General features: G+C 37.9%; 1 protein-coding gene across 2 annotated transcripts; it reads left to right on the top strand.

The window, feature by feature from the left end:
• Window positions 1-59312: 59312 nt before the first annotated feature.
• On the top strand, window positions 59313-134264 carry HHIP (hedgehog interacting protein). Of its 2 annotated transcripts, XM_087737125.1 has the most exons (14): window positions 59313-60094; window positions 67131-67326; window positions 74558-74714; window positions 75494-75695; window positions 110886-111037; window positions 111488-111661; window positions 113059-113202; window positions 114108-114229; window positions 116315-116438; window positions 117126-117256; window positions 117868-117949; window positions 128504-128652; window positions 131183-131311; window positions 132188-134264. In XM_087737125.1, the coding sequence occupies exons 1-14, from the start codon at window positions 59828-59830 to the stop codon at window positions 132196-132198; spliced, it is 2040 nt and encodes a 679-aa protein (XP_087593251.1). In that variant the 5' UTR covers window positions 59313-59827; the 3' UTR covers window positions 132199-134264. The 2 variants fall into 2 exon arrangements, with proteins under 2 accessions (XP_087593251.1, XP_087593250.1); XM_087737124.1 differs by having other exon boundaries at window positions 131183-134264.
• The last annotated feature ends 9915 nt before the right edge of the window (window positions 134265-144179 follow it).

The raw sequence follows: 144179 nt of genomic DNA, 5'->3' as shown, positions 1-144179 counted from the left end.
GTAGCATGGGAGCTCTCTTTGGTTGAAACTGATGCTCATGTTTTCATTGAGAAAATGACTCAAACTGGAGTGCCTATCATGTCAGAGGCCTACTCAATAACTGGTTTGGTACGGATCGCTCTGCTGTGTTCATTCACAATACATACGGAGGGCTCCTGTTTCTGTTATGCACTATGAAAAACCTCCCAAATCTTTGAAATTATTAATAACGATGTTTTTGGATAATTTTAGTATTGGATTGCTAAACCTGTTTACCAGCAAAAGCAGTAGTAACTCCTACACCTACTAAAGATAACAATCTTTGCAACTGGTTCACAATGAAGGAAACAGAAAAAACAAAGTTGGGAAATAGTGACACAAAATGGCAACCAGTTTCCCACTGGCCTCTTAAGGGAGATCTTTATGAACTTTATTTTAGCTCTGACAGTCTTTTCTCTGATACATACTTGCTAATCTTTACTAATGTACCTCTACTAACCTCAAGAGACAGTGACTTTAAGGAATCTAGAAAGATGGCTTTTTATTACATGATTTGCAAACAAAAAACTTGAATCTCCTACTGTGGCTTATTCAGAGTTGTATTCTTTGTTGCCAGACATGTATTGGTTTCATTTGTGCCATTTACAGGAGTAAATGCAAACCTTCAAGAGTCAGGCTAGAAAAACTAAACCTTAATGATTGAGATTACAGTAGTGCTGATTTGATTTCTGTTCGTAAAGTAACCACTTCCCTGCTTAAGAAATGCTTTATAAAATGATAGCACTTATTCTTTGAGAGCCTGTTTTCTGGATATTTACAAGTAAATCCCTTAATCGGCTGATGAAGTAAATGTTCTAAAATTTGATCTTTTCAGAAACAAAATAATCCTATAGCCTGAAATCAAATAATAGGAAGAAATCCGCATTAGCTGCTCCATTTTATAAAGCTGCAATGTAAATGCAAATGTGTAGTTAAAATAATTACCTTTCAGCATCACCAACCTCCAAACTTGTCCTTGTTACAGGCTTTTATTACGTTCCTTCCCGGGGTGACCTCTGTTTTCTCTATTAACAAATGACTGCCTAGTGAAACGGCAAGGACAAATACATTTCCACCTTTCACAGCAGTTCAGGAAAAGGTAAACACCATTACACTAGCATAACAGGGCATCCAGTGCTAATTTATAAATGCGATGAGAATCTAAGACACTCACTACAAACCTCATAGTCTAGTACCAATATTTTAATAGTCAGATTTTAGGCTTTCTAAAATGTACGTGTCATCAAGGTCACAGTAAGCACACACCTGCCTCGCAGTGCTAGCATCCCAATAAATACTTTCAGAACTCTTTCTTTAAAAAAAAAATGAAGAGTTCTTCTATTCAAAGCTAGCACATATTAATAATATTGCATGAATGTAATTGCAATAGAACAGACTTTTTTCCATGCCAACTGCCAAACATTTATTAAGTCAGGTTCATACTGGCACAAAAATTACTTTAAAAAATATAAAATAAATAATATTATTTGAAAATTTTGTAACACCCCAACATTTTGGCTAGCATGCAAATACCCATAAATGAGTCAGACTTTGTTTTCCCCCTTAGGAGATATTGCTTTAACTTAATTGAAAACTGTAGCAGAAATTCCATAAGGATATGTCATTTCGCTTGATTTCAATACAAGAAAGGGATATTTTAAATTAAGGAGCTGAGTTTTCAAATCATTTAACACACAGTGTTTTTATAAAAATTGAAATTTCATAAAGGTCTTCTCACTGAGAACTCTAATTCATTGTAGGTAAGCAAAGAACCAAAAATGTGTTCTTCGTGCTTCATTTTTTCCATCAAATTTGGAACAAAGATGTTGAACTATTCAAACTTCCTCTGGTACAAATGTCCTCTTTCTTGGTCACCTCTAAATGAATCTAAAATTAAAACACTGTCAGGCAGAAACTACCACTGACAATTATTTATCTGGGCTTGGTTTGAACCATAAATCTTAAGCTAGACAGCTACCAACATAAGGTACCAATTCTCCAAAACTTCTGTTTGAATACTGTTAAAGAGAACTATGAAGAAAAAAACCCTAGGAAATTGTTTTGTGTCCAAAGTTTATGACTGAGTCTAAATGGAGTCATTAAAGGGTCTTCTTGGCCACAGTTCTATTTCTTTTAGTAGCTGTGTCAGAATTCAGGCTCATATTTACTGGCTTGAAACAACAGTTTCCATATCACTAGGCCTTATTTGTCCATAGTATCAGCTACATCCACATGGAGCAGGGCTCCATTTGAGTTTACCACCCGTGTCTAACACCTTTGTGTCTGTCTATGTCTACCATTTCCCAAAGGACTATAATGATATTAATGAAAGGGACTCTACTACATCATAATAAAGGCTCTAGTAGACCACTGGGGCCTTGCGTGAACAATACGATGGCGTACAGAAAAGATTGCCTTGTAATGAGAATTTGGGCCTCTTCATCCGAGGCCAGACTGCCATAGACAGCAACATTAGCGAGTAGCAATTTGCATCAGACCCAATATACACATCCTCCTTCCAGAAACTGTCACACATCCCTGGCTAAACAAGAGTAACTCTCACAGGCTCTTTAACTAAGTTTCTAGTTCCTACAAAGTGGCCATATGGCTTTTGGATTGGTAGAGAAGAAAATGGAAAACTGCAGTAATTGCGCACCGGGGCACTGGTGCATTCTCACAGTGTGTTTCACGTTCCCCTAGCACACTAGGCCATTTCACCAAAACTAGTACCAGTAGTAAAGATTCCTAGGGCTACCCTCATGTGGTCCAGTACCACTGGAGGCAGTGGTCTAGCTGCAGCGGAAGTGCAGTCTATGAGGCTGAATTTGTCTACATTGCCCCAGATAACTGCTACAGGTACCTAGGTAAAAAACATGTAGGCCATCATGCCCTGAAGCGTTGCTCCCTGCTAGTCTTTAGTCATTTCCTTCTCTCTCTCCCTCACTCATTCACCTCTGACATTCTCTCCTGTTCCAGCTGCCATAAGCAGTGATCTTTTTTTCCTCTAGTTTCCCCTGAAACAGACAGTTGCTTCACCAAGCTGAAGAATGCAGCTGCCTCTTGGTCATCTGGGAAGGCTTGGCTGCACCTACTATAACTTAGTAGGTGTTCATGGTAGTATAAGCAAAGACCAATTTGTTTCTTCAGAGCTGTTGATCTTGCTTAATAATTTTGGAAAATAAGGCAAGGCAGCTAACAATGCCAATTAGGTGTTGGTTATTTCCATACTGCTGCTAAGAGCAGAGTTTGGACTAGCTCCCCATCAGGGTGTACATTTCTCTCCATTTTAAAGCGAGTCAGAGTATGATCCAACATGAAAACATTGTGGACGTTTGCAGTTCAGACTAAATGACAGACGTTGTTTTCTAACGGTGATCTTCTTCCATAGTCAACACTTCTCTTCCCTCCACAGAGACTACTACAGAATGAATCATTCAGCCTCCTTATTCACAAAATTCATGTGCCTTCCACCATTTTTTTTTTTTGAATCAACTTTCAGGTTAAAACTTTCTCTTGAATACTTACTGCTTGAAAAGGCAAAAATCATATGCCACCTTACAAAAAGGCTATTGACTGCACTGCAGATAGTATAAGCTTACCTTAAAACAAGCTAATATGAGAACAGATAGCGCTCCAAAAATGGCAGTAAAGGAATCCACACAGGTTAATTTAGACATAAGTATAGCATCATATTCAAGTTTGTCAAGCATTCTATTCAGAAGAGCCATGAGAACTTTCATAGTGTAAGAAGCTGTTCTTAGCACATGATTACTATAAAATACACCATCTTTGAAAATAAAGTTTTGATTAAAATGAATGTCTTGCTGGGTCTCAAGTCAGCTAGCTGCCTGAAAAATGCTATCTTTGGGGGCTACATTAGTTGTATGGAAGCTTAGCTAAGAGACTGCAACTAATTTCTATCCTGCTTTAATAATGGTTTAACAAAAGAAGTGCTTAGTTCCCACACTGCTTCTACAGTGAATATAGTCCAAACATTTCCCTCCCTGGGCCCTGTCTTTTTTGCAAACACACAGCAGTGGCTACAAGCATAAATCAAAGTGCAAGTTCTCTTCTGAGCTTGGCTGCTCAATGTGTTTTTTCATTGCTAGACCAGCCACTTTTGTCCCTCGTCCCCTTATTTAGGGTTTCCCCTACCTACCTTGACAAGACACAAACACAGAAGTTCTTTTATACTCCCATATTAAAACAGTAGGCCTAGTTGGTCTAATGGCAGCGTGAGTTAGCAAAACCACCTTCATCTCTGGGTAGGGTCCTAAGAATACTTAGTATTCCTCAAATAATAATCTCTTTGTATTATTAGGCCAGTTTGATTGATTGCCCAGTGTTGATACTCAGTATTTTATGGTATATTGTGTGGCTTGTCACAAAATCTGTTACTTGTCAACAAGTAGGCCACCAGCAGCAGCATGCCAAATGTTGTGGAATGACAAACGTAATTACAAATGGTATTCTGAAATGCATCTCACAGTTTCGATGTGGAGCAGGATTACTAGTTCATTCAGTATTCTTAGAAAAGCCTAGCACTAGAAATGCAGGGAAGGAGTCTGGGAACATCTGAGTCCAACTCAGAATGTGAAAGGGCAGCCCATTACAGTTTATAATTCTTACAATCACACTCTAAGATAATTCAAGAATCAGCTGGCATACACGTGGTAAGGCATTTAATATCAAAGCACCGCATAGCTATCCATTAACATATGAATATGCTGAAATTCTGTGGTGGAAACAGGAGAGAGCAAGGGGAAAGGACTGAGGGTATATGAACAGTCGATAGAAAGCACACTGCTTTCAACTACTAGAAAGATGAAGCACATTGCAGAAACAAATTGTGTGGGCAGACAAAGACACGATGAAGGAGAAGGAACATCAAGAGCACAAAAGGAGGGGCAATAGGAGGTCATAAAACCAAGTGAGTCAGATGCAGAGGTTCAAGCTATTGGGGAAACCCAGAGGAGCGACTGGAATGTGCTTAATATATTCCATGTGAATATATGTCTGCCAGCTCCCTTTCACCATCCTCTGTTCCCACAACCCACCACACTTCTCCTGTGGAAGAACCTGCTTTGAAAGGCCTCAGATGGAGGACTTCCCACACACCCTATGTGGGTCTTCCCACATACCCTATGCATAACTCACTTCACATATCTAGGGCCTCTTTACGAAACTGGGATGAAGAAACAAAAATCTTTATTAAAAAAGAGGGAAAGTTGAACATATGTTTCAGTGAAGTTCACTAACTCCTGTAAACAAGTACTGTGTGTACTATTCCAAATCTATTGTCCTATGAAAACCCTTAAATTAGAAATATCTGGAATGCAACAGTAACAGGATCTGTTCCCTCTGGCCCGTATAATCCTTCCTAGCTTACACCACCCACTCAATTTAACGTTGCTCTGTCATAAAATTGGCAAAAGCATATGCAGAGGTCAAGATAATATATTGCTAGAAGATTGTTTGAATCACATTTCTTATTCAAGAGTCTCATTTCCTAACAAATATCCTAGTGATCTGTGGTTTTGACTCTTGCATGTAGTTCTATGAATACTAATAAGAAATTGTCAAGTGCACAGTGAAAACTGGGTGGGCAGTAACGAGTGATAATAGATCTAGGGGCAATCGGGACCTAGCTGGAGCACTCTCTTCATTCCTAGGTTTTCCTCATATTTGAGGTTTTAGAAGGGTAGATATTTTCAGTGTGTATATTGCTTTGGGTTGTTGGTAGGGGTCCATTAAAAAACTTCTGTTTTTTTCTGACCATCACCAACCGCTGTTGTTCTCAGTGTTCTGCTGGCTGAGAGATGTGGTCCCAAAAGGGGAAGTGCACAGTGCTGATGAGGTGGCCAGTGAGAGAGATGACGGAAGGTACTGCCAGAACAGCAGAAGCACATCATGGGGGATTGTTTCGGTTCACTAAAGATGATCAAATCCAGAACATGAATTTGATTGACTTTAGGTATCATTAACCTCTTTTTTTATTCTTTTTGAGTTGTCTCATTGAATCTAACTTATTTTTCACAATTCCTATGCAATGTCTCGGTGGCAGTCATTATTACTTCATATGGAGGAAAATAACCTGTATGTCGACATCTGCCATCCACAATGAAGAAATAAGTTGTCATGATACACCATGGCTTTTCAACTACATGACCTGGGACAGCATCGAGCCAGCATAGAATCAACACTTAAGAGGTACCTTGGTATAATTAGAGAGGAAAAGGAAGAGATCACCACGGTATTGCTTGAAAGCAAAACCAACCCATCAGTCTCTTGCTAATGGATAATTTAACTCCTGGTCTCCAGACAAATTTATGAGCCATGATTGTGGTCACTCTCATGATATTTTTTTTCCCCACACAGAAACAGTGCAGCATATAACACATTATTTCCTGTAAACAACACCTTATTGATATGTCATTTCATTTTCATTGCCCCCTCAATAACAGCTAACTTGCCTTCTTTCATAAGTGCTACTTTTGACCAGATCTCTCTTCAAAATTATGCAAACAAAATTCAGAGTTCTTGTCCAAACCAGTCATTATTGAAGATTTCTTTGAGTGCTAAAGACTGAATTCAGTGATGGCGTGAAATAACTCTCTTAGATTGCTGAAACATAGATCCGGTCATCTCCTTTTTTCCCCCAGTAGTTCAATATAGAAGTCAAGACTACAAAATATTTTCATCCAAACTTAATAAACACAATACCAATTACATATCTACACTACACTGCACTAAAGTACACGACTGGAGGAAATCAGCATGTTCCTAAGAAAAAGCAAGGAAGGCTGTAATTTGAATAGTTTTCATGTTATGTCACAGGTCTTGCATCAAAAACCTACTGGAATTAGTTGCAATGAACTGAACAAACATATAAAAAAAGGCATAGGGACTTGTCTTGCTCCTGTTTAATCATAGCCACTTTTGAAAACTGATGGGTTGCACAAACGTGACAGTAAACTGAAAATAGATTACTGAGTCAGTCATGCTCCCTGCAACATGCTGCAACTAAGGACAACAGTCTATGCAAGGACATATGCAGTCCTTTGAAGAAAGCATTCTGGCAAGCTTCCAGCCACAGCTGCCTTTCCCTCTTTGAAAATCTCACCACTGCATGGCATTTTTTTTTTGTGCTTTTTTGGCAACCCTAGACCCAGTGTGTTGTAAAACTGCTGGCATGTCACTGATTTTAAATTGTTGTGTCAGCTCTATTTTTTGCATCATAGCAAATAATCTCTCAAAATAAGCACAAATGAGATGTAAGATATGTTGTACTAGCACTCGAAGAATTATAAGCACATGGTCAATAAAAATAGAATTCCTCATATCAATATTTTTCATTGTAAAATTATTTACAATACATTGCAATTCTGCACAGAGAATAGTGAGAGACAGTGGTTCCATTTCAGTTATCTCTAAAACTGGAATATAGAGGTGAGCCATTTGTACAAGTTATACACTTTAAATAATTGTATTGAAATAGGCTGTTTCACAGTATTGCAGTACAAATATCTCAAAACCAGACTAAATCTAAATTGTCCAAATTCCAAATCTAAATACATCAGCATTACCTTAGAAGCCTGTTCGGTGAAGCAAGTAAATATAGGCTTGATTTTAGTGACATCAGTGGAGCTACTCCCATCCTTAAGTACATGCCTCATTCAATGGCCTTGGCCGGTGCTGAAGAGGGAACCTCAGGTATCTCTCCAGGAAGTATTAAAGCTACTAGTTTTAATTCTGACCTTTGATATCTTTGGTTGAAATACAACTATTTGACAGAGTCACAGGAAAGGCAGAGGCTGTATACTGCAAAGAGGAGGAGGTACTCCTCTAGGTCTTCAATCTTGTATTACTTTTCAGTGTTGAAATCCATATAGTCCAGTGCCTGATGGATGAAATACTAGAAATAAAAGTATTATGGGATTTGTAAGTCAGTCATGTATTTCCTTCCTATTGCATTCTCCTAAACATGCATCCCTGTTTTGTATTTGATTATAAATATTTCGGGTAAAGAATATATCTAGTACTTTGGAAAAAAAATTTGCATCCTACCCAAAGAAGCAGAAGTGCATGCTATAATTCTTTAAAATAATAATCTGTATTTTTTTGCTAAGTATTCATTGACACAAAATTCACAGTTCTCAGTGTGAATTTTGCTAAAGTCGGGAATTTTAAAAATAAACTGAAAAGCACTTCAAGATTTAGTTAAAAAAAAATTATTGATGAAACAGGAAAGTCTAAATCCTATAAAAACAAGTAAAACTTTTGTTAAATTCAGTAGTGGAGTGAAAATTAGATGAGCAGGCTTTACTAACGCCTTAAAAATTGATATTTTCAAGTACATTTTCCTAGAGAAACACTATAGGGTAGTGCAGCAGTCCAGGGGCTTCTGATTTCTGAGAGTATTTTTGCTTTACATCTCAATTGGCCTGGATATAGAATTGCAACAATGCTACACTGCTGCTCTGTAAATGTTTTATAATCTTTTTCACAGCATTGTTTTACAGCAACAGAATATTACCTTAGAGCTGACAATTAGTAAAGCCCATTAGAGAGTATCTTACACCATGCCTGTCGTATGCTACTGTCCTTTTTTTCCCCAAAACAATTACTTCTCCTATGCATAATGTATGTTTAAATGGGTTTTAGAGCATGACCAAGAAATTAATAAATGTGAACTCCATCTTGGCAAATTCCAGAACCAGAATCCTTCAAGTTGCTAACTGTTTCTCCTTCATGAAAGGCTAGATCCTACTCTTTTTTCAGCTCTGAGACTTGTTTGATGAAAAACAAATGGACGTTGAAATAATTCTATCTCACATGCTCCTGTTATTTGGAGAAAGTCAGCAAAGGATAAGAGGTGCTGGAACGGCAAACGTGGCCTTTATAAACAGAAACCAGTATATTACTTTCTTCTTTGAAACCCAGTGGTGTATTGCTTGCTTTTTTTCTTAAAATAAAAAGATGTATGGGCATTAGCTTGAGTGAAATCATTCCCCAGTACAAAATAAATGTGCATAATCCAGATACATGGCATAATCTACATGAGGGCTGTAGAATGGCATTCCGCTTTTCTCTTTTATACTTAAAATCAGTGGTAGAGCTACTGGTAAAGAAAAAGGTGATCACTGGATTCAGTAGCTATGATTTAAACAAGACAGTATAATTTTGTTCTGTATCTGTCTTCTGAGATGGAAAAACAGGCATGAAATGAGAAACAAACTGAAGAGTACTAGGATGACTATGTCTTCCCACAGGATGAAAAGACAGTACAAAGGCTAGAAAAGGTGCATAGCCACAGGGGCAAAGACTGCAGATCCAAGAATATGAAGATGGGAATTTGAAAAAAGAGTACCTTTATTTTCCTAAGAAAGTTTACAAAATTATTCTTTGGACAAATATTAATTCTCCAACTAAATTTGGTTGTGAAAAATTAAATTATAATTCTGGTTCAGCAAAATTGTTAACTTTGAACATGTGTGCAAGTTATTCAGCAACATTTACTAAATATGATTAGAATTAAACCTCATGCAAGTTAAGGGAGGACATTACAATTCTTGACAAAGGCTAACTGATTAAATTGGCAACATATCAATATGCAGAAATAAAACCAAAAAAACCACCACTGATTATGTCACGGATAGAAAATTTTGCCAAGCAATGACACCTTAATTAGTACCACTGTCAGCTGCAAAAGGTCATCGATTCAACTGCAATAGCAGCATTGCACAAATTATGGTTGGCAGACTGGTATCTCCTCAATCAAAATAAAACATAAAGTGATCCTTAGTGGACCAACTGCAGCTGTCCAATCATAATAAACAAAATTCCTTAGTTGATTTCTTTTTCTCGATCTATGTTTTCTTCACCTTTTCCAAAAATTAAATGGATAGAACAGAGAAGAAGGAAAAGACATTTTAGGCTGATCTGTGTATGTGTTGGATTATCTGAGATACACAGATAAATCTGGGTGTTAGCCTGAAAATTGAGCAGTGTCAATTTCAAAATAAATAACGGTATTTTCAGGATCAGATTTTTTTTTTTTTTTCATGTTCATTGCCAAAGCATTTAGAGTACCCTGTTGTACTCATAACATAACGTGGGTGGCAAAAACAGTTACCTCGACACATCTGTTGCTTCTAGAGAACCTACTGCATGTTGCTTTAGAGCACTGAATGCAAAATTAACATAATTAACCTCAATGCTGCTATATTGCAAGAAAGCACATTAAGCAAGGCACTTAAAATAATGGAATTAGTAATTAAATACTGAGTTTGAAATGTTTACAGTAATTGGCCCAAGGAAATGCTGTAGAAAGAGCAAATAAAGTGTGTGTTTTTTCCAAACCAAATCTGTTTGGGCTAAAATCTGAAGGCCTTAGTGACACAGTACCAATTTACTCCACAAGTCCCATAAATTTACCTGAAGAAAATAGAACCCAACCATGACATGTCATCAGTAGGCTGAAGTTTAAACACAGTAACAGTATCATAGTTTCTCACTAGAAGGATCATTGCATGCTGCAGTCATGAACAGATTGAAAAAGCTTTGAAGGTGGAGTACACAAGCCCACTTTGCTTCATCATGAAACAAATTACGGGTGTGCACAGTTAGTTCCTGTGTCACAGATCGATAACAGTAATTTTCAACTGATTTCATGTGACTTTCACTTCTCAAACCGCTCTATCAATTACTACATGTATTTGCCTAATTTTACTCATGGGTGATTTGTGTAAATCTAAGAAAAACACCAAGGCTATTATACAATGTGAGGTATCGGACTCAGACAGTATTTATTAAATACCACATATACATTCAGTACCAAGCGTACAATAAAATACAAAAAATCCTGCCTCTAAGGTCTCAGATTAGCAGAACACGATCTAGTCTGCTGTAATCCAGGAAGTGGTAACAATAAGCCCTTGACACCCATTAAAAATGTGTTATTACATTATGAACGGCATTCATCTCACCTAACTCTAATAACTGCATCTAGACTAAATTTACAAGCTAAACTCCATTTCTAGTGGATTCAGAGAGACAGGCACTTACACAGGATGATTTATCCTACCTCAATTTGAGATCTTAGATAAGACTATGATTAAACTTAAAACATAGGCAAAATTTTGCTTCAGTCCACACAGGCGACTCCAACTTAAACAGAATCAAATCAGTGTAATTGAGAATAGAAAGAATGCCTAGAGAATATTTGCTGGTTTTAAGAGTGTTTAAGTTATTCTGTACCTTATTTCAAGACAAAGTCTCCAGTCACAGTTTGTCATTGTGGATCCCCTTTAGAGTGATTTAATAAACTTTTATTTATTATTCACAGCTAAGAAGTAATGACTAAATTAATCTCATAGCAGATCTCCCTGTAAATCTCTTAGGCAGAGAAAAGTTTTATTGCAGATCTCAGTTTAATCCCCTGTCTCAGAAGCTACCAGGTTTTATGCTCTTTGATCTTTGCCTCAGCATCATCTTCCCGGTAGTCCTGCATCTAGCATCCTTAATGGATGAGCCTCAAGTGTTCTGAAAGTTCTTTCCTGCAGCCTCCAACACAGATCAGTAAAATTTCCCTGTGGGTAGCAACTCTCTCTTCCGCTATTCTTCAACCAAATGCTGGCAGTCAGACAAATATTCATTCCATGGTGATTCCTAGCAACCAGTTGGGCCTTTACGGAAGCTTTTGATGATAAACACCAACCACAAGTTTCACTTTCCACAACCCTATGTATAAAAATATGATTAACTTGCCACTTTACCTAATAGTTTTCTCACCTTGCTTTCTAATGTACATTCGTTCAATTGCCAGATGCTCAGGAATGTATTGGCCAAGTAGCCACACGTCAGTAACAAGGTTTGATAAAGATTAGCAAGAACTCAGAAAAGAAGTATGATATAGTGAAAAGAACCTAAAATCATGATTCAGCAGATTTACATTCTAATCCTAGCTCTACACCTGATTTGCTAGATGGCCCTTGTTTCTTGGCTCCCTCGTCCACAATTTGTCTAGAGTTTCTCTAAGTTCTGTACCATGCCTTAAACAGAGAACACTGATTTAACTGGCTTTTCAACTTTTCTACTGTTTCCAAGATTGCATCCAAAGTGGCATAGTGTAAACAGATCACAAATGGTGGTACAAGCTACAAAATGAGGCAGTAGTCACTGGAAGAGATTAGTACTGTCACAATTGATCTATTGCCCGAAAGCAAGGAAATTTTTCAAAGGGAAGCTGCTCGAGAAAGAATCATCAAGGTGAGGTAATTCCATGGGACTGATTAAGCCAGTGGAAAGAGTGCTGCGCTAAATGTATTTCTCCATATATTCATCAAATTCCACAAACACAGACTTCTCAGGGTTAGGTAATGTCTGTTTAAGCCAATGGTTCTCAGTCATTTTAGATGTGCAACATACTTCAAATAAGCTTAAAATGCTAAGGCATCATTTTCCTGATTTAATAGTCTTCCATCAGAAAGAATCTTATTTAAAAGCAAATGTCTTCTCTAATTTCCAGAAAGGCTGTAGGAAAAGCTACAAAAACACATATGAAGTAAATGGATTTATGTTTCAGTCTGATATGTCTGTTGATCTTCTTCATACAAAAGACTCTATTCATACTAGTGACTCAGGAACTTCTCCCAGAAAATGCACAGTTTCTTCTGCATGGAGATCTCCCAGAAGCTTCTGCTATTTGTTTCACAGCATTTCAATAACTTACTTTCTTGATTATATTTTTTCAATTAAAATTTATATTTACACTGAAAGTATGAAAATGAACATTTTTATCTGTTTTCAGAGACAACATTATTCATTAAATATTATTTCATTTTTTTCTCTGAAATATACTGCTGAAAAAAAGATCTAGTTAAACAAAATTTGAAGATAACTAATAATCTCTGTTGATGAAAGCGCACAAAGAAAGACAAAAAATCTTGTATTTGAGTTGCTGTTGTCCTCATGAGAGAGAAAACATAGGTGATACAATCCCTTAGGTGGTTTCAGAAAAGCTGAATCTTGGGAGGCTTTTTACAGTATTGTTTGATTCCACAATGATAAAATAAGCAATTTTCAAAACATGAGAGAAGTTTTAGGGGGAAAAAGATAAATTCCACAAATACCTCTAGATCCTGCTCCTGTAAATGTTTATAAATTCAATATATTTACATCTATAAAAATTTTCTTTATACCAACCACAATAAGTGTATTTGTGAAACAACTTCATTGGCCTGACAGAAGCTGAAGTCACAGTGGAGGTGATGCTAGATGTTTGGGAGGGAAAAACAAGATTCCATTGCACTTGAGCATGACCTAGTGGCTGGTTCATTGAGTGGCATTTATGGTAGAAACAGAAAAGACTACTTGTCTGCTCTCCAAGCGTCAGGGTAATTAATGTGCACGCAGCTGCTCATTGAGGATTGGATAAAGGGAAAACATAGTGGCCTGGAATGAGGTGTGTAGATGAAAGACCCACACTCCCACACAAATTAGCCGGTTGGGACTCATGTGCCTGGTACTTGGACCCACCAAATGCACTCATTTTTGTGACTAAACAAAACGTTCTAACAGATTTGCATGGAGGATCAAAATCTGTACACTTTCTCATTCTTTCCAAAGTATTTGGTATAAAGCCTACTTGAACTATATAAAGGCCTAATGGGCTAAAAAAATAGACTTAGTAGCACACAGTTAGTATCGCTATTAAACCAGAGGTTGATATTTTTTATATTCTGTATTTAAATTGTATATGATTCCAGTTGGACAACAAGTGAAAACTCTGCTATTAAAATAAATGGTAAAAGAGTACATAATCTATATTGTTTACATGTTCAAATCGTATCTATAGTTTCTCCAGAAAGACTGTATACTTATTCTTTAGACCTATGAAATAGTTTCCTCAAAGTTAGCCAAACTGTTATTTAACTTGAGTACCCTGGATAAACTATCTGGTATATGAAGCAACTGACATCTGTGCCTATTCAAGCTTTATTGATGCTACTTACATCATAAAAATTTAATGTGATTGCCTTCAATTTGGAAACATTAGTTCGTCTTAACCATGAAATATCCCACCCATAGTATACTCTACACATTCAAGGCAATAAAATACAAAGCTGTTTGACCTGTACCAGTCAAACCAAAATGGTAAATGGAAATATGTATTATGTTTTCATTACTAATTTTTAGCTAAATCCCTTGAAATGTAAAACAAACCCACATTACCGAAGCTGAAACAACTTTAATACTGCTGTGTCAACAGAATCTGAATGCCTGTTGATGATGACTGACAGATAAAGATAAATATTTCCAATATAAAATGTTGTAAGCCCCCCATCCTCTTTATCCATGTCCTATGATGTCAAACAGGCTTCTGTACCTCTTCGTTTTAGTGGTCAAAACACTTAGACTTCCAGTCATTAAAAAAATCACTTACACGGGCATTACATTGACCTACTTAATCGTCCTAGCTACTCCTTAACAGCCATTCAACCACAAAACATTTACCTTGCTATCCAGATCTGATCCACAATGAAGATGAAAATCTTGGCTCTGATCTACACTTTCGTTCATTCTGCTGTCTTCTCCCTTAATAAATCAAGAGGATTCAAAAAAGGAATAAATTTAATGGTTCAGTCACACTTGTCTATGTTTAAGCAAGATATAGCTTGCCCTCATGCTGACCCTTAGTTCAAAAACTCGCAAGCAAAGCGAGTAGGTATATAATTCTGCTTGTAAATCGTTAAAGCCTGGACCTATTACTTTGACTGTGAGCTCAGATTTTAGTCTCAGAATTTTCTCTCAGGCTGCCAGAAAACACTTCGTATTAAAGCAGAAAATATACAATTATAGTGATTGGTATACTCCTTTCTGAGTAAACATGTGTCACTTTAAGACGGACAGAACACATTGGGAGTGAGTAAATATATTCCAAAAACAACTAAAATAACATTGTCTTTGGTCCTGATTCCTGAATGGGACATATTGAAAAGTCTGGAAAAAAAAATCATGCACTATGTCATCTCCTGTTTAACTAATGAAAAATTATTCTTAGTTGAGATAATTCTTCATAACACCACCCTACAGAGTTCATAAGTCAAATTTATATGCAGCCTTTTTGGATGAGCAAACTGCACAAGGCTACTTACTGTACGCAGGCTGCAAATACGTCAACCAAGGGAAAGGCAAGCCTACTGCACAAAGCCACATATGAAAGAGGAGAAACCTCCACAACAGGAAGTTGTGGAGCTGCCTGTGGGGTGGAAAGCACATGGAACCAAGCTCCTTGCCACCCACACACTCAAATTCTACTGGAGCCAGGTACAATATCTTGTATGATTTCCTTCTGTGTCAGTGCTTCAGTAACTTTCCTGCACAGGCCTGCATGCATAAAGGACCTACTCTGTTAATTTGCTTAGGGGATGAAGAGAAAGTGAGGAACATTTTGTGGTAAGGAATAATGCCTTCCTTTCCCTTCCCTCCTTCCCTCCTTCCCCAACTATCATTTTGTTTTAGTTGGATTTGTTATACTGAAATGGCCAATATTCTTCTGCACAGAACATCCACAGCTATGTAATCGTCAGGAGTCTCCAGGTTTCATATGAACAGAATTGGATAGAACCAGCAAATCCATCTCAGAAAAGGAAGCCCTCGGTGCCTGTAGCGACAGACCTATACTGACATTTAGTCATTACACAGCTGTTTCTAAGAGAGAGACACCTACGCCTGTGTTACCCATATAGTCCTCTGTATTTTTGCCCAGTTCCTCCAGATCTTAATGTAGACGCTCATTTGCTCTTTGAACCCACACTTAATTCGCAGTTGGTGGCACGAATTAAAGCCCACGTTGTGCTTTTGCTTGTGCTGGACCCCCCACATCTGCAGTAAGGACAGCCTTTCAACACCTTTTTCACACTTCTTACCAGAAGACATACAAGTTCTTCTGCAGCAGAGCTAAATAACTGCAACAGAATCCTAGCGTGTCCGCACAAAACTGAAGAGTTGTGTGGACTGCACAAATAAGAAGAGCACATTAGTGCTTTTGTGCAACCGGATGAGGCCCAGCTAACTTGTTCTATAGACCCCTCACACTGATACTTGAGCAAGTGCTTAGCTAGGCAACTGTTGATGGCTTTTTGCTGTAAAAAGACAGTAGGAAAAGAAAGAGGATGGGAAGAAAGCAACCACAAATGAGCAAAGAACTCTGATTCATGAATGAGAAAACACTGATCTTGGCAGTGTTACAAAAGTAATATTTTCACTAGAATGAACTGTTCTCAAACAATTTCTCCAATATGTTAGATACAAACAAGTCCTCCTTCAGTATTAGGCATGCATGTCTTCTCTTTCCACCTCTTTTTTTTAGTTCCAAACCCAAATTTATTGTGGCCAAAAGTCCTCCAAAAAATCCCAGTCTCTGTTTGTATTTTAGCTGTGTTTCTCTCTCATGGTATACCAGAGCAGTGACGCAGTATGGGATCTCGTTCCAGAACAATATTTCTTTTTCTCTATCCTTCTCTTTTAATAGTCCCTTGCCATAGAGAAACTACTAGCATTTAGTGAGTTTCTATGCCAGTAGTACTCAGTTTTGGAAATGAATGAGATTTTCTTTGTCTCTCAATGATATTAGTAACTCAAAGAAATACTAATGCCTTGACAAACTCATAGTAACCAATAACACGTTATGGATTACTTAAACCACAAGTGAAACATAACTGCCTGTGGGAGGAAATGTGGCAATTGTTAAACAGTGGTTAGCTTCAGAAACACTTTTAAAGTTTAGACAAGAAGCAAAGTAAAGAACCAAACTTAACTGAAACTAAAAGGCGATGCAGACAGGCGAATCAAACCTGGAGCTTGGCCACAATTAGTCTCCCTGCTTTTGTAGGTACAGTTTAAGAACTGCATATGATGAACACCACCAGTTTACAGTTTTGATGAAATCAGTATCAGCTGTTATCTAACGGGATGCAATTCCAGCCATTTTCAGGGGGAAACTGAATATGGCCTTCTAATTGTAAAAGCACTGTATTAGGGGAGTACTTTCCTATTGATTCAGACGAGAAACCTGAAATTAGCACTGCTGCTCATGAGGGCAGCATGGGAGGATCTCCACTCTAAACATACATTTTGTATGTGAAAATTACGTACTATTTCTTCATCGCCCAGGGAAGACAGTGGCACCAGCAGCAAACAGCTTCCTGTTGGATATCATGAGTGCGGGTTCTGTTGACATCTTGGGGTAGGGGCAGGACTAGCGGGGAAGTGCTCTTCCTCTACTGCTTTGGCTACGTCTTCCCCACCGCGGAGGGGGGGGGAAGAAACTGAATTCAAGTTGCATTAAGGTCTAGCCCTGCAAACAGGGTTCAAATTCTTTTGTTATAAGGGAAAGCAATAGCTTTATCCTCCCTCCCCAGAGTGACAGCACTTTTAACAGTACTTACTGTTACAACAGAAAATAGGTAACTGGAAAGCTAGCAATAAACAAACTCAGTAGTTTAATTTTACGTGCTTAAAAGAGCTGAATTGATATCCCTGGCCTAGTATTGTTTTGTATTATGCCACCTTACAAATAGCTTTGTCTTAATCCTAAGATTTTTGTTAGCTGAAGCTCTAAACAAACCAATGCATTACTTATTTTTAAATAATAGCCCTGTTAGCATTTTTTTACCATGGGTAAGCTTTCTACAATGTTTACAAAAATGGGTTAAATCCTGACACTGTAAAAATTCTAAAAATCAGAATTATGACACTGAAGACTTGCACTCTTCTGAGATCACACAGAACCATCTGAACTAGTTTCCTGATTTCCAGATTTCTGAGATTCTTAGACGTTCCATAAAGCAAGAACCTTTACTCGGAATGAAACTGATAATGTCCTAAAAAGTATGACAAGAAACTGGCTATAACCCATTACATTAAACTGCCAGAGACTCTTCTCAGTGGACGTAATTCCTATTTATTACTTGAAAAAGTCAGAAACTAGAGAAAAGTCTTAAAACATCTCTTGAAAGAAGACAATATTTCTAAAAATATTTTAGTATAATATAGTGTTTTGAACTCTTGGTTTTCATTGCAACTTCAGTTCAGCTCTACCCCATCTTTCTCCGTATCAGTATAATCTTTAACATGGAAAAAACCTGGTGTGTGATGTTTTTGCAAGAAAAGGACATGTTTCAGCCATGGAAAGTTCATAGATTTAAGCCCCAATCATGTAAATGATCTGGAGCAAGAAAACCCTTACTCCAAAATACTCTGTGAAGTAACAGTGAGACTTTGTGTTTGAATGATGGTCTGTCACATCATGGATCTAAAGTAAATTTTTGAAGCTTTAAGAGATTTGAAGAGAACAGGGCACGGTTATGGAAACATATGGCTATTAGAAAATCAGATGAAAATGGGACTAATGAGCTACTACACATATACAGCTTGAGCATTTTTGTTTGTTTTTTACCTAAGTCTTTTAAATATATTTATCTGAACAGTGTCAGGAAGGAAAACCTGGCAGAGGGCAGTTTTGGTGGCAGCGACTTCAGCACTGGGAGATGAACTGAAAGGAGTAAAAGGTCAGAGAAAAAATCTGAGTGGATTAAGAATGCAAAGGAATGCACAGTATGAAAACAGGATTTTAGATAGAGATGTCTGCTTGTCTGTCAGGGAATTTACATTGTCCCTATCACTATCCCCAATGCTGGAAATCTCAGAGGTAAAATATGAAAAAGCAAATAGAGCCTGCTGTGCCTCTGAGATAATGCTACATCACCCATATAACTACCAGTTGAGATTATGAGCTCTTTACATAGACTAATGAGGAAAGGACTGAATGTTCTAATTGAAAATCATTATTGTCAGATCCATAAAGTATGGGTTCTCAGAATTTTGGCTAGAGTCTCACAAATGTTGTATAACATTGATCTACCACATATTTTGATGGCTACGTAATAGAAAAACAAATGGTAATAACTTTACATCACAGCAATTTAGCATTTGGCATTGCTGAACAATAAACATAGGATAGAAAGTATGTCGTAAGTTCAAAAAGGAGTTTTGTTGTCTAGCTTCCATAGTACATTTAAAACAGCAATCTCACTCAAAATTTCTGAAGAGTAATAGAGCTAGTATCACTATGCACAGGAAGAACATGTGAAGTGTGTGACTAAATTTAATGAAGCAGAAAAATGCACAGAAAAACCTACAGACTGAAGAAAATACCTTATTTGTCATGTAAAGCTAATTAATCACTTCCTGTCATTCACAGGCAAACGCCTCTGATATTGCAAGTCCACTCAAGCAGCATCTTGGATTAAAATTGTATCTTAATGCATGAATTTTCATGCATATTTTCCTATGCATGAAGCAAAATACACTGCACAGCACAGCACCGTGTGCCAAGTTCATATTATTATCCATAGATCAGAATGCCCAACCCTTTACCTGCATATCTTATGCAGTGTTCAGTTGGACAAAATTCATTCCTGGCATTCCTTTTCGGCAATGGGCCAGAAAGGATCCTAAGTCAAATTGTTATTTTGGATATATTTCTAGTCATGCGATGGAATAGGGACCAAGGGACACTCAGGAAATGCAATGGCTAGCTTGTACTTGCTCCTTGGAAGTTACTGAAAAATCACTAAGAGACGAAGTGGAAGCTATTTACATGAATTATTCTGATAGTGGGAGTCAAAGTCTGGCCATTCAGGAGACTAGTGGCACTCTCCAGGGACCTTCTGAAGTATACGTCCTACCAGCTTTTGAGAAATGTCTTAAAATACTGCTCGTGTACCACCAGTTCAGCAATGTTCAACTCTTTCCACCTGTAGTAACAGAAAAGACTGGAGACTGTAGCCCTAGACTATACGTACAAATGTAGGAATAAATGTTCTCATTCAGAAGTTCTTTGGAACAAAAGATACACTTTGACAAATGTAATAAAGACAGCAAAAGTATTCCAGTTTCAGTCCTTTCTCTCTCTCCATGCATCTATATCCCAGACGATTTTTTAATTACCAGCCTTTAAGGTCTGAACGTTTGTCGGCTCTCTTGCACTGAAGCTGTTCCACCTTGCATTAACATTTAAATATTTATTAAAGTGAGAAAAAATGCTTCTACAATCCTAGAGACTATGAGCAACTCAACAAGGAAACAATTCCAGTCCTACCATGCCAACCATCGTGTCAGTTCTCGGGCTCTGCAGGCAGGACAGAAAGAGCAATGCCTGTTTTACAAATCTGATGGGATGTTAGCACAAGCAATGTAGCTATTTATTTAGGACAGTCAAGACTAAGGCAATTCTAGACTTGAACAGAGCATATACTCAGAAGACTTTAGAAGGGAAAATTCAAGCGGTTATGGGCATTACACACTGTCAGCAGTAGCAAAAGCTAAGGGTTTTGCTTATAGAAACTTCACATCCAGTTAACAAAAGTGAGCTGCTAACACCATAAGAAAATAAATGCCTTACTGGGCCAGAGAACGGTCCAGCTAGCCCACTGTTCTGTTTTCAACAGTGGCAGTAGCAGATAGTATTTTGGGAGACTACTCAAGCCTGGCCCTTGTCTACAGGTACCTTTTTTTAAGGCCTTATTTTAATGACATTGTCAATATTGCATGCTGTCGCTACACGTGCTTGTTTATGAACTAAAAGAAGTTTGGAAGAAACCATACACGATTATAAAACACATATCAATTTGCAATATAAAGCAAAAGGATTTCTCCAGGTGTTTCCATTGAAACTTAGTGTGAGCAAAAATTAGCCTTCTAAATATAAAAATAAAAAATACAACCAAAGATTGATCTGATAACAAATATTTGAAAAGCAGCTATGTTAAAGCATCAGAAATAGTTTAATAAATTCTGGGTCATAAAGATATATTTAAGTTCCGAATAAATAAATTAAAACATCAATTTAGATCAGAATTTGAACACTGCTCATCAGCATTTTTATATGTTGCTTCCATTTCAGAAATGCTGCTAAAATACAATGGACTTTCAGATGCTCTCACATTGACTTAACTCATCTGTTATGGAAATCAATTGGGAATTCTTTTGAATGTCCCACTTACAAGAGAACAATTTCACCAGCCCATCCTTGTCTCCAAAAGCCAGAGTTCCAGTGCAGTAGCTTGCTGTTACGATTTAAATATTTCCATAAAACCAAATGTCAGAGGATTTTCTGACAGTAGAATATGTAGTGAAAATTGAAAACATGTTATAAACAGACTGAATTACTGTATAATTAGGATTTCCAAGAAGGCAGCTTGCAGGCTAGTCAGCATTTTAAAGATGCAGAAATAATAAATAATGGGATTGTTCATGTAATTGCTTTCTAATAAATACAAGTCTGTTAACACAGATGGAACTGACATGGATCCAGCATTTTAAGACTTTTCTAAATCAATATTTCTTAGTCTGTGACTCCATTTGCTTTATCAAAAAACAGTGGAATATGAAAATAGTCTATGAAGGTGAAGTTTTAAAATAGTATGAAATGAACAGAATACTGTGGAACTTCCTGCTACACAAGAGTAACAAGTGCAGGTGGCTAAGCATGGAGGTATAGAACATTTTTCAACTAATTCTCATTATATATTAATATAAACCACTCGCTTTTATGTTCTACCTCCATAAAATACAGGTGCACTCTTCCTGGTGTGAGCATGCAAGTCCAAACCCAGTGAGCTCCGCTGAGTCAGAAACCTGGAGCTGAAGATGTATTACACACATGGTTTAATACATAGAAACACTTCAGGCCTCCTCGCTATTTTTTGAGTTGCATTCTCCCCCTGAGAATCTTTGTCTACCTCAGTGGTGGTTTTCACTCAGCTAAACTGTAGCAGGATGGTATTTTAGGATTTGTTTGACCTGACTAATCTCACTATCTTGCTGTTGGCAATGAACCAGGATCATCCTAAAGAAGCTGGTAACAAATGGATTCATTAAATTATTTTAAGTTTTATTTCTAAGTCTGCACTTTAATAAAGTTCTAGCAGAGTTGTAGGAATGGAAAATAATGATCAAAGTTTACAAATATAAGTTGACTTCCTGTTTTAACTTGGCTAAGGAGTAGAGCCCACCCTCACAATTTTGCTTGGCTTATCTGGACAACGGCTGTCAGTCAATGCAGTGCAACTATATAGGAACTTAACTTATTGCTGATATAAACTATCAAATAATGTTTTGTCACTAGAATAAAAAGTGATATATGCAGGGTACTCCAGGGATGAACTGACTACAAATTCTAAACACTAATGTCTTCCTTGAAAATGCTCCTGTAATTTCAGTGAACATAAACCTTGGAACAATTTTTAAATCACTGTAGTACAATTCTAACTGTTTTTCCCAAGCATAAGTTTACACCTAAGAATAAATAATTACCAATTCTCATGCTCTTACACATTAAAAATGGACAAGAGTTATGGCTATTATTTCATTGCACAGAATTTTAACTGACAGGGCTGATGTTGTTTGGGTGAGTAATTTCAACATATTACTATGTGTAGCACTTTGCTTTTAAAATATGGAAAGAAATGAAAAGCATAGAAGAGCTTAATCCTGCCATTTTATTAAGGCCATGAAATATCACAAAAATTACAACTGCAAGCTGTTGCAAGAGTAGGCCATAAAATGCCTGTCATCTCACCATACTGTTTACCACACATCTCAGGAGATGCATTATACTCCCAACAACCTGTCCCTAGCAGTACAACCTCCTTATAGCACATCTTCCTCCAGAGCCATGTCTGATCAAGTGCAATTGCTATTTCTTTCTGTGAGGCGATTCGGAATTAGACAGTCCTGTACTTAAATGTGAAACCACTAGAGTAAATAGGAGCGTTTGCATCAAAAGGTTCATGTACTGAATGTATTAGTCACAGAATTCCAGGGAGTTTTATAAATCAAACTCCTAAACCGTGCCATGTATGTCTCTTAGGGACGTTGTAAAGCTGGCCACTTTTGTCTGTCTATCTGCCTCTGACAAATAAGCAGCAACTTGTCACTTCATAGGCCTAGAACCGTATCTGTTACCATTCTTCACACCCAGGACCATAACCATCTTGACCATGACTGTATCTGTTGAAGCAGCATGTTCCTATGACTACTCTTACTGTGTCTGGCACTTCAGAAGGTATTTCATCAAATGATATTTATAATGCACTTATATCAGATATGTATGTAGCAACCATATAAATACAATTAATTTTCTTTGTTTCTTCCAACTTCAGTTCTTCCTACTTCTTGAGCTACTGAATCCTTTTAATAGTTTGTATGAGCAATCATATATAGGATCTGTTTTTTACTTGGTAACCATGTGGTCGATAGATCAAAACTGTAAGCAAAACTTGCACTTTGCAAGCAAGCAAATGTGCAGGTACATATTGCTATTAAAAATAGCTTTGTGCAAAACATGACAATACATAACAAAGTACATAGCAGAAAAACACAGGGCCAGCCAGAGCTAAGAAACACTGAAAGTACTCTGAAATACCTACCTTAAGTACTTTTACATGGACCATCCATTTAAATATTTCACACATGTTTTTGAAAAGGGGTTGGTGGAGAATCAAAGGAAAATTATTCTATTAACTGCCAGATAACAGGAAAGAATGCTGTCATGAACAGTGATACACTTTTGAAAGATGAGCAAAGAAAGGAAGAAGAAACTACAGTAAGTCCACACTGCAAGCTGAAAGCAGCGTGGATGTAGCATTTTGTCTTGCTACCGAGCAACCAAGAACAAGAATTTCTGCATCTTCTGGACCTTTCTGAGGATCGGAACAAGATCAGAGCACCTGAGCTGTGTGCTCTTCCTCATTTGCATGCATTCTTTCAAGTTACCTGTTACATTACTGCTTTGGGAGTAGTAAAGAGGGAGAAAACCTTGTTTCATCTTCTTGACATGACAAAAGCCAAATGCAAAATGCATACATGATCAGTAAAAGATATTCAGATCTACCAAACTGTGCTGACACAAGGAAACAATATGTAAAGTTTCATTTTTAAAAATGCTTTCCTACTAATGTTCAATGCTTTCACAACTTGCTTCTAAATACAACAGTACATATCAGCAACAGCAAGAACCCTTTTTCTACAGTGGTCATCCATTAGGTAAACTGATCCAACAGTTGGAACAATTTATTACCAACATTGCCTTGATATTTAGTCAGAGTGATATCATACTTTTAATAACTTTTTCCTTCAGTTCCAAACTCCAATTATTCATTATAAAGGCATTCCAACAGAGATTAACATCACACTTCATATCAATTGCTAATCTAAAGACTGCCTCACAGTGATTGGCTCAGTATTTCAAAACTCTTCTTAATAGCGGATACTATACATACTGAGGTCATGATTTTTTTTTCCTACAAGATAATTATTCATAGAGTTTTCTTACAAGATAATTATTCATAGAGTACCTCCTTCACCAACACAAGGAAACAGATGAAGAGAGTTATGCATGTTGGTAAATACTAATGGATTTAGGCTTCTAATTATATTTATGTCTCTCCAGAAGTGTTCCATTATGAAAAAATGACTAAAATTTGGTGTAGCGAAGCCCTGCATCTCCTAGTACCATGTATCCTGGTTAAGACTGACAATTTTTCAGAACTATTTTTAAGTAATTTTCTGTCTCCCCAAAGAATCAATTGTCAGTGATGAATTCAATACCCAAAATTAAGTGTTTGTTTTAATGTAAAAGTTATTCCATCTCTAATTTGCATATTTTGTTATGTCTTTTTAGCTGCCAAATTTATAACAAAGTGATAAATACAGCCTCCTAAGGGATTTATTTCAATTAAGCTTGGCTTCAGGGTGGTCCTTATTTCAGTCAAAACTAGAAAATTGATGCTTGATTTCCAAAGCAAAAGCCACACCAAGCTGCACAAAAATAATTCATTCTAACATTTTCCAGAGTTTCACTGATGTGCGTTCATGGTATGTTCCACATTTTTATTAATTGTTTATGTATTTTAGTACTGCATTTCCAACAGTCTATAAAAAAATCTTTAAATATGGCTATAAGAAATAGTATAGCTGACATATCCCTTAATTTTTCTTCTAACATAAACTCTTTCAATGATACTTCTTCTAAGCTAATATGACTTTTCTTCAAAAACAAGCTATTACAGAATACTGTAAAACATTCAAACCATTAATGTAAATACAATGAGAATAAACCATCAAACCTTTTTTTCAGTCAAGTATCATCAGGAAAAGAACATGCATAAGGAATCAAACTAGAAAATTTAAAACATCAAAACACAGGAAATGTGGTTTAGTGTTTACATGCAAATGAAAATCACAAGATTTTTCCAGCTTACCTTAAAATGCAACATTATGTTTCATGAAAATGTTTTTGAGCAAATGTGATGGGTTTCAGATGAGTTGTGATGTTTCTAAACACCTTATTTACTTCGTATTTGTCACAGAGGCAGATATCAAGTTACCCTCCCCACTTCCTTCCAGTACACTATTTACAAATTTGTTGAATGCTTTCCTCTCACCAGAAAACATATCACATTTGATTGGCCTCTCCATTCAGAATTGCATTGCAAGTGTACTGATAACAGTTGAGACATACTAATATCTCTTCTTATGTCAAGTAAACATATTTAATAAACTCAGCCGTTAAATTTTCAAATGAGTCTCACTTGTCACTGGCAACCATTTGGTGCAGGAAATCCATCTTAAAGTATAAATTTTTCCTTCTTTATGAAACGGTCAAGTCACTTCTTCCCCAAAATGAAGAACACTAACTTGCCACTGGATTTCTTCCATGTTTCGATACATATAGCATGTCTTGCTTAAGTCTACCCTTCATCTACTCTGGTAGGTCTGTATATATATTTTATTTGAATGTTTGAAGTTGCATGTCTACTTGTATTTGTAGCTCAGAGGTAGTACATTCTTTTGGGCCTACTTTTCTCATGTGAATTAAAGATGCTCAGCACTTTCGGAAAACTATTCCTAGCTCCCTCATAGACAGCTCCAAAATGCTAGCAGATACGAAGAGGCTAAGACAATAGCATACAAAATTATAATTTACACAAAGAGCCATTCGTATGGCCATATATAGCTGGTTCATAGCTTTAGCAGATCACAGAAAATACTCAGCAGAGTTGCAGAAATATGTTGGAAGATATACATAGGCATATATTGTGTATGTACATACTTACTTTAGACATAAAATGTATTTGCTTTTTGGCAGTTGTGTCTCTGGCTATCAATTCATAGCTTAAAGCTATGCTTACTGGCACAATTACTGTACACCCTGGGGGAGGGGGAAAGCAATTTCAGTCTCCTGCATAACTACATCTGTACACATCTAGAGGTGACTTTCAGAAGTAACAGCGATTCCCATGTAGGTCACAGAACATAGTAAAACAAAGTGGCCATTTCTGTTCCTGTGATGACATCCCTTCATTCTTTGTGATAAAGCAATTTAATTCTATAGCTTTAATATTTTGCTTCCTTTGAACAATTGTATTGGCTTCAGTAGGAAGCTTGACAACATGACCAAAGTCAAGGTGATCAAAATCTTTCTTCTTTTTTTTTCTTAACATTTTTAGATTAAATTTGTTGAAGTTAGCACCATGTTGCATACTGGAAACACCTGGGTACAAATGCTCCTATTTGGACTAAAGACTAAAACCGCGTGAGTACAATCAGAAAATTACACTGCTGAATGCCATCCTTCACGGAAACAACTGATTTTACTTCCAACTTGCCATCCGCAGAAATACATGTTGTATTTCAAAGAAATCACGTCCTTTGTGTTTAAATGCCAGTGTTCTAGAAAGTAATGGTAAGTTTTCAGGGACAGGACTAAAATAGAATTGCAGCATTTACTGATGTCAAAGACATGGTATTATCAGTTTATGTCTCGCTACAGTTTGTAGAGCAATAAGCCCTTTTGTTTATAATGTAGCCAAATAAACATTTATCTTAATTTTTGTCAATTGAAATAGTGTCTCCAACTATCTTAAATAATTTGGCTTATCATACAATACTCTTTCTGAAAGCAAGTATTAAAGATTTTAACATCCACATTAAAATAGCCTCCTTAGTGAAATGAAAAAAACAGAAATTGTAAGTCATTTTCTGTTACTCCAATTTACTTAAAAATCATAACGTGAAGATTTAAAGATTAAAAACTCCTGGATGTTGTAATGCTATTGCTTTAGCAAGTGTCTTACTCAAAACAATCAAATCTGCCAGTCGTGAATAGAGAAACAGGCTTCAAGAAGTATTACTTTTTGACATGACTATACATCAAGCTCCTGAACACTGGACAAAAGTTGTCTCATCATCTACACCAGTAATTAGTAATTGCATGACAGTACAAACAGTAATTTCCATCCGTTCAATTTCAGCCAAAAGAAACAAGAATTACTTTTCCAGATAAAAATTAAAACAGTACCAGTGTGTCCTATGATATAAACAGAGAAGCTCCAGGTATACGCCAAAGAATGGAAGATGTTACATTCTTGCCTCAAAACTAATTCTGAACAAAATAAGCCCTTTACAGTTCTTAGTTGCCATCTCAGAGCCCAGCCTAATAGGACTGAAGGCAATTTTGCTAGTCATCAGCTTAACTGGGAGAAGTATCATGCCTAAAATATGACTTAAAATATTTTTCATGCCCTAGTTCCAAATAAACCATATGGGATGTTCAATTCTAGGATAAATACATCAAAGGCAGAAAAAAGTCCAAACATACTACAGATAACTGCAATGAAGGAGAGCAACATTCTTTCGGTACTTTCAGTGAGTGTGCCAGAAACATTGGTCAAGCACATTAGCTTTTACTCTACAAGTGCTTCTGTTCCAACATTTAACAGGGATAAGCCAGTCATGAATGGCTGTAGCGGGCTTTCTTCTGCCTTCAGCTCCTACCAGCATTGCTGCACTGTGTGTTATGAGATACTAACGGCTGGCAGAGTTACAAGGTCACCTCATCCAGCCCTTGTCCATTCAGAATTGTTTTTTCCCTTTCACTTATACTCTGTCGTGACTAGACTGAAGCAACAGGATTTCTCCTAATTCCTACGGAAATGTATTCTATAAACTCCTAGGAAGCATTTTATTTTCTCCTCGATATTTTCACCTTTCATGCATTCTGTTCTATCAGACATTGTCACATTAATTTTCTGTTCATTCTTAAGATTCTGCTCATCATTACAGCATTGTGTATTATGATTGACTTCTATGTCTAATTGCTGATTTTGCTAAAAGAGCTACATAACATTTTCTCTCAATATGTGCCCGTGTTTTAAGATAGTTACTTTGCACGACATGGAAATTCTGCTGAATTCTGCTGGTGTTAGGGAAGCAGGTAGGCACAACTCTCTATATACCTCTCTCACTGCATTTTACACGTACAGCCTAGAACAAGAGTGTTGACCTTATGAACTCTACGAAGTATCTGCCTCATCAATATCTCAGACTGCATCAAACCAGTTACAACTGCTTGTTATATAGGGGAGGTTATGGGCTGTCCTGCATCTTAGGTCACTGTGCCTAAAATACCATAACTGAAAAGCATCCTGCATTCTAATTGTAGTTAGGATTTGAGGATTCAAGATGATTTGAATCAATGGTTTGAACAGAATATTGATTTATGTACTCAGACAGCCTTTCAAGATAAGACAGTAGGGCATTTCTTCACTGTCCTGTTTTCTCCAACCACATTTTCTTTCCCACTCATCCAGTTCCAAGATGAATCACCACCGGAGTCTGATTCCCAGGATGTTTCACTAGTCAACTAGGAGAGTCATAGCCCACCACTACTTCTGAGCAGAGCCGTGGACACTCTTTCTTCTCCCTAGCCCTTCTTTACATCTGTACAATGCACAGTCTTATATACATCCTTGTCTTGCTCTGGTTTCTGCTGTTCATCCCTTGTAGTAATTGCATATGAACTGGGGGATTAGGCAGTGAGCTCTGAGAGGAAACAAGCAGATCTCTGGTGTACATGGAGCCATTCTCCTAAGAGGTTTCTTGAAATAAACTTCCTAATACACAAACTCCTAAGAACATCCTCCACAAACACCACTGATAAGATGACCAAAATGAAGGTCTGTATAGGAGTCTGTCCAATAACAATGACAGTAAACTGAGATTAGTCACTTCATAGCCAAATAAGCCACTTTGCTGATTACTCCAGGTCACACAAGTCATGTAGAAGATACAAATACTTAGGGCCAGCTGGTCCAGTTAATTACAGACTGTATGGCAATCATCAGAAAGGTCAAGGACTTCAAAAGGTGTCACAGGAACTCATGCTACTTGGCCAGGTGCCACAGGACATAGTATGCTAGAAGGGAGCAAATAGCATAGCCTGACTGGAATGAGGGAACGGCCTTTGAACCAGAAATTTGCAGCGCTGTGTAAAGCCCACCGTGATGATTAGACTCTGGAAATGGGACTCTTCATACCAGGGAATTGAAGACTGCATAAGAAAAAGATTGAGGCTGTAGATCTGAGGGCTTCCCGTGTTTTATATGCCTTCTCTCTCAGGTAACAACAGAAATATCTGCAAAGCAACATGGGTGTAGGTAGCCACATAGTTTGGCCTATTTTATGTAATCCAAAAAAATTTAAGTTAACAAATAATGAAAGCTTCCCTAGCATGACCATTGCCTCCTCCCATTCATTTCCAGGAAAGTAGGTGTTTAGCAGCTTATAGTGCAGAATAGTTCTGGTGGATGATATGTTCAGACTATGTTCAAGATAAGCCACAGAAGCTACCGCCTGGTAAAATGTGCCTAAGAAATGATACTGCTATGCGTAACACATTTTTGCTACTTGAGAGCAGATAAATAGGGTAGCAGAATAGTTGGAAGTGTCGGCTGCCTGGAGAGCACTAACAAAGATGTCAGCTATTAAAAGAACTGCCCTTGGCTCAAGCATATCTCACGGCTGGGCTGGAACCAGATTGTACACAGATCCCAGAAACTTGACAAAGGTATGGAAAATACAGGTTGGTATCCGAGACGGTAATTACATTCATACTGTATGTCCACTATCGTCTGATGAAGGCACAGCTGGGATCAATGGAGTTTTCTAATATTTATTCAGGTCCTGCTACATGTCCATACCATCCTCAAAATGTTGCCTTTCCCGAAAATTCTTGTATGGTCAGTTTTAAGTTTTCCAAATCCCCAAGGAAGTTGGATTTGTTCCTCTTATTATTTACGAGCTTTTTAAATTCTCCAAGTATCCTACAGGCCATGGATTGGTCAATGGACTGATAGGCTGTGCAGTTAAAGAAGCCAGTGGACCAAGGGCAATACTCATCAAAGACTTGGATGGAGGTGGCCAGAGGCATCACAGAACTGAGGGTGGGCCTATTCCACAACTAAGCACTGCATAGCCTCAGTCTGCTCAGTAATTCTTTTCAATTCAAGTCTCCCCCATGGGGCTGAGAAGGCTGGAGTAGGTGGCCTGCTGGTCCTCTGCCAAGCTTGTTTCCCCAGCTCCTCCAAATGTCGAGACATAACTAAGGGAAAACATACTGGCTAACTTACCAAGCCTGCTTTCCCCTACACCGTTCACCCACTGATCCTCCCTGTCCCACATCCCTAACCTCAGTTTAGTTGCTCTTGTACCCAGTCTCATAGTCAGCCTTACCACCCCACCTGTCCCCTTGCATGGTACCCCTCATGTCCCTGACAAATCTGTTGCTATTTCCCAGTCTATCCCATCTCTCCTAACACATACCTTCTGTGCCTCTGCTCAAACTGTCTGCTAACCCAAACGCCTGGATGAGCATAAGGGAATAATGGCTTTTATACTGGTGGGCAAGCCTTGTTCCCAGTTTGGGAGCCTTGGTTCTGATCTTCCTGGGTGGGCTAGTCATGACCCTGTCTTGACAAGAATTAAGGACTTTCCACATGGGTTGGGCAATATTTAGGCACGCGGCATGAGGGAAATGAATCAAAACAGGGATGGGTGGAGGACAGAAGGCTAAGTTGGCAGGAGAGAATCGTATGAATGTGAGAAAAGCAACTTAGAAGGCCAGAGAACTTTATAAATCTAATTCTGGATGGCTATCAGACTTAGATGAGTAGAGCATCCTTGGGAGGTGGGGTTAAGGAAGAGAGGAGAAAAGGCGGCAGATGACATGGACAGCAAGACTTAGCTACTGACCTTCACCTAACTAGCTAAATCAGAAACAGAAACCTAATATTAATTTCAAGAATCTTTGCCAGGAAAACAAATTACTCACCCAGCTATATTGAAAATATATAATATTATCTTTTAAAACATTTCTGTAGCCTAGTCTCTTTACTGCACTCTCCAAGGTTTCTGGAAATTTGGTGCTTAGAAGTAAGCTGCAGTTTTCCGGGATAAATAAATACCATAATCTCCCTGCATCCATGAAGATACATTCAATGTAGAAATTAACTATTTCTGATAACATTCATAGTGCATTCATCTCGGCAAGTACTTCCATTATGACCAAGGAACTAATTTTAAACTTAAGTATCAGTGAAAAGCAAAATTCAGTTTCAAATAACTATATTTAAGATCATTTCACTGGTTTACGGATATTCAGTGAAGATTTTTTTCCTTGGCAAACTTCTCACTACTATTTCTCATTTAGCCATCCAATTTGAACCATGTTAGCATCAAACAGGAATTGATCGATCTTACACTGAAAACATGATAGTTTTTCTATGGACTCTTAAGAGAACTGGATTAGGCCCACAGAGAAGAAATATTCCCTCTTCACTCCATGATACAGTTTATAAACTTCAAAACTGAATTTTCTGTTTCCTACAAGCACTTCCACTGATTATGCAGTACCCATTTACAAGTTGTTAGTTCATTTTTTATTTCTCCATCCTCTCTAGAGCATGCTGTTCATCACAATTCAGGCACAGTTTCACAACTAGTTTATTTCACAATCCATGTCCACGTTGCCACCAAAAGGGAAAGTTCTCCCTATTTCCTTAAGCCCTTGGCCCCTCCTTTGTGCCAGCACTGGATTGCTGGGATCAGATGGATTGACTCCATTCAGCTGAAAATGACCAAAATTAATTAATTAGTTTTCAGGCAGATCAGCTCTCTGATCCAACCAATTACACAGCTGCATGAATGTTGGTGCCAGCAGAAGAAAGGCATTATAACCCACTGCCTGCAGCAGAAAAGTGGTGGGACAGTAGCAGAAGAGACTTAAACTGGTTTGCACCAATTGTGAAACTGCAGCCTTAAAATCTCATGTAACTTAGCCGAACATACAGATCACCATCTTCTTCAATAAAGGGGATAAATAAAGGATAAATAAAATGGGATCGAACACTGATCCAAACAAAAGAGCGCTTTGAATACTAAATAGTCTATTAAATAGTTGCTAATGTGACAGGGTGAATCTGTACAAACGAGATACGTATGACTTTATGAAGCACTATATCACTTGTTTATTAAAATGCATACTATTCTATATTCACCTTTACTTTAGGATCTTACTGAAAAAGGGACCTTTTAGATAAATTTTTGCTCCTCAGCTATTTTTGCTGCTTCACAAACATTAACATTTATACCTTCTTATTAACTTTCCTAAGAAAAATGCCAGGATTGCCCTTTCATCACACAATGAAAATGTTAAATAAATTTTATCTTCATCTTATGTCAAGTCAGTTCCCTTAAAAATAATTGTTACAGTTACTATACACATACGAACTGTATCTTTCAAAAAAATTGGATACACATTGTTTTGATCAGTCCCATAATAATTCATATATTCATTAACAAGTTTCACCTGCCTCCTCACTGTTCATATGTTTTGCTTTATTTGTTTCCATCATTTTTAGACCCATTGAAGATCCTAACAAGTAAAAAATGGATGTTGCATATGTGAAACAAGACAGACATATCAAGTAATGTAATTGACTAGGATACATGGCAGTAATTTTCTAGAAATGTACTATTCATATCTTTTGAAACTATTTTGCTTCTAAAAGGAAAAAAAATAGGTTTGAACTCTCTTTTTATCCCTTTCATCTTAACTATGCGATGCTCAACATAAAGGATTTCCTGGGCTTCACTACTGGCTGTTGTTAATGACCCTCAGCTCAGCTCTGGACCATCAATTTTAGCCAGCCAATAATTTTAAGTCAGCACCGCAAAATGTTATTGCAGAGCTCTGTTGAAAAATCTAAGTGACTTTTCTCAAAGAATATTGAAGACCATTGTCAGTTATTATATACTACTAGGAAGAAGTTTGTCCCAAAATACTGATGCGATTAAGAAATCACTAGCTTCCTTCTCTCGAATATCATATCCCTAGCTATTCCAGCAAGAACTTTGTCTTGTTTATTCCTCCCATGGACCCTCTAGACCACACTTACCTAAAATACTTAAAATCACAAAACTACTTTACTGTAACTGACATCCTTCTACTCTCCCTAATTCCTGTGCAGACCCATAAAACTTGCACTGATATCAGAATATTGCAATCAGGAATTAAAAATAAAAGCCAAGCAAAAAAACAAACCAGAAAAGAGTCAGGTATTCTGGCTGTAGTTTTTCCATTTCACCTTAAAATGCCAGAAGTCATTTGTCACTCCTACTGAATTACCTCATATATGTTCAAAGTCCGCCAAGTCCTTTTCGCTATTATTTCCATCAACATTTTGATGTGATGACTAATCTGCTGCAGAACTACATGATGTAACACAATGGTTAAAAATAGTAAGGAATATCTTTGCTTTCTTTTATTGCCAGTCACTTCTAGAGTTCTTCATGCCCTCACATAACTTTCTGTCCTTATAAAATAAAATTTTAAGCAGCTTTATGTCCTTCAGTAACACTTATACATCAATTTGTTTGCTCACACTATATTGTATATATATGAATGCATACGTATAATTATAAACATCAAAAACTTAAAAGAATATTAAGACTACAACTTTAAGCACTGAAAAGTTAGGAAATACTGGAACTAGCATTGTTGGTGCAACCCTACTTAAAATGTTAAGAGTGACAGAGGCCTTACAAAAATTTCTGAAAAAATGAATAATTCTGCCTTTGGACAAGGATTTGCAATGTCTGCAGTAAGTAGGGCTTGGGGCCATGCATGATAAGGGCAAAACAATATATTTAATAGCTGCTCATTAAGTGCATCCTGCGTGAGGTAGGAATTCTGTGGAAAAATAGTGTAAACTCATAATTAAATGTAAACATATGAGGGACCAAGTTTACTCCATCTAAACCTCCCAGGCTTTTTGTCTTTCCTTCTCCCTATCTATTATCGCAGTTCTGTTATCCTCACTGTCCATCCCTCTCTTGCTCTTGTCCCAGTTCATTCCTTTTATTTATATATGTTTGCCTTTTTCCCCTCTACATTCCACAAAGGCAACTCCTCCTCTGTGCTTCCATGGGGGTAACAAACAGCACGTGCAAAACAGATTCCCTGATCTGTTCCAGTGACTGGACCTAGATCCAATCCCATTTAAAACTGCAGGAACATATGTATACAAACCAAGAGTTCAGTTCAAGGTTATTACATCTAAAGAAGAACATAACTGAAAACTTGATTTTGTCATAGGTTGAACTGAGCAACTTCAGTAATATGCAATACTATCAGCTTGCCTACAACAGCAGAAGTCATGACTTAGTATGTGTTTGTCTGTTCCAAGCACTGTCAAACACAATGTGTGAGGTCATGTAATTAAACATGGTGCATACATAGAAGGTCAAACTGAGCTGCACAGGTCATGCTAATATATGAAGTCCTATTATTTGATTGCTGAACTTAACACCACTGACAGTGTTCTTTTAATACACGTTGTGTGTGTATGTGCTTGTGTTTGTATGTGATTTAGTTTACAACGAAACTGAATTTGACCTATGCCCTTGATATACAGGAGGTGTGATTCTTTTCTCACACTGCTTTACACTGCAAAACTACTTTCGATTTCAGTGAAGTTATTTCTGATGCAAAATTGTTGCTTTCTTTTCATACAGATAAATACCCGCACACATACACCAGGTTTTATACATGCAGTCATGTATGTACATGTACCTGCATACTCAATCATTATAACAAAGAGAGTGTACAAAGCAATTTAAGTCTACTACATTTTGTGCATGGCCATGTTTGACTACATTTGTTCTATCGTGTTTTCTGGAAGATTTATCCTACTAAGATCGTACTCAAGCTTTCTGCCAGAAAATTTCAGTTTAGCACTAAACTGAAAGCTAAACTAAGGCAATAAACTAAACTTACCCCTTACTCCCGGAGGGGGTCCAACACAAAAAGAACATAAAAGCTGCTTGTTCAGCTGTGGCACTCCTCTTTTAAAGCTATTGTATGACTGCCTTTATTTCAGTGACACATGCTGCCTGTCAGAAGGTGATAGTCTCTGTCATATTTATTAAAAGCCATTTTGGTACTAAGCAGCCTTACGTAGCTAAGTAAAGACTGTGACATAAATCATGTATGACATTATGAGACATGAGCAATGGTTCTCAAAGTAGTTACCAACCAGTGACCCTACTGTACAATATTTTTAGCAACACAAAATAAGCAGAAAAATATTGACTTACAAGGCAGGAGCTTCAAAACTTTTGAACGTCAAAAGCCATCTTTCCCAGGAGTTGAATTTCATTTTGCCTCTCTTTGGTAACTGGAAAGTATAGAATCTTGCAAGCTAGAAGCTTTCTCCTATCTATGCCTTTTGAGGGACTCAGAAGAATTGCTTCATCTAACAGTTTCTGCATCTGATCAACTCTGTTTTTTACAGTGTTCCCAACTGCTGATCAAAACATGCAATAAATTATGCTTTGTTTTAGAAGTACTTATTTACTATACCTTTTCTGGAGGTAATCTTCTAATGCATTATTTTTTACACAGCAATAAAGTAACATTTAAGACTGGTATGGCACCGTTAATTTACATCACAGAAAAGTCTGTACAAAGACTGGAGTGCAGAGATGTCCAAGCTCACTTTAAGCCAGCTACAAGAAGCCATCCTGCTGCATGGCCATGGAAGAACATATCAGCTTATTTTATTTGGCAAACTTCCACGTGTCCCCAGGAAGATTTCTTCCAGTGGTTAAACTTTCTTATTTATACAGGTATTTGGGTACCTCTACATTGTACTGAATGTGCAGGTTACATTTACACATCTCTGGCCCTGCCTGAATTTAACAAGACTTCTTGATTTGGCAGCACTTGCCATGTTGCTGCTGCTTGGAAAGTGGATTCCTTTTTCCCTTGGAGATACCCAGTATGCAATCCTGATATCTGGATCACATACACAATTAAGGTTTATAAACATACTAAGCATTACTCTTCCCCTACTGTACCTAACACTAGTGCATTACTGGGTCATCACCATTAAAATTGGGGCAGGTTTCTCACATCTCTACCTTTGAACAGTAAAATACAAAGCCATGTCTTTTACTCTGTAGTGTACCTTTAACAGTATAATTCAGAATATTTAATGAGGCTAAATATTAAATATGACTGTGTTCATAAGAAAGCTGAACAATTGCTTTGCAAAGAAAGGAAAAGTTGGTTTTGGCTGCATAAGAAAACAGCAGGTGAAGAAGAGACCCTGTAGAAGTCCTCCTTACAATATTTACAGCAAAGGAAACTTGCAGCTCTGTGGCTTGACTGTATGAGAGAACAGAAAAACCTGATCTCTGCTTGGCTAAAGGAAGAGGATATGAAGAAAATCAAGGAGGGCCAATAGGGGTAGTGCAGAGGTTGAAGTGCAGTCCTAAAACAAGCTGTTGCAGAACTTGAAATGAATATAAACCACCAGAATCAAATGGCTGTGAGATACAGTGCTGCTTATTTCTCTCTGCAAGAAGGTAGATAGCAATGTTCGACACATATTGAAGTATAGAGATATTAGGTCTTCAAATTATGCAGAAAGGAAATAGATGTCTCTAAGGAAAAAAAAAGAGATGAAAGCTTAATGTACTGTCTGTACTACCCAACAGTTTTCATGTTAAATTCCATTTCTTATCCCTAAAGACTCCATTATTGTTAGACTAAACAGCTGCATTTCTGTAAAACAATCAGAAGCACCCTCCTATTAATAACCTGAGTATTTTGTGGGTAAGAACTTGGAATTTTAAACCTGGACAAGAAATTACTTAGAATGATTGCTGCTGACAATGGTTTTGCTTCATGCTATTTCTTGACATTGTAGCTGGGTGGTAAATAGTTCCTTTCCTGTGAAACTCTGAAATCTCAAAAATATTTCTTCCCCACATTAGAATTAACCCCAGAAGTTTCAAAGTTTTTCCACATAAAAGCAAGGAAGAGAGACTCCAGAACAGTAAAAAGGCATTATTTTAGTCAGAAAAAGGATTTGAAACTTAGCCTTCTGCAACCCAGTCACAGTACCCCCTTCATTTTTCGTATTTTTCATTCATTTTTTTCTTTCTTCTTCATTCCTAGTAAAAGTGTTCGTGAATTAGCATTTCCAGAAAAAAAAAAAAAATATTACAAATATTACTCCCTGCAACCTTCATAGAAACAAAGAGAAAAAACAGCCAAGCATTTTGCTTGCTCTTACTGCACCAAGCAAAACCAGGTATGTCAAGAAACATAATCATTTGCTTGATAAAAATAGATTTATTTTAAGCCACTTGAGAGCATTAATCTAAGTTCTAAGGTGTGAGTATAAGGATGCAAACCATTCTGTTGAATAAGATACTCAAATTAACATACTATTAACAACTATTCCAAATATTCTAGATTAAATTGGAAGTGAAGAAATCAGGCTAACATTATTAGCCAAATAATTTTCACCACTTATATGAATTTAAATTATTTAAGCCAGTTTCAACATTTGAAGAACTTTCCTACTCTCAAGGGAGATATTAAATATATACGTCAGTAATTCACAGATTGCTGCTGCTGCTAGTCATCAGAATCTGGCTTTAATTCCATCCAGTTAAAACTTCTCTTCAAATCAAGAGTGTTTAATTCACTAAAAACATCTCAAAATCAAACAGAGAATAAATAATCTTATTGATAGACAATCTAAAATGATACCTTTCCTTTAGGACCTGAGAAAGGGAGGTACCTGATTATCCAAATTATCTGGAGAGCAAACTGTGAGCTAATTTACATGGTAGTAATGAGCACATAGCTTTCAGATGACTTCCTGAACCATTTGCACACTGAGCTGACTGAACCTGGAGTCTAGAGAGCAAAGAATATGACACTATAGGGAAAAGGAAATAATCCAAGCAAAAGGAGGTAGTAATAAACATTTGGATGCAATTTACATGGGTGTGAGGAAAAAAACAGGGTTATACTGTGGCAAAGAGTTGAGTAATCTTCATTTCCCACCCTTCATCCATTTTAGGGCTACTGTAACGCTGTACTGTTCCCAGAAGAAACAGAAGATGAGGTAGTGGTCTTGCCATTTCAGCCTGTGTTAGGCAGGACGCTTGTTTGTTGTATCTTCTTGAATGACAGTTTGGTTTCGGAATGGCCGGCAGAAGATGTTAGATCATTAATTTGTCCTTTCATTCTCCCCAGGTTAGGCAGCGACTTGCTCTTCTATTCTCTCCAAAATTCTTTCGTACCATTCCTCAATAAACCTAGCTATCAAAGATAGCTTTCAGAGCAGTCGCCAACCATGGAAGGGATTAACACATCATTTAATGTAGCCATGCTACATGGCTCTCTTGAGGAAAGAGGGGCTTTATTCTCAAGATCTAATACATTCTCTGCAGATACTGAAGCTGACCACAATATGAATCGCCAAAGAGTTTTCAAGGAATGCAAAGTGGTCCCATTGCTATGTAAGAATTAATTTACAGTTGTATTTATTGAACAGCAGGGTAAGTCATTCCTTTTCGATTTCTTTCTTGAAATGAGACCAAGTGTCAGCTAGCATTTAGCGGAACTATGATACTTTTACACCAGATGGAGAGCTGGCCTGACAACCTTTATTTCACATACAGAGTCAGATACACATGTTAAAAACTCCCACTGATTTTTTTTTTTCCCCCCAGAAGAAAGTTTCTTTTCTAGAAACCCCTGTTCTACAGATGAATCTGGAACTTTCTGTAATGTTAGGCAAATAATGCTGTCTCTAGGAGTCTTCTGAACCTGTGTGTGATTACGCACTTTGATTTTATGGATTTAAGCCCACTTCTGTAAAAGCAGCAATAAAGAAACTTAATTTTACACTTCTGCTCCTGTTAAAAAATTCTTATAGCTGTTTCACTGAGAGGGTCTTCGACCTTCCTTCTTTGAAGAAAGGACTTCAGATTTGGCGAGATGCTTTTCACTTTCGCTATGCAGTCTCACCCTGTTTGGACAAGCTATAAACTTCTGACAAAAATCAGAGTTTGCACATGCTCGATGAGAGCTTGTTAGAGGGTATCAAGCAATATTCTTTATGGAGTCTGTTTTCACATTTTGTCTCCAAGAACTGAACAGAGCTTTTCCTTGCAACAGCTCCTCATGGCTGCCAGAAACAATTATGGCACTGGGCACTGGAACAGAAAAGAGGCAAACAGTCTTTCTGTGTTCTCAATGTTCCTCTTGTTATACACACAGCTCAGAGAAAGAATCACTTGGGTTGAAGACGCAGTGCTCATAAAAAAAGTAAGTGAAAAGTGGATGAGAAGACTTGACAGGAGAAAACAGACTACCAGAAAATATTGCTGGCTGTGTGAGATATGCTAGTGGATAAGAGCAGAAGGGGCAAACTGGTGGGAAACATGTGCAAAAAATTAATTAGTACTACTAAATACAACTTAGTGCTACTAAGTACAACTACTTCCCACAAGAACCTGGAATAGGACACAGTACTCAATTTTTAAGATTCCTCTGCTGTAGGTATACAGTTGGGAAAGTCATTGCTAAACTGCATGCATCTTCTCCACGCTGTGGCCAACCCACAAAAGAGATGACAGCTTATGCCTGTTGCCAAACACTTCATTTGGAGACATGCAAGAGTCTGTGCTACAGGTCTGTAAAATCTCTGTGTAATACCAATGTAGCAGTCTGTGTAACTCCACCTAATGACAATTCTGTTTTTCAGGAAGGTCTTATTTTGTTTACTGTATCCTACCTTGTAAGATAGGATGGTACATTAAAATCTGGATAAAATATGATACATGCTGCAAAGTCTTATTCAAAATTTAGAACATATCAGTATTAAGTTCACCTGTGCAATCTTTAATTGCTTCCTGCATGCATAATGATTCCATTTAATTTCTTTTACATGAATATATTCTGTCCTGGATCCCTACTTCATTCAATAGTCAGGAAGTACAGTATTTAGGGAATGATTAAGGCTTAGGCTTTGAATAAGGATGTTGTCACTAGACTTTTGCCTCACTTGCTCCAGAAGGGAGATAGTGCCCTGGAAAGACCAGGCAAAATCAAAGATTGGTCTTCTCTTCTGCATGTGAATTTAAAAGTCTGCGTTGAGCTGAACAGGAGATCCAGAGAGAAGGATCAGCACTATAGCCCTTCAGGGATCAGACTGTGTCAAGAGAAAGGTGAGGGAAGAGAAAGCGAGGTCTTACTAATGCAACGGAAGGCTGCTTTATTGGAACTGTAGTCAGCCTCTGAAGTCTGCCAGAAGACCTGAATTCTTACAACAGCAGCAGAAGTCAAGAAGAGCTCTATTTTTCACACTTCAAGCTCTATAAGCAGCTCCAAAACATATGAGCAATCAGGCCTAAAGTCTCCTACATTCTGAGGATTAGGTTTTTTTGACAAAACAGGATTTGCTCAGTGTTTCAAGTACACAGATATTTCGGGGGGGGGATAGAAAGTAGCTCATTTCACAAAATAAATTATTTATTGCTTGCAGGGAGCTCATTTAATATAGCAGTAATTGCATAGAAAATCCCACATGGAAATTAGTTACTCCAAGAAGGGTTTGGCTAGAGGTCACAAACAAAGCAAAAGGGGCAAACATTGATTATGCAACCACGAAGCTATGCTGTGTTGTCAACTCAATTGAGGTATATTTAACTGGAGCAACACAGTACCATATACGGATAGACAAGCTTACTCTGAATGACAGACACTGCTCCCTCTGGGCCAAAACACCCTACTGCTCAATTGGGCTATGAAGATAAAAAGGTTCCTGAATTAATTAAAACAAACTTCCTGTCCAGATTTTATTGATATCCCTGTAAATAACAGGCGCATGCTAGGAACTAGGATGTAGGGCCACAGGAACCCAAAAGGACTAAAACATCCCCAGCTCCCATGTGAGTTCAGAAGCAACCAACAGAACAGCGTCCTCAAATACCATTGTTTTTCTGCACATTTAGTTGGGAAGCAGATGAACCCTTAACTCTTTGCCCTCCACTATAATCTGCTGCACCAGAACATAAAACTGCAACATGTTTTACTTACTCCTCGAATAACTTTGGCGATACAGTATGGACTACAATTTTGTCTGGTTTGGAGAGCTGCAATTACATGTCATTTCCTCACAGAAGTTACACTTGAAAAACACAACCGGCAACTGATTTAGCAACCCATGTTACTTGGACAGGAGTAAACTCTGCTTATTGCAAAGAGTCCTGAACTCACAGAATGTTAAACTTATGAAGGACTGTCTTCATGTCTGAGGATCAGATTCCTAAGGTCCAGTCTGCGTAAAAGTTGCTTACATGGTTCTTGGCTCAACTGAGGGACCACAAACGTTGTATACTATGGAGCCACTCAACATAATCTGAAGAGAATATTTCCTTCAGTGCAGCTGCAAAATACCATAAATAGGCATTCCCTCTGCTTCCTTACAAAGAACAAAATCTCAGACTTGGCTCAGTAAAACATCTGCTTCACTTGGGGGAGAGAATCCCCTTCATTCCTTTCCTACAACTATGACTATGTAATAGAATCAATATAAAAAAAAAAGGCAAATCTAAAGGATGAGTCTACATTTTGCTCATCTTCTCTGTCTTCGTTTATATCTGTAAAAAAGATTACAACACCATGCTGGAGTAATTTTCACTCCCTGTGTACCCTCAAAGAAAAGTTAACGCACAGCAAGGAAGGGGACAGAATAGCATGGAAATCCAAGGACTGTTGCAACCATTCTCTGTCCTACTTGCCTCAATCACTTTATGGCCTGGAAGCTAAGGAAGGTTTTTTTTCTCTTCTGTCAAGTGGCTATTGACTTGAACAGATTAATTTGTTATGCAAATTGTTTAGGTATATACATTACAGTAATAAAGGACATACATGCATGGTTCAATCAGATACTGAAACAATTTATGCCTACTGCACCTGACAAGACTGGAGATTGAGTGTCCATAACCATTTCAAAATACAGTACTGCCTGTTCTTTTTCCCTTATTGTCTCTAAATTGCTCTAAAAATTAATCATTCACATGTTAAAATAACACTACTGTAATGAACCTGTAATATGCAATCTTTTCCCAGATAAAATGTTCCTTTGTTTTTTAATAAAGAAAACATTTTTATCTATTTTATTTTTCTCTTCCTTGAGACAATAGTTGAAAACAATTAGCATATAAAATATTTCTTACTCTTCATTCTGCCTGTGGCTATGATTTCACTAGATCAGGGTAACGACTCTGAGAATAAATTTCAGTTAGAAACCATGAATGCAAGCAGCAAAATCTAGACAAAAACTTTGGATCCTACCACCTATAAAATGTAAAAATTTTGACAAACCACTGTCCAATGGGTAACTATGACCTAAATTCCTTTAGTTGAGCACTTTCTGCCATCCAAACGAGGAAGAATTTAATCAGTATGAACCATATCCTCTTTCAAACCCATTGGCTTCCTAGCACTTCATTGTCTTATCCAGAAAGTTTTGCATCCTGCTTGAAATTACTTTAATGAATAGTGTGTGTCAGGTACCCTCAGTAAGCTGGTTCTGCTGCCATTTCCACTGCTCCTGTTTTTTCCGTCTTGTGTCACAGAATAATCACTGCTTGTTCTCAGTTCTGTGCTACTTTCTCTGTTTTTCAACCTGCTCCAAATACTTGATGCAGGTCTTTATTGCCTCTGATTCACCATCTTTTCATACTTCATGTATGACTGCATAGTTTCCTCATCTTATTTCTGTATTTATTTCTTTCACTAGCCTCTCTTTACCCTCCAGTGCCATTTTTCTCCATGAACATTTCCAGAAATACGCACCGTACAACTGTTTAATAAGTATATTTAATAACTGTAACTATGTTTTGCTTTATCTATTTTTAAGTATGCTGTCACATAGTCCTTCTACAACATTGCTGACTGTAATTTTCAAGTAAAATTCAGTTTCACTAATGAATAATTAGCCATAAATGATCAGGCTTTTTTGTTGCTGTTCCTGTTTGATGCTTCCATTCAGTTATTTATTCCTGAACAAAAGTTTTCTCTGAAAGTTAGCCTATGTTTTAATTCCTTCAGCTGTTGTCTTCCCTTCCTCTTTTCTGTCATCATCAGTCATCTCCCAGATGTAAGACAACATTAGGGAAGAGAAAGGAAAACAGAGGGGTGTAGGATAGTGAAGTAAAGTGAACAGAGCAGAAAGAAAAGGGAAAAGACAGACTGAAGGATATGGGGAGAAAATTGGGGAGGGGGGAGGAACACCAGAGGAAGACAGGGGTAAATCAGTGTGAAAAAAAACTGCTGAGCATGAAAGGGGAAAAGAAGGAAAAGGAAAGACTGACTTGGGGAAAATACCATAGCTATAGATAGCATAAAGAGTAGACAATAAGAAAGAACAGACAAAGAGGAGACAGAAAACAAAGGAGATTAATCAAGACCAAAAAAAAGCCCTGGGGAGATGATCTGTATCAGAAATAAGGGGTGTTTTTAACCAAAATTGGAGATGCACAGTATAATGGGGAACACTACAGACCAGAGTAGAGGGCCTAGGACAATAAACAGAAGAATTATTCTAAAATAGATGAGCACAGAGTGAATAGAGCAGTTGTGCTGCTGTACACTCTAAACAGGAAAGGGATTATAAATTATGAACATTAATCTAGAGTTTCTCTACAATTTAAAAGGTAAGCAGGATGCTAAAAGGCATTAGCATAAAACTAAGATGTTGTATTTATGGTGGGGGTTTTTTCTACTATACGCTTTTTGATAACTCCACGTGCTACAGTATATTGAATAAGGATACTAAAACTAGCAGAGATCTGCTGTCATCACACAATGATATATGGTAACAGTAAATGTACAGTTGGGTATATTGCTCCTGATTGCTTATTTCAGCCTTTTGCCCAGCTGTAGTCTGCCCCATTCCTGCTAAACATTATAAATATTTTTAATGGAAATGGAATACACATCAAAAGATGTGATATTATTGTTTTATGAGGCACCAGTTAGACCTCATGCTTAGTTGGGCTCATTTTGCTACAGAAAGACTATTATTGTACAACATAATGGACTACGCAGGATAAATTCAGCTTTTGAGATAATTTCTTATGAGGAATTGCAGTTGGCAGACGCACTGATTTCAAGTGAGGCACCCACGTCCATCTGAAGGTAGAATATTCCCCAACAAAAAGTGCAAAGTAGCCAAATGAAATCCTTTGAAATTATATTGTCAATTTGACAAAATATACTTGGTTCTTATGGTGCTTTCAATGCATGATGCTTGGTTATTATCATTATGCTCATTTTGCGTAGGGGAAAAAGATATAGTGACTTGACACAGGCCACTTAACGGAAGTCAGACGCAAAGCCAGCAATGATACCATGAATTAATAACATCAGCTTTGATAGTTGATATTAAAATTCTAATTAGCTCCAACTGTCCTGGGGCTTAAGCACAGTTTTCCTGTCACTCTGTCTATTAGTTTATCAATCTAACCAGGAAAAACAACATTGGCCTAGCTTTTTTAGGGACAGGTGCTAGCTTCCACTTGTAGCATCCTCTTTGAAGATTGTTTTGAAAGGACAACTAGCCCTTCTAGACACCTGGCTGTGCTCGAGAGAAGGCATGTCTAGTGCCAATCTCTTTTTCTGGGTGGACATGGCACAACAGTTGGGCTTTAAGCATGGTTATGTATCTGAGCAATAGGTAACATTTGCTTGCGAGGGCAGTGCGTGCCCTTACAGGCATTTCCTAGCTCCTCCTTGGCAAATGCAGCAGGCCAGATGGAACTGTTCCTTGGGCTGCCAGTTGGACCACCCTGGTTTGTACCAAACAGGATTTTAAAAAACCCAAGGGGATGGAAAAAGTCTGAAAATTAGCAACTAAAAATAAACAGGAAATGAAGGCAGAACTGTTTCACATGAAGTGCCATAAGTACATGAAATACAATTGTCCAGTTAAAATTACCAAAATGATGAATTTAAGTAAAAACACTGGGCATAGTGAAAATAATGCCAGGGCAGAAGGGAAAGGAAGAGTTATATTTAAACAAAAAAACCTAAACAACCACAGCTACAACAATGCTATCACTAGAACCACACATGGATATCTTCGATGTGAGGTAAAGGAATGTGTCCAGAAGTATGGGATTTTGAAGGTCTGAAACATGTTGACTTTAACAAGGCTCCTGTAACCTCCTTTGGAATTCCTTATTTGTCGCAGCAGCTATGGGCTGTAGCTTGAAATTTTTTTTCCTTTAAGTAACAGCTTTGAGATATTAAGACTCAGGCCAAGTACATAAAGGTTTGTATCCTATCATTTGTACTGCATAAGCACGAGCAATTAGATAGGAGAAAGTTACTGCATAATAATAACAACAACAACAATACTTTACTAGTTATCCAGGATCAGTTCTTAAGGTTTAATGCAGATTTTTTTTTCCACATGGATATAAAATGCTGTCAGTCTGTGAGGACACATTATTTTCAATATACATTATTTAATGGAAACATAATGTCAAAGAGAAATAGCACCACCTACAATTTGATAGTATTGTTTAAAGCTGGAAAAGTCAGAAGAATCTCTTAAAAAATACAGGGCACAATCCTCTATTGCCAAGGTAAAACCTAGATGATCTACACATGACCTCTTCCTTCTGCAGGTTCTGTTACTGCAAAGAGCTATGGAACTGCTTTCTGACCATTCCATTTAACACTTGCACCAACAAAATGTAATACAGGAAATAAAGTACAAACAGACATTATTTATCCAATGTATCGTGTATGCTAATGTTAAGATATCGAGTAAAATACTGCAATATGCAATTTCTTTTGGTATTTCACTCATCTGAGACCTTGAGACACTAAAGGCTGTGTTTTCTAATTTTGGAGTTTTACACAAATCCAGGCACTGGAGCACTTTCGTTATCTAAACAGTTCCCCAAAACTTTTAAACACAGTGAAGCACAATCAAGCCTTATCAGATAGATTATTAAGCAGGACTTGCTAGGATACTTGAACTGCTAACCAAAGCAGCACATGTCTGTGCAGCAGGCTGGGAGCCTTAAAAAGTCTTCCTCTTCTGCAAGGTGAATTCCACTGAATAACACTTGGTTCTGGGAAAGGGGGACGGGGAGGGAAACAACAACAACACAACAAGAAGAAAGAGATATTCCTTTCCTTCAGAACATATGGAATGCGAAGCATCCAGGACAGCAAAGTGGAGAAGTATCACTTCAGAGTTCTTTGGATTTGGTGAACTCTCCCTACAGTTAAGTCCAGCAACACAGAATCTTAGGTACTTCCATAGCATCTCTAAGTCAGCACTTTTTTAGGCAGCTGTCTCTGAAGTGGCACTATAGAAACGATCTCTCAGTGATTGTGCTTGTGTACCAAAGCTTGTAAGTCTGCAGGTGAAACAGCACTAGGTTTCTTTTTTTTTTTTAAAGTCCCAGTGCTACAAGTATAATCTGAAAATGATATTATATTTTTCACTCTGCCTTACTAGTACTAACAATATTTCTGTATTTGGAATTTAAAGTAATGAGGAGAAGACAGTAATTCAATACAAGAGAGGCTGGTTAGCAAAGAGGACATCATAAGACCATCTAAGATGGTGGGTAGAAACTGCATCCTGCTTTAGTTGGCAGGCCACCTTCCTTCCTTTTGCTAGTAAAGTGCCACTACGCTTTAATATTCTAAAACGATAATGCACAAGATGGAGCACAAGGCATTTTGTTGTTGTTTTGTGGGTATGGTTTTTTGCCTCTCAAACAAAATAACACAGAAGGGTCTTTACAGAAAGACCCTGTGGCAGATTCTTAGGTAGTAGATATTATCATAACTGAAATCAACAGAGACATGACAGTTTGAAACAGCTGATGAACCTCCTCTTCTCTTTTAGGAGTGGGTCTTGAATGTGGCCAGAAAAGGATCACAGAAAGTCCCATCACAGAATTTCCATGCCTCAGACATCAAGGACAAACATCTGCCTCTGCTACAGGTTTTAGCAAATGTGCTACTGGTTTTAATGAAGCTCAGCTATTTTTACTTCTTTAATTGTTAGAGCATGGACACTTCAAAAGCTTAGAATTTTTCAATTTTTCTGTAACTTAGAAATTTTCAGTCTCTTACGAGAAGTAATGGGCTGTATTTTCCTTTCCCAAATTTAAAACTTACAATAAGACCTAGACAACCAATAAGTAAATGAATCAACCTATTAATTTAACCTTTCCTTTTTTTTTTTTTTTTTTTTTAAAACATGCAATTTTTACTCATTTGCTTAGAATTATTCACAGGACAAAACCAGGAAATCACCATCCTGAATATTATCTATAGCTCAGAGTTCACACCACAGTTCAGCAAGTCTCAATTACTACCTACAGATGTTTAACTTAATAATAGAAGGAAGCATGCATTTTCTCCATATACAACACTACTCTAATCAATGTTCTTTCTACAATCTCTATACTTCCACAGTTTCTTTAAAATTTACTCTCGATATTACTCTATAGACTACTGTAATATGAACTAGGTGACAAAATCAAATGTAGATTGCCACTGTGCAGGGCAACATATAAATACATATAAAACATATGTGGAAAATTAACTTTCAAGGGGCTTAAAACAAAAGACCAGAGATATATTAAACTAACTTAAATAATAAAGGTTCTTAAAATAATTGTATTCAGCTTTCTATTTTATTATGTGTCTCATTCCAGTATCATCACTGTAGTCAGTAAATTTCCAAAAGCTAGGCGATTCAGGCACTGTTTTAGCCATGCCACCATGTGAATATAAAATTAATTTTGATGCATATTGTACCACAAACTCAATATAGGTCCCACAAATCGTGCTCTGTAACAACACCCGTATTTTTTAGTGTCAACTAAAGTTTTTTAGTGAAAACTAATTACCCGTTCTCAGTATGAAACATCGACGGAGTTGGCGGTAGAATCATACTTGGGTTGCAGCACTCCTCGCCATCTCAGCCAAAATTCACACAGCCAAGGGTGTTGGCTACCTGTAAAACAGTGATATCATCATTTCCAATTGTCTCCTTTCTAAAGATATGTCAACAAAATCACAGTATCAACCAATACGGCTCTTTGCAAAGCTGTATTTCCACGAGCAAAGCAAATTCAAGAAATTGCAACTCCAGAGTATTATACACGTTTTGAAAATGTAAAAGTATAACTATGAAAAAGAAGGAATTTTTAGCATTCACTTGAACAGGAATATTTGAGTATTGACGTGTTTCTGACATATATTGATCCAAGAGAACCTCAGTTCTTTTCCCTCAGGTCAATAATAAATATTCCACAATGTTTATGAAAATGCAGATTTATAAAGCATTAAATCTATGTGACAAAGCATAAGATCTCTCCATTTTTGTTGCTTTATGTTAAAACAGTTATTCAGAGCACTTGATACCAATGAAAAATGCATGTTTATCACATATAATACTTAAATAATATAAACTGTAGTTCTACAGTTCTTTTCTAGTTTGCGGATTGCCATACACAGTGACTATATCTTGCATGCCAAAATGAAGCAATGAAACATTATTCTCATTTAAACACTATAGAAATCTCCAGCACAGCCTGGTTAAATAATTTACTAAGATCTTAGGTAGTTTGGGAAAGCAAGAAAAATTTCCTATTACAAACAGTACTTGGCACTCATGAAGTGCTTTGCATTTTCACAATGCTCCTCAAACAAGCATGTAAGTATTGTGTTCATTGCACAAGTAAGGTCACTCAAATTGACATCTTTCTCTAAGAAAGATTTAAAAAGAAATGTTTTCTCACATAAGAATCAGAATACATTGCAATAATTTCTGTTTCAGAGCTAACCAGAAATCATGGCTTCCTCGATTATTCAAAAGTTAGAAGTGGTATGTGAACCAATTTTATTGTCCTATCAATGCATGACTGAAAACATTCCATATTAATGTAATATTAATAACATAAGTATAAAAATAAACATAAGCATGTAAGTAAACAGATATTGTATACGTAGCTAGCTAGCATCTTTGCACTCATAAGAAATAAAGTATCAAGGTGTTGTAATGCTGAAGTTCAGGCCCAGGCCAGAAGGACGTATATAACAAGGAGATGATCAGGAGAGAACTGACAAATTTTGGGGAACCTGTTCAATGGGGTCTAGATCCAGCTACAACGGAGAGGATAAAGCATATCTGAAAGAACTGAGATTTCATTATTCACTCTTCCTTATCTATTTTATCATTAATTGTTATCCATTTTTTTTCTTTTTTTCAGTGCTAGCCTCATTTTCCTTTTATTCTTAAATTTTTATTTTCTTCAAATAAAAGGATCTTTACTTAGCTCTACCCATCAATGGGTGAATTGCTGCCTACTTTGAGAAAGGATGTAAAAAATCATAATTAACCCATTTAAGTGTTATATCTTTTCAGAATTCCATCTCATCCTAAAGGCTGTAGGTAGGTGGATCTCAAGACACAGTGCGGAATCCTATTTGAGAAATCTCTAAATTAAGGATCTGTAAGAAGGAAGAGAAGCACAGGACTGTTTCCCCATCAAGTTCTTTTTCTAGAAGTATCCTATTTGTGTCCTATATGACTCCCTCCCTGTAGGAAACCAGAAAGATAAATAACTCGTAACTACTATGTTATCTGCTTGAAACTACATTTTTAACATCATGTTAAAAATTATTATTAAAACTTTTTAAAACTCTGTCTCCTACCCCAAAATACTGGAAACTTTAGAATTATTACCTGTCCACTCAGCTCTGTCAAAACAATTTAATTCTGCAGACTTCCAGACTAGTTCATTGATTTCTTGGTACAACAGCACTCTCAGGGAACATACAGCTGTCACTTAGGAGTGTTTCCCAAAGTTTTGTCTGTACAGATTACCTACTCCTGAGACATACAAGTGCCCTTGATGCTAAGGTTCAAACCCTTTGGAAAGCCATGCTTGGTGGAGCAACACACAAGCCTCCCAGAAGAACTGAACCTTCGGTATGAGGTTATATAAAAAACCACGGGTCCAGAGAGAACAGCCCACACAGTCCCTCTGCTCCTTCAAGCTGCCAGAGGCACAAGATTCAAATGCCCTCAGGGCCTTCCCCCATTACGTATATTCAGATAAGTTTATCACAAACAGTTCCACTGAAAGTACAGTGCTAGCATCTCAGACTTTATATTAGAAAAAAATGACTGCTGGAACAAAATATTCCCTCATGAACAACCAACTGACCCTTGAGTTTCCGAAAAATGTTGAATGGCAGTAGAAACTCACTTGACTCCCACCCATATTTGACTGAGTTGCTAGAAAAATTCAACAACTAGTCCCTGATATACACATTGCCCTGCAAACAATGTATTTCCATATTAAATATCATTAAATACCATTATTCCAGTGGATGGGTCTGAAAAACTGACCCTGATTACGTCCTTTAAGGAAGTCAACACTCAATCCATTGATAGCTATATCATACCTGAGTGGTGACCTGTACCTACTAATCTTGTCCCAGACACAGAAAGTAGTCTGTAACTTTGTACCACTCCTGGAACGTTATGATTCCTGTTTTAAATAATCATTTAGGCCCTACTCTAAAAAAATTACACGGGGAGTAGGAAAGGTTAAAATGCTGGAATCATGACCACTTTAAATCATGTTTTTGCCAGAATCAGAACTGAATCTCTGCAGTAAGGGTTAAGTGCAGCCTGTTTACTTCATTCAAACAACATCTAGTCTGCAGTGACCATTCCTTCGGAAATTAGGGATTCCCTCACATCTGCAACAAATTACGTGGAGCAGTACAGCTCATCCTTAAAGTTCATTTGATAGTGATTGTAATACATGCCTTAAGGTTAGGATGGAGTGCTTAACTCAATCACTTGATTATACACAGAATTTCAAATGCTGTAGAAGCCAGGCTGCATATAAAAGTTCTGGGACTGAGGACAACTCACCTGGAGATCAGGGCCGTTATTGTTCATATCTCACCACAGGCAGACCACATTTATACAGAGAATACTACTGCCTAACGGGGAAACATACAATAGACTAGAAGTTTTCTATTAGAGCTGTCCTGGAACAGATGGTTCCAGCATCTGCTGTTGTGCCTCCTTATCCTGGGTTATTTATTTATTTTTTAAAATATGGTTTGGCCTTAAGTTCAGTCAAAGTTCATCTGGCATCCACATCAGTTTACATCTTTATCCAAGGATCTTCTTTGTTCATACATCTTACAGTCAAAGGAAAGAAATGATTCACACATTGCCACCTGTGTGTGAACCTACCACCTACTTCGATTTATTTCTCACCAAAGTTAATGGACTCTTCATCTCAAGGTTTAGAAGAACATACATGGCCCAACCTGTCTTTGAAGACCACATTCTTGGCAAAATAGTATCAGCCTGCAGAACTAGGGAGTCTCAAAAACCCGATGGTTTGACAGTGCTCCATGCAGATAAAGCAGTTTTATGACCACATCCTAAACTCCTAGCCAAACTGGTGTCTTGTGCTGGTTTTGGCTGCGGTAGAGTTAATTTTCTTCATAGTAGCTAGTATGGGGCTATGTTTTAGATTTGTGCTGAAAACAGTGTTGATAACACAGGGGTGTTTTCGTTACTGCTGAGCAGTGCTTGCACAGAGTCAAGGCCTTTTCTGCTTCTCACACCACCCCAGCAGCAAGTAAGTTTGGGGTGCACAAGAAGTTGGGAGGGGACAGAGCCAGGACAACTGACCCCAACTGACCAAAGGCCTATTCCATACCATATGCCATCATGCTCAGCATAGAAAGCTGGGGGGAGGAGGAAGGGAGGGGGGACATTCAGAGCGATAGCGTTTGTCTTCCCAAGTAACTGTAATGCATGATGGAGCCCTGCTTTCCTGGAGATGGCTGAACACCTGCCTGCCCATGGGAAGTAGCGAATTAATTCCTCGTTTTGCTTTGCTTGTGCGCGCAGCTAAACTGTCTTTATCTCAACCCACGAGTTTTCTCACTTTTACCCTTCTGATTCTCTCCCCCATCCCACTGGGGGGGGGGAGGGAGTGAGTGGCTGTGTGGGGCTTAGTTGCTGGTTGGGGTTAAACCACGACATGTCTACATTCCATTTTAATTACAGTGGAGTTGAGCACCGTTTTTTAGTTAAAGGTTGACTATTGTAAATAATCTAAGAGCCACATGCTTGAAATTTGCTGTGCATCACAGGAGCGTGAGGGAAGGCGAGCAGGCCAAACTCACTCACTTCAATGATGGGTTCCCAAAGAACAGCCTCTGTAAGAATTAGCTGTTTACAAAATCACCTGTTTCTTCCAGCTTTTTCTTTGCATGACTGGGACTCAGACTGTAGCTTTAATCCTCCCCAGACTGATCTCATTCGGTCAGGATTTAGGCTGCTAACACAATGCTCCCAACGCCCCTTCAGTGAAGTGAGACAGAAAAAGTTACTAAGGGTAACATTTGTAACTGCACGCCTTCAAAAAGCCAGCGCTATGTAAGCATGACACTGGCATAGAGAAGACAGCCTAGAAGTGCACGTGAGCCTGCAGAAGCACGTGCGATGCCAGAAACGTGAGGCAGCTTTTGGCACCGTTCTGAAGCCATTTAACACAGGTGAAAACGACTGATTTTGAGCATGCTGTTAGCACATGCCCGAGAACGATTGTTAGGTGCACTGGTACTTTCCTCCATATGCCAGGGAACTTGGTAGTTCTGAGCATGATGTGTCGAGGAGCGTTGAACTCCCTACTTTCTGAAAGATAAATTATGCTCCTGAATTAGACACATCTTTCTGAAAGCTACATTGGACATATGAATTAGACACATGCTGTTCTAGGAAACTATATGACAGTGGTTGCTGACTCCATCGTTACTTTCCACCTGTGGCAGAAAAGTTTTTTTACTGTTTGGAAAGTAGCCTCGAATAGCACAGTTAATATAGCATATATACTCTATATGCAGGAATGCTGTACAAGGTGCCTTAGCATGTATCATATGAAAGCTACTATGAAGAATTTCCAAAACCTTCCATATAAAATATGAATTGACTCACACTGATTCATGTAACAGAGTAAAATTCACATGCACTGCATCAACACAGAGAAAATCTGTGGAATTCTATCTGACATCCCAGTCCTTGAGCAGCTCAGAGCTGAGCTTCGTGACCGCTTAGTTTTAACACTGCCGGGCTACAATTTCCATCCCCACACTTAGCAGGCAACAAAGAATACTAGGCACAAATATTTAAGCCCATTATTTAGTTCCAGCACGCACAATATCACTTATGCAGAAAGACCTTTAATTCGTTTGATAACTATTACAAGCATTTCGGAGTTTCCTTGATGACATCTTATATAAATTGCTCCTACAGCAAGTTAAGGATACTGCAAACACAGGGATAGCATACACGTGGCTGGTAAACTGCAGTAGGCAGTGGGATGACTACAGTCCCTGGTAGGAAAGGAGGATTTTCCCACAGCAGCTTCCTTTGTCCCTTTGTAACACACATAAATAGAGACCCGCTGTTGAGGTGAATTACAGCAGGTAGTGAAAGTATGCAGACCATAGGCAAGGGGGCCTCTTGAGTCTTCATTCCCTCACAAAATGGTTTGCTTTATCTGCCTTCTAGTTAGCCTAGCCTCTGTTGCAAAATGAAACACACGTAATTGAAGGTTTGTGTCAGCAGCTGATGTGATGTGCTAAAATAATCTGTAGTTCATATTCCCTGATGGGCCAATCAAGTGGAGTTAACATCAGCCCAAAACTGCTTTTGTACCCAGACGGGACTCAGGTTTTTTTGAAGTCATGTTCAGAGAGTAGACGCATTTGTTTACAGTCCCAAATGGTCCAGGTGGCTTCAGCTGGTTTAGAGGATTTCTAAGAGCCATGGGGAACTCTGTGGTAAAGACATACCCTAAAAACCTGTCTGTGACTGTCTGGGCACCTATTTTCCCATAAAAAATATCCTAACAAGTCCTGTTCATTCATGTTATACCAGCTTTCACACCTCGTATTTGTGGTATGCGAAGACAAGCAACATGTTATTCTCAACCCCATGAAATGATGTGGGCTATAGTATATGGTGGATAGAACCAACCAGAAATGTTCTGACCAAACTGAAAAAATCCTGTTACATCACAAACAGAAATATAAGCAAAAATATAATGGTTTTATAAACTTCTGACTAACCACAAGATGCTTTAATGAAACCATTCCAGCAGTTTTCCTTCTTCATTACCAGAGGAGCTGCTGCAGTGAATGGACTTGAAGAGTTTACAGCTGTGGGGAACTCCTGCCACAAAGACTGTCCCGGAGTCAGGGTTTCCTGATATTCCAGTTCTCAGCCTTGAAGCCACAGGAACCCTAGCCCCAGTGATGCAGCAGAGAGCCAGAAAAAACTCTCAACTTCACTTCTAATGGGACTCTCAGGACAGTCGGGCTTTCACCCAAAATAAGCCAGAAGCCCAGACTGCCAAACCTTGAGATTCCTGCCCAAGTCCTCATTCCAAATTTCCAGATTACTGGGTCTCTGTCCATCCAGCTGACAGAAAACAGGGAGATGGGACATTTAAGTTTCAAGAGCCACAGCTGAGACCGAAGCCTCAGAGGTTGGCCTCTCAAGCTCGGTTTTGTTTCAAAGTAACTTAAATGAACTATCCGACTACCGCAGAAAGATTTTTCTACTTTCCTTTCTAAATAAAACATACAAAATTCAAAATTAAAGGGTTTTTTTTTTAGAAATTAATCTGGAAATGGAACTCTAATTTTGAGCATCTACAGTGGAGAATCCACGATTGAGTGTTTCTCACCGGTCCATGTCATAGAGCCACCCCCACAAGAACACAGAATCATACAATATCTCAAGTTGGAAGGGACCCATAAGGATCATCGAGTCCAACTCCCTGCTCCTCACAAGACTACCTAAAACTAAGAAATGAAGTAGAATCCTTGGCTTCACAACATATCCCACAGTTTAGGGAGAGTGCTCAAAATAACAAGTATAATGTTACAACGGACTCAATGAAAAGTGTAATGGTGACGAGATATGGAGAGATTCCACCCTCATTGCATCTGACAAGGAAATGGTTCCGAAAAAAAAAAAAAAATTTTTGTCTTAACAAAATACATGGCAAGACAGAAGTGTGTTTCAGAAGTTCAACTCAAAAGAAAAGCAGAGCTACTCTCCAAGAGCTGAAGTCCACCTGCTTCACCTAGTGAAGTGCCCCTGATACAGAGGGGTGATCTTCCTGCACTAGTGCCTTAAATACCGTAATTTCTCAGATGCAGACCAAGATGCATGTTGGTTTGTCTCCTAGCCTGCTCCAACACTGCAACATTCCTCCTCACGGCATGCCAGGTATTTGCCACCAGTGTGGAAGGATGGAATTTAGCCCTGATATCACTGCTGGGAAGACACATCTCATACTGCATGGGCTTAGCTGTAAAAGTGAGGCGACCGCATGCGAAGTTCTTCTGTGAATCACAAGAATATGTAAAGGTGTGCTGTCAGACAACATCTGTTGGGAGTTTAGGAATAATTTGATGCTACTGTTTGCTTCCATCAAACCTGATGCCATGAGATCACTTCGCCCAGCTTCTGCTCCTATCTGCAAACTCATATGATAACCATATTTCCCAAAACTAACACTAGCTGCTACACGTAACTACACATTTCCTCTTCTGTTCAAACTACTGACGAATTCACTAACTTTAAACCTTAAAGCAGGTGTCTTGGTGCAATTAAATTCCCTTGCAAAATATGTATGACTGTCTGAGAACAAACATAAAATAATAAGTTCAATCAGCTTTACACTCTTTGAAGGGTATTCTGACATATTTAATTCACATGATACAGGCACCATGACGTATCATGATATAAATAATACCATAGATAATGAAGGTAATGGCATAAATAAGCCCAGTCTGCTTATCTCCTAGACAAAACTAGAAGAAAATCAAACACTGTAGCAGCAATAGGTTCCTTTCTAACCCTTTCACACATAATTCCATTGTAACCTGAAGATTCTCATCGACATCCTACATACTCTGAACAAACTGCAGAATTTATTCAGCTCACTTACGGCATTACCATGTTTAATCATTTCTAGTAATGTGCTTCATATAACAGAATCCAGGTTGCCTTAAAAAAAAATGATGTGTTTATTAACCATATTTCCTATATCTATGTTTTTACTTCTTAAGTATTCCTTTATCTCTGTTTATCAGAGGCTGCAAGTCACCTGAAGTCGACATGCTGAAGTGGCATATACTAATACTGACCTTAACTTCGCATTATTAAAAAGGTTTATAAATAAAATCCTGTATCAACCAGCTTGAAAAAAATACTTTCTTAAAGAAGCCATCACGCACTTTTAAAGTGTGGAAAGGAACGTAATATTAAATCAGGTCTGCTCCCACAAAACCCCAAGAATCAGCAATTTCTATTCAGAGGTTTTAAAGAACATTCAACCTTCTTCAAGTCTTGCTTATATATCTTTATATCACTCTATCACTGCAGAGCTTGAAGTTTTGAGCACTTTATATTATACAAGGTCAACAGTACATTCCACAGAATTTCTGGGAAATGTCTCCATCATAGATCTGTGTAGAATTTCTGTGTAGAAGCTGACCTTCACAAACTGTCAGATCTTTCTTAGTTTGGCAACTTGATCTAAATCCCATTTCGGGAAATCATTCTCTGTTTAATTAATACACCTCAAACTCACCTCCTCTGAGAACTGGTACAGGTATACATAGAAACGGATATTTATGCAGGCAGCACTTGAAGGAGGAAGAAAGGTTATTTACTAATAGCTGTATTACTTTGATCATATAGATTTATATTCCTCACTTCCTCTCTCCTTCAGCAAGACAGGAACTGCGAGGACTGGGCCACAACTGCTCAACAGAAATTTTCACTGAACATTTGTTTTTTCAAGAGGGTATCTGCCCCGCAGTCACTTCTTTCCAGGGTTCCAGTTTCCCACTCCAGTAAGGGAAATGCAGGGCAGAAGTATGCAATCTACTTGGAAAGTATGAGCACCTGCCTACACAGGGAACAAGACATACAGACCTCCAGCTGTGTCCTTTTGCCACTACAATTCTGCCGGCATAACCCTCTGTAAGGAGTCTGCTTGGGAATAAGTGACTCTATTCTGGTACCATTATTCTGCTTTATACCAGAACCACTTTTATTTCAGCATAATCTGTGTAATATTCTGGAGTAATAAAAACTGCATAGCTGTTGTGGTATAACTACATTGCTACAGTTCTGTCAGTCCTGGAACAAGTTCACGTATTGCAAAGCAGTACTTTTTTCTAAAACTACAAAGCAAGGATGCTGTATCACCAGTGCTTTTGATATCCTAAAGGTGCCATCCTTATTTCACTCATCAACGTGAGTGCTGAGGCCCATGCTGTACCAGAGGCCTCCCTCATTCATGCTGATGTAGCTCAAGCCTTGGTGAGGAACGTTTTCAGTCAAATGAGGGTCAGTGGTAAGACAAGTGGTAGTCACGTGTTTAGGAACCACTAGCCTTCAAGAAATGCACTTAAAGGCAGAGAAAGCAGTCTTTATGTCTACTATTTATCTGACGTACTATTTGTCCATGCCAAATTCCTATTTAGTTCAGTGTGGACTATTTAAGGGTAAGAGTTCAAAGGTAAATCTGAAGAGGCTCATTTTCTTTGGTTAAAAATAAACGTGAGGAGAACAGTAACAGGCCCTAGTTGCTTTAGGAACAACACTAGCGCACATCAGGAACTCCATGCAATACTTCTTTCCCCTTCTCCCTCCGAAGGAGGCTCTTTGGGTGCAAGCCATTTTTCCCTCCATTTCAGGGATTAGCAGCCGGTCCCCGGTAAAGAGACGTCGGGGCTCTATTTGTCCAGCTGCCCCTTACCCCCAAGCCGGTGGCTGTGGCTGCACCCGCGCTGCAGCCGCCCCTGAGGACTTCCACTCCTTCCTCTCCTCACGGGAAGGAGCTAACAGCCCCCGGCTATGCTCCAGCTCCTTCCTCCCACCTGCAGGGCTCTGCACCGCCTCCTCCCCAGGCACCTCAGCCTCTGCCCCGGGGCTGGCGTGCTCTGGGCTTCCATCTTTCTCCGTCCCAAATTCACTTCACCCCTGTTGACGCCGGGTCGGCCTTTCCCTTTCCGGCTGGCTCCTGCTCTCCCAGGTGCCTTCTTGCCACCAAGTGCCAGATACTGGCTCCGTCCCGCTCTTCCCGCAGACGGCTCCCCTCAGCGCACCAGGAGGACGCTCGCCCTCTGCACCCCGCTCCCTTGGCGAGGGCCGCCATGTCAGCTGCCGCCATTACCAACTGGTCACACTCCGGACCGGCCTCGCACCGTCAGAACGAAGGGGCGAGGTCACCGCGCTGACAGACACCGAGGAGTCGATGCCTGCCCCGCGCCTCTGGAACCTTCCCCGGCCTTCGGGGATGAGTCGGGGGGGCCACGGGCGGGCGCGGCCAAGCGCAGCCCGCGCAGCGCCTCGGCCGGGCTGGGCCAGGCGGGCCGGCTACCTCAGGCGTCAGGGGAGCAGGACCCACCTACAGCGCTCGCCTTTCGCCGGGCACCGCCGCGGCTCCACCGGTTCCCGCCGAGACAGGGCCGGCCGGGAGAGGGAAGGCGCCCGCCCCCTCCGCCCCGGCTCCCGTTTACACCGGGGAGGGGAGGGGGGGGCGGTTCAAGACGGAGGCGGCGAGCGGCGCGGCGACCCCCGGGCCGCCGCCGGGAGACCGCCGCAGGGCGGGGCGCCGCCGCGTGCCCCGCGCCTCGCCGCGCTCCTGCCGCTCGCGCCGGGCGCGGCCCCGCGCCGCTCGCGCGCGGGCCGGGGGCGGGGGGGGGGGGGGGCGCGAGGCCCGGGCGCGGCGCCGCCGTTTCCCGCCGGGCCCCCGCGGCGGCGCGGGCGGTGCGCGCGGCCGGTGCCGCCGGGTGACGTGCAGGGCGCGCGGTGGCAGCACCTCCCCGCGCGCGGCTTAAAAAGAAGAAGAAAAGAGGGAGCGAAACATGAGAGCCCTGGTGAGCCGCAGCCGCCGCCGGCAGCAGCGGAGGGGGCATCGCCCGGCCCGGCCGCCGCCGCCGCCGTCCCACCTCGGGGACACCCTTCCTATGGGACGACAAGTGAAGGGCTGCCGCCGCCCGCTGCCCGGCCCGCCCCGAGCCTCGGCGCCTCGGCGCGGCAGCGGCAGCTGCTAAACCTGTGCCACTTGCACAACTTCGCCGGCTCCCGAGCATCCTCCCGCCCCGCCGAGCCGGGGCTCGGGGGCTCGTTCCCCCGTTCCTGCCCTTTCGCCTCCGCCTGTGTGGAAGCGGGGGTGACCGAAGTGCTTTTTCCTCCGTAGGCTTTTTAATTGCTACTGCCGTTATTCTCCTCCAGACTTTCCCCTTCTGGGGGAGGGAGGTGGTTTCCTGAAGTGCAAAGAAAAGTCAGAGGGATTCCCCTCCTTCTCCCCCCACCCCCCCCCTTTTTGGGTGCATTCACACGCTCCCTCAGGCATGATGCTCAAGATGCTGCCGTTCAAGCTGCTGCTGGTGGCCGTGGTCCTGTGCTTCTTCGAGGGGGATGCCAAGTTTGGGGAGAGCGGCGCCCGGAGGAGAAGGTGCCTCAACGGGACCCCGCCGAGGCGGCTGAAGAAGCGGGACCGGCGGGTGCTGTCCCCGGAGGCCCCGAGCGGCGGGGAGGCGATGTGCCGCGGCCTCTACCCCCGCCTGTCCTGCTGCTCCCGCACTGACGCGCAGGGGCTGCTGCACGCCGAGGCGAAGGTAGGCACCACCTAGGGCTGCTTTGGGCTTTGAGGGGAGGTTTTGGGCTTTTTCCCGGGTTTTGGGTTGGTTGGTTTTTTTTTTTTCTTTGGTTGTTGGTGGTGTTTTTGGTTTTTTTTTTTTTTTTGCGTGGAGCCCGCGCACCAGCCGTTAACCTGCTGCCTTCCCGTGCGGGGGGATGCCGCGGCGGGGGGCCACCGTTTCTGCCTGGGAGGTGAGGGCGAAGCAGAAACGTGACACCGGCGCTGATTTATTTCCCCGGGAGCGGCGGGGAGCCCGGCTGCCGATCCGCTGCCCTGGAGGGGACGGGCGCTCCGCGGGGAGAGCGCTGTGCTAGCGCACGCCTGTGCCTGCGAGGGACTTTTTGTCCGCAGCGCCCGAGTTTCTGGCGGTGGCTGCGGCCCCGGCCCGGTCCCGGGGCGCCGCGGGGGCCCGGTGCAGCGGGGCCGGGCCGCCCGCAGGTACCGCTGCCCCGGCGCGGCCCCGGGGAGAGGTGGGGGAGCTGGACGGGCTTTGGCTGCCGTCCGGGCGCTGGCAGCGGCGGGGCTGCCCGGTCCCTTGGCGGTGGTTTCCCGTTTATTTTTCTGGGGTGAAAAACCTCGTCCAGTTTGCTCCGCATGTTTAGTCAGGACGGGTTTTGGATAGTAGACGGTGCCGGTGTACCAAAACTTCGTCATCTCCAGCCTCCTCGGGGCCCGTGCATCGCTCACGGTTACGCCTGTCAGCTGCAGAAGACCCCCGAAGTTCCCGCTTTGGGACCCCGGTCTGACGGTGCTCGCTGGCGACCGGTTTCTCGCACAAGGTGCGGTGAGACAGTCTTCCTCTTCGCGTTACCTGGCAGCCTCGCCGCCCAATTTCAGGCTGCGGTCATGTGAAGGGGAAAGCACCTCCTCTGCTCACCGATTTCTTAAAATTGGCAGTTCCCCTGCATCCTTTAGCAAGTTAAATTCTGCTTATCAGCCTGTTGCTTAGGTGTTCAAAGGCGTCGGTACCTAACCCTGCCGGACCGTGTTTGATAAGCTCTGCTGGGATGACCAGTGTTGCATCCAGGGGTGCGCACAGGGAGGGGAGTTGCTGAATAATGTCATTAAGAAGCACTGCACGTGAAATAAACAATCAGGTGTCTTTTTATTTTTTCTTTTCTCTCCTTTTTTTTTTTTTTTTTCATCCTGGTTTAGGTTTAATTAAGAATTCCTCAGTTACAACTCTGTAGTTGTCAAGGTCTGAGAGACTCTTGGAAAACTTGTGTTTCAGTCTTGCTGGCCCAAGCATAATAAAAAAAAATACCCAGCCTGAATCGAATTTTTATGCTCAGTTCACGGTAGATTTCACTCCATTCTCATGTAAACAGCTTCTACGAATCAACATATGTGTCTGGGTGGTATCTCTCACTTTGTTTTGTAACAAAAAGCCATATTGCATCATTTAATTTGCTCAAGTCATGCAAATAGGAAAAAATCAATAGGACAAAAAGGGGTCGACTTATCCTCCTCCCCACTAAACTGCTGCCCACACACAGAGTCCTGTTGCTTATGGCAAAAGAATAACAACAACACCATTGTGTTTGTTAGTTGGTTCACTAATGGGTGAAACTGGAGAACATCATTCTCCTTCAGTCCCCAGCTCTGTCCAAATGTTCATGCCTTTTGAGGGAGCATTTGTCCTACCCCCTCTATTCCCAGATGAGTGAGAACTGTCTTACTGCAGGTTTTCAGCTGCAGATCTCTCTTTATTCATACCATATGCAGCAGCAGTTTGAGATTCAAGGCAGATATATTTCTTCATGTTGTCTAGAGACAGTGTCATTAAGCTCCTGTGTGATAATTGAATTAAACTATAAACTAACCACACACAGATAACCTGAAAGGTCTAGCTGGGAAAAAGAAAAAAAAGAAAAAAGAAAAAGAATACGGACTGGAAAATATGTCCTTAATTCACCCTGTTTGCAATGTCTTGGTGGCATATATGCTACCGAGATTATTCAATGCCTGGAGACCCTTGTAGTAATGGGCTGAATTCAGTAAATTGGAAGTTGAATTTTGGTTAGTTTTCAATCTCCAGGCAGCTGAAGGGTTTATTCTCTTCTTACTATTCCTTGAAAATATCTTTTAATTCCCTTTGGGTTTTTTTTTACTAACAGTACTAAAAACCTGATATAAATGTGAGGAATTGACCATATATGCCACAGTAGCTATTTCTGAGCCATTGAACCTGGTTTTTTTAAATATAAATTACAGTTTTTAAGTAATATTATTTTACAGGGGTTTAAAATCAGACTGTTTTTCACCAAAGATTAACAGTTATGAAACTCACAAATCTGCTTTATCACATCAATATATGTTTAGAAAAAATGTCAAAATATATGTCATTTATACTTGACAGAACAAGGTGGTCATTCCATAAAAGACATGCCCAACTATTATGGAATACATTTAAATGGAACTTTTCTAAAAGCACGTTTTTTAAACTGTTCTACTACAGTTCCAAAACCAGCTTTTTTAAACTCCATCATCTATCTACACGACAGAGTGGCTATGACATTAACAGAAATCTGAACGCTAGCTTTTAAAAAAAAAAAAAATTGAGCATGCTCAGTAGACATTTTCATAAGAGCTTCTTGGTTAAGATGCTGGGTCTTTGAGAATTTTTGACTGAATTATTGATATGTGTTTATCATGAAAACACTACCATTGCCTGCGCTTCTGGGAACAAAAATGGAGCTACCATATTGAGCAGATACAACATTGCACTGGCTCAAGTAAGATTTTTGCATCTTGTTGTTGACGTTTAACTCTTTGTCTTCTAGTTTTTGCAATATCCCCTTGTTTATGAGGGGCTACTACATCCCAGTCAAACATTGTAATATCAGTTTTTCTAAAAGTTTGCTTATAGCTCGACAAGCAAAGAAGTCCTCTCTACCTTGGATGGTTTCACAGCCAAGGCTGTCAAGGAATGGGTGAAAAGTAATTGTTTTCAAGTGTGCCCTTTTACAATCATTTGTTTGCTCTGGCTCTTTCACGAACAAAGGCTATTGTTGAACACATCCAACTAAACAAATAACTCATCTTGGGGTCCCTTTAACAGCTGCCTTAGTACAATGATCTATTTACATATTACCCTAAAATTGAAACCGAACTCTTTAATGACATAATCCAGCACTATAATACAGAAGAAGCATATGTTCAACCCGACAGCTGAACAATCTCCTAAGCATACGATTTTTAGACATAAATGCTTGTATATCAAATACGGCTTAATGCAATTACTTATTTCACTGGTTTTTCTTCTGTTAACATCAAAATTATACTGCCTTTCTCAAACTAGATATGACAGAGTACACAAAACAGATGACAATATTCAACGTAAAGAATTTTGTCTATTGTGTCGTCTTCTGTTTCTTCTTCTTTGCGCTATTCATTTTGTTGATAAACCAATTTAGTATGCTATGCTTTCCTGCGCATTCCAGGAGTTATCTTACCTTTAGTCTACCCGTTTTACTTTCATGTGGCTAGAGATTAAAGGATGATCTTACAGATGTTGTAAATTAGTCAGCAGCAGGCATAATCATTATTAGGCATGTTGCAATAAATGTTTGGAAGTTTTACATATTTTCCAGAGTACAGTTAGTTTAAACCACTGCAGTTTGATGGATTCACATACGACTTTAAAAATTGAAGCAGGAAATTAGTTTACATTTCTAAAAAAGACCAAAGCCATTGTCAACTTTAAGGTAATTTTCAAAGTAGAGATTCAACAGAAAAAGCTTCATTCAAATAAGTATTTCAGCTTTCGCTTAAAACTGCTTTAATATACTCCAGGGTAAATACATTATCGATTTACTGAAATTCAGAATAGAACAGTTGTCCTATCTCCCAGGCAGGACAGAGTTATACATCAGACCTCACACAGAGCAAATGTTACCACCCTATTTTGCTTGAGCATTCTAAAAGTTAAATAACATTGTACTTGATTTTCAGATAATTGATTGACTCTCATTCCTTAATCTTCCGATTAGCTATTATATGACCAAGATTCATTCCAGAAATGACATGAGGGGGTGAATTCCTGTGGTTAATTCCTGGATAGCAGCTGCTCAGGGGGATTAGGATCTTTTTGTCTTAACTTTGAGGACAGAAATGTTGGCAAGCGTTACTTCTCCTGTATCACCAGGCAACGTCAATTACGTTTTCCACAAGAAACAGTAAATTAGCTTTGCTATCCTGTAATTTTTTTTTTTTCCCCCTGTTCGCAATGCGTTCTGGAGTCTTCCAGTAGAAGTACAGTTTTCTGTCTGCATCACTGCGGAGTTAATTCAATAAACACACTGAATATTTACCTAGTAATATCTCGTGTCGTACTTCTAAACACACCACCGTACTGCTACCACAAGAAAGCCTGGTGCCTGAGATCAACTCCCTGATGAAAACATCTGAGATTTTTGCAAAGCAGGTGATACTATTGAATATAGGCAAGTACTTTGAAGAGTCTGTAGTCATGGTGCACTTTCCTTTGGAGGAAACACCAAAATAGGTCATTTTATCCTTACTTTAGGAGAGCTCCCAGCTTCTTGGTGACATAATGTTCTTAAGAAGTAGTAGCATTTATGGATAGTGTTTTCAATCATCCCCTATTGGCTTCAGACTTTGTTCTATTTGGCAGACAATGACTTGACTGAATTATACAGGCCACTTCCCATCAGAACCACAGCAACGCAAAGTACCAAGGTCAGGATGCCATCATCCCTTAAGAAAGTCCCGCTAATGCAGAAGATTGCCTCAGCAGTGTGGATTACTGCAAGCATATAAAGTCTGTTCTCTACTACCTGGATTGCAATCCTAGACATTATTAAGTCAAGTTTAAAGTTTTAGTTATTATGTATTTTGGTTATAGTTTATTGTAGTAATCATTGTATTTTTGGTTCTTGCCTTCAAGGCATTTTTCCACAGATCTACTATATCTAGAACAACATCTGAAACTCAAGAAAGTAGACTAAGGTTAACAGTTCTGTTGCTACGGCCCAAATGAGCAATCCAGCAAAAAAACCCTAAACTTTTTTAGGAGAGAAGGGGCTGGGGCTGTGGAAATAATTCCCCAAAGAATTCAGGGCCAATGCAAACCTTCTGCCATACATGCAACATGCAATTAATTGATTACTGTCTTCAAGGTTTAAAAAAAACCAAGAAGACAAACCCTTTCCAAAAGAAGATGTGAGACAGTTATATTCCCAAAAAAGGTCTGATGAGAGATAATAAACCATACGTGGCAGATGTCACATTACTTAACTGCAGGTGCTATGAAGCCGAGGATAGTCTGAGAACAGATAGTCTAAAGAACAGAACATTTAATGCATGTAATGATCCTGGCAAATCTGGAGGAATTCTTTTTGAAGCCAATAGCAGCTCTTCCAGAATAAGGGTAGAAGCCAAATGGTGTTCTTCTAATGGTCCAACTCAGGCCACTAAACTTTAGTACACATTTCAGATGGCCTTTAGACAATATATGTATGGTAAGACTAAATTTTCCTGGTAAGAGTTTGTCTTCTAAATTAAAGTTCCTCTAAATAGGATTTTATGTAACTGTACAGGCCATACATTGTATAATATTTTGAATACGTATCTGTTTAAAACAACGGAGAGTGCATTTCTCTCAAGTGTTTGAGGTTCCTGTAATTATGATCCATATGCTGAGTTCAGAATTGTGTTATCAAAGTACTGCATCCTAAAAGAGAGCCGACCTATGAGACAGCATACTCAAACATATCAAGAGTCTTCATGAACTAAGTAACTTATTTTATCAAAAGTAATTTAGATAATTCCCTTCGATGTTATGTTGCAAGGGAATGACATTGGAAAGTCCTTCTACAAATCAACTCAGAGATAGGAACTATAGCAAAACTGTGTCGATATTTTCAAACGTGCTATTTACAAATATTTACAAATTTCACAGAGTACAAATATTTACCACATTAATATTTCTTAATATAAGTGTCTTACAGTCTTTGTTTATAACTGCATTAAACAAATAGTAGAAAGAACCTGAGCTTTGTTTTTGCATTAGATCAGCTTCAGTCCCTCTCAACTGAGAACACATTTCCCACTACCCACCATTGGGATGAATGATCAAAAAACAATCCATGTGGTTAACAACAGATTAACAAAGTGCACTGCATTCAAAGACTAATAAAGACAACTATGCTGTTTTCCATTATTTTTCACGATTTGATGACATTGCGCTCCTTAGGCTCCTGTGTTTACTTAAACACATCATCAATCGTGGTTTCATGCTTCTCCAAGTACTATACATAATATATGCGCTCTTTTCAGGACAAAGTTACAGTTTCAATGTTGAGACAAACAAGATGTTACGAACAAATTCTACTTTTTCACTTATAAAAAGAAATGTCTGAAAACATACAGGTTTTCCCACCTCCAAGTAGTTTGCATTAGAGAGCGCAAAAAGCAGAGCAGCATTTAAAGCATGAAGAATCCAAGGCACCTGCTGAACTCCACAGCAGTCCTTCCAGTAGCCGGACTGCCGTATCGTTCAAGATACACCTATTTAACAAATACCTAGATGTGGTCTTCCTGATGTGTTTTGATGGTAGAATTTTAATTTTTAGTCTCTAAATACTTGGAATAGGTTACCTTACAAGTTAGATTTTTAAGTATTTCTCAGAAGAGAAGTGGCTAGAAGCCCTGCTGCTATAGCTCCTCCTTATATAAATGATCCCTGTAGTTCAGAGGTTGCCTATGTGATTAAGAGATTGCGGGCCTGAGTCCATAAAATAACTTGAGTACTATTATTCTTATCTGAGAAAAAGAAGCAAGCGCTTAAAATCTCACTGTACTAATGACAAATTGCACATTTCATAGTAATAATTTTTGCACTTCTGGAACGGTGACATGAAACGAGGCATTTATGCTAACCGTATTGGTTCCGCTAGCATTATTTATTACGTTAGATCATGCAAACTTTTTCTTGTGTAAGATGGGGAAACAGGTCATATGTTTACTTGTCTCTGGTTTGTGGCTTGCAGATACTTTCTGTTACCAACAACACAGAATGTGCGAAGCTACTGGAGGAAATCAAATGTGCACACTGCTCACCTCACGCTCAGAACCTATTCCACTCACCTGAGAAAGGGGAAACACCTGAAAGAGAACTAACTCTTCCCTACCTGTGCAAAGACTATTGTAAAGAATTCTATTATACTTGCAGAGGTCACATACCAGGTAAAACCTATAACAAAATATGGGGCTAAAGGATGTCTGTTTTGAAATGTTGATATTGCCTGAGCGGTTATAGATAGGTACTTCTTCACTAGGTAAAGCCCCCATTGATATCCAGGGGATTTTGCCCAAGCAAAGACAGAATATCTCAGGGTCTTCGCAGGGGATCTTATGTAGTGAGGTGTATGTTTTGAGCGCTTTCTTGCCACCCTCCTATTAAATTCTCCATGAAACACAGGATTGTTTGTTGTCAAAGGCACCTGAAACTATTACCCCTGCTGAAATATTAACGTGTTCATTCAAGTTCTGTAAACAAGCAGTTGGCCATCCAAAAGGCTATTCTAAATGATAGATAGCTTTAAAATGCAAGAAATAAAGGATGCTGGCTGTTTGCTGTAGACTCTAAAAGCTGATGAGTAAAGTGGTTTTTTCTGGTTTTGTTACCCTAGAAACTGATGTTTTTTCCACAGGGTTTAAAGCCCATTGAATTCAAAGGGAGCTATTTGATAGACTTCTGTGATCTTTGAATCATTTCCAACATGCTGTTAACAACCAAATTCTTAACTAACCTAACACTTCCTCACTGTAGTCAGTAGAGTTAGCTGGACGTAACCAAAACCAGAATTTCACCTGTGTTGTCTAAGGCAGTCACCAAATGTGTGCTATCACTTGTAAGTATATCAACAAAATAACCACAGAGGATGGTTCTTTTAGAAATACTGTCTTAATACACGACTATATTAAATAACGTCTTTGGTATTCTCAGTAGTAAATTATTTATATGTTTGAGACTGTCATTTTTAAACTATGCTTTTTTCCCTGTCCAAACACTACTTATAAATAATGCCACACAGGAGAAAATAATTAAACTGGTTAAGATTTTTTTTTTTTTACTAGCAACACAGACTGGAAAAAAAGAGTTGATAATGATATGAAAAATGAATTTATGAATAGTCATTTTTGACATATGAACACAGCTTTGTAATATAATATAAACATATTTGAGGAAAGGGGATAGTTTAAGTGGATGAGATTTGGAGGAGGGTTTTTTAATTGCGTGTGTACAGCGTGTACTTGTTTTCTCTGAAATCCCAAGAGCGCAGGGATTTTTTGCAGCGTTCTTTTATTGACTTGAGAAAACATTTTGAATTGACTTACTTTTTCCCTTTCCTGTGGTTTAGCATGTATCTCAACCCATTCAAATATGAAAATATTATTATTGTCTTTATAAACTAAGAGATGTTTCTAAGGCTTTCTTAAACCAGCTGTTTCTTGCTCTTTATCACATTCCCCAAAGCAAAGCAGAATAGATCACAGTTGCCAAGACTGCCTGCTGAACAGCGATAACAGATTAGATATTCTAAATGTTTGGCCCATATAAGAAGTCAGCACAAAGACTTTTTTTGACATGAGTTTGTAGCTAGTGCAAACGATTAGCATATTCTGCAGAGCGAGTCCCTCATAGTTGTTTTGTGAAATTCTGTGTTTCTGAGGAAACAATTTCTTTAATTGGAAAAAAGTGCAAGAGGGAAAAGGGAGAAAGAAGGAGGAGGCGGAGGGAGGGAGAGAGAATGAGAAAGGGCTGAGCAGCACAGGAGCTATAGCCACAGGAACCTCACTCCTCAGATCAACATATGTGGTGACGAATGACAAATTTATTTTTCTACAAAGTTTGTGTATATGTAAAACTGCTGAAGTGCATCAAGATGTCAAGTGCTTTTTGTGACCACCCAGGTTGCCTTGAAAGATAACCAGATGAAAGCATAACTTTAGCACTGGACAGAGCACTGTGCTTTGCAGGAAAAGAGCTTACATACTTTAGCATCAGTTAAAATAGGATTTTTCCTACATCAATCAGATGCTAATAATCATTCTAAATACTTGTTCTGAAAGTGGGTTGTACTAACAAAAAGTTGTTGCGCATCACAGCCACCAACAGGGTTAATTTGGTGACTTGGCTGGTACATATGGTTGTTGATACCTATACTAGGATTTCCTGAAGGTATTAATTAAGATTCAGGTCCCTCTTTTTACGAAGATGGCCTACTGGATTTTAATATAGTTTGATAGTCTTATACATTCTAAAATATAAATAATTAAAATAACAACTTATTTGGGTTTTCTAGGTTACTTGTGAGACCTGTATATCCATAATATTTATTGCAAAAGAAAGAAAAAAATTTAAAAGTGGAAGCTATGTTTTCAGCTTAGCCTGGAGGATTAAACAAAGAGTTGGAAATTAACAGGCCCCCAAAACCAAGGTCTCTGGCAATGATTCACTGTGCATTTGTTAAAAAGTCAAATTATTACTCTTCTTCCATTAGGGAGTGCTAATTGTTTCTGAACACCAATACAAAGGAGTTTAAGGAAATTGCTGACTGCAAAAATAATTTTATCCCTTAAGTCCTGCACAAATGAGAAATATTATTAGCGATTTAAGATAGTAAGCATCTTTTCTGGAATTGAAATGTTAGCAATACGTATTGACCAAGAAGACTGAGAAATTACACATCACTTTTTTTCATGAGCTAGCTCCAGAAATTCGTTTATTGTTCTGTCTCTTTTTGCAAAGACGAAAAACTCTAGCAGATCCTTGGTTAACTGCTCTGAAGACAGCAGTTTGCCCACCAGTTATGACTGTATCAGAACTTACATTGACTTCTTTAGGAATATCCGAAGAAAAAGTGGACCCAATTCTTTATTCAAACAGAATAACAACAATAGCTGTTAGGATTGTATGGATGTGTTAACGCAGGAGGGTGTAATGTTTCACAAAGTCTGTGAGATTAGAACTTCCCTGCTTCAACCCAGGTGACTGTTCTCATTATTTCTCATCTATCTTTACTCTAAGCCTCAGTTTAAGTGATTACTGATGGAGACACTTGAGTTCAGTGACTTAATGATCTTCAATCAATATGAATTTTAAGTTTTCCAAGGTCATAAGAGAAGAGTGTCTAATATTTATTATTAATATAGCTAGTAAAGAAAGGCATGGCTGATTCTCCCTTTAGGCACGAGCAGAAACTTGATCCATGCCAGTGGAAGTGATATATTCTAGGGAACAAACCTGTGCCACAGCCACGGTGTGTTCTGCCATCCAGGGACATCGGACAGATTTTGAACTATGTGCTCTCCGTTATTTTCATTTGAAGAAATGGGTTCCAGATGATTGTGGCTGAATTCAGATCCAGGCCTAGATCTGAATCCAGGCATTACCAGAACAGATGCTCGATACGAATTTTTTAACTCCAAACAGGGGCACCCCAGCCTAAAATGCTGGAAATCTAAGAAATTCTGCAGCCCACGCAACACTTCCAGAAGTTCTCACATAGTTGACTAATAGTCACAGTCAACATAGTCAACCTGCAGAAAAATAGTAGTGGCTCATAATCTTGCTACTGCTAACAAGAGCATCAAGGGGATTAACCGTGGCACTGCCTGTGTGCAGGTATGTGCAATGTGTGAGTATGAGAAGAGGGCCACTACTCACTTGAAAACCAGCAGGAAATGATGGGAGCTACCACTGGACTTCTTACATTTTGAAACAAGCAGTCTGGAATCACCTCTTTGATTTACTTTTCACTGAGAGTTGAGAAGAGAGAGGAGAATGTGGGTTTTGTGAACAAATTCATATCGAGCTGTCAAAAGTGCAAATCAGAAAAAAAAAACCCCAAACCAGGAAAATGCTTCTTTTACACAATACTGAACTGTATGCTCAAGGTCATAGCAGGAATAAAGTGGGTGAGCCTGATTTCCAGATGCTCTCTAAGCCAGCGTGGGTCTACTCAGATGAGTGGATGATATTCAATCCTGTGTGCAGTGCAAAGAAGGAAGGGAGCGAATAGGAACTTGACTTGCTGTAAAGGCCGGGACAAATGCTACCACGACATTTGAGTTGTGTACCAAAGAGAAGAGGCCGGGGGATGGGTAAGCAGGGAATCCAGCAACGTGGAATTTGGTGAAGGTAGGATAAGAAGGAAGATACAGTGTGAGGAATAACTGACCGCAAATGTGAGTGGAGAGGGAGGTGAGGATCAGCTGAGAGCAGAAGTTTTCCTTTGGAAAGGCTTGAAATCATGCAGCTTATTCTCACAGTTTTTTATAAAGGCGAACACAGAAAGCCTTCACTGTAACTGCCTTAACTGAAAAGTCTGTAGTTTGATTCTTGTTTGCATGACAGAAAGTTTTAAAAGCATAGAAATGCAAGCCTGTGCAAAATCTGACATGTACAACACTTAAACATTATATTTAATCTTCCTTTGTGATTTCAGTTTTCTTTGTTAACATGGGCACTGCTCTGTCAACACATACACAGCTGGTAGGAAATTTGTAATTATATGTATGAGTCTTTTAAAGTAAAGTAATGAGTACAGAAGTTCACACAGGACCAAATGTTGCAGTCCTTATTAGGCATAGTTCTCATAGAGGACAGGGACAGAGCTGTATTTGAATAAACTCAGACTGAGCAAAATGATCTTTTTTTTTTCTCCAAACAATTCCTAGCGCTTAGGGGCACTTGTCAGGGACCATTCTTCTGGACACTGTACAAACACTGAACAAAATGGCTAACTCTACACTAAAATCTAAGTATGATAAAGAAAACATTAAATGGCTACAAGCAGACAGGAGAGTAGAAGCAAATGTTTTTCTAACTGTCTTTAGTGAAGCTGTTAGTATGTTGAATCTAGCATATATAACACGAACAGATTTTTTTTCGGTAAATTACTGTGTTTTTTATAGAACAAAATTCCATCCCTGGTACACAGGTGAAACTGTATTTACAGAGGTTACATTCCTTCCAGTAATGCAACATTTCAGCAATTTACTGACTGATTTTCATAGTTTAATTCAAACCCTATTTTTTACGAGCATTTCTCAGGAAAACGGAACATAAGCCTTCTCCTTTGTTGGAACCTGCTGATGGGTTGGCTAAATAGCAGAAGGCAACTGCAGTGCAACATGTACTTAAGTGCACGATAAAATATTTCATAAGGAAGAGGGATTAGTCTTACATATAAGAAAAGGCATTGCATAAGGCATTAGTCAAGTGAGTGTGCATCTGACTGTTATTTGAAATGAACATGTACCAAGTAAACAATATGATCATAACACGCTCTCCGTTTTTCTGACTAAAGATAACATTCAAGCCAAGAGTAGTTTATCTTTAGTAAATGGTAGATGGTATACTTGGAAAATTCTAGAAATTCTTAGAAATTGTACACCTCTAATTTGCTATTGCATTTTCTTGAATGACCCACTGTGCCTAGAGAAATAAATTATTAAAGACAAAACTGTGTATTCTTAAGTGAAATAATTCAACAGCAAGATTTTAGATTACCTTTGATTTTGGCATTATATCTACAAGCCTTGGAATACTACGCTGTGATTATATCAGAGTTCCTCTTCAGTTGTTCCACTTGAAATTATATCTCCCATTTTCTCCAAATAACTACTATAAATTAAAACCAGCTCCTCAGAGATGATATTTACTGAAGCTCCAAATCATGGTAATTAAACTTTTACACCACAACACACTACCATGTGTTTCCAGATATTATTTTATAGAAACCAAAGGCAGGCTTTGTCGTGTTATTTTTCCAATATTTTTAAAGGAAGATGCATATGAAAAGAAGTATAGTTGGGTGGGAAAGGCTTTCCACTCCACAAAAATTCTGGGATCTAAAAAATTTTCCTATTCCACATAAGGAAGAAATTGAACTCTTTCGAAATTTTCCATGAAGAAAGCCACAGAGAGACCACCCCAGGATAGCTAATAAAGTCGTTGTTAGGACATTTACTTGGGAAATGGGAGACTTAGGGTCAAACTCTTGCCTGACAGATGAGGGGCATTGACCTGAATATTCCTCTTCCTAATGAAACACCCTAATTACAAAACATTGGAGTATAGTGATAGGAGGTTTGCTGTCTGTTTCTCTCTTCTTTCATTTAGACCAGAAGTTTGAGTTTGGACCAGAAACATCATGTTAACTAAAATTTTGTCAAAACTGATAATGTTTCTGAAAAAGAAATTGGCATTTTCCAGTGAAACACAGCTGTCCCTGATCAGCTCTTATTGTACGTTATAAGCCAGAGGGTTTATGGCCAAGATCTATGGATTACTGCATTATTCACAAGTGGTAAAGCCATGCATAAATTAGGCCTCTAATTCCAATTAAGTGCTAATTCTGTGTATCCTATGAGTTATGTCCTGGACCATAGTACGTCCTAACACAGTATGCCAATAATGCAAAGAGGAATGAAGGTAACTTAAGACATATTATCTTAACATTTTGGTAAAATAGTACATGTATAACTAGCCAAATTCTATCTTCTTAGCTTTAATGCTAATGATTAAAAAATGGATAGAAATTACTAGAAATAGGTTTGTGGACAGAAACAGATATTTTTGCTGTCATTAAACATAGTGTAATATCAGTAGTGGCAGGGTTTTTCCTCAAAGGCTCTCATTTTACCAACTTCTTGTTTCCCTGGGTCTTCGAACCCCTTCCCATTTTAACCTGAAACCTAAAGACCACCTTTCATCCAAGCCAGCTTAAAGCCAGCTCCAATGCAGCATGAGACATATCCCCCTTTTCGGGGGATGGGGGCTGAGGAAGCAGACCTCGTGATGGGACACTGCGTTCTCCCACTCTAATGCTGGGAGTCAACCAGAGGCCAACTGCATGTCAACACGGTGCAGTTTGCAGCAGTACTTCTCGCTTTCTGAGACAACTAATTATTCACCTCTCCGACTGATGGCCTTTGCTGCCAGCATTCCACAAAGTCTTTACTGCATGTCTTTTACCGAAGTCTTACTGAAATTTTTACTACAACAAGCCACTTAAAAAAATTAAATGAAAGCTGCTCAAGCTATTTTACAGCCAATACTACACTTGATTAATAGGGTTAAAATCAGGGAAAAGCGTATCACAGCCTTAACTCTGAACTTTGTCTCTTAAGTTTTTAACGCGTGAAGTGTAGTGGCATTTTGAATGAGCTGGTATTTTTATTTAAGCCCACTGAAAATAAAGTTTAATACAACTACAGATAAAACTATAAAAGGTAATACTCAGTTTGTATTTAATCAGAGCAGGCCTTTTTTGCAGATAGCACTTTGTTTAAAATGACTTCTTTTTTGATTCAATATATGATCTATTTACAGATTAGTTTGACAGCACAAAACTGCAGACATGACAACACACTAAATATTTGTATGCTCTTTTGCATTTTTAAGGTTTTCTCCAAACTACAGCTGATGAGTTTTGCTTTTACTATGCAAGAAAAGATGGTGGTGTATGCTTTCCAGATTTTCCAAGAAAACAAGTGCGAGGGCCAGCTTCTAACTCCCTGGACCACATGGAAGAATATGACAAAGAGGAAGAGATCAGCAGGTTCATAAAGATAAATGCTGTTTAATCTGAAAAAAACCCCTAGCAAAGCCTGTGGTTTTCACAGTGAAACAGCTCAATGTGTGCTTATGCTCAGCAGCTGTGTTTTCCAGATGTTACTTTCTTTCGCTGCTGCTAGCGTACGTCAAAAGAGAAAGTTACATTAGCTTCAATATTTCAGTACCATTTGATATTTGCGTTGCTGAAAAGGTGTTAGAATTCTGGTTTGATCCACCCTGTGGATCATACATAGTTCTAGGCAGTAATTTCTACCTGAATTTAATATTACTAAACAACTACCATAAGTTTATTAGTAAAATATTTATTTCATGATTTTCAATTTATTTCATTCATGTACTTTTCTTTGGGAAAATAACTAAATTAGATTGCCCCATCATAAGCCATTATTTTTAAATGGGTTTTAGAAGCCAAATTTTGTCAAATTGCTGGAATTCACTGTGTTTATTGTACAGTAGAAGTTTTGTATTTATAAATTGTTCTTTTTTTTTTACCACATTTTTTCTCTCTATTCCTTTACATTTCAGATCTAAGATGAATTAATCTTCTCTTTCTTGTATACAAACCAAATTTTGCTCAAGTGAAGTTCAAATTGATTTTCAGTATTATCTGCTTGCACACATTCAAGGAAATAATTTATTCTGGATTGTATAACTGTGTTTTTAGTATCGCTGCAGAACAATCATTTTATCTTTTAGGGACATTGTTGTGTTATGGTTATGAGAAAGAAGAAATTTCTCACTATTTTTTAAATTTTTTTTTAGAAAACACAAGCACAACTGCTTCTGTATTCAGGAGGTTGTGAGTGGACTAAGGCAGCCTGTTGGAGCAGTACATTGTGGGGATGGATCCCATCGCCTCTTTATTCTTGAGAAAGAAGGATATGTGAAGATTTTCAGTCCTGAAGGAGACATACTCAAGGAACCTTTTTTGGATATACACAAGCTTGTTCAAAGTGGAATAAAGGTTGGAATTTATGCTTATCTCTACCTGTTTATATTTTAGCCTGTATATGGGGAAAAAGGGAAGAAACGTTTTTCAGAAATTATTTTAATTTAAATAATAAAAAGGAAGAGTAATGACAATAGACACTACAGTTCTATCTGGCAAAGAAGTGAAAACCTCCTTGTTTCGGGAAGGGAAACCATAGCATCTTATAATTCTCATCACATTTTTCTCTTGCCCTTCATTTTTTCCTCACTTTAAATTCAGAAGAAACTATCCAACACTAGCACCCCACAGCATTATCTTTGTATTTTCATCCTTTGGGCTCATTTCCATCCCACTGAATTCAGCCAAGTTTTGCTGTGATTCCAGTGGGAGCAAGTTTGGCTCAGGGCCTTCCCTGACCTGCGGCTGCTCAGCGATGCCCCGGGAGCCGGACACAGGAGGGGGCCTGGGTGCTCCGGGACCCCCGGGAGAGGGGCATTGGTGCTCGCTCCCTCTTAGCTCAACCTCAGATGTGGAACAAGCTGCCCTTGGTGCGAGGCTGCTTTAAGACGGCATGTATTTGAGGTGCACGTAAAAAGTGACTGACCCTCTAAATTCAGCCATGCGGGCGGGTTGGTGCAACAGCTTTCATCCTGTTTAATGGGAAGACTTTCATGATCAGGGGAGTGAATGGTGAATGGGCACTGATGGGAATACATTGGAGGGTGGAGGTAAGAAATTACATCTAGGTATGGGGTAAGTACTAATGGAAAACTCCTAAGTCTATAGGGGGATGTTTTACTTTGGAAATGTCCTAAGTGGTGTTCCATGTTGATTTCTTGTCACATTTTAGAGTGGTAATGCAAGTAAAATCCAGATATATAAAGCAAATTTAAATTGTAATCAGGTTTTGCCTAGAACAGTCAGGACAGTATATCATAGAGCCTTCATGGATGAAAGATATATTGACATAATCTTGACAGAGTAATCTTAAATAATAATTGTGACAAACCATATCGATTTAAAATGCATCGCACATGCTAACTAATCATTTTGTGTTTCAGCTATAAGGGCAATAAGCCAATTAAGATAGTCTTTTCTGAGAGGGAATCTCAGAGGTTTTTGGTTTGTGTTGAAAGAGAGAGAGGGAAATGAAATATATTACACCTTTTTCAGGAAAAGAACCAATTTGTATGATTCTGTGATTTCCTGAATGCTTCCCTTTCTGCCTCTATAGCTAACCATTATGTTCAAGATACCAAAACAGAAGAGACTTATCAGGGGTATTTTTGAACATCAATCTAAGGCTGTTTCATATTTCTTAACCGAAAATTCTGATAGTTTCCAGTTGTGAAAAACTGACACTGAAACTTTCCACAGAACTGCTATCGGTCCCAAACAAACCTTCCTCAAGGAAACTTTTACAGATGAAACTTAGAGGCAAGGCTAAATGGAAAACTGATTTTCCATGCTTCTGAATAGGCAATAGCCTGCCTGATAAGACTCTCAACAGCTACCCTCAGATTCAGATTCAACTTTTAGTTCTGTTTTAAATCAGTGACCTGATCTTTTTAGTCTTTACTACTCTAACCATCATATAACATACTAAACTGGATCTGTTTCAACTGTAACATTTTGTGTAAATAATTTGATGTTCTCTAAGCTAGAAAGTCTAATTCAATTCCCTGAGATAACAGTCCAGTGACTGAGGATAATTGTATTGCAGTGTTTAATGCAGGCTGGCAAGAACAGAGGCTTTATGTACTTCACAGGTAAGGAGAAAGGGAATGTGCCTAGAAGCAATACTTCAGCTCTTTAAATAGAAAGGGGAAAGAATCTGAGGAATGAGTACATTATAAAAAATAATAAATAAATAGAATAAAACAAAGCCCACATAATCCAAATGGTAGTTTTAAAACAAGGGTTCTTAAACATTTTTATGTTTATTCCCTGCAGTCTAATTCCCATAATCATTGTCCATGGTCCTTTACCTACAAGAATGCAAGATCACTGTGACAACGGTAGCAATTATTCCATCAAAATAGACTACTTGAAGGGTATTTGATTTTACTTACCTGTTATACACTTCAAAACTAGAAATCAGTAATGGAGAATACTATGTGGATAGACAAATTTCCAGCAGGCAGTGCAGATAGTGTACAGCCAGCAATTAAAAAAAAAACCAACATTATCTAAAAACTGCATCCACATGCAAAGTGTGAGAATGGCTGAGTGTGTCCTCTGTGCTTACTCAAGAAATGCTTGTAGTGTCAGACAGATGAATTTGTATGTATACATTTTGCTCAATGTACTTGATTCTTCTCTTATAGTGGTGTAAGTGAAAAAGTACAATGAAATCAATGAATTTTGAGTTGTCCCTAATCAAACTTAGGCCCATATGTTCCAGCGAAGCGTTTTGCCAAGGTAACATGTTGCCTTTTTTGAGTCCTCTGTTCATTTACACAGATTCATAGATGTTAACCCAAATATCCAGTCAATTCCTGTATAACATCATCCATATAATGTTATTCTTGAACTAACACAGAGACTCTTCATTGAAGTAAACAAAAACTATTCACCTCTTTTCCAACCTTGGAGCAATGGTAGCAAGAAAAGGCAAACAATACTTTCTCCCTAAAAATAAGTGTAAAAATTTCCTCTCTTATACCCAAGTGTCTGAAAATAGCAGTTTCTGTGAACTTTTTGTCTGTATCTGAAATATGAACAAATACTTAACTAGTGACAATACTAAAAACATTTTTTCAAACTTTTATAGATATATGTTGTATCCAGTAAATAATAATAATCATCAAGCAGCTGTGGTTGAATGAAAGGTGATTTAAGTTGATACCTCCGAAAAGCATTTTGGACAGCTATCCCAAGATGATATTTTTAATGTTGACAGATGGAGTAAAATAGTGGTCGTTGATCTTCTCTTCTTTTTCTAATGCAAAGAGGAAATTTAGGAGTGATAAAATCATATTGTCGCAAAGCAGCAAATCTGTTGCATGATGATTTTCCAAAGAATATACTTAAAACGATCTTGAGGCTGATATAACCAAGAAACAGAAATGACATATTTCCTCCATAAAAATAATCCTGGACTTTAGTTCTGATCTCACTAACATCATTTCGCTCATCACAGCACTGGCAGTCAGGTAAGGGGGAAAACAATATACAAAAACAGAGGAAGAGAGGTGCCTGCATTATATAGCAATCAGCCACGATACCCTCCTAAACAGATGCTGGTTTGTTCCTCTAATGGAACTAATGGTCCCTGTGTTGATGAAATTCATTTAGAGCCCGTAACGTTGCTGTGAGCAAGCTTGTAGGCCTTCTTCGCTGGTCCTGCTAACCTAAGTACATGAATAGGATTATCTGGAGTTGCTTCGTGTCGGTCACTCCTGTGAAGGTCTGTGGATATAAATGGAAATTAAGTAAGAAGAGTGGTACAACCTGATGCATATGCTTTATTGGTCCATTGGCTTCTAATGTTCATTGAAGTCATTGAGGTCTCTGCTTGAAAATTGTTGCTGCAGTTAAAATCTACTGACAGTTATGTGATTTAATTTGAAGGAGTTCAAATGAAAGAGAAGAAGTGATAATTTTATATGCTGCCAGTATCTCAGAGGGAATTAGCACAAGCGTGTAGAAGTATTTCATAACAGAGAGATGCCATGAATGGATGATGGTAGCTTGTGCTTCCTGGAGGCCCTACTCAAGAGAAAATTAGATGCAGGATTCCTGAAGATTAAAAAAAAACCAAAAAAAAAACCAAAAAAAAAAAAAGCTCTGAAGAGCTTAAGAAACAATTTTTCTCTGCACATCTCCCAGTTTCTAATCCTCTTTGACAGCACAGTTAGCAGGAATGCTTTTTTGATCTTCTATTTTTCAACCTAGTTGTCGGAAGCCATGAATGGATCTTAACGAAGAAGTTGCTGATTCAACATCTGTAGCCCTCTCTAATGTATTTTATGTCACACTGGCTACATAAGTATCGTAGTATGTGTGGATGGATTGGGCACTTGGCCAAGGCCCTCCTGTCACCCTTAGCCTTTTCTTCCCTATCTCAAGAATGTAGTGAAAAGAAGGAAGCTGTGCACCTCAGTCTTGCCCCAAAGTTGAGTAAGGACATGAGTGAGACATGTACCTGTAACTCGAAGCTAGGACATGCACCTGGGCTCAACTATGTAGGAATAGATAGCCCAGCATAGTGGAGAAAATACTGCTTCCATCACCTGTGCCCATTAATATTACAAAGTCTTGGAGTATTACAGAGTATGTGGCATGTATGTAGAAGAAAAGAATAAGCATTTACCAGAAAAAAAACCTAAAAGTCTGCTTCCCTGTTCTGGTGATTTACTGCTCCATTATGTTGTGGTGAAGAGAGTTGTTAGTTACAGAGCAACATTTTGCAGTTGTTCCTTCAAAGTTATGTAGCAAAGACAATTTTTTAATGAAAATATTAGTACCCGTTTTTCTTTCGGACTGACTTTCACTACTGTTATTTTCTTTTTGTCTTAAAGTATTGCCAAGTGGAAGAGAGGCAGAAAGTTTGAATGAGAAGCTATTGAACTAATAATTGTAATAATTTGATTTCACTGGCTGTTTAAGGAGACCTTAATCAATTACCAAGAAAAAATAGTCCGGATCTATCTGAATCTATTGTCAAAAAGTTAGGCAAAATAATTAAATGCTTTAAAAGTATCGGGCAAATATGATTTTATCCCATAATGCGCTCAGCAGAAAAAAACAGGACCAAAACATTCTAAATACTTGAATTTAATGATTTCTTGAGATGTAGCAGTGCTGAATATGTTGTTATTACAAGATCAGTCACCTTGTACTCAAGATTGTATCTAACTTACAGAAAAACGCTGAATGCTCTAGCAGTTCTCCAAATTTCCTTACTCCTGTGGCTGTAGTTTATCTTATTAACTGTATTATGTCTTAAGATTTGGAAACCTTTAGATTAGTAGCAGCCACCATAAAATGTAGCACAACCTATTACATCAATTTTCACTCACTCTCTTGCCTCCTGAGCCCCAAAACATGTATTGGTATAAAATATATTGTTCGGAAGGGAAGGCATCAAGGTGTGATTTGGCAACACGAAAAAAGGAAGAGCCTACCACTTCTCTTGGGAGTTAAATGCTAAAATCATCTTTCAAAATACTTTCTGAAAAGCTAAGTAGCTCTAGGGCTGCAGCTGTTAGTCCTTAAATTATTTTTGCGGTCCTTCCCTACAATCATTCAACTTCCCAACATCCTTTTAAATGAAGGACCTCAGAACTGTACAAAGTAGCCAAGTTTACATCTTACTACTGCTAATGGTAAAATCAAGCCCCTGTAGTTACAGAGTAGTTTTCTACTTATAAATCGACTGACTGAATTAGCTCTTTAGGTATGGAATTGCAGTTGGGCTTCATGTTCAGTTGCTTGTCATCTCTGATCCTTAGGTTATTTTCAGTTTATTGCTATTTTTTTTTTTTTTTTTTTTGATAGTGACCAAGCTCTGGTGTGGATCTGCTGACTACAGGGTCAGAAATTGTGCAGCCAGCAAGAATGGCTGCATTCTGTTGCACTTTGCCTGACGCAGTGCCTCGAGTAGAAACCCCTAGAAAATGGGTATCCTTAAAACTGCCGTTATGGAATTACCACTTGTACTTGTGTAGAGACCTTTTTTTTTTTTTTTTGAGCTAGTAATAACATATTTTTAGTACATCTCATGGGAATACTGTGATAAAGGCCAAAGCTTCTGAGGAAGGAAAGGGCAGGGCAGGGGAGGGAAGGGAAAAGGGACAGAAAATCTCCATGAAATGGTATTGGAGATCACTGCTAAGGATATATGAGTTAGACTCCTTGACCTCTGTCACCTTCTTCTCTGCTCTAAGAGTATGGTTCTCCTTGTCAGAAACACTTAAATTTTAACAGAAACTTCCCCTAAATCCTAGGTCATAATCACCTTTTTATGTCATCTTACTTTCAAATTATTCAGTAAGACTAGTTTATACGTTTTTTAATTCCCAAAGTTTTTAAAATGCTGTATTCCTATATAATTCCTTGTAAATATTTTAACAGCCAATTCTCTTTGCAAGGAAAAAATATAGAAGTATCTGACAACAATTATTTTAAGTGTGAGCTCAGCAAATTTCCAAGTAATAGTCTTAAGAAGAGTTAAAAGTTAGACATATTCCTTACTGTATGTTGGTTAGTTTTTATATCAGAGCACAAGTACTTTCAGTTCTGCAAAGTCTTATTCAAGAGTGATACAGTGATTCAGATAGGAATCTCCTGTGATGCCATGATGAGTGCTGTGGAACACAGCAATTCATATATTCAGTATAAGACTATGAAAGTAAACTGTCAGGTATTAAATATGCTAACTATGCTGCTACAAGCCAATTATTCCAGAGCTTCTCAGGGTCAAATGAGCACCTTGTCACCATAGGCACCTTTTTGCATTAATGAAGGATTAGTAGTGAAACTTCTACTATGCCTTCATGTTTGTATCACGACATAACATTTAATCACATGAATACGTATTACTCAGATCATTCAATATAAAATACAAATTAAAAAAATTTAAAAAATCACTACCTCCAGCACTGGCACAGCATGTTTCAAGGAGCTTACAATAGCCTTTGCAGTGAGGAGTGCTGCTGCTACAGAAAACTACAATAAACCAGTGATAAACTCTATTTAAAACTTAGTGTGTGAATAGAACCAGATTGTTTGTGCTATTTGCTGAATTGTATGCTCGGTTCTATCATTGATAAAACTTCTCCCATATTCCTCTTGACAGGGGATATGTACATTTGGTTTTGCGTCATGTTGATATACAGACCTAAGTTAACACATACACTGTCCATCGATACCCACGGGATTTATGTTACTGACAAAAGACCCACAATTCACGCAGTGCATGTTAATCCTTCCATCCAAGTCCAGTAATTTCAATCCATTTATTTTCCTCTGAATTCTGTCATGGATGAGGGTGAAATCAATGAACCTTTCTTGAACTACTTCTTTGCCTTGACATCACAGAGCACGCTGGGCTCTCCTCCACTAAGCACTAGTTTATACTCTCAGCAGAAGTGATCTGCTGCTCTCTGCTCCCTAGAAAGCCAAACTTATAGTGGCTACTAAACTTGTAACCAATTACTCCCAAACAGGGGATTGCTTTGATGCATGGAGAGAAAGGGGAGCAGCAGAAGGATGTACTTCTCTCCAGGCTTTAGGGCTGGAAGGAGAACTGGGAGATCCTACCTAAATTTCTTCCTTCTTCAACCTAATGGGCCAGCAACTCTCGGGAGTTACTCAGAAATGTTTTCTGTGAAGACTCTGGAAAGTAAACCCTCTTTGTTCTACCAGACCAAGCTCTCATCTGTCTATGAAAAATAGGGATAGTCCTCTAAAATAACAATGTTAGCATCTAGAATATAAACATAATATATATCCTATTATGAATAGTGTAAGATTTCATTTTCATTTCATTCTACAATTAATTCCACTGATGCTGAGTGCAAATTCTATTTGCTGTCTTGCTGCTGTACTTCTAAGACTAATTAAATGCTAAGTCCATTTAAGGTATGTGCGTAGGCCCAGGCGGAGTGGCAAGGGAAATAAAATTATTGGCACATAATAGTGATACGTTTTATAATAGTGATACGTTTTGGTGTATTCTTCGGTGTCCTGGAACTCCTCTTTCAGAGTATGAAAGGGGAGACTCTAGGATGTCTTTGGTGAGAAGCTGAAATGCTACATTGCCTGTGTTGTTGCAAAAATGACAAGGCAACCACTATACGCCTCAGCTTTCCTTCAGCACAGGATTTACATGTGAAGTCACGTGGGGTCACAGGACACGGGGGTTTCTCACTCATTCGAGAGGCCAGAAGAGCTGCAGCCAGACTTGTAGCACAACAGACATAATTTCTGAGGCCACACCTCACCTGTGACCTCTCCACTAGGAATCACAATTAATTGGTTTTAAATGTCTTGACATAATTGGGGCAGAAAACTCAGAAAGAAAGAACGGTTAAGGTGTGCAAATGGCCAAATGTGGAAGTACAGGACACTTTAAAGATAAACCAAGTAGAATGTCCTCATTTATAATGACCTTAAACACAAATGAAATAGACACAATGCACCCAGCACAACAGCCTGCGTGAGAATTCAGCCTTCTTCACGAAAAGAAAGATTTTTTTCTTTACTAGTGATAAGTTCTTCATGATTTTTGAGAGGGTGATAATATTTTTGTGAGGACTTAATATTCTTCAGCTGTATTCAGAAACTGTAAAATACAATCAGTGTTTTAACTGAGGACTGTATCGTGACAGTGAAATGTGTCTGGATTTCCCATTAACCATTTGCAGATTTGGTTCTAATCCTAATAGGGGCACAACAGTCCTTTGAAAGAGTCTGTATCTTACCACCATATAGCTCTGTTGCTTGCACAGAAAAGAGAGAGTCTTACAATTCTGAAAGGCATGTGCCAAAAGCTCTAGAGACCTCTACTTTTGTGTGAGAGACTGCACTAGATAACCATACCCAAGCTAGCAATTGTGGAACAGCGCAGTGACTCTCAGGTTGTAAGCTGACCAGATGAAGAATTGCCAGTTTATTCTAAGGAAATTTGAATCAACAAAACATAATAGTTTCTGTTGATTTTGGGTAGCGTGTCTTAGATTTGAGGAGCTGAGAGGGGAAAGAAGATAATACTTTATCATTTTACATGCACATGTGTAGATTTTAATGTTCTGTGTTTCCTTGAGAGGAATCCCATGGTGCCAATTAACCTAACTTATTCCAAAACAATTCTCTGTTTGGAAAGAATAATTTTCATTGTGGGTGTTCCATGAAATTGTATGCCTCATACCCTGTTATTACTGAGATGTGTGCAGTGCAATTGAGAATGCCAGTTTCTTTTCCATGCACTGTATAGATTATAGCTGTATCCCACACACAGTGCTAGATAATCCCTACTTTAATTTTGTTATGTGTACAAATCCTTTTTGAACATTTAGCGGTTTTAAAAATGTAAAGATCCATCATCTTCTGAAACTGCATTTGTTAAAACCAAAAGCTGAATTTAGAAGTGATCAAAACCAATGAATAACATGGTAATTATCTAATTAAAAGGAAATTATTGCGTTTGCTGAAATATAACAGGCAAATCATGATATCCAACAGAAAATGGCAAAGAAGGAATAAAGTTACGCAGAAAATTCCATGGTTTTTAGCCAACACAGTTTCAACCACATGTTTTTCTTTAATGGGAGGAGGTTTAACAGTCCACTAAGGCTCCAAGATTCATCATCCCTTTAAGCTCTTGGACACCCCAAAATCTGTAATGAGGCCCTAGAATACTTCAGGGAACCCATGAAGCACTGGAGCTCTCAAAACCAGCACCGTGTCCTTGACACTTCTTCTATGTACTTTCCTGTCCGTCATAGCTATATGATTTCCTTTGGTGTTATATCCCTTGTACTCTGCCATACAGAAAATGGGTCATGTCTTTGTCTTGAAAGAGGTTAAAAAATGAATAATATATATACTTTCATAGTTAATACAGCCCAACTGCTATTCCTATATATACTTCCCCCAGATGCCACAAAACAGTTTTCCTCTATATCCTCTTACACACATTTTCTCCCAAGCTCTTAAGTCCTATTCCTTAGACAGGATCAGCAAGTTGGATTGAGGGAGGAACACTTCCTCCAGCGGAGCACTGGTATATTATCATGTTTTCCACCCATTTTATCCCCTTTGCAGTTAAAATTGGACAAATGATCTGTCCCTGATTTAATGGTTTATATATAATTTTAGTTTTAAAAACCAGTCAGAACTAATTTTTCCCATTACTGAAAAAAAAACCTCCAAAAGATGAAACCACTTAGTAGCTGACACTTATTTTTGTTCACTGTCAGTGTCTGCCTGCATTCTCATATTGCTGGAATTTTTAAAGAAATTATTCCATAAATCTCAATAAAGTAATATTCTCTCTTAGATTTAATTTGGAAAATGGAATATACAATCTGTGGGAGAGAGGTCTGCAAAATACTTTCAACCATTTGCTTTTAATTTACAGCAGATACTTTTTAAAACCTTGATCTATCTTCACTGGCATTGAATCGCAATCCCTACAGCTGAATTGCAACAACTTTAATTTATGTAATAATCATTATTTTTATCCTAACTGAATGCCTTGAAAAGAAATAAAAGAGGGTTTAAATCACCAAAAACTGTTATATTTTTGACATTCCTAAAAATTCTGTGAATCTCTATCAGCTAGATTCTCAATCACTGTAACAACCCCGAGACAACATACCAGAAGTGCTAGTAGATGAATGGATCTGAGTCACACTGTAGTGTGAAGGAGAAGAGAATTTTTTTTGTATTACACTACATAGGAAAAGTACTTACTTAAACTTGAAGTATCTATATCATTTTTTGGAAGTGTGATCAGTTTTCATGAGGAACCACATTAGAAGGAGGTTAGCTCCTCTCAGCACATCATTTCAAGCTCTTACTTGAAGAAACACATACCATACAAATTGAAGGCTTCGTTGTGACTAATGAATGTAAAATAATATTGTACACCTCACAGGAGCCTAGTTAAAGATACGACTAAGCACTATTGACTCTCCTTATCAAGTATCAGACAGTGTTTGGGTATGCTAATGCATGAACACTTTAAAGATCTAGTCAAATAAATAGAATTTCAGATTAGAAGAAAGGCAATGCAAAATGTTGGCAGCTTCCATTCCTGCTGTTTTCCTTCCCCATAATTGCCTTACAGCAGATGACAGGACAATATTACCAGGACACTATTGCTACAGTGACTTTTTGAGGGAAAGAGCAACAAGTCAGTGGTCTCATCTAACAAGCATGCGTGTGCGTGTGTAAATAAGTCAGTAAGATCAAATAAAACTTAACAAGCCACCTATGAGATTACTCAAATTTGCCCCTACAGTTACAGATCGCAGCCCTGCCAAATACAGTCAAGTTCCAAATGTCATGGCAAATGTTTGAAGCAACAGACAAGTCCAAAAGTAGAGAACATTAGGGAACTGCCTAATAGAAACTAGCCTCTGTCAGGTTTTACCCCCTCCGCTAGGTTGCCCCTCACTGGGACAAATCAAAACTATTTCACAGACAGTATCCATGTTTCTCCAAAGGCCTGCGGGGCTGGGAAGGCCACAGATAAAATTGGATCAAACCCTTTATTTACAAATGCTTGGTAAAAAAATGTGTAATCGATTACTTAATTTAAAAGTAATTTCAGTTCTTGAAGCAGAAGCATTCAAAACTGTGGTTTTGCTGTAGTTTAATGAGTCAGTATTTTGCAACTTGCAACATTTTGCACTTCTTGTAGAGCTACGTTCTCCTTACAAATTATATGGACCTTTTAATAATTTTGCTTTTGAAATACTATGTTAAATATGTACGTGGCCCAAATAAAAGAACAGAAGGAACATAGTTCAATACAATTCATTTAATCCTCTATTTTGTATAAAATCTATATACATTTCAGCAATGTGTATAAATTTTATTATATTTTAGTATCTGCGTAAATATTTCAGCTTCCAGCAGTATGTATTCTAAGGATGAAACAGTGGCAAACGACTAAAGGAAATGAACTTACTTAGCTACTTACTAACTAGTAACTTCTGAAATCACTTTATATGAATGGTCAAAAAAAACCCCAAACAAAAAAGAAACTACCACTCTACCCTCAATCTGAGCACTGCTCAGATTATCTTTTAATAAGGCCTGAGAATTCCTACCTTCGTTCAATAAAACAAAAATGCACCTTCAACAACCAGTGAACAATTTAGAAGGTGAAATGAAACATAATGAACTAGAATCCTTAGTACTGCATTTGATTTCTTTGATTTTCTTAAGTGCTGTAATTCATCAAAATACCAAGTACAGATGTTTTCATAGAAAATGAAGAGAATATCTTATTCGTGTGTTTGATGTACTAGATAGGCAGTGAAGGAGAGGTTTTTGGAAAAAAACAGCTTCAAAAATGAAGCACCGGATTTCAAAACAGACTCTGCAATGTGCCGATTTGGTTAGCAAATGTGTATTATCACTCAGCGGTAACCAGTGATAAAATAGAAAGTGCAAAGGGTATTGCTTGTATTACAGTATCCCTCTGTCTGGAGTATTTAGAGAAGCTCCCAAGGCTGGACTGCATAAAACTTACACTTCTTCCATTATGTTTCCTTGTTTTCTGTATTAATTCTGCCCATTTGCAAAAAGGTAGAACAGTGTTTTCTTCATGCTGTCCTCAACTACACAATCCTTCATTTGATCAAAAACTAGTGGAATTAGGATTTGTGTTTAACTGATCAAAGGTCTGAGTCCATGATACTCTGTGTTTCAGTTCTAGCTGTTTGAAACTTTATCGTCTTAATTTTGAGACTGAACATACACTGTGTTGTTCTAATTGCACTGGCTTTTTGAAAAGAACTTTGTACTGGATTCAGCCAAGTTAAAGGGTTTCCAAGATCATGGTCTTGGCTCAGGATAAATGGAGCCAATGAGCTAAACAAATTCCTGCTTTCTTGGTTCTTATAGTACGAGAAAAATGGAAAGAGCAGAATACTTTTACTGCTTTATACAAGTGAAACAATCCTGGAAACTGCAAAAATATAAGTTAGCTGTGTTTATGTCAGCAAGACACACTATTTCAGAAATTATTTTTAGCTTTCTTTGGAAATGTGAACCACAAATTATAACATTAATGAAGCAAACATTTCTCACGTGGCAAATTTAAGAAGTTGTTAGCTTTAAGAGTAATCACTTCAGGATTTAAAATAATAAAGAAATTTAGTCTAGTACAGACAAATATTAGTGTTCCTATAACATGGAATAGTAATAGCTGTCTTGCACTGTGCTGAACGAGGATACACATGTCTATATTTGTTTCAACTTCTGTTACTGAGAATGCTTTTCTAATGAGCTAGATTTTAAAATTGGGATTGAAATAAATGAGTAATGGAAAAAAAAAGAAAAGGGACTTCTAATCAGGAAAACAGTGTACATTCTTTCAAAGTCATGTTTATAAGTTCAGAGAAGCAGTGGATCTAGTTCAAAGACAAACCGTATTTCAATCTGCTTTTCAAAACGACCATATAGTTCATTACTAAAGCTTGTTTTCGGCTGAATCTTAGCCTAACGACAACTGATTACTTGAGATGCATTACTGTACATCATAATGTGCTTTCACTTGTAAGGTGTCACAATTCCTATTTACTACAGGTCACAAAATCATTAGTTTACAGTTCGGGTTTCAGTTTGGGTTTTTTTTTTTTTATAACGTAAGGAACCAACTGCTGTTTCAATGGGCTTAGGCTCTCAAGCTGTGGTAATTTGCAGTAATTTGCATTTGCTGATTTTTAAATCACATTTTAAAATCATATGATTTTTAAATCATATAAATAACCGTAGGATATTTAACCTGCAAGAATTCATGCTGCACGAACATGAATTTCAACACATGCAGGGTTAGATGTGTAACTGGCCTCCTGAATATACAGTTTGATTCATGCACAAAGAAGGAATATTTGAATTTAGAAAACTCCATCTGGTTTCACTGACAATTAAGCCCTTTAGACACTCTTAAAAGTGCATCGAATAAACAAGTATTTCTTGGTGACTTTTTCAGGTACATCACAGGCACATATTTTTAAGTCCTCTCAGTTTAATACTGGAATAGCATGTAGACACCAAAGACAATCATTTGCTACAAGAATTCTGGAAGACCGAAAGGGCGAATCTAGTCTTGATGCAGGTCTTAAGTAAAATATATGAGTTGATTCAGGAAGTTAACGTGGTTGAGCCCCTAAATAAAAGTGACCATAATATAATTAAGTTCAACATCCTCCCTTGGGATTCTACCATGAGGTAATAGTATTACAGTACTTTTCAAAAAAGGAAGATTTTTATATTGAGGAAGTTAGAAATAGCCTGAAGGGGAAAGTTAGGAAATTAAAATCCGTAGAAGCAGCATGGAGGTTCTTTAAAAGTACCTTATTAGACTCAGAGAAAGTATGTATATACTGGAACAATTAGGAATCAAGAAGGTGAGAAATATAGCAAGGTACGAGGGAATGTTCAGGCCCCCAAAAAATAATAATCCTATAATAAAATGGAAATTCAACTCAAGTGACACTAATAGAGCAGAATATAAATTCAGAACACCAGAGTCAGGGTTATGTCCTGCCATTGTTTCACTGGCAAAGTAAGCCGGAGTTTCCCATAAACATTTATGGTAGAACAACATTCTGAGGTTTGAGAGGAAATTTAAAGAACAAATAGGGAAAAATACAGAGAAATTTTTAATACCTTGTGATAAAAGAAGACTTCCTCAAGCTAGGTGATGGTCTTTGGCAGAGGCTGGTTAGCTAGACCAACAGAGTATAAAAGCAAAAGATACAGCTTGATTGCTTTGCATAACAGAGACTAGGAAAGACACATCCTATAGTTGGTGTTTAACATTTTCCATTTCTCCACCTGTAGGCTGAGAAAAAAAAAAAGAGAGGGAGAAGAGAAATAATGGAAAGCACCAGCATAAATTGCCCTAAAAATAAGTGCTCTAAAGAACTGAAAATTAGAGCAGTTGAGATAATGAAGTTGTACTACTTATTTTTACAAAATTTAACTATTATCTGCGAGTCTGACTGTGAAAGGGCTCTGAAGGTCATCTTGCAAATCACAGGGAAGTGAGAGCCTAGAAAAATCCTAGGTGAGAAAAATTAAAGGAATTGTAAAATTAGGTCAAAAAAGCATCTTGTGGAAGTGTTAATTTGCTGCCACAAACAGAATTCTGTCAAAGAATTAGTAAGATAATGAAGAAAAATAGTTTACATTTCTAGAAGTTTTTATACAGTGTCTCTGAAGAAAGTAGTATGAGAGATTGCTAGTCATAAAATAAAAAAAACCTGTTGCGGTTCAGACTGCAGTCAGGGAAGAAGTGCTCTATGCCAGTGCCTCTGGACATACCTCCAGTATACTGCTAAATTAGGAGGTGAAAAACAAATAGAAGAAATAAATAACCAATATCTTGAAAATAATTTTAAAATGTGTAATCTACTATTGCTTCTAGAAAATCAGCTGTTACTTTGAAGAGTTCATGATAACTAAGTGGCAGAGTTTGCTGGTGATACAAGATTAGAGTGCACTGGTAGAAGGTCTAGAGAAGTTTTCTAAATCTAGGTAATGAAATGGCACACTAAATTCAGTATAAGGTACCTCAGGAAGAATCGTTAAACACACAAAGAGCTCTCACCTTACTCTATTCTGTCCTGAAAAATATTTATAGCTATCCAACTATAAAAAAGCAGGTATTACGCAGTATCTAAAAGAGGGTTTGAAGTGCTTTGGTGAATGAACACTGTCACTATATAACCCAGCAGCATCCTCACGAGTTCAGCAAGACACAATTGGAGTAAATAGTGTTGAAAAGGGTTTTTGTTTGGTGGCATCTAAAAAATATATTTAATTTAGAAAAAAAAAAAAAGATCTAGCAGAAATAGGTGAAGTAATACACTTCAGAGAAGGCAATATTGCCTTTCCATTCTCTTTTTTCTCTGATGAAAAAGTTTAATAAATCGAATTGTCACACATAAAAGGAATGACATTTGAGCAACATAATCACTTGTCTGTTACATGCTGCTGCTTTGATAGTTTTGATTCAACACCAATTAATGAAGGATTCGCCTGTAGCTTTCCTACTACTAGAATTTATTATCCAATTGTTTACAAAAATTACAGCAGCCATGTAGCTTTCTTGATAGGGAATTGGGCCATATATCAATAAAACTGGGGGCAGGTAGGTCCTAGCTCTGCTGGTGTTGTAGTCTATACAACTATCACCTTTAATCTTTGCTTCAGATTCCTTGTCCAGAAATATCCTAGTGTAATTTTCTTGCTTTCTTTTCTGTGTGGAGCAGAACCAACCAAGACATCTCAAAATTATCTTTTATGTGAAACTCTGAATATGCTGCAAGGCTAGGTGACTTGGGATCTCATTTATGCTATCAGACTCACATGCAAGGTCTGCTTTGTATCAGGGCTGGATGCAACAGTAAGCATTTCCAAGGCTATCAACAGTGACTAAGGGTTGTCAAGATATACTTCCAGGGACAGTTATGAAATTGTAAAATATTGGACACAATATACAATAAGACAGACGAAATTCAGAGAAGCAGCTCCACAGGCACATATAAAGTCAATGGTACTTGCTCATAAAAAGACCTGCTGTGCTATTGTGTGTAATTAAAATCTGTTTGGTAAAAGAGACTCATTGCTCTATACAGATGCTCAGGGAAGTTATTCAGGATATGCAAGCTACAGATTGTAGTCCCTGCCATGAATCAAGTGCAAAATTCCTCTTCTGATTTTAAGGAAACTGTTGTTTGGAAACCTTCTCAGGTCAAGACTAGAAATTCTCCTAAAAGCAAAAGAGCAAGTCCGTAACAACATAACCAATAGCTTGATAGGTTAGACCTTTACATGGGATGTGTGAACTGATTTTTTTACTGATTGGGATTTTCCAACAATAACTGCCCCAGAAATGTTTTGCCAAAACCCCAGACTAGCGTTAGTGATGTAATTCTCTGTATTTGTTGCCACGCTTAACTGCCCCACTTGCTGAACAAGCTGCCGAAGCTGCCTCTTCTCCAGGCTGAACAAGCCCCACTCTCTTGGCCTCTCCACGCAGGGAAAGGGCTCCAGTCCCCAGCCACCCAACTCACTCTGCTACATCGCCATCAGTCTGGTATGGAGGGGCCTATAAAACCAGGCACGGTATTCTAGATGCAGCCTCCTGAGTGCAAAGTAAAGGGAGGATGATCCCCTTGCTCTGCTGGCTGGGCTCTTGTTAATACAGCCCAGGATGCTGTCGGTCTTCTCTGCTGCCAGGGCACACTGCTGGCTCACGTTCAGTTTGCTGTCTACCGAGACCCCAAAGCCCCTTTCAGCAGAGCTGTCCCTGCCAATCGGTCCCCTGCCTGTTTTGTTGCAAATGTAACAGGATTTGAAAAAGAAAAAAGTCTGCAGTAATCTATATCTGTAGTTGCAATTCGTTCCTTCTGACTCCGGCTATCCAGCCAGAGGTAGTTCTTCCCCAGCTCAATGAAGATCAAGTCTTCTCATTAAAACCTTAATCTAGAGATAGCTTCCCCTGAGATATCTTTCTTGTCGTTCTGTCACTCTTCCCACCATAATACCCATCCAGTTGCTTTAACCACTGTACGGTACAGAGCTTCATATCAGGCTGGCTCCTCTCTCTCTTAAGAATTTTTTAAATGTCTCAAAAACCAATATTCAAATGAGATTTGCAAGTCCATAGATGTGCACAACACTTCAGAAGTGACAGATGCTGTCACGCTGTTGACGTAATGGCTGTGAACTGTACATGTGCATAGAAGGGTGTGAAAGAAGCCTCACCACTAACAGCGTTTCCACTGAAGAGCGTCTTTTAAGGGGTTGATTTTCAGAACTCTTAATCACTGCTGTAACCAGATACTTAGACTTGAATATTTATTATATACATAAGGCATTAAATACTTATCATGATTTATAGCTTGGGTTAGGATGTTATTTTTAAATAAGCCATATAAAGTACCTTCAATCCTGTCCATTCAGACACTCATGAGGCAGACTCCAAAATCACGAAATTGGCTTAAAAGCCATGTGCTTAAAAAATCCATTTGGAAACAGGGGGAGTGGAAATTCATTGCCTCCTTACTTTTTAGCTTGATTTGTGTTCTCAAACTTCTTCCTGCAATCATGAAGTCTAAAGGTCTCAAATTAAAAAGTTGAAAACATACTGCAGTGTTTTATTCTACTAATTTCAGCTTTCAATGCACGTCGTATACTTTGCAAGGCTTGTAATATAATAGCAGGCATTGGCTACACTGCATACTAAGATGTGTACACACATCTATGTAGCTGAAAATTCCACAACATAATGAAATATTAGTTGTAATTAACAAGAGACTGGATTGCTGAGGTTCTGTGGCATGCCTTCAAATGTTTGAGTCCACATTCCTTCCATACAATCAGCTCTGATGAAGTTTGTAAGCCCTTCACGCAGTGAGACTGTGGGAAGAGCCCATATGAGCAGAGAATAGGGGAACCTGCTGGTTTTCTGGAGAATATCTGTTTTGTTTTAATCTTCATATGAGAAAGGGCAATTTTCATATTACACTTACTACATTTCGTGTGTCCCTGGGAGATTTTCCTCTATCAGTTCCAAGAACAATTGCGAGGAAACATTTGTGAGTTTATGAATTTGTAGAGGAAGTGAATTTATCACTTTTTAAATATGTTTAAGCAGTTATATGTGTATTCTTCAGATATAACAAATTGTGTATAGCCTGTCACTTTTTTCAGTAGTTATTGTTCTTTTTCTCCTAAGGGAATATGGTTTTCATAGCTCAGTGAGGCTCTGCTAATTATTACATACCTCATATTTCTGAAGAAGAAATTATGTTTAAGTTAGCTATTTTTCTTTCAGGAAACATTCCATTCAGTGCTTAAGTATAGATTGTAAATGGGTGAATTCCTTATTCCTTTTTTTGGGAGGGAGGGTAATAGAAAATTTTGGCATTTATCAAGGAATAATGAATCAGTGTATCACAACATCCTGACAACTCCAGTCATCTTTCCTACTTTGAAGCTGAATAACTGTCAGAGTTAGCTAATGTCCATTCAAATGCAGAAGTCACCATGTGTACACAACGAGACCATTTAAAACAGGTACCCAAGTCTTCCAATACCAAGATAATAATGAATATTATCTACTTAAATTTCAAGTTTATATTAAGTAATGCGATGTATTATCTGAAAAAGTTACCAGCGGTCTTAGGATTAAATTGGTCCAAATCATCTGTGTACGGCATCCCTTTGAAAGATGACTAGAAATGAAAGATATAATTCCATAACGATATAAATTTGATAATTTCATTACAAATTAACTCAATTGGTATGTATTTGTCTAGATCAAAAGTATGTTAAGGACAAAGATGCTGATGAGCCAGTCGTGCTGTGGAGCAGAACAGCACAGATGGTTTGGGGAAGGCAATGGGGATCATGTCTCACCACCATCTCCTGCTCCTTTGCTCCTTTTTGGGAGTGGGGAGAGGGCTCAGACATCATTGGAAAGGACTCAGTGGGCAAGAGACAGAAAAAGCAAGACTCTCTATTCCACAAGTGGAACAAGACTTGTTTCACGTGAAATACAACTTTCTCATCTTTTACGTATGTTATTAGCGTATGCTATTGCACAGAATTGCGATAATATTGTGGTACTGACATATCTCCTGTCACTAATAGAGAGCAACAATGAAATGAAATTACCATTTAAAAAAACTGTAGAAAACTTTAGAACAAAAAGAAAAAGGAAGATGAAAGGCAGTGTTTGGCCATTCTCTATGCATAAATTATCACCTAATAGACATTATTCTAATTAATGTAAATATAAGACTAAGATTTTCAAATGTGAGTTAGTGCTTGTGGTCAACCTGAGACTAGTTTTGAGGAAATACTGATCGCTCTTTCTGTGATTCCTATACACTTTTTAGCTGTTTTAAGTTAAACCTTGAAAACAAGGAATCACTTTTAGAAACATCCTTTAATGCTTAATGTCTCAAAGCACAAGCAACAAAAAATTAGTCTATGGCTATTCTGAAACATTTTTTAAAGTTTGAGTGATTCTAAGAAGCCTTTGCAGGTCAAACTATGATAAATGGGCATATATCACATGGAAGGGAATATTGTTTCCAGAGTAAAACAATTATGCTGATGCTTATTTCTTTTTAAAGAGAGCATCACTGAAAAGCATGGTTCCTTTTTTCATGTGAGCACTCAGCCTCAGGACTGAAAGTTTGGTTCTTACAGATGATCACATTTTTTACAAATTGCTACTGCTGTACTCCTATCATTCCTGGCCTGTTTGGAGTTTTTTGTTTTGTTTTGTTTCGTTTCAAACAAGTTACAAAGCTGGCTTAACTTCAGAGAGGTTTTTCTTAATGGAATCCATTCCCCCCAGAAGGTGTTCTCTAACAAATGGGAAACATCACTAAATTTAACCCAAAGGCTGAGCAATGGAAAGCTACATAGATGATGTCAGACATTACAAATATTATTTGTACTTGCTAGTTTACTTCAAGGGAAATTATAAGAATGACATCATAATGATGACTGACTAATTTTTATTAGTGTTTTCTCTCTGAAACTCTAGACTTAGAGTTACGAAGAAAAACAGCTTTTAAATTCTGTACCTGTTATTCTTTTCTAACACTTTGTGATTTTCTTATTTGTAAAAGATATTAATGTTTAACACTACCATAGATGCTATCAGCTCTTATTCTAGTCATTTGACATGTCAAATATTTTTTGTCCAAAAGGAAAAAAAAAAGTATTCTTTAATGCTCATAAAAGATAGGAAATGATCACATCTTCTTTTAAATTAATTGCTGCTTGGGTTGGCCTATGAACCTATAAACTCTGCTGGAACAGTTGTAGCCAAATTTCTTTACAACAGTTTCTTACTATGGAAATGAATTATGCTGATGAAAGGGTGATGACCAGCTTAGGAATAGCGATATGTTTCTTCAGTCAGCAAAGGGAAATCACAAGGTACCACAACTTTAGAAACATCCAGAATCTGCAGAACCAGTATAACTCTGTTTTATAGCAAAAAATGCAGTAATCCAGTGTTGCACAAGTACTTTCTGCAAAGGTCTATTGGGTAATTTTGCTGAGGACCTCTTACCGAGAAGTACCGTATGAGCTCCAGCTCTGAAAGGCCGCTCAGGCATTGTATGGTATCTTCAGAGCTGGGCATTAGACATTTTTCAAGCCCAGACAACGGGCATCCCTACAGGAGTACTGTGAGAGTCATCAAGGGACTAGATATGACGATTCAAGTCAGTAGAGACTCCGTAACTAAAACCTGGTGGGTGGCACAGCAACCCAAAGGCTGTCTCTTGTGGAGAATTCCCCTCCCTATTTTTAGGAACTCACCACCACCAGACTAAAGAACCTAAGTTCTTTACTGAGGACAAGACTAGGGCACAATACCAGGTAGAGACAAATCTCCATGACCATATTAGTGTCTTTCTCCAAATGCTATTGTACTGTGTTTATATTTGACCTCAAAGGCAATGGAATTATCAAAGTGTTTATGGTTGAGCATGTTCATAGGTCTTTCATGTACTAGGACTTTTGCTTATCTATGAAGACTTGTTTTCATGAGAAATGAATATTTATGGTGTCAAAGTGCTTAGGCGCATTAGGGTACTTAAGTACTGTGCCCTAATGGAGCCTTTGAATTAATGCATTATTTTAATATGCAAAGTTCACAATTTAGAATCAATAATCACTGCCAGACCTGCGTATACGGCTCCGACTCCTGGCGTAAAATGATGCATTTGCAGTCACAACTCCCACATAAATATACATAAGTATATGGGTTAAGTGTGCAAAGGCAATGTTGAAAATGTGACTCCTATGGCTGAGTTCAAACCCTACTGGTAAAGCAGCTCTAATGATGTGAGAAATTACCCCCTCTCAGTCGTCTTTGTCATTCTCTTGCCTCAGCTAAGGCTGAGTAACTGTGTAACTGCTCCCATTTCATTTCAGTGCAAAGCAAATAAAGTTCAGCAAATAACTAAGAGGTGGTACCTTCAAACAGAGCTACAAATTTTTACTTCCAGAGAATCCAACAACATCTTGGGTAAATTATATGTATTTGAGTTCAAAGATATTCCGAAACAAGACGTCTAGATAGTATCAATGGCATCATTCATCTCAACACTGAAATAATGTTAGTTCTGAGACTTACTTGCAGAGGTCTTTTAAAGAGTTACACCATCATGCAGTGGGCCTATGGGACAAAGAACGCTCCCCTAATCAACCCCATTTGCAACTAATTTTCAGGATAAAAATGAACAAATGATCTGTAATAGATAATAAACAGCTAATCATTACATCACACATACCACATCAATTAATACAGATACATTTATTAAACCTCTTTTATATGTGACATATTAGAGCATTCTATTTTATCAAGGATTCAAAGGGATTAGAGTTTAATTTGCTATTTTAGTATACTATACCTTTAAATTGTTGACATATAAGTTGTATAAATAGAAACACTATAAATCTCTTAAAAAATGTACCATAAATTTTTTATGTATGACCTTTAAGTAACAGCAGTCTGTTGCATAACTCTGCAGGGGAAGTCACATGGTGGAAACCTCATATTTCCTTAAATTTATGGTTGTTTCTTGGTGGTCTAAAAGACTTTTTTTTTTTTTTTTAAGTTCCCTTTCAAAGTCGTAATCTTAGTAAATTGTTTAATGTTTGGTCTAATGCAGGTCAATGTAAGTTCTTATTTAGATTTATAATAGGAAATATATAACGTCAGATACCAATGAAGCCTGGCTAATAAAGTCAAGGATACTAGTGTTATGTTTCATTATAATGATGTGAAGATAATGCCTTTAGCTGCATAACCACCACATTAGCTACAGACCATAAAAAAATCTTTATGAAATCTCAGGGTCAAATTCATTAAGAGAAAAGTCTCCATTTTTTCCAGTATTTTTTTCCCCCCTCAATCAGAAGCATTTTCGATTGATAAATTCCCTCATCACCATTGTATCAGATCTCGTTTACTGAGACCAAAAGTCATGTAAACTCTGAAGTGGAGAGAATCAGCTGCCTCATGGTATCCTGTTTTGCACTAGAAAAAAAAAAAATCAGTGGTGTTTGGGCACATGCCTAAATACTTGCTGAATTAGGCCCTCATGAAACAAAATTTTATATCAAGGTAATTATGATTGCCATTACTTAGAGAAAATTTTACTCTTGCCAACTCCAAAGGAGTTTGGTTTATACTCAGAACAGTGTTATCAGCATCAACAGAAGAGGTCTGCTTCAAGTTAAAACATGCAAGTGAATACAAGTTGCGTGAACAAGAAGAAATTATTAGTGGTTTTCCACCTCCACCAAAATCCTCAGGATTCAAAACAGGAATTTACAACACTTGGCAGAATAAAAATTAAACCCCACTCAGAAATGTCAATATTTAAAATACGTAGTACAACCATAATTTAATGAGTTCTTTAGAAAACACAGGCACATACATGAAATGCACATTTTCCAAAACCCTTTTTCCCCAACATTGGAGTTGAATGTTGTAGGTATAACAATATTAACTTATTCTATACTGTAAAATAAATTCTTTTAGGTAGTTCAAACACCATTTATTTAAGCCTTAAGATATGCAAATCAAGCATGTGTGCACTGTTTATATCCACTCATGTTCTGCATTTGTGACTAGAAAAATTAATTAAATTTGATGAGAATTTAAACTACAGGGACAAGGAAATCCGCGTTCACCGAAATGCTCGATGCATGTGTATGTTTATATGTGTATGTAGTGAGTATATGCATAACACACAAGCATAAACAGCTTGGAAAATTCAAGGATCGCACAGTCATAAATTCTCACCTGAAAGGCAGATGTGCACGTTCCACAGTAGATGCAAATGAAAGCAATACTTCGTGTACAGCCTAGCAAAGGATGAACTAATATAACACAGTTCTGTAAAGAAGCTGAAAGAGGTACTAATAATTCATTTTCAAAGAGCGAGGAATAGATTTACCATCAAGTTATATATTCATTCTCTATTAGCTAGAAAGCACAGAACTCAACCCTGATGATCTGCTTAAACTTGCAGTTGCAACGGACTGCTGTTCATACCTCTAGCCTGCCTGCTTCTTCAGATAGCCCCTGTCAACCTGAATGTAATCCATCAATCAAAGATAGGCGATGGTGTGCCATTAGTGTATTAATAATATTTGATTCAATAGACTTTGATCATCCTGTGCAAAGATCTCAGGTGCTATGCATGTTCAACGCGTACTAAAAAAGACTGGAAAATAAAAGAATCAAAATGGCCAGTGTAATTTTCCATCTTTTTTTGCATTGTGCCTTCTGGGTAAGCACTAAAACAATTAATACATGTTGAATAAATGTCTCCAGCAGTGTTTAGCAGCGATAAGAATAATCGTGTTCAGGTACGTCAAAAATATGCTGAAAAACAAATGAAGACCAAGACACAATAACAGACAGTTTACTGTCATAGTACAAGCATTGCTCAGTTAAGGAACAGGTAATTTGTATAATGAGTGTCTTTGAACCTGGAACAGGGTTAATCCAGGATCTTGACAGACATGAAAGACTAGCAGACCTTTTATCCTCTCAATAATTTTCTTTAAAAAGAGCATTTAGAGCCTGAACTGAGAGAAAGGACAATACTACTGAAGGCTAGTCTCGAGAAGAAGTCGAATGTGCACCAAAAAGAGAGCTTGGAACTTTTTCCTGTCCATGCAAGGCATTCATTAGCCTCACAAATAACAGAAAAATCAGCACTGCTGGGGCTTTCACAAGTAGATGAGGGTGTCAAGGGAGAGGCAAAAATCCATCCCACAGGCAGCGAGTCTCAGGAACCTCAGAATGCTGGCAATGGCTTCGTTAGAAACCAGAGAGCCTTCCTATGCCAAGAACAGACACTAAAATCTCAGACAGTTAATGCAAGAACAGGATAGAGAGGAGTGAGAATATTCTGAGATTTTGAAAACATACTCTTACCAAGTGTGGACTGAAAAGTTCTCAGGAAGGGCCAAATGAAATATTCATCTCAGTGTTGACATTCTTTTAACTAAAACTAATTTCTAAACTGAAAACAACTCACTGAAAGAATCCGAATTCCCAATTTCACAAATATTAGAACTGGATGTTTCAACAATTTCAAAACTGTTTTACTTTTTTCCCCAAAATACAACACGTGTCACAAGCAAAACTCCCTTTCTATCCGGGAACGCAGTGCCTTAGACAAATCAGCATTCTCAAATACTATCTTTATTCAGAAAGCTCCCGGCCATTTGTACTGAAGATATTTTTCATAGTAATTTACTGGTTGTCTTAGGACAAATGAATTCTGAAGTTCTAAGTCTGCATCAACTATTGACGCACACAAACATATTCCTCTAATTATTCCATGTGCATGCAATGCCTCACCCTATTTCATTTTTATAACTGTGCATGCTTTACGCATTCCTTCTTTGCAATGTCCAAAACTATCTTTGCATTCTCAACAAGAAACATATTTCTCATTCGCACATCTTGGGCCAAACCCAGATGGTATTCGTTTCCTACAAGGGTATTTCCTGTATGTCTGAATTGTCAACACGGCTGTGGATTGCCATCATTCTCCTCTTATATACAGATTCTAGTCATGAAGAGCAAACCGTATATCCTCCACCACCCTGGTTTTTCCACTTGGCACATTTCATAAAAATATTCATGTCTCTCTTCAAATTATTAATATTTTTTCACTATTTTAGTTGAGAGGTAAAGACGAGATCAAGCACAAAAATGCTTGGTTATTTTAGCTTCCTCTGGTGTTCGCAAAAACGTCTGTGGAAAAATCTGGATTTCTCTGGATTTATTTACTCCTTATTTTCAGGTAGCTGGCAAATTACCTATATTTTTTAAGACGTACTGAAAGAACTCAAATTATTTGATTACTCGAGTCAGTATTTGAAATCCAAGCTGTTGCTTAACTGCAGCAGCGCCGAGAAGTTGCACGCTAGCCTTTCTGCCCTCGGGCTGCGCAGCTCCTCAGGCACCGTCAGGCTGAAGGGATTGGCAAAGAACCAGTGAGAAAAATGCTTGGGCAGTACCAGAGAACTCAAACACTTTTTTCTTCCCAGCTCCCATTCAGTGCTTTTTCAGAAATGTGAGGGAGCTGGTGCTTAAATGTATTTCTGACCCAGGTACAAAACAAGACGCACATGCACGGTTTTTGTGAAAAAAATGCAATAGTAGCATTTTCTGTTTTTTCTAGCTGCCTTTGTATCAGGACTCCAACAAGTGCAGTCCTTATATTTCAAACAGTTTGATTTTGGATAACAAATACACTTCCAGTGCTCATGCTCACATGTGGAAGCTTAAAACTCAGTAGCAGATGCTGGACCTCTAAATTGATTTTTTTGTTTGCATTTGTGCCAATAAGACAGGAGTGTTTACTGTTCAGAACAGTTGAATGGACAAAGAACATATGTATAAACAATTTTAAAATTGGAGTAAATAGACATAACATAGTTGTCTAGCCTTCATCCAGTATATATGTTGTACGTCTACTCATAAAATGTTGAAGAATACTTACAGAGCTTCTAAGAATACAGATTCTGGTTTTGCCTATCACGTTTAGCCTAATCATCTACTGAGAAAACCAGCAACATATGCAACCAGCATTTGCTTTGAAGATAGGACACATCATCATCAAAACTATACTGAATGCTGGTGCTAAATATAGGCTGAAATATGCCTCTTCGTGCATACAGATTTCGGAGTCCGAAAGTTCTTCGGATATTAGGGAACAGAACAGCATTTGCTTTATCTCTAGAATTTGCACACACATTCTTTGGCAACTGAAAACGGTGACGTGCTCCCATCTTTTGGTGCCACAGGCAAGCCTCACGCTCTGCGTGGTGGCTCTGCCTTCAGGAGAGGATCCCAGACCAGACGAGAGGTGGAACATAAGCAGCAGCTACAGTGAACCTTTCGTAAGCTTCCTGTCTCTGCCCTGTGTTTTTATGTCACCTGAACTTCTCTCCTTCAAATTGTCTCCTACTCCCCTACCAAAACCCATTCAGACAATATGATTTTCCAGCTTCTTAAAATAAGAAAAGGCGATTTGAGATGTCTTGCAGAAAACACTTTACAACCTTTGCTAAGTACATTCAGAGCCTTAACGACTAAAGCTAGAAATCTGCTAAATAACCTTCAGTGAAGAAGAGTACCTGTATATTTTACAGTGAAGATTAGCATCATTTTGATAAGCCACTGAACTCACTCTTCTCTTAAAACAGTGACAGAGCCAAGCTCCTAAGGCCCACAGTTTAATCTAGGTTATGTTGCAAACATGAATGATTACCATAGTAATGCTTGGGGAAAAAAATACAAATGGTGTGGACTGAATGAAGCGCCTCTAGTCCTTTATTACCCTCTGGCAAAAGGTATCCTGTTTAAGGTGTGCATGGTTTTGGGTTTTGTTTTTTTTCTTTTGCAAGATGCAGACTGCTAGCAGCTTACTTTTAGCACTTGCTGAGCAAGTTTTAATATCCATTAGCATACAGACAACAGCAAAGACGTGAGGACCACTCTAAGTGGAAATCTGTAGCTTTTTTCCTTCAAGCTGGATGTGGTTTGCTGCTCTCTCCCACTGCCCCACAATATTTAAACACATAGCTCATGTGAATGTAACATTCCCCTTGCAACCAGAAAAAGCAAGTATCTCCTTAATAGACAACAGTTCACTACTGAGAGCCAAAGGAGAAAGGCAGAATTGTGGGTAAGAGAGAGTAATGTCATCAGGGCATCTTTCCATTTGCATCTCTCTTTTTTGAAACTAGTTATTTTTTAATGCCTACAATTAGACAGATCAACATTTCTGGTTTTAATTTAATGCAGAGAGTATGATAATTACTGTTATTCTGTTCTGAATTATATCCCTAAATTTCCATATAAAGTGGTCACGGTAAAACAGCATGAATTTGTTTTCAATTATCGGAGTATAGAATTTGTTGTAGGTTGGTTCATTTTACATAAGCACTGTCAAATTTGCTATGTGTCACCATACATCCTCTTTTTTTTTCCCTCTCTCAGCACAAAAAAAGTTTTACAGCTCATTTTAAAATGCTGTAGACTTTTTTTGTGGACATTTATGAAAAGTCTTAATTTAGCAGCCCAGGGAGATCTTTGCACCATAGTAAGATTTTTATTTTTCCATAGCATATTTTTATCTTTAGCAATAACAAAAGCAGCAGTGATTGGCTGAAAGGTCATGCCATATAAAACAACTTATATATTGAATTATAATTCTTCTGACAACTCTCTGCCATTAGATCTGTATTTTAACCAAAAAGAAAAACTTTATGAAACGTGCTACTGAAAAATAAAGATAAGTGTTATATACATAGTCAAGGAATGAGAGCATGAGAAAGCCAGAATTAGCTGTCTGAGAAGACCACAGTCAAATTAGAGCATTGGTAGAACAGTAAATCACTAATAAGATTAATTTGTATTGTTTGTGTGTTTACAGAAAAATAATGTCAGATAGCATTAAAATAGGGTCTAAGTTAAAAAAAAAAATCATTCTTGATTGGAAGACGTAAAGTCATGGTTTTGGTGAATGAAAACGGGATTATTAGTCTCTTGTCATCATGTCATGTATCTGTGAATGTTAATGTAATGTAGTCTGTTCTCTTTGGGGTATCATCTGAGCCAATTTTATTGGACTGCCCATTGAGAGACTGAGAGAGAGTTGTAAAATTTGCCTTTATCACAGAAAGGCACGGAAAGGTGAGTAAAGCTTAAAAGCAAGAGAAAGAAGGAGAAAAAATACAAAGGTCATCAAAGTCTATTCTCCCTATTAACGAAGGATTTTCATGGTCAGTAAATTTCTTAGCACTTACTGCATTCTCGTTCACTTGAAGGAAGCTTTCTTGCTTTCCTAGAAGGCTAATTCTACAACACAATAGACCTCAAACGGATGCAGCTGAAAAGCTGTCAGCAGAAGACAGTCTGTAGTGGGAGAATGCTGAAGAGGAAAAGCGTAGGAGAGCAGATATGCCAAATAAATAAATAAATAAATAAGTAAAACCCAGAAAGTGGAGGTGTGCCAGGGAAATAAGAAGGAGCATGCTTATTTTTTACCTTCCCTTAGTGGCCTCCGCCGGTGAACCACTCACTGAATTGCTGGTGGAATGTAAAGCTTCCTTGAAAATAAATCCAGCTGGGGACAGAGGTGGAATCACCACCTGTGTTCCCAGAGGATGAATGCTGCTTACAGCTCAAGAGGCCTCTGTGGTGCAGGAAAGTGTGTAATTCACACCTTCTTGAGCCAGCTTTACTGAATGCAATAATCATCTGGTCTTTATTTGAATCTCCCTCTTCCGGGACTGATTTCCACTGTCTTCTGTTATTCCAATTCTCCTAAAGTAGTGCAGTACATAAAGTTTCTCAGTCCAGATGCAGACCTCACATGGGCCCATGGCCACCTCCTTGCAAGCACACTCGCAGTCGTATGTCACTCTGCCCAAAACCTCTCAATTATTGGCTGGCTCTTGGCAGTCTTAAAGCTTTTAGCTGCTTCTAACCAATAATTGGGAGAGTTGTCACAGCAGGATTCACGTCTTTCTAGAAGAGTGTGAAGGAGGCAAGCTGTGGGTTTGTGTTGGGCTGGTATCTGCATTTATAAGTTTCATATACTTTCTTTAGGAGGACGGGAAGAAAGAATTGTATTATCAGGGGACGAGGATTGTCATTTGGATTAAACTAAAGACTTGCCCAGCAGAACAGCAAAATCTGGAGTTGAGGAATTAAAAAAATAAGTACAGAGGACTAGGACTAGAAGTGAAAGGTCCTGCATTTAGTGACTGGTATCTTCAAAGGACTGTGAAGGTAAGGAAAAGAAAAAATGATCGAGGCCATGTCAAAATTTTGTCTTTGCTGCAACAGAAGTCAGAAGAAAAAAAGAATTAGGTTTTAAGTTCCAGTGCTATCTTTAGATCTCAAACCATTTTTATTTATTTCTGTTCAAGCTATGGCCACTCCGGTGTTCTTTTGCTGGAAAACTATGCTGCATAATAAATATGTGTGTGTAATTCCTGTGAATAGGTACTCTGACTTTTTGCCAAGTGCAGAGAAGCCCCGTTCAAAATCCAGGCAGAACTGGTCTCATGAATCACCTTCTTACCTAGTACCTTTTGATAGGTCTGACTTTTGGACCCACTGGGCACTAAAGGAGTGGGTCGTCATTACTTTATTGTGAGTTCAGTTGTCCTGTAAAAAACTGAGCATTCAAATATCACTGCAAACATCAGAGCAGACAACTTTGTGATAGGTGCACCACTGATTTTCAGCCAAATCCTGCCCTGCACCTAACTGAACAAAAAACACCTCTAACTTCAGTAGGATTTGTGCTTAAATTCCAAGTAAGAGTATGGCCCTCTAAGTATTTTTCCTGTATAAATGTAATTGTAAAGCATTCCTGTATCTAAAGGTACTTTTAAATGAAGTATTGAAATAGTGCATTTGCTAAAATCAGTAAAAAATGAATGCTGAAATTGTCTAAAAAAAAAAAAATCCTTAGATACCTGCAAAGCCCTTTATAAATGAGAAAAAAAAAATGAAGCTTTGCGGCACAACAGCAAAAAGGAAATGCTTTGGAGATAGGGTCTAGTATGCATGCTATACTGAGCCATGACATCAGTGTAATTATTTTTCCCTAAGGTAAATGCCTTATGTTACAAATTCTTCCCTTGCCAGAGGCCTCAGGCCCCACAGATGTTCAGATAGCAAAGCACTTTTCTCAACACCCAAGAGGTCTATAGGAGCTCTATTCCTATACCATACCTACAGCCCAATCAATTTCTGGTTTTCTCATTCTGTATTTCTTGTCCCCTTTCACCTGTCAGAGACGCTTTCCCCTTGTGTTTCTCAGATAGTCGATGCAGCTTTGAAAGGCAAGGTGTGCCCTCGCAGCAGACCTTTTGCTGGTTTCTACTTCTGCTGTAGTCGAGTTTCTATCCTGTGCTGGGGCCAAATTTCTAAAACATGTCGATTAAGCAAACACTTCCCACTGAGAAAAATACCTGACATTGATCTTCAGCCCTACAGTAAGAGCCGGTAAAGGAAGGTTCAAATAAGCAAAGATTCTTTTGGGATCTCCTAATTAGAAATCCCTTTCTGAAGAGTTCATATGGTACGCCTGAGAAGAGATTTTTGATGTTCCATAACCCCTTCCCCCATGCTTTTTACAAATAAAACTCCTTAAGATCAAACACATGGTAATGCATATTAGTTATGGTGTTTATTACATAGGAAATAAACTAAAGGGTGATCATACTACCTCAACAAGTTACCCAGCATTTGCTCTATAATAATAGATAAAACCAAATGATATAAAGCCGTTACATTTGAGTTAATATTTTAAGTCACAAATGACCGTTGAATATACGTATTTTAAGCACAACCCCTTTTTAAAAAAGGTTGCTACTCATTTCCAATGTGAGAGTGGGATTGTCCAGATGAAAAAGCTGTTAAATATAAATCCCACTATTTTATATAAGTGAGTGAATTGTGAAATCAATGTTAAAGGAAAACCTGGAATCTGCTACCTATATTGTTTACTATTAAGCCACACAGAGTAATGGAAATAAATGGTCATGTCTGGTTTTGCTTACTAAAATGAATTACTATTAAGGTTACCTAATTAAGGGTCATGCTTACAATATGATCTATTTTAAATGAAATAGTTAACAATACCAGTTAAGGCATTCCCATGTATTTCTCTATATTTACTACAGGAAATAATACATATATTGACGTAATGAAATGGCAGCATGTCTTAAAAATAACTGCAGCATATGTTTCTGTATTATAGAAAAAGTATAATACCTTAATAATACAATAACACTTCTGTATATAATATCAGAGATATACCAGAGTACATTTGGAAACACATAGATTGAAAGTAGAGCCCACTTCTAAGGAGTGCTTACGTGAAAATAGCACCTTTCTATAAAAATCCAGTATTCACGTGCAACAATTACTTCTCTTAGTGTTAGTTGTGCCGTTGTTTCAGATTTTTACAAGTATGAATATATATAACAGAAATTACAATGCAAAAAGAAATATTAAAAATATGCTTCAGTCGAGAACACTTACTGGCATAATATACTTTTAGAACTGACATAATGTACCTAACCAACCATTTAAAAATTAAAAGTAAAGAAACACTTTAATGCATACAATTCATCTTTACTTGGCTTTGTACTGACTTAAGATAATACAATTCTGATTAAATTATTTTCATGCTTGTGGTCCTAAAGTAGGCTAAACTGGTTTTTAAAGGAATGTTTTTCCTTTCACAGAACTCCTTAGCTGAAGCTTGTAATCTGGCCCAAGGAAAATTAGTTTTGAAACAAGTGTAGCATTGGTGCAAAGCACGCGACTACTGCGAGTAGAAGATAGGAGCATTCAAGCTAAAGAGCTGCACAGGCAGACATTGGAAGTGTGAACTTCCAGGTTTAGTTACGATAGAGATTTCACGTTGGCCCCAGTCCACAGCGTGTTTAGGTAATTAACGCTCATTTCAGCCAACCATCGTTCTTTGTCTTCAACAGACATCCCAATGGAATACAAAGATTTGTCTCGTTCTTCTTGCCCTTCCTTATACAAGTGACAAATGTTACTGGTTATTCCATCAAATTGTGTAGTGTAGAATCTCATTCAAGCTACTATGTCATCTACAGTTTGTTGGTGGTGGTTTCATCTAAGGCGAAACTTAAAAAGAAAAGGATGTCAAGAAGTTATTAAGCTGCCAAGAGAAAGATATAGATATTTGACACATGGTATCTACAAGACAAGACTAGAAAGCTTGGGATGCTGGTTTCACAGTAGACATGAGAAGTCCGTTGATAAAAAATAAAAGTGAGGATTATTCTATAGGGAAAATCTGAAATTTTGATATTTGGTACATAATTATCCAGTTTGACAGTACCAAAATGACTGCTCATAAGGGATTTTGCTGGATGTATCTCAATTTACCCCACAACATAAGAGACATAACGCTACAGAAAACTATATACTTACTGGCACCACAGAGATCATTTCAAAAGCTATGGAAGTTGTGGCAGTGATTTAATTGGAAACAACAGGTTTGCCGGTTAGTGATAAAGCTGAAAGTACACATGAACAATTGTTTTCCAAAACCAGAGAAAATAAGTACGGAAAAACTCAGCTGGATTTCTAGTTGACCATAAGCCAACTAATGGCTTGATGCTGCACTGATTCCAGTATCTTAGAGGGATATTTCCAAAGTTTTTATTAAATGCAAGAGTAAATAGACTTTTTAGAACATAGTAGGTCTGGCTCACTTTGAAAAACAGAAAGCAGCGTGACTTTTCAGGAAGCAATAGATACGTTCTACAAAGAAAGTAATATGTTGCAGTCTAATAGAATCATGCAAGACAGCAATTAGTAGAAATATTGGCCTGATCCTATGAATACAACTTGCCCTACTTACTACCTTTCAGGTCCTGTGTTGCATTCATTTGTCAAATTCTTGCTTCATGTGTACTTCTTTAAAAGCTTTTAATTTAATTTTCACCTGTTTATGCTTTCAACAACTTCACTTTCACACTGAGCCTGCTCCCATGACATCAAGTGCTAAATAAAATCTTCAGCTTAGTAACAGAAAGATCTTTTCTTATTAATACTTTCAATAACTCACCTTGAATGGCAGGCCTAGTGTGACTCATTGACATTCCTGGGCCCTTAAATGAGTTGAACTCATCTCTCAGGAGAAGAAATAGGACTGTGTCTTTGTCTGGGCACAACAGATAGCATCATTCATCAGGAATCTTTGAAATATGCCTTACTGTTCCCAAAGCAACTGATTTGTCTCCCTTTGCTTCAGACTTTATCAGAGCAACTTGGTCAAAACTCTTAGAAACTCACACAATAATATCTACAATCAGTTCAGACTCAGCTGCAGGATTATTTTTGGCTCGCAAAGGAGAAGGAGCTAGATTACCAGTCCCTTCATCCATGATGACTGCAACTGATTTGGCAGCTCTAACTAGACTTTCAAAACTAACCTCTCTGATAACCCCCCGAAACGAAATTTTTCTAGCAAACAAACTAGCAAATTTTGGCTGCCTCTACATCAGCAGGATCCAGATTTCATTGTACACATCTCTGTGTGTGGAAATCTCTTGACCTATTTACATCTCCATTTCTGACTCAGGTTTCTCTTTGGTGGTCGTGATTAAAAAGGAAGTACGGCAATCATGTTGAATTAAAATAAATGAAAGCTGTGCTCTTTCCCAATTAGGCTTTTTGTGGGATGTCTTTCAACAGGAAGACAGGCCCATCCATCACTCTGAATTGCAAATACATTTTAAAAGCTTCATTCTCTCTTATAATTTAAAATTTCATAATTAGTTATCATGGGTGTGGTTAGAGTTGCAAAACATTGTCTCCTTATGGGTGCAGAGCTGGAGCACTTGCATCTACAACAGAGTCGCTAGTTTGAAAGGCTGGCAAACCCTGAGTTAAACTCCGAAACAACTATCAGCTTGTGAATAATCACCTATATGGATTGAATTTGAATTGTTAATTATGTACTCTGTTTATTTTTATGCCTCAGCTTCCCTCCCCTGTTTTACCTCCAGAGCAACAAATGACTAAGTTTTATTCTTCATTTATACAAATACAATTTTAGGCATAGCATTATTACATACATTTTTAGAAGCCAAAGAGAAAATTGCCTTCTATTTAAGTACACAGGGTATTTGCATTGCCATAATACATTACATGGATTTGATGCTTAACATATAACTGTACTAATCTTTGTGGCAAACATAATAACAAAAGAAAGTTGTTCAGAGATTTTTCTATTTTTGTTTTAAAAAATAACAAAAACCTTTCCATTGAAGGACCACATGTAAAAACTACGGTTTCTCTGCACAGAGACCGAGGCTGCTTATTACCTACAGTATACTAGCTATGATGAACAGACCACCATAGTTGTGACAACTGATGTTGCTGCCTCCAGGGTAAAACAAAGGTTTACATATTACACAAGCAATTTAACTGTTTTCTAAACATATTGCCAAGACAGTGGGAGTTGGCAGCCAGCACTGTGTTTTAGGTTTTGGATACTTGGATTAGAAGTGACTGTTGATTATAGACCTTTTTATTTGTCTTCTACGAATTACAAGCAACCTAGTAACCCAGCAAAGAATCCTTCACAGCACTTAAACTTGTCTTCATGGCTTCCCAAAGATTACATACACAAATCACTCCACAAAAGTGGCGTAAGAGACTTGTGCATAGATAACTACATAAGACAATTGTCTTGTTCTAACTCTTAAAGAGTTCCCCAAAGTGAAATGTTTTATAATCCTTTTTGTGCAGTAGTCAGGAAAGAAATGAAAGAGTTTGGGCAAAGATTATCCACAAGAAAGAAACTTTTTTTTTTTTGGGGGGTTCCAGCTGAAACACAATAAAGAACATAATTAACTTCACAATTCTTTGTGTTTTTCATTTGACTGCAGGGAGGAGATGAAAGAGGACTGTTAAGCCTTGCATTCCATCCCAATTACAAGAAAAATGGAAAGCTGTATGTGTCTTATACCACCAACCAAGAACGGTGGGCTATTGGACCTCATGACCACATCCTTAGGGTCGTAGAATACACAGTATCCAGGTATCAGTAGAAGTCTAAAATTCACAAATTCTGTATTTCTCAGCAACCTTTTCATTTTAGTATTTCCCATTTCTAAAATGAACTATCAGATTTACAATGTGTATACTTGGGCACTTGCAGACAACTTATTGCTGATTTTATTTCAAACAGTAGTTTTGGAATGCTAGTAAGTACACTTTTATTCTTTTTAAGACTTTTTTACTTATTCTGTCATTTTTTAATTATACTTATTTCCTACTTATTGAATATAGACAGGAAAATATTTTTTGTGAATGCTGGAAAATTGAAATTTCTCAGAAATAATTATTTGACATTTTTCCACCAAGTTACAACATCTTAATATATAATACTAATATCTTAAAGTACAATTTGAGTGACTCAAGTTTATTTTTAGGAAGAAGAACAATGATAATGAACTGTGCAAACTGTGTTCATATCTTTATATTGCAGGAAAAATCCACACCAAGTTGATATGAGAACAGCAAGAGTATTTTTAGAAGTAGCAGAACTACATCGAAAACACCTAGGAGGACAGCTTCTGTTTGGCCCAGATGGTTTCCTATACATTTTTCTTGGAGATGGCATGATCACTCTAGATGACATGGAGGAGATGGATGGTTTAAGGTACATAAACTACCAATGGATTGATTTCTACTATTGTCTTCTGGTTTTGCACAGTATTTGGGGTCAGAATCAAAAGTGAGCAGCAGTTACAAGGACAAATCTTACTCCCCCTTCCTTTACTACATAATCCCACTATTTTCAGTGCCTGGGTTTAGCAAACTGCTGATTTTCAGAACAGTCTTACTGCTTAAATACATCTTCTTGTAGTTGAGTGCTGTCAAACTATTTAAATACTGGAGCCCTTACCAGTAGATGCAATTGTATTTAAGCACAGGTTAGACTTGTGCTTTCCAAACTATTATTCTATGAACAGGACAACTTTATTGAGCAAACATTCTAAAAAAGTGTCTACAAGCACATATTAGAGTCAACAAGAACACCATATCACTTAGGAAAATGTCTAGAGAACATACGAAGCAATCCTACTTTGGTTCTACCTAGGCAATTTTCTCAACCTGCTTTTTCCCTCGTTTCATTATGCTCTGTTACAGTTGCAACATTTGCCTTAATTTAGAGAAAGTGTGGACTGAGCCTTTACAGACCTGAAAGGAGTTGCTATGCTCAAAGGCCTCTTTGGCTCAGCAGAATAGCAGGTGCTCCTGCCCCTTGCAGTGAGGTTATACTTTTTAAAATCAAGAGCAGAGAGCACTTCTAACACTTGATTTTAAATTAATGTAAAACAAGGGGAGACTGAAACAGATTCACGATGAAGAAAGACAGAAAGGAATCAACTTAAATATCACATCTATTCTTGTTTGTAAAAAGAGTTTTGATGCTCTTCTACTCCTCCTACGTTCTTGTCCTCCTCCCTTCCTCCATCACAATCATGAATGCAAGGCAAAACATTTTATCCTGTCCTGTTTCATGTAACAAGAAAGTTCTGATTCTTTACTGACAATATCAACACCTCCATTCAACCAATACATTTTTTTTTTTAATTAATGTATAATTAATCTTTGGATTGTACTGTGACTAGAAATCATTGAATTCAAGAGTGGGATTCAAAGCGTTAGCAAAAAGCAGGATGTAACTACATAGTGATTATATCCGTAGTTACTCTAGAGGAGATACAGTATAAATAAGTTAATAGCCTTATGTTTGAAGCTATAAAACTATATTGATGTATGGAAAGTTGCTCTTATTATCAAGTTGCTTCCCAACAGCATGGTCAGAGGCGTTCTAATAGGCACATAACAAGGCAACGTATCAGCCAAACCGAATCTTTGATAGGTTCTGCTACTATTCTTTGGGCTTGCATGTACCATAAAACCAATCTAGATGTGATTATTCAGTAAAGTGGGTGATTTATTTTGCTAGTTCACTATAGTATTACATGAATTAAATCTACCAATAAAATACTTTTAAGAAACAATTATTTTATCCTCCAACTTTCTCAGTGATTTTACAGGTTCTGTATTGCGCCTCGACGTAAATACTGACCTGTGCAATGTCCCTTATTCCATACCACGGAGCAACCCACATTTTAATAGCACAAACCAACCTCCTGAGATTTTTGCACATGGACTCCACAATCCAGGCCGGTAAGTGAGTCACAATTAAACTCAATTAGTCTGGACCAGATACTGTTTTCAACCAGAAATCTTTTATACAGTCGGGTAACAAAATTTTAATAATAAAGGCACTCGTGAACTTTTTAAAACTTCCACTCCTCCACCTCCACACATATGTCACAGTTCGAAACAAATGTACATTGGCAAAGGGGAAGGAGAAGAGAACGCACAACTATTACAAGTCAAGACTGAAATGACAAAGTACAGGTTTTTTGTTTTTAATGAATAATAAAATTATTACCTTTATGAAAGAAGAGAACTTACAGCAGAGAGTTGGTAAAATACAACTGAGATGGGAATCTGAGAAATTAGAGCAGTAGAATCTTGATTGAGAAAAAAAGGCACATGGAAAACAAATGAGAACATCCGGTGATATCTAAACAATAACAACGAGGAGAACAACGCTGTAACTAAACAACACATAATTCAGCAAATTAGGTGGGTGGTAGTACTAAAGTGACATTTAAAGTCATGGTTTGAAAAAATTCAGAAAGTCAAGTTGTTCAGATAAGGAGTTGATTCTTGGACTTTTTAACAGTCCAAAATTCCTACACCATATAAGTCAACTCATTTAGCTTGGTTTAAGCACTATTCATTTCAGGTGCTATTGAGCAGAGTACATTTTATCACCAGGAAAAAATAGTTTCATTTCACCTTGTGTAAAAAATGGTGCATGGATGGCAAAGTTATATTAGCTCTTGTATACAAATCTGATGTGCTTCTCAGATATTTTGGCTCAGTATGAAATAGGTTCTTCAAATGAGTAGGCACCACAAAAAACCCAATGATCCTTCAAAATGTGACGCTTCATACTATTGATACAAAATTATGAGCTCATCTATCTTGTGGATTTTCTTATATTTTTTGTTTTACAGATGTGCTGTGGACCGCCACCCAACAGATGTAAACACCAATTTGACTATACTTTGCTCAGACTCGAATGGAAAGAACAGATCTTCAGCAAGAATCTTACAAATAATAAAGGGTAAAGACTATGGTAAGTTCCAGCCAGCGTAAAGCTGCTGGGAACGGTTGGTTTCTATGCCCATGGAATAGTAAATAGAAAGCAGAAAAAAATAGATAAAAGACTGGACGGCCATGATAGGTAACTTACTGCATAGACAGGACAGGTAACCTACAAAAGGTAGAACTTATGAAAAGTATGGTAAAAGCAGATAAAAGATGCAAGAAAAAACAAAATATATATGACTCAACTTTGTTCTTGTTGGTGTAGAATATCATGTAAATAAGATTTAAGAAATATGCCAGTTGCTACTCTGTCAAAGATCTCACTGTTGCTGCATATGACGGCTCATAAAGAAATGATTTTGGAATATCAGGAAGTGATGAAAATGTATTCTTAGCCATTCACAAATAACCTTTTAAGATACAGAATGGAAACCTCATGTAATGTGCCTCCAATAATGCAAAAAGTGAGATAGACAACAACAGACCACAACCAAACAGGAAAATGACTGAGCTCTGTTTAAATGTTACTAAAAATGAAAAACTTAGAAAAATGCACTATGCTACTACTTCATAATAAACAACTATTTTAGAGTAGATGGGAAAAAGATAAACGTACTCAATTAGGGACTTGAAATTTTAAGTGTTTCATATGCTCTCTTAGTCAGTATGATTGTCAGGCAGAATTTTAGTTTAATGTTTAACTCTGATACTCGCTAAGATCACTTGCTAGTTCAGGCGAGCCAGGTGACAGTTACTCTGAGCTATCATCTACCTTGGTTGACCATTTAGCAGCTTGCAAATTCATGGTGGTAAAAGGTGATAAATGGCAAAGGTGTGTAAAGGCATCAAGAACTGGTCTATCTCCCGGAATGTAGCGTTTTCTGATTTTATTCACATCCCTAGTTCTCCCACCTGTACTTTACTTAAAAGCAAAGCAGCTGTGCTGGCTACTACAATAGTACACAATGGTGTAATGCAATTGTTCTACTTTTGTTATTGAATGTATTTTCTGTGTTCATTTTATAAAAGCCAAACCAAAGAATAATATTTGGTAAACCACTGCTCCAATGGAATTTTGACTGCATCTTTATTGCAGAGTAAACTAAGCAATATTGTGTCTATCCAGAAGAACTTGCCAATATTAATACTAGGCTGTGCGTCAATTGCTTCAATAAAAAGAGCTCATCGTCCTTTTCTCGCACATGAAATTTCAGCTCTTACTCTTGTAGAATAATCTGGGAAATTTGTTTATCAAAGACTTGCAGATAGCCCTCCAACTAAAAAAAAAAAAATAAAAAAATAGTTCCTATAAAAGAAAAAGATCTATTGGCTGTGGCTTTAATTTAAAATTATGCAGTTAGCATGTCAAGTTGAGAAGTTGAGCCTACTTTTACCCTAAGCAGTATTGGATTGCATGAATAGGACCATCTACACTGAAACTTCCTTGAAGACATTATTTGATATGACTAAACTCTGCAGTTTTGTAAAAAAGGAAAAAAGTATGTGTAGGAACTGCAACTACAACAGCAGCATAAAATAAATTACCACAAGAAGCTACGGCCAGCAATGGTAGTGTTTTATGGGATGTAACACACACACCGTGTTTAAAACTGTGATTCTGAAAGGGTTTCTCAAACCATTGAATTGGCTTTGAAAACAAGTTCTGCTGAAAATCACTGGAATTTCTGCTTTTAGATCCTGGAGGGACTTTACAGTGACGTGGGTTTAATTATACTCCTGAAGTTCAAGAGATCCATTCCGCAGACTGTATTGACACTTAAAAATTAATAGCAGTAATCACATCGACTTCAATGAAAGTCCAACCTAATCCTTATATAGTTTTGTTCTCCCTCCCTGTGCATGTGGAGGAAAGCAATTATAGCCTCAAAAGCAATTATAGCCTCTCCTATCTAAATGCCTAACCGATTGTTTCAAAACAGCCTTTATTGTAATTTTCTGATTTTTTTCATGTTTCATTTCCAGCAACACATCTTGAATTTTGAGGAATGTTTAAATGGAATTAACCTCTTTTCTTGAAGTAATAACATTTTCATAAATGTGAATCAAAATATGAAACTGCATATGATCTAATGCTACGGTAGTTCCTTTTCAGAAAGTGAGCCTTCACTTTTAGAATTCAAACCGTTCAGCAGTGGATCCTTGGTCGGTGGATTTGTCTATCGAGGCTGCCAGTCCGAAAGACTCTATGGAAGTTATGTATTTGGAGATCGCAATGGGTAGGTTTCTTATAACTCACTCTTAAACAAAAATGCATATAAGGTATATTTATTATTGAGCTTCCCGTATAAAGGAACACCAACAGTCTTGTATACTGCATCACTTTGCCAATTTAGCGGTGTGACAATGCAGATTAAATTCTAGATTTGGAAATAAAATAGCACAGCATTCTAATGAATGGCAACAGATGTAACATATCTGGTCCTTGGAAAAACGTACAAAGACACTCACATCACGGCACTCTTAAGATTTCAGTTCTATGAACACTTACATGCATTATTTACCTTATGATGGGAATAAATGTTAATCGTGGAACTGTTTCCCAAGCAGGTCTAACTGGTAAGACATTGACAACTTTGGGGGTTTTATGGAAACATCACTGATGGAGCAAAATGAATGTTTTTTTAATGAATGGGCATAGTTTTCTCATGCCAAATAGCTCAGTATTCACAAATGGCTATATAGCATAGCTTGAACCCAATTTGGCAATGTTTGAATGACAGGAAGGGAAATGCTGTGCTTTTTAAGCATCCGAAAAATAACAGGCAGGAAATCGTAAGATGATGAACGGCACAGATGTATCTATGGAAGTACTTGCAGCAACTGTTTACTTATTTATCTGGACAGTGAAAACCCTCTATTCAAAATGTAATATAACAATTTGCTTTATGTGTTTTTGAATATAGAAATTTTTTAACACTGCAACAGAGTCCTGCAACCAAACAGTGGCAAGAGAAACCCCTCTGTCTTGGCAACACTGGTTCATGTAGAGGTTTCTTTTCAGGCCCTGTCTTGGGATTTGGTGAAGACGAATTAGGTAAATAGAAAAAAAATATGTGTTATTAAATCATAAGCCTTATCGGTAATGCCTGCTGAACTATTGAAAATTATAGTGAATGTTTAAAAAGAAGAAATCTAAAGGCTATCTTTCCTTTGCCAAAGCTGTCTACACTGCTCTCAGCTACACCTTAGCAGCCTTGTAAGAAGAACCGAGAAGAGAATGGGTTGCTGGAAGGGGCAAAGGTCCTTGCTGTCTCTCACACTCTGTGAACTGTGTCACTCACTGTGACACAATGTGTCATATACTTGCTTTTATTCCCAACATTACAGACTTAAGGGGCAAAGGTATTGCATGAGCAGACCGATCCCCCTCTTCTCCCTTCCTCCCCAATTTTATTTTTTTTAACCAGTTCTATACAATATGAAACAAAAACTGTTCATGATAAAGTATCTTTCACATTTTAGCATCAATCTGGGGAAAGTGCTTATTTAAATTTTCAAATAGCAATGATTCTGTTGTATATTTCAGTGATGAGTATTTCTGCAGTTCTTTTAATCTTATCTTGCAAATACAGCTAGATCACAAAAGTCACGTATTTGACATCTTAGGAAAGGAGAACTAATTTATTGCATTGGTTTCTTTAACAGGTGAGATTTACATATTATCAAGCAGTAAAAGTATGACACAGCCTCACAGCGGAAAACTCTACAAGATCATCGACCCAAAAAGGTAAGCATCGCATTTCTCACTAAGATCAGCCTTTCCTTCAACAGGTTAAAAAACAAAAGGTAAACGTGGTTCTTTCCATGTAGCTGAATTATCCCACACTGACATTCAATAAGAAGGGAAATTCTCAGAGCAGGGGGCTTCCTAAAAGCAAACGTACCACCAGCAGCAAGCAGAATAGATTCACTAAAAGTAATCACCGTCTCAGTGAACGTCAGAACAACAGAGGTGTAACCAACACTAACTTCTGGAGATTTTTACTCTTCGACATTATGCTAAATGCTGCCCACTTTCCCACCTAGATTCACATGTTTTCATAGAAGTGTAGACATATTTAATGTGGAACCATATGGACCAGTACGGGTAAAAGATGCTCCTGGTAGTTCTGAAGCCGAATGACTTGTAGGTACCACAGAGGTTACGCAGCATCAATGGAAGGCAGATGCTGAAATTCTCCCCAACGCTACTGCTTCCTTACCTGCCACTGCAGTGGGACAGTGCACAACGGGAGCTGGCTCAAAAGGTTAGTACTGGCTGACAATACCTGCTCTGTATACTGAAAAGCTACTACAGACAATAATTTGACAGTACTAGCTAGTGGATAAGCCATCCCCAGTCAGTTCCAGTCTCACTTCCTCAATTTCAGTTTTGCTATAATCTCTGAGGGACAAATTCTGTCTTTCCCAAACATCTCTCCTGTTGTATAGGAGATACCACCAATGGAGAAAAATGCAGAGGACTGAATCCTCAGTGGGTGTGAATTGTCACAGCTTACTAGTTTTCAACATCCTTCCATACCCCTGCATTTACCTGTCCCTCCCTGGGGAGCTTTGGAGCACCAAGGAAGGAAACCTGTCCTTGGACTGTGTGCCAAAAATACGCTAAATTGTTTAACAGTTCTTAAAGCACTGTTTCAAAAAGGCTTACAAATCCCACTCAAATGATTTATAAGACACAGAATTAATACGATTGGTTTAATTATTTAGGCTAATTTACCAGTTGTAAAATTAGGATAAATGAAAATTATCAAACCAGAGTTTCTTGAGATGTGAGCACTTTCAGGTTCTTTGCAGAGCAGCTAGAGCTATGAAAGTATTAGGGAATCTGGAAAGACTGCAAAAAGCCAGTCCCCAACGTGACCCAAGGGCCCCAGCAACAATAAGAGAAGATGACTAGCAGATACTCACTTTAGCTGGAGAAATACCATTTTCTTCATGACGGATCTTGCTGCTCTATCAGACCACGTCAGCGGCAAGTAAAGGTACCACATCCACTCTGCAAAAGCATCAGCAATTAACACAATGAAACGGCCGACAGAAATGAAGTTTGTTGTATTAATTACTTTGGCCCCATCATACCCTGCAAAAGCAACTGCCTATTTGTTCAGCATCTACTTCAGCACGTTTCCCCATTAGCATCACATACAGTTAGACTTGCATTTTTGGTTTTGCTGTTGACTGTTTAAGAGAGGAATTTGCATTCTTCTCAGAATTTAAATTCTAAAAATTGTTACTGGGACAACAAGTTAAACCAATAATAAATTAATTAAATTGGATGCACATTGTACAGTAAGTTACAGTAGAGTTTCAGTGTGTTATAAATTATACTATCCCAAACCTATAGCAAGTAATTTGGAAGCAGATGTTACTGCAGGTTAGTGCAGTCTGTCAGTCAAGGTTATTATGTATGTTTTATTTATGCTTTCTGGTATTAAAAACATTTTTTTAGAACAAAACTCGCCATTCTTACTGGGATTGTTTAGTCTGTTGGTGTATGGTTTTAAGTGAATTTTACACCCTAAATCCACTATTAGTATCTAATTACATGGGGCTGCCTTGTTTGACCTCAGCTTTTTGTTCTTGTTACCTCTTCCAGTAGGGTGGTCTTCAGCTGACATACCTGAAAGGCCAGACCTCCCATTGCTGCGCTCACGGTTGGCTGTTTTCATGTATGGAAAAGGGTCAAGACTGTGTTTGGTTACTGGTGAAAGTAACCAGAAAATGATAAAATACTTTTGTAAATTGGCACACAGTTGAAATTAAACAGACTGTGACAAAGGGATATAGTTTTTGGTAACACTATTAGAAACAGGGGATAATTTTCATTCAGGCAAAGTTTTGAGTTTTGTTGTTTTTCAATCTCACACCATTGCAGGCTTTTAAGTGAAAGATAATGAGTTACTTCCACAAAAGAGCATTGCAGTTCTATTTACCATTTTATGATAATTTCACATTACACATGTAAACAATTTAAAAATTCCATGGCTTTGGCAAATGTTCATGTAAAGCTTTATTAAGAAAATATTAATTGTTATTCACATGCTAATATTTTTTTGCACGCTAAGATTTTGCTGCTCCTTTTAATGTCTTTCCCAAGGTATGTGCCATACAAATACATCAAATATAGGTGTAAATCCTAGCACAGTAAGCTTTCTAGAACACAAAATAAAGATGCTACAGGTGGGCTGTGAGCATCAGGTATTAATAAAGTCATCAAAGTGTTGATTTGTCATGTCTTAGAAATTCATTACTTACTAAAAAAAACCCTGTGAGGGGTGGCCCCTGGAAGACTCACCAATTTGCAGAGAGAGCCTTCCATGCATGGGGCCATGTAAAAGAACAAAATTATCATTCCTTGTGGTAGCCCCTTGCTGGAAATGAATAACTTCATGCAAAAACCAATCTTATTCTGCTAGTGGTCATTCATAAGCTGCTGCAAGCTTATGAAATTATTCCTTTATTCTAAATAATAAATTTTACATGAAGATGCAGGATTTGGTTTCTTTTGATCTTTGTAGAAAACTACTGCATAATCAAAGTTGTTCTCAAACATAACCATGACCCTGATTTCCTTGTCTCAAATATAACTTAAGAAAGAAACTACTTGGATATTGCTAGCAGTAGAAAAAAATTCAAAAGAAGTGGGCAGGTTAAAACATTAGAAGATCAGAGGATGAGGGTAATCCAGAGAACCCTTTGCATTAGTCTTCAATAATCAGCAATGGGAAAGTCCTATCCTAAAACAGGCCTTCACATGTAATAAAAATGAGGTGTTAAACTGAGGTGATGTATGACAAATTCATAAATACGACCAATGCAGAGGTTCTGAATCCCTCCATCATCAAGGCAGCTTGAAACACAGAATTCAGGGTACCACAGGAAACTTTTGTTCAGTTCCTCCAAATTCTTCATGTCAATAACTAAATAGCCTCACATCAAAAGCACAGAATTAAATAATCTTTCTCTTTGTAACAAGGTTGTTATAATGATATATTAGTACTTGGGAGCTCTTAGACAATGAAGTGATAAATCAGAAACAGAAAAGTTAAAAATGAATGTAAAAACCAAGTATGTGAGGTGCTGCAAAATACACATGTAATATCTATTACCAAAATCGAGTAGAGTGAGGAGTATAGGTAATAGCATATTTAGCTTTGAGATTGGAGGAGATGTGGGAAACCGTAAGAACTACAAACACATAAACCCAGCATTAGGTAAATTAGTTAAAATAGCAGACAAAAGAAGAATTTCTGAAGTTAAAACTGTGTCTCTGAAAAATATAGCCATTCTTTGATGGTTATAAAAAAATGTTATCACAAGTAAACTACTTTCCAGGGGTTAGGAACTAATGAGAAAATATAGGGAGACAGACATACACTTCTCAACTAAAAAGTAGGGCTAGTCAGATGTCCTGAAGACCAATGCAAATACTAGCATTTTATAAACTGTCTTTCTGATCAAAAAAGAAAACCTTTTTATTTTTCTACTTTCTGTTTTATAATTTTTCTGTCTCTCTCTCTCTGTTTCTACAAACACATACTAATATCAATCACAAAAACATTGATGAATGCACAGGAAAAATAGCTAGGTAAACAGCAACACAGAAAACATGTATTGGTCCAAATACTCCAGTTAGTCAATAAGAAAGAAAAAAAGGAGACAAAACCCATTAGAAAAGAAAAAGTAATCATTTTCTAGCATGATGAGAGGAGAAAATCAGCTGTAGGCAATATTAAAAATGCATATTTAAATAAGAAATATCTGCTGATAGCTTCATATCAGCTGTAATTTAAACATTATTACCAGCTGTTCTTTGAAAATCATAGACAGGGACAGACCAAGAAGTAAGAAAATAAACTTTGAAAGGTGGTAGAACAGCCATAATGTGGCTTTGTAAGTCTTCTTTTAGAACATTTCTATTATGATCACTTTTCTCTCTAAGCAAATTATAGATAAAATGAAAGAGATTCAGAGAATAGTACTCAAACTGACGGACAATGCAAAAGATTTCCATTTAAAAGATGAGACGAAATCCAGAAAAGTTTATCGGGCAGTCACGCAGTGCTGTATCCCTTGTGAAGTTTTAAGTGTTTGCCACCGTCGATGCTGTGATTCCAAAGGGGATGAAGAATTCTTTTGACCAGGACGGCTCACTGGAGCTAGCAGGTGATTTTTAGGAAAGAGGGCAGAGCTTAAGTAAGTGTCCTTGCACACGTAACGAGATTTCCTCTTCCTCTCCTTACAACACCTTATAGATCTGGATTTCAATATGTTTCGTATCAACAGCCAGAATAGCTGCTTTCCGTTGGATTGAAACTTGAACTTGATTCAAACCATCTCACTCCTCTTTCATGCCCCTCCAGAGTATGTAATTCCACTTATCATCCTTTCCATCATCACCTTCTGGGATTTCCGCTATCAGAGAGTATTTCCAAACAGACTGATTTCAAACACTAAGGGACAATATCTAGGGCATACCTCACTTTGACATTGCTCAGGCTCTTTACAAAAACATTTGTGATTTTATTTTTTAGTATGAGGCAAGAGTGTTTGAGGGTATGATAGAAGAATAGCATTTATGAAAGCATAGACCTCTTGAAGACTTTAATTGCTACGGACATGGAAACTCGGAAACATATGGTATTAGACTAATCTGCATCAAGATGCTCAGTTCTGATGGGTTATAGATATACTCTGAAGCTACTACTGGAAAGTCTCTGTAGAATGAGCCAATGTTGTTGGTGAATGCTCTCACCAACCCAGGTGGGCCATATGATTTCTTTCTGTTCAGAAAGTTACTATCCCTCAAGTCATTTGAGGGAATGGAAAGCCAGAATTAATGTCTAATTATGTTTAGTTTAGCCAGAGCATGCAAAATTCTTATCTCATTTACCAACCCACATGCAGTTACTGTTCCCATAAGAGACACTAAAGAGAAATTAGAGCTTTTTGCGAATACCAGTCTAGAGAGTTTCACTTTACAGAAGTACTTCACAAAAACTCCTTTGTAACCACGATGGAAAAACCTGAGGATTTTTTTCAATCACATCACAGCTCACTGACTGTAAAAGTTTTTGTTTTGGTTTGGGATTTTTTTTCCCCCCTTTTTTTCAGTCTTTCTAGCATTGGCTATTAAGGAGTTCTCACTTTTTATCGCTTTATAAGGAAAAAACAGCTCAGTTTATCTTTTGCTTATTTTCTGGAGCCTGCAGGAAGCCTCTGCCATCCTAAAGAAAGTCATACATAATAGAGCAGCTTTAGCCCAGTAAGCCAGTCTTTCCCAATTCATCAGTCAAAGTGTTATGCAAGTGGCCCCCTAAATTGATAAATTCCCACAGTGCCTGTTGACCCAGCTGCCAAGTGCTCATGCAGCAGGTGTTGTTTTCATGACCACCCTGACAGTAATACAAACTGTTTAGCAGTTGCATTGACCTCTTAGCTATTAACATTGATACAGGCTTCACTAGGGACTAGTTTTCAAACATGACAGAATTTCTTAAGACTAGAGGTCATGAACAAGTATACCATATAAGAATAAATTTGATATGCTGCTGAGTTTAAATCTTAAAAGCCGTGAGTTTTTTCCACATTATTCCCATGTAGTAAATCTGGAGACAAGTAACAAGCTTTTGGCATCTCTCCCAGGACTAAAGGTATACTTTTTCATTTTAGAAGCTGTACCTGAAGAGATGCTATATTTATTCTACGACAAGGAGCAAATTTAGTCTGTGACAAGTAATGAAACAAAATTATTTTATTTTTATTTTATTATTATTCCCTTATAAAGGAAAAAACCCAAACAACTAATGCACAAATATTGGTGATATACTTAAGCATCATTCTAATACCTAATATCTTGTGTGCAGTTAATTGAAGCATAACATTCTTTCCATATATTTTGTACTGCAATCAGGATTTCTACAGCCGTGTCTCTTGTTGAATTTGAACATCCAGGAATTTTGTCTGGGTTTTTACTCCCGTTAGTGGGAAAGTAGAGATTTTTGATATTGAGTCAAAGGCACGATGGCAGAATTGTTTTCTGTTCAGTACCATTGTATTACTGCTGAATTTGACCCTCCATTTGCATTGATTTATGTATGTCTGAGTTACAGGCTAACGCACTCTGTGCGTTTAGTGGAACTGTGAAGAGACGCACTGAAGAAAGCATGAAATCCTAAGCAGTTCCAGGATGAGTTTTAATCTGTTAAAGCATATTAGACTTTTATATGCCTCTAAACTAACCGTAGAGGCTACTTTCTTATACTAGCTACAGTAATGCAGCAAAAATTATTTTACACATCGTACAGTCAAGAATTTCCAGCTCACTGCACACGTCAGCAAAGGGACCCGGCGAGGGCCCCAGCCCCCAGTACAACTTTTCCTCCATGTTCCATACATTTAGAGTTGTTACACAGTTTCATGAAAGCATGTTTTAACAAGCGAGATATAGTGTACTGTACTGTATATATGAACAGCTCTTTAAGATAACTAGAATTGTACAGACCATATAAATAGTCATTATCAGCTACATTTTTGGCTGACTTTCTGCGGACCAAATAGTGCTTACTGTAAGAGTAATCAAGCTCTACCCTTTAGAGTTTTATAGATTGAGGGAGACAAGGAAAAAAATTCTCTCCAGCCCACAGTGTGGCTCCATCTATTCCCCTCCATTTTCCACGTCAAGAGACACAGCGAAGCACTAGTTACATAAACAAAATCACAGGCTTGTCTAAGTGCTGGAAAGATCAAGTCCCAACAGCCAGTTTCAAGACTTATGTTATCTTTGTGAGATTCGGTTCAACTTACGCTGAGCCTGAAAATCTCCACCCCTTTAAAGCCTTAAGAATGCAAAGTGTAAGTGTTGTGGGGCAGAGACTTTCTCTTGATATGTGTTGGTACAAGAATGGCATTCAAATCCTGAGAAAGAAGTGTGGCTTTTCCCATAGTACAGCGAAGGAAAACCAGTAATTCTTCTCACACAAGAAGGATTCTGCTGCAGCTGCATTTGTATTCCTGTTCTCCTAAGGCACTCTGCCAACCAGAATTTTTTCCATCTTTGTTTCTACTCCACCCCACCATTAATAAATATTATCCGAGGCTGATGAGTGCGAGTTATTGATTGATGGTAGAATAAAAGGCAAGGTTATATTCACAAGTACCAAGAGCACCAGAAAACTTTAAATCATAAAAGTGACCAGCCATGCTTTGCTGGATACAAAAAAGTATGATTTCTGCCTCCCAAATTAAATAAAAATAAAAAAAAGAATCATGTATTCCAGGACTATCATATCTAAATACTTTACATCTATTAATAAAATAAATCATTATCTTCACAAATAAAATATCTCTGTGACTTATGAGGTCATTCTTTGCTAAAGATATGCCACTGGAGCTCTTTTCCAAGAGATGCTCCAGGAGCCTGAGGTTATGCTTCCTGCTAAAGACAGCGCTGTACTTGTGTTTGAGCAAGAAAAAGAGAAGACTCCCGTTTAAAGTAACTTGAAAGAAATGGGCTTTAACAGATGAAGAAAGAATGTTGTCTCCTATGCAGTTGGCTATAAAGAAATCAACTCAAAATTAGATTTTTTTTTTTTCCCCAAAGGTAGGAATTAGAACACAGATCTTTTTACTTTAAATCTGAACGAACAAGTCTCCACTGAAAATCACATCATTTTGTAGAACTGTTTCCAAAACAGCATTACTTCTAAATCTCGCATATATTTTTTAAGTGCAGGAACTTTCTTAACCAGATCATATGTAATGCACTCATTACTACAGAACAGGAATTCCTTACAGGTCAAAAAAATAATGCATTATATTTAAAAGACAGCTGTGGAAATATGTAAACACAAAACCTGAAAGCGTTTCAAATACGCTGCATGAAAGGTGTCAAAACATGTTTCAAAGCCCTTCAATAATACAGGACCTTAAGTCTGATTCTCAGAAGCGCTTCTAAAATCAGAAGTTGGTGCTACACTAAAGATGCATCCACACATTCTTTCTGTCCTTAACATCTTTGGGGAACCAGTTCTTCTGTACGGATGTTTAAATAATCATGGTAGCAATTAAGACTGAGCAGAGAAAGTGCTACAGTGAAACAAACCAGTGAGCCTGTACTCTATTACTCCGTTTCAAAGAAAAATGCGAGGAACCCTGTAATGTACCATTAACAAGCTGCATGCCAAAATGGGGGGGCAGGGGGAAACGTAAGCCCAGTCAGCTAGTGAGGGACTTCTATGACATTAGGTATGAGTGCTTATTTTTCTTAAAAATTATTTTTACCCTATCTAATATTACTTTGAATGGCCCCATTGTGCATAGAAATATCTTTTAAAAATCCTACTAGAACATGGGCTTCATTGATATCTTAGAAGCCATGAGTTCAACTAGTTAATTTTATTTTCTTTAGCTTAATTTTCTCCCTCGATATTTCTTCTGATGTTGAAATGGGAGATAAAACAAGAACGCTCAGTTTTCCTCCTCTTTTTTTCTGCCACTGTTTTCCACATCTCCATCATACCCTTTCTTTCTCAGACTCCAAAGACTATCCTTTTCTCCACACAGGAGTATCAATCTAGGATTTTAATATTTGACAGTGCACAAGTTGCTATTCCAGCTATTTGCATATAATTGGCGTTTTAATACTGATGTCAGTATAATGATCAAAGTTATTTTCTACTCTATTCGATCTCATACAATTTTGGTTCGGTTTGTTCGGATTCTAGCTGGACACTTCGCCAAGGTTTCTCTGAGCTCTCCACAAAACTATTAGAATCTTTGTCCTGCAAGTTTCAAGCTTAGGAATGTATGGCAGTAGTTCAAATTATTTCCTTGAGAATGAATAATTTTGTATTTGTCACTAATTAACTTAATTTGCCATTATGCTCCCATTCAATTACTTGTTTATATCTCTTGGGAGATCCTGGCATTCTTTTCTCAACTTACTCCTGTACAATCAAACCCACAGCAGAGACAAAACACGGTACCTCTACTGGGAACCTGTAGCCTTGTGATGATCCTCTCAGTCTCTAGCTGCTGAACTCAGACAGCAAATAAAATAAGTGGTCAGCATGATGACATACAGCTAAATTAAAAAAACCAACCAAACAAGCAACAAACATGTAAAAAAGCGTTGGAAGTCGTATCAACAGTTAGGGCACACTTAAGTTAAAACATTTAAGTGTTTTACACATTTAACACTACAGAAGGAACACTACAGTTCCTTCTTTGTTAAGGAAGCTAATGCTGTGCTTTTGTAAATAAAAAAGGCTACTGGACATCCAAAATATCTTGTAGAGACTGACAGAAAAAATTGCATTACGTACGACTTGACACCAAGAAGCCCAACAAAAAACCAGTATCAGAAATGCTTTTAGTCAGCTGAACTAGAATTTCCTTCACGCATACATGTCAGAGAATCACCCACAGAATGGCTGAGGCTGGAAGGGACCTCTGGAGGGCGTCTGGTCCAACCCCCGGCTCAAGCAGGGCCACCTACAGCCAGTTGCCCAGGACCGTGTCCAGCCGGCTGTTGAATATCTCCAAGGATGGAGACTCCACGGCCTCTCTGGGCAACCTGTGCCAGGGCTTGGTCACCCTCGTAGTGAAAAAGTCTCTCCTGATGTTCAGATGCTTAAAATAAGCATCTGGAATGCATAATCCAAATACAATTTCATGAAAATATGGAAATAAAAACTCTGCAATGTCAAGCCGAATTCATAGACAGAGGTAATACTTTCACAAAATCATTATGCATGTCATAATGTGTGACATAAAACTTGCTGTTCAGATTACTCTTCCCAGCATACAATCGGAAATATAAGTCAGCCAGAAAAGCAAAAAGACACCATCAGATTCTGGACTGAATTATATGACTATTTGCACTCTCTGCAGAAAAGCCACACAATCAATACAATTTAGCACATCTAATAATGATATTATCTAGAGATATATGCTGCCTGCGATAAGCTCTTCAGCAAGCTGGTTTTGCCCGGTTCAAGCTTCAAGAATTCTCAAGGACTATTATTTAATCCTGTAGATGATCTCTGCAGGCAGTTATATGAAAGAATAGCAAATCACACTGTATTTTTCTGTAATGTAACATATCACCTCTATGTTTACTGGTGTTTTTGAGAAAAAAACCAATCCCCTTAGAACACAGATTTCTCCCACTGATAATACCATAGAAGAGAATCAGGCCTTTAATAAAAAAAAACGAAAGTTTTTCTCCTTGACCCCAACTTTTAACTATCTGCTTGGTTCGTATATTTTCGTTCAGGCCTTTAGTCCCCGAAGAATGCAAAAGAACAGCTCAGTCTGCACAGATACTGACATCTGAATGCTCAAGGCATTGTCGGAACGGGCACTGCACTCCCACAGGAAAATGCTGCTGTAATCAAGGCTGGGAAGGAGAGTTCTGCAGAACGGGTTTGTATATAGATTCATAGCAACAAGTGAAAAAAGCAGTGAGATGTCATAATTTGCTTTTAATTATTTGCTGAGAGAAATTTTCAATATATTTCATTGACCATCAGTTCTAAGACAACGTTAAAGAAATACTGATCTCATGAATTGTAGAGGAACAAGAAGTCTTTTAGATGAGTATAACAGTTGAAACATCTAATGCAATGTGAACCATTACAGAATGCAATTAATAACATAATACAGACAACAGTATTCTTATATTTGCACCAAGAGTGTAAAATGAAAGGAAATGCAATCAATACATGTTCCGTGTTGGGACATTTGGCTTCCACCTGCAGTATTATCATTGTTAGTGTCAAATAGGAGTACCTGGTCAGGAAAGATGATAAATCAGCCCTGCAGGTCGCTATTGCGTATTTTGCATTTCGCTAATTTAATGCAAATACTTTAGTTTAGTACTTTTGATCCTACAAAATAAAATAGCTCCAGTTTGTTAAAGAGAATTCTATGTACAACTTGTCACAAAGCAGCTAATAATCAGAACGTTATTGTAATCCATTATTAATCACAGTGCTTTTACTAAGTCCTGTCTTGTTGCCGTAGCGTATCGTTTAAAAGTCCCGTGAAAAAGTGACTGTGATCAAACTAGATGTTGGGTATGCCACCAAAGGGGTGAGATGAATGAACCTGGAGTGCCACAGCTGTGCTATCCCTGTCTCACAGAGGCTGTGGTTATGTCTGAGCTGTGTAACTCTGGCCTGTGCAGATCTTCCAGAGCAAGCCTGGGTACCAGGAGGTGTTATTAGTGCATCAGCACAGTCTTCTGACTGAGCGTATTTGCTCAGTGAGTTTGACCAGATGCCTGTACAAAGAGATAAGGTTAACGTAATGGCAGTAGAACTCAAAAGAGGAAAGGAATCGCAGAGTAAGACAAAGCAAGGGTCACACGATGGACCAGGGATAATTCAGGTTGGAAGGGCACCCAGGAGGGCCCTGCTGAAGCAGGGTCAGCTATGAGGTCCTTATAGCCTAGAGTGTGAATTTCAGCAGCCTCTGGGTTTTTAGTGACTTCGTTTGGAATGAAGTGAAATGAAATGAATGAAATATCTTACTGGCAAGATTCATGAGCTGGCCATCATACAGCCGTGCAACAAAAGCAGGTTGGAGAAACGGGTGAGGTAATCTGGCCAAAAAGCCCAATTTCAGTTGTCCTCACTTGTCAGTCAGAGATTTCCTACATTTAGAGAATGAGGCCCATTCTACAGCCCTTGCCCAAGTGGAACTTAAAGTAAAAAACGTCTCCAGTGTGAACATTAATGAATAATCAGTTTTGTCTAAAAAATTACAGCTCCATGACAGATAATTTGATAGATGCAATGTACAAGAAAGCTACAGAAAATACGTAGACTAAGGATGTTTCTTCCCTGTATCCCACACGGCAGTTGACAGAGATGTTCTAGGTTGGACTATTATAATTTAAATAAGAAAAATTACCTTATGAGGCATCAGTTTCCTCCTAGGGTAATTAAGAAACTCATGAATAAAATCAAGAAACCTATTTTTATATAGTGTATTATAAATCTCTGTAAATCAATATTATACCTTTATTGTAACAGAGAACTTTAAACAGCAAAATGTCTGCAAAAAGAAAGATATATTTATCACAATGCTGTGACTCTACCCCAGAAGAAAATACTTCCACAACTAAAGTTATTGATTGTTAGTTTTGCTAACACTGGCTACAATTTAAAAGAGCATTTATATTTGAAAAAGTTAAGCAAGCTGATTAACCTGGAACTGTATAGGTAAATTGTCAGGCATCTGCTAAAGAGAGAGGGAAAAAACTCTGAAACTTAACTAACTGATAAAAGCTGTCAAAAAAATACTCTGATTCTGTTTTTTCTGAAGGGAATTCAATTTTGTTCCAAGCATAAGTGATTCAAGAGCCAAAGGACTACATCTCTGTGGTCAACTGTAGTCTGCTCTGCTAAGGAAAGTGTGTACGTACGTACGTGCTCTGCACGTACAAAGGAGTTTACCTGAGATTCAGTACTTGTTACCTTGGAGATGGCCAGGTGCTAAAATGTCTCACCAACTTCAGGACTTTTTTGGGTTGCCAGCATAAGAAATGGGATGAGGTGGACCACCACTGTTTAAAGATCTGGATGTGCTGTATGTCTTGTTTTCAAATAAGATATTTGGAGCCAGAGGTCTTTTGAGATGGGTCTTCTATGCGCTCCAAAATCAAGCATGAATACAGGAATTGGACAGTTTCAAAAATCTGCTATTTGAGTTTCCCAGTCTGTCCTGGGCGACGGCCTCTCAGACATACAAAATTACTTCCTCCCTCTAATATTCTGAAACTTTAAAAAATGTGGTTTCAAAACTTCTAATATTTCATCCTTTCTATTTTGTTTTTAATTTATGTGCTTTATCATTATAGTTTAGAAAAGCTCTTAATGAACGCGTACTGTATCTTTTCGGTTTGTGATGTTCTAACCAAATTAGAAAATCGCTCTTTTTCTCCCCACAGCAAAATGTGACCCAGCCTGTCGACATGGAGGTGTCTGTGTAAGGCCTAATAAATGCTTATGTAAAAAAGGCTATCTCGGCTCCCAGTGTGAACAAGTGGATAGAAACATCCGAAGAGTGACAAGGGCAGGTATTCTTGATCAGATCCTAGACATGACATCCTATTTGCTGGATCTAACCAGCTATATTGTATAGTTTCTGGGACTATTTGGAAACTACACTTTCAACGGGCATTTGTTTTGAATCCTGTCATTTTTAAAAGACTGTTATCCTGCAACAAATACCGGTGATTTGATTTACTTTATTAATTTAAGTACAATATCCACAAATGTGCAGATAAATTCTTTGTATGTGTGTAAATATTTCTGTACGTCTCCACAGACGTACCAATATCCAATACGTGCACACATACACATGCACGCGCTATCACAAATACGGTTTTACAGTTAGTGGAATTTTTTTTTTATATTTATTTCTTCATGAGAAATAGTTTACAAAGTAATTCCACTGTAAACCACATTTTCGTCAAAGGACTTTTGTGATGTCTTAATGGATTCTTTGACATCCCAGAAACCTCGTGTCTGTACCTATCTGATTATAGCAATAAGAGAGCAGTTTTCAAACACCGCTGTATAAACTGCTGGACTTAATAAAATCCAGTTGTAACAGTTACTAAGGCGAACTGAACTACATCATGAGACAATATTTCAGAACTCCTAAATGCATTCCTATCTAGGCAATTCATTGTAAGACTGTAACCTTCACCTTCATCAATGTAACTCTATTACAGAATGTTACGCATTTCTTTATCTAGCATAGATGCAAAAATCTGGTTATCGCAGCTTAATATCAAGATTGTTTCAAGTGTTTAATAATTAAATTATATTCGCATATTTCAAAACCAGTCATCCTAGAAGGTCTGCTTTTTATCATATATTTTATTTAACGATGGGCACTGGGTTCATGTTACATATTTATATTATTTTATTTTATTTTTATAATATAGACATCACCTAGATGAGACAGCTTTACCATGTCCTGTAAAATACTAAAGTTACATTTTTCACCAACTTAATTGGAAAGACGGGGAAAGAGAGAGCAAACACACTCTTTAATGTGTTGTGGATCTAATCTAGAAATGTATCCTTGTGTCAACTTGTATTCGTTTACGACGGATGAAAAAAACAACCACCAACCAATCACAATAAAATTCCAGCATATGTTAAAAGTGTTCATAAAGTGATTTTCACTGTAACAGGACGGGCCAGATTATACACGAGTAGACTGCGGCCAGTTTCACACTGAACTGAACGTCCCTGGACAAGAGCTCACACGGGCACGTGTTGGCTGTGTAAGATGTCACTTGTACAAAACGTATAACGATACTCGCCAAATGCGGTTCTAAATGTAAATGTTCCTTGAAGAGCTAACATAAAATGGAGTCTTTGTAAATGTATCAATAAATATGGTGTACATGCTATAGTCAGGTTTTCTAAAGTATTAATAGTCTAATTAGATGTATCTTCAGATATGTGATCTCCAGCTCTAGGGCATTATTGGCAGTTTCTTTGCGCACTACTTACCAACTATCAGATTTCCTTTGCACTACCTGGCTTTTATGAAATCTTGCCTATGAAAAGAAAGCAGAGTAGTCACAGTATGCACATCCTATGGTTCTTATAAGCAGCTGCTCACGCGTCAACAATTTACAACACTTCAGGCAATAAAGATCTAAAAGACTTTACCCATATTACTCTCCAGTAGCAAAATTACCTCTCCATGGCAGTGACATGCAACGAATTTTCCTTTATAGGAAGTTGTCAGCCTTCATTTAGCAGGTATTAAATCTGAAAGTACAGTATGACTGATACTTGTATTTCTCTGTCTTGTGCGTTCCAGCTCAGAGGAACAGAAAATTACATTTGCCTTCCATATATGTTTGCCTGGGTTTCGAGTGACCTCATGCCAAATGGAAATTGGTTGAGAAATCTTGGTTAAGTGCTCAGCGAACAATGGTCTGCATTAAAAAGTGCATGCATAATTTTGCACAATGTAGATTCAACTGACAGTCCATTGAAAGACGTCTCGGGATTAAATGAGCATGAAGACCAAATTGCCCTCTCACCCCAGAAAAGGGTGGTCCCTTATAGTCACACGAACACTTCATTGGCTAAGCAGTGTGACCAATCTTAAAATGAACCCTGCGGTAGCATCTGTAGGTTAATAGCAGCTCTTTGTCTCCGCTGCTTTCTGCCTTTAGTCTTTTCCCTGAATTCCATCACAAAAAGTTTTACAATTAAAAAATGTCCTGACAACCATTTTTGTAAATTGACCTTAGCATCTAATCTTTCCTTATTCAACGTGGGTGACAAAAATGTGAACTTCTCATGAATGAGCCAGCTGTCTAAAGCTGTCAAATAGCGCAGTTTTATTACACTCTTCATAATCGGCAAAGCAAGAAAGTCGCTGAAGTATTTTAGCAACATTTAAATATCTGACAGAGATAACATCTTTAACACTTTCTTTAATGAAATAGATTTAAAAATAAACCCAACTTTAACTCCACTGTGACGCATTATTTTTAACAACCAGCTGGGGAGATGTGATAGTTCTTTTCGTGCTGCTTAGTTCCTGGAGACAAAAAATACCCTGGACGGTACCTAAATTGAAGTTCCCCAGTAATATATATGCCATAGTCATGTAGAGAAGGGATAACAACGATCTTAGAGTTTTGATCTTAATAATAAAGACAACTTAGTTTACTAGTGAAATCAGAAAATAAAACTCCAGTAAAAGCTAAGAATTAAACCCAGGCCTCATTCAAATCAATGGCAAAAACTCACATTGGCTGTGCTGCACCCAGAACATTGCTTTCAAAATTTAAGCAAAATATTTCAGTTTATTTTATTTAAAAAAATTTCTGTTTGAGTCATTCCATCAAAGCTTCACAACTAAGAAGTAATCTAAGTGAAGATTAGAGGGAGAGGGTAGATAGTTTGTGGAAAGTGTTTTGCTTCATTTTTACGTCATCTTTTATATCATGTGAAAGCAAGCATCTGCATTAAGCCCGCACGGGTACATAGGAAGTCCCAGTGGAAAAGAAGTATTCTAAAAAAAAAAAAAAAAAAAAAAAAAAAAGAGACACAAAAAATCCTAGCTGCTTATTTATCAAAAGAAATTATACTATTAAAAAGAGTGAGTAAACCACAGGCCTAGCCACCCAAGATGCTAATATAAAAAGGGCAACTGCAGTAATTGCCCTGAGAATTGGCATACAAAAAAAAAAAAAGGGTCTGTAGAAAGCCCGTTGCCAGTTAGGTCATTCTGCAGCCATTCTCACACAACCTCCGAGAGCGTCCCAGAATAAAACTGAGCTTATAAATGAAACTAGATAAATGAGGCAATTAGATAAGGGCCTCCAGAAGGGATTTTATGTATGTGTTCAAGTTGTCTCTGTCTCTCTCTCCCCTAATCTTTTATTCCATTCATTTCTTCCTTTATCCGGAGATACTGCCTCTCTGTTCCCAACACATTGTACATTTCAAGCATTCTTTGAGGCTTTCTACTGTTAAAAGAGAACAAACATACCTGTTGCAAGTAACATCACTCTATTCCCGATGTCTGCTAATTTTCAACCCTCGTTTTATTATTTTGGGACAGAAAACCTTCATCTTTCTCTTTTTAAATGCCACTGATCAGAAAGAAGGCATATTATTGGAAGATAAGGAGAGTCTTTAGTCCATAGATAAGTAGGGAGACAAAAAGATGTTATGTAAAATCATCTCCAAATTGTTTCACTCCATTTCAGAGAAACAGTAAACTCATTTTTCTAATGCATCCAATAAGAAATATTAACTCAAACCCTCCCCCTTAAGGAAATATCTTCCATTACCAGTCAGGGACACGGATGCAAACCCTTTGTACCTTTAAATCTTCACAGGTTATTCTATTTCAGGCAAACAAAGTGTAAGTTAGGTATAAGTAAGAGTATAAATTCTATATTGCCAACATGACACCTCTGTTTATCTCCTCCTTTCATTCACTTCTCCACATTTTGGCTTTGCAGCTCCTCCCTTTCTAGAACCACAGCATATGTCAATAGTCCCTGGTTGCTGCAGGTGATGCTTATTATTTTTGAAACTGCCTACTAGACACGTGCATCCAAGAGGCTTCCCAGCAGGCTGAGGTTTTAATCTTCTGATCATTCCACAGACCTTTGTTATTCTATAGTGATTTCTAATACTGTATCTTAGCTGGACATTTACAGTTCAGGAGTAGCAGCTTCAAGCAGCTCAGCCTCAGGCTGTGAAGCTCAGCCACAGATAGACTGAAGCTGGAGGAAGGGAGAAAGCACTTGGTCACTATACAGTCACTATGCTTATCAGAAAGTTACCAGTTTCAAGGCAATAATCAGATTCCTCAAGTAAAAAGCAGAACAATATTCCTGGGCTGATGAAACGTAGCTTTTCAGTATACGCTTTCACTAATCTGCGGTTAGAAACGAGAACCTTTTCATGCACAAATATGCAAAATGGAGATTCTGAAAACACTTACGAACAAGTAATTTTTCACGGGTGTGAAGTCCCATTAAGGTGAAAATAAATATTCGTACGTGTAACTCTACTTGCATCCATGAAATAGGCATTTACAAGATTGGTTCTACATGGAAAAAACAACTTTGAGGACATCTTGCTCTGCTTATGTTTCCTTAATTATGAAAATCCTTTAAAAGACAAGAATGCATGTTAATTTACTATCCTTTAGCTTAACCATGTATCGGTTTAATTAGGAATGATAACATTTTGATCTTCTGTCCAACTTAAAAGGTGATCTTTGTCTCAAAACAAACAGAAGGGAGTCATAAGTAAATAAAAAATAATTTTTCCCATTTTGCAATATTAAAAATTAACTAATAGTTTATTTTTATCATTTAAAAAAAAAAAAAAACCTAAGAATCTCCCCCAAAAGGCAACCAACCCTTTAAATTTATTCTAATCCAAATTTGCAGAAAATATGTACCAAATAATCTGGGTTCTGGCTACAAAAAAACTGATAAATATTTCCAGAAGGAGTTTCAGGGCAAACTTTTATAGAAACATTGAAAAAAGTTAATACCGTTTTGCTAAAATGTTCGTTGTTTTCAACAGCATGTGTAATTGAGTGAAATAAGACACATGTACTTTTTAGGATATAGGTGTGAAACAGCAGAAGCCACCTGAAAGCTTAGTACAGGATTACTTTAATCTTTGAGGGCCTGACTCAAAGTCCATTGATGTCAACTGAAAATCTCCTATTGACTTCATTAGTTATAGGATTAAGTCCTTAAAAGGGATCCACTTAGCTGGCAGAAGATCTCAACTTCAGACATCAGTGCGCACATGACCTCTCTGTGTCTGCATCTGCAGTCGTTAGACACACCAAGGTTTTCTGGAATAAGCCAGCAGACTCAGCCCCGCATAAAGATGTACGGAGCATATCCTACTTAAAGCCGTACAGAGCATATCCCATCCTCTTGGCTTTCCTTAGAGGTATTGCCAACAGTTACACAAGGGTTCTATTAAATCTGCCAGACTTCTTGATACTTCTTTAAAAATGTTGAGCAATTAGCTCACATTTTTTCTCTTTCACCCATATATATGCTTATTTCAAATACATAAGCATACGCCACTAAGCAGGAAAGTAATTAAAATACCAAGTTGGCGGCCCCATTTTATGAGATAGCCATAGGAAGGCAGGGTGCGAAGTTGCCCCCACAGATGCTCACAAACATCCACAGAAGAGTTTCCTCAACTGTTTCCAGTCCAGCATTACAAAGGCTGAATTCAGTAGCATTAGGCACATTTCCAAACCTTTCTTTCTGTATTTAATAGGGACGGCGTAATATTTCAATCAAGACTATATCCTAATCCAAAAATGTTGTTGTCGCCCTTACTAACAAGACTTGTAAGACTGAAAGCGGTGAGACTCCTCAGTACTGAAACGACAGGCGTAAGCGATTGCGGGGCGGGACGTGAGCAGGCATTCTATAGCTGCCTACTCATTGATTTCAATTACAACTCTGCACACAGAATTTATCGTGCTATAAAATGCACAACATCCAAACAATCTTAGCACAGCAACTAATTCTGCACAGATTTACACTGGGCAGACTGACTAATCAGACAGTATTACTAATGCCTTATCCGGGAAAAGAGAAACATTACTATTTTATAGCAGTGTACAAGTGGTTCAACTGACACACCAACCCTTTTCCTTCAGTTCACTCACAAGTTAATAATTACTAATTTGGTCTATATATTAGCAAAGGATTATCATGTCGTCCCATAACCCAAAGAAAACTCCCGTAGGCTTCCATAGGAAACTTTTCTTCACGTTACACTGTGCGGTTTGGTTTGAAAGCCGAGTGGCACACCTGCTTACCAGAGCTCTCAGTACTGAGAATACAGCATTCTAGTGATCATTTCATGCTATAGGAATTCACAAAAAATAATATTCTGTGTTATATACATTTAATGCGTGTCTTTACCTATTGTCTACTGTACACCCACTGGCTTCCACAATCAAAAATGTCAGAAATTATTGCTAAGAACGTACACAAACAGCAAGCTGCATTACTGGAGAAGAGTTTTATTTCTACTGATAAAAAACAACTTTCCATCTGTTGTAAGTGATCAATAGGGTCCCATGCATCATATACTTGTTCCTTTTACAGTCTATGAGATTTTCCCATTTATTTTCATTTTGCAATGAAAACAGAAGTGAAAAAATATTTAAATGAAAAACTGCTTAAATTCCCAGGAAATTTCAGAAAGAAGGTGCCAGCTAAAGCATGTGAATATACGTGGCGGCTGTGCTCACAATATTCTTGGGTGGAAAGAAGGCAGAGGGAGGTGGCTGGTTTGGAGGGTTTTTTTGTTTTGGGTTTTGTTGTTGTTGTTGTTGGTTTTTGTTTTGTTTTTGTTTTGTTGGTTTTTTTTTTTTATGTAGGATGTGTTTTGCTGCAGGATGAAAAGGTGGTTTACATCACAAGGCAGTAACAAACAAATCCCATTTTCTGAACGCTCCTAGGAGGAGCCGCTAAAAGGAAAATGTTCTAGGCAGAGTCAAATCTAGTATGCAGAATGAACTTAATTCATATCAAGATATACTGAGACCAGAAACCAGCTGGTATTAAGTCACCAGATGTATCTTGTAGCTATCTCCATTAATACCAGAAGCAGTAACCCTACCCTGTGAATTATCCAGAAATGCTATTAGCTGTCCCCCACAAAATATACTGCAGAATTAAAACTTCAATTCCCTTTTGAGAACAATTAGACTGTAATGGGAGCCAAGCAGAAAAGGAAAAGGAAATAACAAAATTCTGCAACTTGAGAACATTACTGTTGTGATATTCCTCTGTTCAGTTAGTTTTATTTTATAGTAGCTGTCAGGTACTGTATGTACATTTGAAATGTGGTAAAATAGCTTAGAAAATATCATTCAAACTATGTTTAAGTATCTTCTATAAACTGTATTATACTACTAAGCATATACAGGCACCAATCTAGCAGAGCACTGGAGCACACAAGTAATTTTAAGCACATGAGTCTCACTGAAGTCATGTGCTTAACGTTATTAATACTATTAAGTGCTTTCTTGGTTTGAGACCTTACAAGTCTTTGCAAGTCTACCCACATAGACTACATATACTGTATGTGTATTTCTTTCTAGGGAGACAGCATGGCTGAAGTTCACAGCAAGATAATTCAGTTACTGTCTGTCACAAATTCTATGTAACCTGAAATAATTGCATCTTTGGGCCTCCACTTTCCATCTGAAATCAATCCTTGTAAAGCGCTTTGAGCTCTTCAAATGAAAAGTGCTATAAAAAGTACAAATTATTATTATATTATTGAACACCATGTATGTATACACACTATTATGTAATATATAATATATGTATAATGCATATAAATTCTAACAAATGTATTTGTGTAATATCTGAGAAATGGAACCGTTGTATCTGGAAGTGATAAATGCATAGAGTTGGATTTATTGTTAATCTGTGGATTTAATAATTTTTTTAGACAAAACGATGTTTAAGTGTATAATTGCTTTTCTTAATTTAATATATTTATGTAAATGCATGCCTGAAGTTCTGGATAGATAGTTATTCTGTGTCCCTTAAGCTAATAAAATATATTAAACTTTATCTTACTATATAAGGTACACCTGCTGCTTTAAATTGTTTTTTGTTTTAATATTTTTGTTGTGACTAAATGCATAATTTAAAATTCATGACATTTTAATCGGCTCTTTGATCTTTGCAGTAAAAGCAAAACGTCAGCATTTGATATATTCTTTGAAATGTACACTAGTTTTATTTATATAAATCCTAAGATGCTTTCATAAAATGTGACTGAACACTGCTATTATTTTTGGAATGGGGTTTCCTGTTTGCTTCTGGATAAATGAGAGTGAAAATTAAGACCTCCATATTGAAAAGATACCTGTTTCATTGCAAGCAATACGTGAATACACATACAGCTTGAACAAGGGGATTTCATGTACAGGCTTTTCAAGTATAGATATCTTGGAGAATTAGTTCAGTAGCGACAGGGGAAACGTTGGGAGTCATTTCTTTGTTTATTTAATATCTTCAGAGAAGCATGTCATCAAATCAACGTATGTTAAATTCAGATGTACCATTTCCAGTGATTTAAATAAGGGCCGTAAAAAATGGATGCAGTGTGGAATTCTTTCCATTTCTCCCCATCTTAACTAACAGGTTCTGTTCCACTGAAATCAACACCTAAGCATATACGTGGGAGCAGGGCCAACTCAATATATCAACTCACTATATTTTTTGATACAAAAGAACATTTAGTTACAGCACTTAAATGCAAACTACACTTGCAGCTCACATCTGTGAGAGTAAAAACCAGTTTGGACAGGGAACAATAAAGAGCCAAGGGCTTCTTCACACACTAAGTTTACCTTAGTGGTTTTGGAATGCTGTTGAATTAGTCTTACACATTTAACTTACCTGAAGTGTTTAGCCTGTCCTGCATTTATTTTTTAGATTAAAGAACACAGCATTACTGACACTACGATATTGATGCTATCTCTACATTTCGGATCTAAGCCAAAATAATCTTGAAATTTTCATGAAATTGTTTTTCCATTTTTCAGCTAGTTATACCATTAGTGATATGGGCTGGTGGCCAGCCAGAGAACTAGGATCCAAGGAAAATTTGAACTTCACCCAAATTTGAGGATATTTGAAAAACTGTATTTTACTTCGGCTTTTCAATGAATAAATATAGCAGTTGCAGCTATGTTCTTTTAAATAGATTTTCTTAAAAATTTTCTTCATTTGAAGAAGGGCTTAGAACAAGAAAACAGCTGAAAGATAACACACAAAAAAAGAACGAAGAGAGGATTGTTTTGATTTTTTAGTGGGACCTATATATTCATGCAGAAAGTAAAAGAATTCTGTGAGGTACAGTACATAATTACAGTAAATACAGCGCAGCATGTAGTTCTGGTGACATCATGAGTCGTGAGTTTGTTCTTATAATTTATTAAGACATTATGAAAACCCACTGACATATTTATAACCCTCGGAATTAACAGCTACCTTTCATTTCTTTTACAACACATAAGACATGAATTTTACTTAAAGAATTATATACGCTCAGCTGTGTACAGCAAGGCTGTAATTCTATCTAGAGCTTCTGATGGCATCCTAAACCTGAGGGGCCAAATTCTGCTCTGCCTTTAGATGAATCAAAGGAGGTATCCTTGGCCTCTTGAAGGAGGCTTGTGTGGTTTGTCAAAGTCATCAGGACTTTCAAAAGGAATTCAAAGCCTAAATGCACAATTCCGAAGCATTTCATTTTAGTAATGTAGTTACTAATAATATCTATGCTTCAGTATTTAATCACTATTCCCAAAATATAGACTTCAAATTAGCTTCTGTCCTTTTATTGCCTTGTCTTTAATTCCACATATAGCTCTGGTCTTTAAGTCCTTTGTTCTTTATTTGTGTTCTTATAGAGATGCTGCTTCTCCATTCTATTGCACTAAATTTACTACATATTTACAAGGTTTTAACAAGATTGATTATGGCACAAGTGCTTTTTTTCTAATTTATTTTAACAAAAACACTAAGTAAGGGATCAGCCCCTGGTTTAACTCTAAATTAAAAATGCACCACAAATAAGTAGGGTAGAATCTTTAAAATGCCAAAGAATCATTTCGGTCTATGTGGTTGCATTTATTTATTTTGGGGGAAGGGTTGGTTTGAGTCATATTTGATGACATGTCTACGGATGACATACATCTCTGGCAGAATTGGGCAAAGTGGGACATAGCTTTGGTTTTGAAAAACCTCACTGAACAGTGGCTTTCTTGTTTGCTTGGTTTGGGGTGGTTTCTGGTTTTTTTTTTTTTAAGTTTTTTTAAAATTTTTTTTTGTCTTTCAAAGCTAGGACTACTCCTGGATTTTGTCTGAATTCCAAAATTTTGGGCTGAAACAGTTGAATGAATGGCTCTTCTACTGCCTCAACATTCCATATTTAAAATTTATCATTTATTACTTGCCAATATCGCAGCCTTCTTCAACTGTTGCTTATCTTACATTAGTACAAATTCACTGATATCAGTGTTGTTAGGGGTGAATCAGGTTGTGTTAAGTAGTTGCTTTTCCTTCTCACTCATTTTATATCGCTTTAAATACATTATACTCAGAGTGTTTGTCCTATCGTTCCACAGTGAAACCAGTGTCGTCATACTAGCCGAGTTTGCTCCCGTTAGTCACACAGTTCTAAATGTTTCACCTTTCACCATGTACGTTTGATCACTCAGAGATGGATTGACTGAGAGAGGGAACGTAGGAGTTGTATGCTGGTCCTCCACTAGATCAAGTGGTATGCTCTCCCTTCAATATTAGAAAATTGAAATTCAGCGATACATATGCAAGCTATTTCCACTTCAGAGAAGGGGAACATACACATGAACCAAAGGGCTGCGTTTGGTTCAGGAGATTTATAAAGAAGAGATCCAAACTCTACAAACTCTGATGCAGTGGAATTAGTGCTTTCCTGGTCAGATGAATAGAACAGGTGCAGATACAGCTTTCAGGTCTTTAAACTACACCAGCCCAAATAAATTACAGCTATGGAGCATGTTTAGCAATTTCAAGCAAACATTAGAAATGCAATGCCCATGGTGCAGATAAAGTGCTTATGAAAAAGGTGGACACAACATCTGTACTGGCACGGAACGCCTGTTCTAAAGTAATAGCTGCAAAATGCCTCCTATAAAGCATAAGACTGTTAGTACAGCTGCAGCTTTTAATAGCTATTGAATTTCTTGATCAGGGAGGCAGATCCAGAGCAAGGGAAATGGACAAGTGAAACTATAAACTGCTATTTTACACCTATGAATGTAATATCAAATAAATGTGGTCGAACCCACTTTTATTTTTTTAAGAAATTCATCCCTAGAGAGCCTTGTGCTAGATCTTACCTAGCAAACCATCAGAAGGCACTTATGTCAGCCTAACCCTGAGGTTTCCAAGATGTGTAACTGTACAGTCTACATATACCTGGTGCTTATTATATCCATAACAGAAACCTGCAGCTACACACATGCGTAATACCTCATGCATCATTTGCGCACTTATTCAAAGCTGTTTGGTTCTAGATCAATGCAAACAAGGAATGAAAAGGTACCCAATAGATTAGATAGTTTTTAAGATGGTTATGCAAGAGAAAAATTACGGTGAAGTGACTGAGTTCCACAGAGACTTGAATATAGGCAACAGGATGCAACCAGTAAACTCATTACCACGTTAGCTTATTAAGATTATTCCAAAGAATACAGTTGTCTGACATTTTCTGGGTTTTCTTACTTAAATACCTTAGTAGTAAGATGAATTTGTGTCTAAGAGGCCCCCTGTGAATTACTAGAATCATATTCACTTTGCATTTATAATTACAGCTTTTTGTTTATGATGGAACTTCTATGGAATTATCAGATTTTCAGTACGCAGATAAACTGACATTTTAATATCTTCTAAGCTTATTATTGTCTTGCAAATTCTTCACTTCTTTTATTAGCCTGGAAATAAAATATATCACATAACACTCAGGTAGCAGTGACTGCTGAGACTGCAGATTGACCTGGTAGGGAATTCACCCAAAATCACCCCAGATGGAACACTCTTAAGATCTTACTTTTAATGTCTGTCATACACAGATTGGACTTGATTTTTTTGTTTTGTTTAGGACCACTTTTTCATCCAAGACAACAGCATGTTTCAAACTACATGCTGTTGATGTCTACCCAAAGTGTGTCCCAGGCACGTAAACCCTTCTGAGTCCCAAACAACAATCCCGTCTACCCAATTTCCAGTACTACTTAGATTTCCTGGCACTTGAACTCACTACGTACCCTTTAATCTGGCTAGAAATTTTTCTGGCGGGCATACATCCTCAGAAGTACCCAAACGATATGGAGATAGATATTTATCTCCTCCTAAAAGCAATCCAGGATAAGACACACAACTGCCAAAGCTCGCTTGAGACCTTGGAGAATCCTGAAAAGTTAGTCATAGTCAGCACCTCAATTAGCTTCATGGGTGGTGGTGCCACTTTAATGATAAGAACACTACTACAATTCAGAAAGAGGTGGATCTAACTCTAGTTACTTCCCAAGAAATTGCTTTGACTGCAGTCCTTCTGGTTGAATCCACGCTACGAGGAGCCAGAAACAATAAAAATCAGTGGGTCAAAAGAAAAGGGATAAGAACAGTGTCAGAATCTTCTGGCCTAGAAAGCTTATTCGAAAGTGGAAAGGCCCACTAAATTAGTTCTGCTTAACAATTTAGTTATACACACTCTAGGTAGCAGGACCCAGTGCCTCAGTTTTTCCTCCTTCCAGGTGAATCAAGCTCCCTTTTTTGCCTCTATGCTCTGCTTTTCCGACTGGTCCTTTTCAACAGGCAGCAC

The sequence above is a fragment of the Nipponia nippon genome, unplaced genomic scaffold (assembly GCF_047370975.1).
Source record: "Nipponia nippon isolate SJK-2023a ecotype South Korea unplaced genomic scaffold, ASM4737097v1 scaffold_6, whole genome shotgun sequence".
NCBI classification, from domain to species: Eukaryota; Metazoa; Chordata; class Aves; order Pelecaniformes; family Threskiornithidae; genus Nipponia; species Nipponia nippon.
Note: the sequence above shows the minus strand (reverse complement) of the source record. Positions and strands in the feature narration are given on the sequence as shown.

Coding starts and splice junctions, on each gene's coding strand:
- HHIP (XM_087737124.1), top strand. CDS start 59,828: ATGATGCTCAAGATGCTGCCGTTCAAGCTGCTGCTGGTGGCCGTGGTC. Junction 67,327..74,557: donor TTGCAGAGGTCACATACCAG/GTAAAACCTATA, acceptor TGCATTTTTAAG/GTTTTCTCCAAACTACAGCT. Junction 111,662..113,058: donor GAGGAGATGGATGGTTTAAG/GTACATAAACTA, acceptor CAACTTTCTCAG/TGATTTTACAGGTTCTGTAT.